Source organism: Equus przewalskii, chromosome 8 (genome assembly GCF_037783145.1).
Source record: "Equus przewalskii isolate Varuska chromosome 8, EquPr2, whole genome shotgun sequence".
NCBI classification, from domain to species: domain Eukaryota; kingdom Metazoa; phylum Chordata; class Mammalia; order Perissodactyla; family Equidae; genus Equus; species Equus przewalskii.
The window spans coordinates 6,042,479-6,172,666 of NC_091838.1; the positions used below are offsets into that span (position 1 = coordinate 6,042,479).

The 130,188-nt window shown below is 39.1% G+C and overlaps 1 protein-coding gene across 6 annotated transcripts; it reads left to right on the plus strand.

The window, feature by feature from the left end:
• The first annotated feature begins 79,613 nt into the window (after window positions 1-79,613).
• SNX16 (sorting nexin 16) lies at window positions 79,614-120,834 on the plus strand. Of its 6 annotated transcripts, none has more exons than XM_070630357.1 (11): window positions 79,690-79,830; window positions 81,285-81,528; window positions 81,616-81,755; window positions 87,208-87,294; window positions 94,133-94,281; window positions 103,196-103,265; window positions 113,692-113,828; window positions 114,358-114,477; window positions 115,415-115,443; window positions 117,961-118,001; window positions 119,165-120,834. In XM_070630357.1, exons 2-11 carry the CDS (start codon window positions 81,381-81,383, stop codon window positions 119,219-119,221), a joined length of 978 nt encoding a protein of 325 aa, XP_070486458.1. In that variant the 5' UTR covers window positions 79,690-79,830; window positions 81,285-81,380; the 3' UTR covers window positions 119,222-120,834. The 6 variants fall into 6 exon arrangements, with proteins under 6 accessions (XP_070486461.1, XP_070486458.1, XP_070486460.1 ...); XM_070630358.1 differs by lacking the exon at window positions 79,690-79,830 and adding an exon at window positions 80,144-80,376; XM_070630359.1 differs by having other exon boundaries at window positions 81,285-81,755.
• The last annotated feature ends 9,354 nt before the right edge of the window (window positions 120,835-130,188 follow it).

Sequence of the window (130,188 nt, forward strand, 5' to 3'; positions counted from 1 at the left end):
ATATAAAGCAAATAGTAACAAAACTGAAGGGAGAATATACAGCAATCCAATAATAGTAAGGGACTTTAACACCCAACTTTCATCGGAAAATCAATAAGCAAACAACAGATTTGAATAACACTATAGACCAAATAGACCTAACAGACAAATACAGAACATTCCTTCCAATAACACCAGAATACGCATTCTTCTCAAGCACACATGGAATATTCTCCAGGAGAGATCATATGTTCGGTCACAAAAAAAGTCTCAATGAATTTAAGAAGATTGATATCATATGAGGTATCTTTTCGGACCACAATAGTATGAAACTAGAAATCAATAATAGGGGCAAATTGAAAACTCACAATATGAGGAAATTAAACAACACATTTTGGAACAACCAATGAGTCAAAGAAGAAACCAAAAGGGAAATAAAAAACATACCTTGAAACAAATGAAAATGGGAACACAACATACCAAAATTTATGTGATGCAGCAAAAGCAGTTCTAAGAGGGACGGTTTATGGCAACAAACACCTACATTAAGATAAAAGGTCTCAAATAAACAACCTCACTTTATACGTCAGAGAACCAGAAAAATAACTAAGCCCAAAGTTAGCAGAAGGAAGGAAATAATAAAGATTAAAGCATATATAAATGAAATAGAGACCAGAAAAACAACATAGGTGCAAAAGTGCTCAACAAAATACTAGGAAATTGAATTCAACAGCATATTACAAGGATCATACACCATGACCAATTGGGATTTATACCTGGGATACAAGGATGGTTAGAAATATGCAAATCAGTAAATAAAATACACCACATTAACAAAATGAAGAAGAAAAATCATATCATCTCAATAGATACAGACAAAGCATTTGACAAAAATTAGCATTAAGATAAAAACTCTCAAAAAACTGGATATAGAAGGAATGTACCTCAACACAATAAAGGCTATATATGAAAGCCCACAGGTAAGATCATACACAGTGGTAAAGGCTGAAAAGTTTGCCTCTAAGATCAGGAACAATACAAGAATGCCCACTCTCATCACTCCTAGTTAACATAGTACTGGGATTGTATTTGGGTCTTCTATCTTTGTTTCTTAGGAATCAGCTAAGGTTTGTCAATTTCGTTTGTCTTTTTAAAAACTAACTCAGTTTTACTGATCATTTCAACCCAAGGGGTGAAAGATCTATACCCTGAAAACCATAAGACAACCTATGGAATGGTAGAAAATATTTGTAAACCATACATCTGATGTGGAGTTAATAAGCAAAATATATAAGGAACTTAAACAACTCAATAGCAAAAAAAACCCAAATAACCCATTTAAAAAATGGGCAAAGGACCTGAAAAGACATCAAAAGAAGATATAAAATTTCCAACAGGTATATGAAAAGTGCTCAACATCACTAACCATCAGAGAAATACAAATCAAAACCACAATGAGATATTCCCTCACACCTGCTGGGATGGCTTTTATCAAAAAGACAAGAGATAACAAGTGTTGGTGAGGATGTGGAGAAAAGGTAACCCCTGTGTAATGTCAGTGGGAATGTAAATTGGTACAGCCATTATGGAAAACAGTATGGAGGTTCCTCAAAAAATTAAACATAGAACTACTGTATCATCCAGCAATTCCACTTCTGGGTGTACATCCAAAAGAAATGTAATCAGTATCTTGAAGAGCTATCTATACTCTCGTGATCATTGCAACATGATTCACAATAGACAACGTCTGTGAACAACGTTTGTCCATCAACAAATGAATGGATTTAAAAAAACGATATATATATAAATTGTCAGGCTTGAAGATATCAAGCGTGCACCAAATGAAGGCATGCCAATTTATCACAGACCATAGGAAAAGGGTTGCCTAATCATCGAATTCAAGGTAAACTTTCCTGAGAATGGCTTTCTCTTTCCTGATAAACTCTCTTTGCTGGAAAAACTCCTACCTGAGAGGAAGGAAGTAGAAGAGACTGATGAAATGGACCAGGTAGAACTGCTGGCCTTTGATCCAAATCAGGAAAGATGGCACCGTTATAACGGAGAGCCATATGAGGATGATGAACATCCTCCTAAGGGTGCTGTTCAGTGTCAGACCTCTTAATGGGACCAGTGACCAACACTCACTGCTGGCATTTCATATGCAGTAGTGAATGAGTGAAGGACTATAATCACAATATGCTCACTATTTGCTGTTGTTTTTGCTTTAACATTCAACTACAGAAGTGTTTTAAAAGTTAAATGAAGAATAAACTCAAATATAAAACTCAAAAAATGTAATATATATACATAATGAAATATTATTCAGCTTTAAAAAAGAAGGAAATCCTGTCATTAGCAATAACACAGATGAACCTGGAGGACACTATGCTAAGTGAAATATACCAGACAACAGAAAGAAAAATTGTATGATCTCACTTATATGTGGAATCTAAAAATGTTAAATTCATAAAAACAATCAGCAGAATGGTGGTTGTCAGGGACCAGACGCTGGAGGAAACGGGAAGACATTGGTCAAAGAGTACAAAGTTTCAGTTATGCAGGATGAATAAATTCTGGAAATCTAATGTGCAGAATAGTGACTATAGTTAATAATATTGTATTATATACTTGACATTTGCTAAAAAAGCAGATCTTAAGTGTTCTCACCACACACACGAAATAGTGGTAACTATGTGAGGTGATAGCTATGTTAATTAGCTTAATTGTGGTAATCATTTCACAATGTATATACATATTAAAACATCACATTCTACATCTTAAATATATACAATTTTTATTTATCGATTATATCTCAATAAGCTTGGGGGAAAAGAATATATAAATAACTCTTTCAAACAATAAAAAGGCTGAAATAATAAGAGGAAAAAGGCAAAAGATCCTTCTAGGCACTTCTAAAATAAGAGTATATTCAAATGGCCAATTAAAAACAGACTTTAGTAGGATGCAGTAGATGCATATTCTTATAGAAATAAATATGATGAAGCACACCCCTCTTAAAAATATTTAGAGAGTATATAGCCAAACATTTTATTTTCCTACATCACTAAAGAAAAAATAAATAAAAAGGAGGTTAATTCACACACTTTATGAAGGATTCTAAATGTTCAATTACTCTACCAGGCAAAGGCAAATATGGGTAGGAAATGGAGATTTAGTGAGCTGATTTTCCACACATAGGTGAAGCTAATTTGCTCATTTATTTCTCATGTTACATAGGAACTTAAGTACTCAAAGTTGCAATATTTAGATAAATAATATTTAAAATATTAAAACGTGCAATATTTAGATAAATAATATTTACCCATAAAGTTTTATTATTTCTACAACACTGAGTTAAGTCTCATACACGGCAACTTAAGATGAGACTCTGCCATGTAGAAATCTATAATTACAAAGCAAGACGGGGGTCCGGCCCCGTGGCTGAGTGGTCAAGTCCATGCACTCTGCTTTGGCAGCCCAGAGTTTCACCAGTTCAGATCCTGGGCATGGACATGGTATGGCTCATCAAGCCATGCTGAGGCAGCATCCCACATAGCACAACCAGAAGGACCTACAACTAGAAAACTAGAATATACAACTATGCACTGGAGGGCTTTGGGGAGAAAAAGAAGAAAAAAAGAAAGAACATTGGCAACAGATGTTAGCTCAGGTTCCAGTCTTTAAAAAAAAGCAAGATAGACTACCATATAAAACAACAAACAAGCACATGAGCTGTTCAGTGTGCATAAATGTCTTATGAATACTAGTATCAATGATTAGAAGAAATAAAAAATGATAGTTTAGGAGCCAGCCTGGTGGCATAGTGGTTAAATTTGCACACTCCACTTTGGCACCCGGGGTTCGTGGGTTCAGATCCCAGGCACAGACCTACACACTGCTCATCAAGCCATGCTGTGGTGGTTCCCACATACAAAACAGAGAAAGATTGTCACAGATGTTAGCTCAGCGACTATCTTCCTCAAGAAAAAAGAGGAAGATCGGCAACAGATGTTAGCTCAGGTCCAGTCTTCCTCATCAAAGGAAAATAAATAAATAAATAGAAAATTTTAAAAAAATAATAGTTTAGTGTTTTATAGTTTATAAATCATTTTTCTAATATATCTGTTCTTGTATTTCTCAGAATCACACTCTGAAATAGAGTTTCATTTTCTTACTAATGGCAGAGACTGAGCATTCTCAATTGTTCCTTCATTCTCCTCAGCTTTAATAAAACCTCTCAAGGTTTACCATGACACATGGCACCCAGGCTAGAGACTGCATTTCCATTTCAATAAGTTCTGGCCACCAGGTCGTGAGCAGAATTAACTGTACGACTTCCTGTTACATCATTAAATGCCATTTCCTTCCACTTACTCCCTCTCTTTCTGCAGGCTGCAAGACAGATGTTATGGTGCCAGATTCAACCTTTGGAGGAGGACAGCACCCTGGGGGATGATGGAGCAGTGAGACAGAAGGAGTTGGCCCTGGAAGGCCTCCTGAAGCAGAGCTTCTTCCCTACCTAGACTACACACTTATGTGTCTGGACTGTCACATGAGAGAAACAGGTATGCCTATCTTATGTTATCTGAGCTCTGTACTTTGGGTCTCTCCCTCTCATCTCTATCTCTATCTCCATCTCTCTCTCTTTGCATTCTCTTAGGCTTCACCCTTACCAATCCACTACTGAATGAATTAGAGATCACATGGCTAGAGATGGAGCAAGGACTTGATCCTTAACCCTGACTCCAGAGCTAATACCCTTCCCACTTACATTAGGTAAATAAACTCTTGGTGTAATGGCAAGCACTGCTTCAAAGAAACGTGTTATAGTGATTTTCTAGGTCTCGTTGACCTTCTCATATCCTACGGAACACAGCGCATTGAAAGTAATAACATGTGAAAGTTATTTTCCATCCATTTTACCAGATTTAATAAAAATATGTATAGATAGGGTAGGCAGAATGGTAAATCTCTCCCACTTCCCACAGTAATATACTTCCCACAGCCATATGGGCACTGCCAATTCTGCTTAACAGAGGCAGCTTGGCCATCTCACAGCAGACCTGGCTACATTCCGAACTAGGAGTTGAGCTGCACTGTGGCCCTGGAAGACTCTCGCTGTGGGATATCCTCCTGATAAAACTCACTCGTGGCCATGTCCCTTTCTTCACTGCTCCACTGCTGCATCTATCCTTGCACAAATCTTAACTGAGCCACAACAAGCTCACCATGCATTTTTATGCCTCTATTCTCTTCCCTCATTCTTTCTCCACCCATAGAGTTTTTACAATAGTGTTATGTTGCTTTTTGCTGATTTATTTGTTGCCCTCTAGTAAAAGAAACACAATTTACTTTAAAAAACGCATACATGGGGGATGGCCCTGTGGCCGAGTGATTAAGTTCGCGTGCTCCTCTTTGGCAGCCCAGGATTTCGCCAGTTCGGATCCTGGGCGCGGACATGGCACCGCCCATCAAGCCATTCTGAGGTGGTGACCCACATGCCACAACTAGAAGGACCCACAACTAAAAATGTACAACTATGTACTGGGGGGCTTTAAGGAGAAGGAAAAATAAAATCTTTAAAAAAAATGCATACATGGACACACACACAAAGAACAATTCACCAAAAAGAAAAAAAAAACATACCCAACTATGTGATAAAGTGAAAGTATAACAAAGTTAACATCTAATATAATTGTCTTAATATTTAAATACAACACAGGAAATAATTTCCAATATAAACAGAAATTTGAAGTGATTTTACTGAATATCAAGGATATGCTTTCGTTTAGTAGTTCAATGCAAGATGGAACACACGTAGGTAGACAGGAAAGGCTGATCTGATTCACTATTGAGCCGATATCTTTTGTTTCCAATGAAGTCCTGGTTGAAAAGTTACACAAAGAGGTCACTGTGAATAGTAATAACCAATACATTCCACAGAACAAGAAAATTCTTCAAAGTTAATGTAAATTCCTGGTAAAATTAAAGTCCTGTGACCATTCTTCAGTGTGAATGAAGAACTATGCTGTAATGCTTCAATTATATTTCCCAAACTTCCAAACCAAGTTTAACTCAATTATTTGTTCAGGACCTTGAAAATTAAGTGTATCTTTTAGCTAAATGTTTCTCTTAATCTTTCAAATATCTCTTTTGGAAGTAACAATTAAAAGTTTGAGATAGAGAAATGAAATGTAATAATAGCTCTACTTTGACTTTCAAATTATCAATAAAAGTTAAAGAATGCCAAGAACAAAGCAGCTCTGGTGATTACGTGTGAATCTCACTCACTGAACAATGATTTCTCTTGTTATCTCAGATATTCTGTTGAAATACATCAGTTTCAAATTTTGTTTACTAAAAGTGCCAAAAATGTTATTTAAATATGCCAACTCTCTTACCTACATATCATCTTTAGCCTCTTGATATGACAAACAACACTGACACTGGTAGCGTCTGATATTTTTAAATAACTCCACTATATTTTCCAGTTATATGTGCTGCTCCACCAACTTCTAATTCCTTTACAGTTTTTCCAGCTTATTTTACACTAATCAAGAGTGCATATTCCTAATGGTGTAGATATGTCTCATCCAGTTCTGAGTGGACTAAATTTAAACAACACAACAAACCTTCATAAAATCATCCTGTCATTTGTCTCTGGCCTAAAATTTTGCAACTTGCAAAACTGGTGTTCTCATCAACTTGGAGCATGAAATCTGTATCAGCTGGTATTCGTATACTAAGTACTGCTTTTAAATATTCTGCAAATGGTCATATTTGAGAGGATAGTGGGTTATTAATACACAATGGAGTTGTAATCTGTAAGTTGTTTAATCACCAAAACTCCCAAGTACTTCACACGTAACCTCTCAAAGAGAATTTTTTTAGCATCTTGATGAGACATTTCTTTTCTTTCTTTTTTTTTAATAAATTGTTTTTTGGTTTTGGTTTGGTGAGGAAGATTGGCCCAGAGCTAACATCTATTGCCAATCTTCCTCTTTTTGCCTGAAGAAGATTGTCACTGAGCTAAGATCCGTGTCCATCTGCCTCTATTTTCTACCACCATGTACTACCTATTTTGTACCATGTGTACCACCACAGCATGGCTTGATGAGCGGTGTATAGGTTTGCATCCAGGATCCGAACCTGCAAACCCTCGGCCGCAAAGTAGAGTGTGTGAACTTAATGTGCCACCAGGCTGGCCCCGAGACATTTCTCTTATGACACATAATATACAACTAAATTTGTCTTTACTAAGAATTTCTCATTAACAATATTTTTTAAATATCTAGGAAAATTGTGCTATTTTTTCTTTCCTTGAAATAATTTGCAAGTTTAACAGGCTGTGTTTCTAAATGTCTTTTAAATTTTAAAAGTTTTAAGCTTTTATGGGCAAGACTATAACGATCTATAACACACAGGTTTGTCATTTTCATTGGGTTTTATACTTTGATAAAATAAATACCTGAAATAACATTCATTTTAAAGTCTTGCATTTAATTTTGTCTCTTAGAGATGCAGCTTCAAAGAAATCAAAGTTTACCAATTAGAATCGTGGTGGCTTTGTAGTGTATCAATTTAGTTAAGCTGGAACTACATTTTCTAGAGTTCCCTTCTTGTATGGTTCCAGCTGGGGTTGGCCACAATAGAAATACGTACGATATTTGGAAAACCAAAGTGAGAAGCAACCCTTTCCTGCTCTTCTCCCCACTTTCCTCCCTTCCTTCCTGTTTTCTTTTTTCCATTCTGAAGGTTGGGGTAAGGATGCCAGGCAAGACAGCAGCCCATGCCCCTTACTGCTGATCTGCTGCAAGCTCCCCTTACTTCAGGAGATAGCAGCCCACAGCATCTCCAGTTCCCACTGGAATTTCTCCTTCTGCTTCTCTATTAGCTGGGCCAGGCATGTGGGTAGCTCTATGGCAAAAGGCACCAGCTTCTCCTACAAGTCATACATATCATCTCATTGGGGTTGGAGAGAAAGACTAGGTTTGAGTATGTCCTTGCTCTTACCCACGTCATATCTTACTTTGCCTCACAACAGCCAGCCCGCTGACCTATAGCAACATCAGGACCAACACCAGACTCCAGAATTCTTGCACAGACATTTCCATTAGGTCCCCTAATTATATATGGTCTAATCCCTATAATGAATCCTTTATTCATATCACTCATACTGATTCTGCTTTTCTGGCCAAACTTTGACAATAGTCAACATTTTTGTTGACTATTTTTATTTCCATATCCAACAGCTGAACATGAACATGCCTCTAAATTTTTCACCTCATCCTTCTCCTTCTTCTAATAAAAACCAATCATTTAAAGGCAATCATGTTACATCAATTAAAACGCTACATTTGTCCCAAACTCTAAAAAAAGTCTTGGTCTTTTAAAAAAACACATGTACACATTGAAACTCAGTTGAAAATCTCAACACTTTGCCAACCATGAGTCAATTTCTCTTGCACTTTTTTTCACAATTAAATGTAAATTGTGTTAAAATAAAATTAATTCATACAGTATTGATGCCCCAATTGTGTGATGGTCAGGACAGCATCATGATCACGAGCACAGACTGTAGAGCCAAGCAGCCTGACACTGAACCCAGTTCCTCCTCATCCTTGCTGTGGATCTCGGACACGTTACTTAACTCTCCACCTCTCATCTCTTCAGTAAAATGCGACTAAGAAGAGTCCTTAAATCATAGATTTGCTATGATGGTTAAAAAATTAATGCATGCAAATTCTTAGGACAGTCCCTGGCATAGACTAAGGACCTGATAGGCATTAATTAGCTGTTATTATTATTATTAAATGCCACAAATTCAGATGAGACACCAATGAGCACAAGAGCAAAGCTCTTTCTAGCCAATGTATTGCATTTATAACACCCTTTCCACTAGTTTTCTGTCTCAAACACAAATGACAAGTGGCTACAACATTGGTTCCAATGTGCCCTGTTCATGCTAAGAATCCCTGTGATGCACTCCAAAATTTTGTACTCTTTTCTATTCAATTTTATTAACATGCTGGCAACATAACTCTTCCTCTGGGGAATCTTATGGGCTGCTTGTCATAGGCCTGGAAGCCTGAAACAATTATGATGGGAAAGCTGCGGAGAGCTACAATGAGTTGTTCAAGTTAATCGGTTTCTGACCCTGGGACTCTGATAAATTCCCCAAAAGGCATGCTGCTACATCATGGGGGGAAGGGAGATGGATGTTGAGGAGACTTCCCCAATATCTACCATCATATGTATATTATCACATTCCTATGAGTAAACACTGTGGGAAATTCTCCTTTTCTAAGCCTTGGACCTTAACATTGTTTAACTCCCATACTATGAGTTATGACATATTTTAATAAAACCTCCTAAGACTGTGCCAGTCCCCCACAAAATGCTGCTCATAATCCACTAAACTGACTTCATGACCCACTATTGAGTTATAATTTCTGTTTAAAAAACTCTGTACTACCTATAACACCTGAGGCATCATTTTATGCCTGCTCCTGGTTCAGCCTTACCAAAAACAAGGAAAAACAGAAACAAAAACCAATGAAGAAGACAGGATCACCTTCCAGCGTCCTCATCTGTCCCTTCCTGACCTTCACCCACTGTGATGCCTCCATTGGAGCCTAGTGATTTTATCTTTCCTTCCCCTCTTTCTCTAACATCATAGTGCAGCATTTAAGAGCACAGGCACAGGAGTCAAAGACCTGAACTGGAGCCTTAGCTTTGCTTCTTACTAGCTCTCTGACTTTGAACAACTACTTACCGATGTGAGCCTCAGTTTCCCCATCTGCAAAAATAGGAATAATATAACTAACACATTCATAACATTAAAGTGAGATGAAATGAGACAAGACTTGAAGTACCTGGAACATGGCAAAGTACTCAACACATCTTTGCCATGATTGTTCCTATGAAAACTGACTCTCAGAACAAGATAAATGAATTGTTCATTGTTATGAATGGTTAATGTTTTCCCTCCCAGGGCACTAGATCTCTCAAATTAAAGAAAAGAATTTCTGATTATAGAATGCTAAAGATTAGTCAATGGATAAAGAAGGAATTTTATGCTTTAGTGTCCTAAAGTCACATTACTGTTAGCTATATATTTGACTCTGTTCTTGCAGAGAAGAAAGAAGAAAACAGAAAGAAAAAAGCAGATTTTTCCTAAAGAGAATTAGCAAAATCTCTCTTTGTCTCTGCATTAGCCTGAAAATATTTCAGAGTTATACCGAAGGAGGTAAATTATCTATCCTTCTTCTTTTAAGACTAATATTTTAGAAAAACAAATCTTGAGAAACAATTACACATTGAGCTCCTTGAAAAACAAGTAAGTTAAGGAGTGAATTAGCTGAATGGAAACTGTTTTTAGAATCATTAACAATCTGCATGACACCCCAACTCTTCCCCAATGAATCTTTCAATTTGCCACATGCTATTTTATATTTTTGTTAAAATCTATTTATGCATTCACATTACTTATTCACAGCCAGAAGATCAGAGCCCTAAAACAGAAATCACATTAAATGCTGGAGACAGAATGTGGAAAGGCTGTAAAATTACCCATCCATAGTTATGGAGCTGTTATTAACCCTGTGGCAACAGGCCAATTTAGAGAAGTTATTTAAAGTTGTCATTCAGAGTGTGTGAGCACTCCACTGTGGTCCCGTGTTTTCCACAGCAATTACATTTGATTTATAAGTTTTCACTTTTGTAATGCCTAACATTTAGCCATTGGTAGTATGGCCCTTTGCAGTTAGTTATAACCAATTAGAAATTACACTTCATATTTTGACAATAAATGCATTGGGTAGATTTATATTTTTGTGCTCAATTTTACATTGTTCCTGAATATTCAGTTTCCAAAAATTCAACTTCAGTGGGCACAGTTGCTACCCATGAGCTTGATTTGGTGCTAAACTGAGGCACTTTGTGCTTGGGGACAAGGGAGGAGGGGTGAAGGAGGAAAAGCTGAACAACTTCTAGAGATAAAAGAAAAAAAGAGTCAGGATTTGGTCCTTCAAGTTTTTCCTTTCTTTTACTGCTTTGATAGAAGAGTATCCTATGAGTGACTTGAATTTCAGTAAGCTAATCAGCTATGGATTCACTCTTAATTCTCTTCAGTTACTGTAGGAATATATCACTCTTTAAATTGATGCTTCAGAACACTAATCATTACACTGAATTGAAATGGGTAAAGAAGACCTAACATGACTGGGATAAAATGGAAACATGAAAAGAACTGAAATATAACTTAACATTTCTAGGTAATTATAGATGAACATTTTTGTATAATTGATTCTGTTTTGAGATGAGCTTAGTTTGTGCTAGAAAATTCACCCCATTATATTCTGATTATTGTTCATTCCAATATATTTATTGAGAAATTATTCAATCTTAATGAATTAAAACTGAGCAACTGAAGTGAACAGCAAAAGGAAACCAAATGCAAAGATATAGGGAGGCAATTACTACTAAATAATTTGTATCATTAACACAACTTTAAAAATTATGCTTTCATAATTTACCATGTTTTCACAGTAACCCTTATAAGACTACAATTTTATAAAGCTCAAAACCAATGAAAATTAAGTAACATGTTATTTATCATATATACATTGGCCATAAAACTTTATTTTTAAAAGCAAATGAATGATACACATTTATTTATAACTAAATAGAAATTAGATATAGAAATCTGAAGAGTGAAAACCATTAGGAGAGAGGCAGGGATATGGGACAAAGGAAGAACACAAAGAAAGATGAAAATTATTGCGGGAGTTCTGGGCCAGAGGTTGGCAAACTATAACGCACAGGTCAAATCCCATCGCAACATGTTGGGTCAATAAAATTCATCGGTACACAGCCCTGTCCATTTGCTTATGTATTGACAGTGGATGCTTTTCTGCTACAACAGCAGAGTTGAGAAGTTGTGAAAGAGACCACATGGCCTGCAAATCTTAAAATATTTACTATCTGGGTCTTCGCAAAAAAATTTTGCTGACTTCTGATCTAGCCTATAAAAATAAAGAAGTCCTCTATCAATCGTCATTTGTATACGGAGTGATAGCATCTACCAACCCTTTCATTCTTTTCAGCTTTACCTATCCTCATCTCTGAGAAACTGTTCATTCAGCACAAAATTACATATAAGCAGTGGAAGGAAGGACAATGGATATTAAAAAGATCAACTTGTGTTTATTTATAGGTTCTCCAATCTGAAGAAAGAAGAACCCAATCTATTCCTTTTAACATGGAACCAGGAAAATGTTCTCAGCACTGACTACAATAGAATGACAGAATAACTTTGCAGCCACCCATTGAGGCTGACTGTATAAACTGAAAGAGAACTTGACGGACATAGAAAGGAATGATTTTACATCATCCTTTAGATTCTAATTAACTTCTTGCTTAGATACCCATGAAAGTACAGTGTTTCTTTTTGGTGCTTAACTGCCCTTATACATCCTTTCAGAAAGTCAGATCACAACAGCAAAGTTATATAGAGACCACTGGTTCTCAACCAAGTGCGATTTTGACACCCTGCCACACCTTGCATGGGACATTTGGCAATATCTAGGGACATTTTTGGTTGTCACTACAAAGGCATCTAGTGAGTAGAGATCAAGGATGCTGCGAAACAGCCTATAATGCAAGGGACGGGCCAGCACAACAAAGCCAAATGTCAAGAGTGCCAAGGTTGAAAGACCTTGATGCAGACTCTTGGATTGGATGTGTTGACAATTAGAGTCAAGATTTTGACGGTGAGGCCAAATTTCAGGTCAGTAACACCCCTTACAAAATTCCTACTGGATCTGGTACACATGATGAATACACAGACACATATTCAAGCACATCTTACACTCAAATACACACATTCCACATAACAAGAAAACTTGAATCAACTCTCCATAATTCAAATATCTTGGTTATATATTTTTCAGGTCAGAAAATATTGTTTAGTCTCAACTATCCATACAGTTTGCGTCAGTTCTTTCCTTTATTCCACATGCAAGGCGACCGCACCCAGATACAGTTTTTACAAATTATACTATTGTTTTCCTTTTATTTCACATAGGTAATTGACCATCTTTCAACAACGTGAATTGCAAAAAGACACTTTTGTGAGGTTTCTTATTTGTTATGCAACTTTAAGTAGGGCTTCACCATCTGCACATGCCTTAATCCATGTCCAAATGATACTATTGAGCACTCTAAAAGAGTGTCTGGAAAATTACATATCATGAGCTTAAACAGTCTGGCTGTCACCACCAGGAGAAAAAAAAATTGTTTTAGCAAATGTTTCCGATGTATCCCAAAGACGCTGTGAACGTTTTCATTGAAATAATCTGTTTTACGATTAGTATTCCATACGTAACTATTCCCTTTTTAATTTTAGCGAATTAATGGGTATTTCTAATCTCCACAAGAAGATATATGACAGCCCTGTTGTTCATTAAGTGTCTCATTAGTGGGCTCTGGAAAAGTAGGATTCTAAATAACCAAAATTAGTAAATGTTAATAGACAATTCTGAAACTTTTAAAATGCATGCTCTGATATTCATAATCACAGCTAGCATGTCCGTCATTATTTATTTAGAGATGTTGTTAGCAAAGATCTAGTAGAAACATTTATTAAGGAAATTGAAATAATGTCTCCACAAATTAATTAATCACTGTCTTATTCTGTGTGGTCTACTTTAAATTGTAAAATTATTAGGATTTACAATGTGCCTTAATATTGTAAAGTTCATCATGTGAAATGCGAGGCATTCTCAGAATTAATCTTACTCGTACCTACCATTTCTCTATCCAGGATTAACTTAGACAAAATTATGAAGTGGATCGTATGTATCTCAGCCTGCTTCCTATCCAATATATTTAGAGGTTCAAAGGCCTCTTTTCATTTCATTTTTAACTAACTCCATCCCTTTTAGTCCAAGTTGTTCATGTTTCCAACACTGCAATTATCTTAAAAACACTGTGTGGTTCACTCTAGACAAAAATCATAGCCACAAGTTTAGCCAGGATAATCCCTTCTCTACCTTGAGCTGCCAGTGAGGCTGTTGTAGGACCATGTCCTTAAAAGTCCCATTGTTTAAAGGCAATGATTTCCATGGCATGCTCTTGAGATTCCTAAAGGTGTGTTTTTCTGTTTGAGTCTCCACCTTAATCCTACATTCTATGTAAAGTAGTAAAATATTAATTTTATGTACAGTGTGAAAAACTAAGAGTGTAATTCCTAGAGCAAGTACTAAAAAGTCATGCAAAAAGGTATGGTATGGTTAATATACCAATAACTAAAGTAAAAATGGAATGATAGGGGCAAGCCCCATTCAGCATGCTCCACTTAAGCAGCCCAGGTTCACAGGCTCAGATCCCAGGTGTGGACCTACACCACTCACCAGCCATGCTGTGGTGGTGTCCCACATATAAAATAGAGGAAGACTGGCACAGGTGTTTGCTCAGGACTAATCTTCCTCAAGCAAAAAAAAAAACAGAAGAAGATTGGTGATGGACGTTTGCTCAGAGTGAATCTTTCTCAGCAAAAAAAAAACAAAAAAGGAATTTTAAAAAATATTTGATTAATCAAAAGATGGCAATAAAAGAGGAACAGAGGAACCAAAAGCAGAGGTGGCAAAGAGAAAACAAATAAATTGACAGAGTAAATCCAACAACATCAATAATTACCTTAAATGCTAATTGACTGCACAAGCCAATTAACAGAATTAAATTGTCAAATTGGATTGGGGGAGAAAAGCAAATCTCAACTATACGCCAGCTCTTGCAGAGATGCACTTTAAAACTAAAGGACAGATGTGTTGAAAGTAAATAGACAGGAAAACAATGCCATGCTAACGGTGAGCCTAAAAAGACTGGAGTAATGTTATATTAATATCAGATAAAACAGACTTCAAGACAAAGTGTAACCTATGACCTGAGTGATAAAGAAAATACAATATATAAAATACGTGGGCTACAAAGGAAACCATGCACATAGGGAAATGTACAGCTTTAAATGCTTATATTAGAAAATAAGAAAGTTTGAATCCAATGTCGTAAACTTGCACCTGAAGAAACTAGAAAAAGATAAGTAAACCAAGAGTAAACAGAAGGAAGGAAATAAGAGCAGAAATCAAAAAGTCAGAAAACTGACAGCTGAGAAAATTTAAAAAGCCATAAGTTGTTTCTTTGATAAGCTCAACGAAATTGATAAATCCCTGGCTACAGAGATCCAGTAAAAAAAGAGAGAAAGCAAATTACCAATATCAGCATTGAAAGAAGTGTCGTTGTCACCATAGATCTTACAGTTGCTAGAAGAAAGTATTTTGAATAGATATATGTCAACAATTTTAACTACTTGATAATAGTATCTACTGTGAAGAGCTGTTGAAAAAGAACAATGTATATAAAGAGAATGTACATAAAATGCTTACATTACACTGGTGCCAACAGTAGGAAGGGTCTTATATATATTTATCTCACAAAGCCTTATAACTTCTGAGTAGAAATACTCTCCTTCATAGCAGAAGAAACTGGAGCTTAGAAACAGTGAATTTTTCAAGGTTTGCACAGACAAGAAAGAAAAGAGCTATTATTTGAACATAGAGAATGTGCCCTTTAAATGATGTAACGTTGCTCTAGTCGTACAGATGTATTTTACCTTAGTTAGTGCTTGTAAAAGACTATATCTAAGTGTCTACTATCCTCAGTTTTATTATCCTCCCTCCCATTCTAAACGTCAAAATTGTACATTTTGAAAAAACTCGTTGAAGTTTTTTCTGTAAATTTAAAAGATATGCTATAACGTAGTGGGATAATTTGAACTCTAAAAGTTCTGAAAGAAATTACAAACAAATTTTAAGTAGTATGAATATAATATAAAATAACCATATCACATTACTTTCTAAGTTCTCTGGGTCAGGAAGCAGGTTTTACACAACTTAATATTTTCCACAGGAATTAATTCAGTGCCTTCTAAATTATTTTTAGCCAAATAATTTTTCGATTTTTGTTAAATGCTCTATCTATACTCAAAAGTACTATATAATTAAATGGACTTAACAAAATAACTATGAAATAAAATTATTACCACACAAATCATACTGAAAATGTAATCAGTTAGCTAAATTAATTAAAATTTCCAAAGCATCAGACCACAAATCATCTGACCTCAAGTTTCTTCTCAACAAGATGCTAAGTGACAATGGAGCAACGTTTCAAATTTCTATAGGAAATTATAAGATTCTCTCACTTCTATACCATGACAAATTATAAATCAAATGTGAGTCCAAATCAAAGATACTCCCAGATATGCAAAGACTCAAAACATCAATTCAGTATTGTTTCTAGGAAATCCTTTGAATACGTACATCCAAACAAGAGTGAAAAACAAGAAAGAAGACCTGGGATATAAAAGCAGTAAACTCTCCCAGGATTCCAATAGTATGAATTGCCAAGATGACAGCTATGCAGCAAGTCTAGAAAATAACGAGTCCAAATTAGAAGAGGAAGTCAGTGGGCTCCAAAAAGAAATTCCTCATAACGAATGCCTCAAGAAACAACACAAAAATACATTTTATGAAAAACTCATGGTTCAAATATGAAGCAAATTATAATGTGGCATGATTTTCAGCAGTTAATGAGAGTTAGAAAAGATAATCCATTTGACCTTAATTCTGGTGATATTCTCCTAACAGTGAACTCTTAACAGTGGACCTTTAGGGAGGGCATTCCAGCACACCACTTGGTTCTGAAAATAAAAATACTAAAATAAGATAGTTTAATTAGAATCAACCTATAAAAAACCCTGATATTTATTTAAATACAGATAATGCAAGGAATATTTATGTAGATATGGATATAGAATAAAACAACGGATAGTTACCTCAAGTCAACCTATTGATTAACAATGGCAGACTCAATTGTGCTTGCAGAACCAAATGTAAATATTATCAATATTAGTAATGTGAAAGTAAAATTATAGATGGCAAAATCTGAAAAGGAATGGTAGGAATGCTAATAATAATTCTTACATTAGTGCAAAATCAAGAGTCACTATCTAAATTTGACGGAATAATGAATAAGTTTATATATAATTCTTAAAATTACAAAAGGAACTAGTGAGAGAATAATTAATACCGATATCAATAATTGAGAAGGCAGGAAGGGACTGAATAATACGAATTAAATACTTATTTTTCATAATATAGGCAATAGGCAAATTTCACAATATAGGCAATATCAATAGAGTTGATACTTCCAAAGTTGGCATTTCAAGAAACAGCTTATTATTTAGATGTATAGGATTAGCCAAGAAAAGATCTAATAATAGCAGCTGAAAATGATTGCTTCTGACAAGTGAGTGTGAAGGATGGAGCTTTTCATTATAAGCCTTCCTGTACTCTCTGAATTTTTAGCATGCCCATTCTGTTTTGACAAAAACCAAACGATTTTAAATAAAATATAAAACAGAGAGAAAGAATATTTCATAGATAATAGCATACAGCCTGCACTAACAAATGAATACACTGAATATATTGCCACTGACATGAACAAAAAAGCAAACAAAGCCAAGAATAGAGCAAATTTCTTAAAGAGGGAGACCGTGGCTATAATTCATGTAAAATTATTCCATATGCAATTTCATTAGCAATAAAAATTGATACAATAAGAATAATTTCGTTTCTAAAAATTCTGCAGGCAGCGCTCTTGCATAAGCTAAAAGAAATGGAAAAATCCAGATACTGCTGAGCAGCTGTGATGTTACGTCACTGCCGGAAAGATCCAAGCCATCAATAAATCAAGCACTTCAAGACAATTCTTAAAAGCATAAGAAGGTTTAACTATCTTCCAAAAATGAGAAATATAAATGAATAATGAAAAATGTTGGCCAGAATTGTCTCCAACAGAATTTCTGAGTCACTCGCAATGCTTCCGCTAAAGTTTAACGCTCACCGATTAAGATAATAGGGAATATTTCTCCTTCAAAGATAAAATCTTAAGATTCATAAATATTTCTCCTTCAAAGATAAAATCTTAGGATTCATAGGCCTTCTTCTCTGCTTGCAGTCTCTTTTACTGTACACCATCCAAAAGCCCAGACTATTTTAACGCAGTTTTAGAAATTTCAGATCTCAAACTATGTAAGGAAGATGTAATTTAAAAGTTCACAATTTTATATTGCTCAATGAGCTTAAATTCTGAAGACACCAACTGTCTTGTAGTCTTCTCAAGCTTCGATCCTCCTCCAGGTAGACTGGATTCACCTGTGAACAAGGGCCTCGAATCACCAAGTGCTCACCAGTATGTGGACACTTACTTCTACCTGCATCCTAAGAGTACTCTATTTCTGACCACAGACTTGAAAAGTAAGTGCAATTTCTGTCTGTACTCCATATCTACAAGTTGATTTCAGGATCCACCTCTCCCACACAGCCACCTAGGGGCTACTCAAGATCTTACAATAGTGTGGCCCAAAGAATCTTTTTTGCTCTAAAATGCATTTATTGACAATTATTATGTATTCAAGTAGATTCTATTATGTTAGTGACTGCAGGACATAGGACCAAGTAGTTTACACTGCTAACGCTATAACTTCGAAATGGAAGAGGCAACCTCTATGGGCACGTGTTTTCATAGTCTTAGGGAGCCAAGCATTCTTAAAATTACTAGAAGAAGGCAGTGGGGGAGATCATTATAGTCAGTCAAAGTGTTACACTAAAGGAGAAGAGGGGTAGTGTACGGTGATCCAAACAGATAGTTTTGTGACATCTCCTAAACCACCTTTACCATAGCACAACTGCAGAGCTCCAAGAAACAGAATGCAGAAACCCCAGAAAACCTGAAAAGCACAGGCAATAATCGTAATAATATCAACACTGAATGACATGTATTGGGTACTTACTATGTGTCCACACTTTACCTATATCATCTCATTTGAACCTCGAAGAATCCTACACACAATGCGCTATTACAATCCTCATTTTGTATATGAGGAAACTGAGACTTAGAGCGAGTACCATACTTGCCCTTATCTGCAAGTGATAGGATAGGGTTTAAACCCAGACAGTGTAATTCCCAAGCTGGCAGGCTTAAGCAGTCAGTGCAACACAAATATTCGCACATAAAAAGTAAGAGTGGCAGACAGATTTTACTAGAGCTGAGCTAAAAGATATGTGCTGAGTATCAATAAAAAAAGGATAATTGCGGGCCAGCCCAGTGGCACAGCAGTTAAGTGCGCACGTTACACTTTTCAGTGGCCTGGGGTTCACCGGTTCGGATCCCGGGTGTGGACATGGTACTGCTTGGCACGCCATGCTGTGGTAGGCGTCCCACATACAAAGTAGAGGAAGATGGGCATGGATGTTAGCTCAGGGCCAGTCTTCCTCAGCAAAAAGAGGAGGACTGGCAATAGTTAGCTCAGGGCTAATCTTCCTCAAAAAAACAAAACAAAACAAAACAAAACAGGACAATTGCTGGTCCTACAAAGGAAAATAAGGAAAAGGGGGACTAACAATCTGTTGAAGATTAACAGTTTATTGTTAAAGGTGCCTTAATCACCCCTGAAAATATCCCCTAAAACTCAAGACTGATACAAGAAGTAATTACACATGACTCACAATTAACAAAACATGGGAAATGCAAAGCTAAGGGTGAACATATTTCAAGGGTTTATTTACAAGTGATTTAAATTTAATGGGTATATTTTAAAAAAATGATTTAAATCTATTTTTATACATGAATAAAGTACTACAGAAGGAAAAGAAAATGAATATCCAAAAACCCAATGGATCTAATATTATAAAAAAGACTGATATCGAGATTTACATGGAAAATGGAGGTGATGGTGTCAGTACCATGTCGGTTTTAATGGGTCATTAATATTCATTTCTGTGTGCAACCTGACATCTGTTTTTCTCTTTTATATAAGTATTACGGTTGAAGTTACATTTTCCCTATTTGCTAACCTTTGAACGAGATATCCAATGAGACAGCTAGTAATCTGATTCAGAAGAAGGAATTATCTGGTCTTTTCGGGAATAGCGAGTAAAAGCAACCTGACTGAAAAGGACTCAAGATTCTACAACCCCTGGTCTTCACTGGGATAGAAGATTTCAGGATGACTTGGAACTGAATAACATCTTCATGGAGAATTTTGTTTTCTAGTGTTGTGAATACATTTAAATGCAAGGTTAATAAATGGGTGGGTGGAAAGGTAGGTAGGTAAGTAGATGATAGATCAATAGATAGAGGGATGGATGGATGGATAGATAGATAGATAGACAGATTTCTAGGGGAACTTGTTGTGAATATCCAATGTAAAGTACGGTGTAAAAAGTGTAGTCAAAAAGAATGAATTAAATTCAAAATTCCATCCAAAACAATTCACTTTTGAGATTTTATCAATAAAATCTTTGCCCAAGTTACATAGGCCAAATGTAATATTCTATGTCTGCAGGACATTTCATGGCTTGTGACCTTCATTTGTAAAAAGAACCCTTTAACTCTCTTATTCTCTGAGTTGGCTCAGCTTTTCAAAAGTTTCTCTCTGATACAGCCATTCAACACAGCATGATTACTACCTGTAATGTAATATGACAAGATTGCCCATTAACTTGTTCTCTAAAATACTCTTAAGTAACTGACTTAATACAATATTTAGAATGGAGCAATCAGGTGGGAAATCTTGCTCTTAACTCCAGTGACTGCTGAGCACAGATTATGGCAGTTTCCGCGCAGCCTTTTATCCATGAGCTTTCAGCGGCAATTTGTTCCTTTTGGAACCAAGTGCTCCAAATCAAATCAAAGTTGTTAAAACAATGTTTTCTTCTGTAGAGAACAAATTTTAAAATATAATAAAGATTCTTCTGCTTTACTGTTTTCTTCCTGTCTCTATGTTCATCACCCTCAGTTCCCATTAACTTCTCAATTATAAAGTTTACTCAGAACTTTAAAATTAACGTAGTTAATGCGGGTTCTTTATTCAGAAGAGGTTTTTCTAATTACTGCTCTTCCAAGCCTCACTTTTTCAAAGTGCAACTATAGGATCCACTGTTAAACTACATTTCTCTAGCCACAACCTAAAAAGTCAAAATGTCTTCTAGCAATGGAACAGAAATGCTTGTTTCTCTCCAGAAATTATCTATCATTTACAAAATAATCTTCTAGGGAGTTTTTTTCTTAATGCAGATTTTTTTCTGAGCTGTTATCCAGATTTAATGAATCAGAATCTCTGGAAGTGAGGCAAGATAAAGTGCATTTTAATAAGCCTCACAAAAACTCTTTGGAATATTAAAATTTGAAGGTATTTGAATTATAAAGTCCATAATTCCTCGTCTGGAATCCTAGACTTACAAAGCTTTATGTTGAAGTGCAGAATAAATATATTATATATATATTATGTGTACGTATATTTGTATATATGTGTGTATATATATATGTATCATATAAGTTACCAAAATATTATATTCAGACTTTAAACTTAGACTCATTGTCTATAAGATAATATATTTTGACTTTCAAAGAAAGAAGTAAGCCATGCTAATGAGATTTAAGGGAAATTAGATTCTTATTATTGTTAATGATATGTGTATGAAAATATCAAATTCAGACCTATCTTGTTCCACTCCTTCTACTAAGTGCCAGAGAGAGAAATATGAATCAGACATACTCCTCCTAGTAGAATAAACAGACTTAAAAACAGATCTCTGTAATACAATGATTTAATGCAAGAGTAGAGATATGCAAAGGTATTTGGGGAGCCTGACGATTACAACCATCCCTAGCTAGGTGGAAAATGAAGGGAGGGCGTCAAGAAAGACTTCTTGGAGATGACTCATGGGTTGAGACTTTCAATAGAAGTATGCATTAGGTTGCTCAAGGGTTGGAGTTAAGAGCATCTAGGCAGATATCAGAATGAACAAAGATATAGAGGTAAGAAACAGCATGGTCTGTGTCATATACTACGAGTTACTCAGTTAACTGAAAAGAAAACCAAACATCAGGAATCGGTTTATATTTGAAACTTGAAAGACAGGCAAAAGATAGATCATTAAATGCATAGTGAAACGTGAATTGCCTTAGACTTTAAATTATTTTTATTCTGCTCTTCCCTCTCCTGGGACTCCAAGATACATCTGATAGAGTGCTTCATATTACTCCAAAGGTCACTGAGATGCTACATACTTTTAGTCTTTTTTCTATCTGGGCTTTATTTTTCTATACTTTCTAAAGCTATGTATTCAAGTTCATTGATCTTCTCTTCTGCAGTGTCTCATCTGCTGTTAAGCCCATCTAGTGAATTTTTTTTTTTTTAGATATAGTATTTTTCACCTCTAAAAGTTCCATTTACTTCATTTTATTTATTGATTGATTGATTTTGGTGAGGAAGATTGGCCCTGAGCTAACATCTGTTGCCAATCTTCTTCTTTTTGCTTGAGGAAGATTATCACTGAGCCAACATCTGTACTAATCTTCCTCTATTTTGACAAGCAGTGCCAGGTCCACCCCCAGGATCCAAACCTGCAAACACCAGGCCAATAAAGCAGAATGAGCAAACTTAACCACTATGCCACCGGGCTGGTCCCTCCATTTACTTCATTTTATATCTTCCATTTCCCTTATTATATTCATGTTTTCTTTTAAATTCTTGAGTATATTTATAATATCCATAAGAAATGTTTCTTGTCATTTGCTAATTTCATCATTTCCCTCATTTTTGTGCCTGTTTTTATTGACTGATTTTTCTCCTAGCTATGGTCATGATTTCCTTCTTCAGGTGTCTAGCAATTCTTGACTGGGTGATTTTTATATTGCGTGTGTGTTTTACATTGTTAGAGACTAGATTTGGGTCCGGCAGGCAATTAACTTACTTGATCCTTTTGAAGTTTGCTTTTAAGCTTTGAAGAGTGGGTATAAAATATTCTTTCCCAATGGGGGGTTCCACAAGAGACTTAAACCCTAGTGTCTAAGGCAACATTGTACAAAATGAATTAACGTATCTCTAATGCATGTAGAATGATATTATTCCAACCTCTAAAAAACAAGAAAACAGTTATTCAAATTATTTTCCATATAATCCCAGTTGAGGAAGACTGAGGATTTAGCTGCACTGCTAGGGCATGACCCCTTTGAAGTCTCCCGGAAGGCCCAGGTGTCAAGGACTTGTCGTTCTAGCTGATCAAAACTCAAAGCTCTTCCAGCCCTGTGTGAATTCTGGAAACTTTTCAACTTACAGTTTCTTAGACATTCTTTCCTGGCCTCAGGAAGTCTCTTCATACATATGTACAGCTTAGTATTTGGCAACAAACTCAAGAGGATTCCTACATAGATTTCTGACATTCTTTCTCCATGCAGCTTCCACCTCTTTGTTATTCTGATCCACAATTTCCAGATGCCTCGAGCTTCCTGGACACCAAACTCTGACTGCTCAACTTAATGAGACCACTGTGTTTCATTCAAGACACCCCTCTCTACACTGTCCAGAAAGCACCTGAAGGCAAAAAGCTGGGATGATTGTAGGCTCATCTTAATTTTTGTTTCCCTTCCTTTAGTATTCTGCCAACTGTTTGACCAATGTCTAAAAAGTGTTTCAGCATATATATCATCCAGGTTTCTAACTGTTTATGGAAAAAAGGCAAGTCTAGTCCCAGAGTAAAAGTTTTATCTTAGACTGTAAATTACAGTGGATGTACAGCCAATAAAAGACTTTACTCAGAAGACTGACACGGTTAGATTTGTATCTCAGATCGCTCTAGCAGTTCCGTGGAGGACAAATGTGAGAAAGCTTAGACTGACAAAAGGAAGCAGCTCCAGAAACATTTAGGAGTTAAAACAATCAGGGTGATATGGTTTTTTGAACATAGGAAGTGAGAAGAAGCAGTCAGAGATAGCTCTAAAACTTCAAGCTTGGGTGTCTGAGTACCACCAGCTTACCTGGAGAAGGGGACCAAGTTTATGGTGATTTTAGTTTTGTTCATATTACCTTTGAGGCATCTTTGGAATATCCAAATAGAGAGTAACCTTTGAAGAGGCGAATATACAAACTCGAAACTCAGCAGAAAGATCTTGGCTGAAAGAGATGATATCAAGGGTAACAAGCATACATATATTATTTGAAACTATAAACAAAATAATATTGTTCAGGGAGAACGTATCATAAGACAACTGTGATCAAATAAAAGAACACTAACATTTAAGGAACAAAGGGATAAAGTGGAGACATTGAAGTGCTGAGAAATGAAGAGAACTAGCAGACTGAAGAGTTATAAAGTCAAGGTAGTAAAGACTTTCAGAAAGAGGGATTGAACTATGTATAAAGGCTAAAGGAAGAGCCACTGGTGGGGCCAACCCCATGGCTGGGTGGTTGAGTTCACGCACTCTGCTTGAGTAGCCCAGGAGGTTGCCAGTTTGGATTCTGGGTGAGGACATGGCACCACACATCGGGGCATGCTGGGGCAGCATCCCACATAGCAGAACCAGAAGGGCCTACGACTAGGATATACAACTATGTACTGGGGGGGCTTTGGGAAGAAGAAGGAAGAAAAAAAAAGATTGGCAACAGATGTTAGCTCAGGAGCCGATCTCTTAAAAAAAAAAAAAAAAAAGGAATAGCCATTGGCTTAGGCAATTAAGGAGAAACTAGTAGCCTCACACTCACTCAGTAGGTGAGTATAGTTGAAAGCCAAATACTACTAGCACATAGAGGAAGTTAGGGAGAATAGATAGCAAGTATAGATTACTCTTTTAAAGGATGAAAGAAGGAAGAGGATTGACTAAATTGAAGCTAAAGAAAGATATAGGTCAAGATGTTCCACCTTTAGTATATGAGAGCTGAACTCTTGAAAGCTGAAGAACGTAAAAACACAGGATAGAGGGAAAAACAAATGGATTGAGTCTTGACCTCCACTGGTATCACAGGAAACAACATAGGAACCAGCATGTAAGCCTACAAAGAAGATTTGTTCTGAGCAAGGGTTCCTAGCAGGTTTCCAGAGCAGTGGCAGGACCTTGATCTGAGGATGGACTGCCACAGAGTTTGGGAAGGGAGAGCAAGGTTGTTAAGAGACTAAAAGCAAGGGCCTTATTCTGAGAGATGGCCTTCATCCAGAGCCTTTAGCAGTGAAAAAGACCCGGTTAGGGAACCGTCACTGAAGGCCTTGTTCTCAATGTAAGCTGTCACATAACATTCAAAGCACTTACATTAGAGAAGATAAAAATGTGGATGCTGATTATAATGATGATGATCAAAACAGATGCTCTTATATACCCCCCAGCTACTCCCTTCAGAAGTGTACTCCCCTGGCTGCTGGGAGAACTGCTGGCTGACAGCCCTCGCAGCAAGTTAACCTCAATTGAAGAGAGTTGCCTTCCCCAAGGTCATGATTCTTTCCCAGCTACAAGCTGCACCCCGTGACTGGTCAATGCAAGGATAAAGAAATCCAGTTCCTCACCCCAACTCAGGACAAGGCTGATGAGCCATCTTAGTTTTCAGTTCCCTAAAGGGTCAGCGGAGGGCCTTGTTGTTACTGAATAGCAGTCCAACTTCTTTCCTTGTCCACTCCCACTTCCTTCCCTTCCTCCACAGACAGAGTTGTCACATAACATTCAGGACACCTAGTTACATTCGAATTTCAGATAATTATGTCCCAAATAGTGCATTTTATATTAAAAATTATTCAGAAATTTAAAGCTAACCAGGCATTCTGCATTTTTACTTGCTAAATCTGGCAAGCCTATCCACAGGTATTAATTCTGAGAGCATCCCCTAATAAATTTCATTCTAATTCCGTCTGAGTCGGCCTCCCAGGGAATCTGACCTGCAACAGCTAGTAAATTCTGGAACATAATCACCTGCTGGATGGCTGGCAACAAGGAACCCATGTCTGGGTGGAATATAAACAGTTCCCAGCACTACAGCAGTGTGAATATTAAAACTTTGTAGGTGAACCGGGATGGCCTATGGTAGAAGGAAATGCACTACCTAGTACATGGAATTCATCAGTAATCTGAGAAATATTGGGGAAATAGTACAATTATAATGATGATGGAATCTGGTGGCTGTTGCTGAAGACAACTGATGCTTTAGAAGAAAAGATAATAGATAGCCGAGAGAGATTAAATAGCACTTAAAGGCTAAGCATGAAGGACAGAGGATTTCAAGGAGGTCAGGGAAATATCTGGGGGCAAGTTGACCCCTCCCACCCTGGAAAGGCAATGATTTATTTGGCCTGCTATAGGCATATATTCAGATATAGATTTCCCTTTCCTTCCCACAGGGTCTTAGCCTGTACCCAAAACCTTAAAGAGTGTTTGATCCATCAATATGAATCTCAAAAGCTCACATCAGGCCAATGGAGGTGAAGTAGTAGGCACTGAACTTGGAATTCAATGGTCCTCTCACATACTGCACCACCCAGCACCTGCCAGCCTGACAGAGCAAAGAAAATCCTGCTGAAGGCACCAGCTCAGAGAAAATATCCTGCAAGAACTGGGCACCATTCTCCAGAAGGCAAGATGTGCATACACATACACATCTATATACATATAATGGTACTGTGTCCCCAAGAGGTAATTCGTGGATCTGAGGACCAAGGGGTGAAAGAAGAGTCTCACTTGTATCACTCCCAGGGAACCACTCGGAGCATTTTTGCTTCCTGCCTCACAATTCTGAGCTCTGTGGATTAAGAAGTCCTGACTCTCAAAGGAGGAATACTTCTACGAGGGGAAACAGCACAAATCCCACCAAACTTTAAGCTATGGCCATCAGCCTGGCACTCTGGGCTTCACATGACAAAGGACCAGCCGGCAAGAAGAGGAGTCACCGGGCTGGAGAGAGGTAACTGAGCCTGATGATTAGGAAGAGGTAAAGCCTCTATTACACAATGGAGGCAGGGAGAAACGTGTTTGGCTGGCACACAGGTGAGCCACTCAGACACTGCTTGTTACTCCCTTGCCCAATTTTGATGGTAAACGGCCTGAGAATGGCATAGTGACAGGGGACTTTAGCACCCTCCCTAAGAAGTACTATGGCAGCACAAGGAAAAAAATAAAAAGACAAAAGAATAGTAGAGGAGAGGTATACATACAGAGGTCAGGACAAACTAATTCTAAGTTCAGAGTATATATATATTTCTCCTGATTTTCAAGAATTATTATTTATTTTCATTGAAAAAAATGATTATATTATAGAGAATGCAAATTACTGTTTATGGAGAACCTACTATGTGTCAGACAATTGTCTTATATTATTTCACATTAATTCTTACAAAAACTATATAAGTTCAGTCTTACTCTCCACAGATTAGAAAACTGAGTCTTAAGGAGTGAACAGTGAGAGACAATTCCACTACAACATGTCCACGTAGAACTAACAGGACCTATGGGCTGCAGATAGATTGACTAGGACCATGGAGACTGAAGGCAGCACTGAACGGCCAAACATAGATATTCAAAACCAGTGTTCTGCAAGAGAACTTTCTGGGATGATGGAGATGCTCAATATCTTCATCTGTTCTGTCCAACATGGTAGCCACTAGCCACAAGTGGCTATTGAACAATTAAAATGTGGCTAATGCAACTGAGGAATTCTCTAATTTTACTTAATTTTAATTAACTTAAATTTGAATTTAAATAACTACTTGTATTGGATCATATGGCACTAAAAGATCCCTAGAATGTCCCCTGTGCTTCTAATAAAATATACCCAGGGGTTAAGATGACTGTTACAAGAAAAGCAACGCAACTCTGAATTTCCAGAACAAGATTTCTAGCTCACTATCCACACTTTTCTTCCCCCTCAAGTTCTGAATAACTGGACTCACGGCATGCCAAGTGCTAATTCTTAAATAGAGTAAGTGTGTTGCAGACATTGATAAAGCCTTTTAGCAGCCACTGCTAACACAGAGAGACCTTATTAGCAAGAAGCACTCAGAGCTACTTTTCATTTTGCACAACTTCTTGGCTGGATAAAGTCTAACTTTCTCAAAAACAAGGTATTAATATATTAAGTTAAACAGCTGTTTTCTATTTCTCGTTGTTTTTATGCCTGATTTTGTTGGGAGGAGCGGGTTTTGTTTTGTTTTTAACTGTCAGACTCATTTTTAAATGTCTCCCATTTACTGTTTTCTGTCTGTTCAACCTCCTTCTCCAGAGATTTAGACCAAATAGATTTTTCCTGATTAGGCTGCTCATCATTATTTTCTGAGCTTCCAATTAAGTATCATCTGGCAATTTTATGAAACATTAAGGCAGGCTGTATTTCAATTTTGCCTTTTAACTTTTAAGTTTCATTAAAGATAATCTATTCTGAGGCCACTGATGAATTGAAACCGCCAAATATTTCATAACTTTTGACACCTTGCCAAACCTACAAAAACCTACACTCTGCTTAAAACGATTTTTTAAATTGAATGCTACGACAGATCATTTACCAAATTGAGTATATTTAACTAATTTTCTGGCTTCTCTCATTCAATCTAATGAGTCACATTGAACTCCTTAAATTCTGGCCATTTCACAATTTCCCACAAATATTTCAGCATTAACACTATTTTTCTTCAGGGACAGTATGAGGTGAGAGAAATACCTCATAGAGAGTGTTAACAAGGTAGCTATTCCTATCTTCACACAAATACTCACTTTTCTCACCTTCTTCTTGGCTGAGATGAAAAAGGAGATGCAGATTTTTAAAGCCTGGACTGCACTAGGCATAAAAAAAACTGTCATATAGAGGGGCGAAACTTTACCCTGAAGGTATGATGGTTTTCAAACCACTGGCTAGGCATTGGAGGCCACAGAAAGAGAATCTAAGCAAATACTAAACTCAAAGCAAAAGAACCCGAGTGTGAAACCTGATTCCATTGTTCACCTTTAGACAATTATTTAGTATACACATACCCCTGCTTTTTCGTATATAAAGTGAGTATAATAAAATAATACCTACCTCACAGTGTTCTGATAATTACGTTAATACTTGTAAAGCACTTAGAATGGTGCCTGGCATACAGCTTGCTAGTATAAGTTAACCTGAGAATCACAGAATCACAGTATACAAATGCTGAATAGAACTTCAGATGTTATTCATTTTATGTATATATTTAACACTTGCAGGGTCTTAGAGACACTTTTTACATATACCTTTGGGACTTTAGTATTTAGATTCTAGCAACAGCAACAAAATTTTAAATATTCATTTACAACTTGATATCAGCAAAGTTTACAGAAAAGAGGGTTTCACTCAATTTGCAAATTGGTATTGTGATAGTTCTGTCACTGCTATAGATATGAACTTTATACTCCTAATGGAAATTATGCCCACAATTCTCATAGTGATAACAGTTACAGGCAGTGATGTACCTGTGGATACCATATTATTGATTTTGAACAGTAGATTTCCTTATTCAACTAACTGGTGTTATTTTATCATCTCTATTTCCCCTTTTTGTTATTTTATTCACCATTATTGCTAAGTATGGGCAATAAAATTATCAACAAAATAGCTTTCATGACATTTACTCTAGTAAAGGATAGAGATATTAATTAAAAGAAATCACACAAATGTGAAACTTCACTGATATATATGAATTCATTTGAGCATATGAATTGAAGAATTTGACCTAGTCAAAGAGATCAAAGACTTTTCCCGAAAAAAGAGAGAACTGGACTGATGTCTAAAAAGTAAGAGGAAGTTAAGTGAATAAATGAAAGAAGATCATTCCTAGAAAGCACATGAGCAAAGTCTTGTGAGATGAAGTGAAGAGACTAAGGTGAATGAGATCCTCAACAAAGCTGGAATGGTAGGTAGGGAACAGACCACACAGGGACTCCAAGGCCATGTTAAAAAGTTTTTCCCACATCATACAGTCAATGGAAATCCACTGAAGGATTCTAACCAGGGGGGAAGAGGGGACAAACATGACCAGGTGTGCTTTTGCACAAGATTAACAGCGCTACGATGAGAAGACAGATTGGGAGAGAATGAGGCAAGAGTTCAGTAAATCAGTTGGGAGGCTATTTAAACATGATGGCTTGGTCTACCAGGTGAGTCGTGGAGATGGAGACAAGTATAAAGTCAAAAGATATTTAGGGATCATGATGATTCACTGGATATAGGAGATGAGGAAGAAGGAAATGTCAAAGATGAATTGTAAGTTTCTGACTTGTATAACCGGACCAGATTTAAGAAGGGAAGATCCTGAATTTTTTTTGGATATGTTGCATTTGAAATGCTTTTGAAATATTCAAGTGAAGATACCAAGTTGGGAGCGGGAGAATTTCTGATTTCAAATATAATAAGGTAACTGGTAGCAGACTACTCTTTCCATGATAAATATGACTGTAAAACTAGACAAAATATGTACAACAATATTTTCAGACCTTGGGCAAACTCTAATCCCTGAGAAAGGGAAAACACACAAGGTAAGTCCCATAAGTGCTCTGAATTTCTGCCAGGGAAAATTTTCCAGTCAGTAAGGCAGAGAGATGGAGCCAAGCAGAGCACAGCAGTACCAGTGAGATGCAGTGGGAGAGATCAAAGTTTGAAGCTGCAAAAGAGGCTAAAGTTGGTGGAAGGGGACACTGTAGACAAGGAAACTGTACAGGAAAAGATCTCATACATCTATATAGGGATCATCTTAATACTTTGGCTAAATCTTAAAGTTGTGCATGTACATAGTGAGACTCAAGAAGGTCTAGGAGAGAACGACCAGTTTTGTGAACTGGATATTCTTGTAGTTGCAAACTTCTGGAAGGAATAGAAATTCTGACCAGTCAGAGTGGAGAGACCCCACTAATCAACCCAGGCACTCGGATGATACCTCATGGAAAGGCCATATCCTAGGAGTAGGGCTCCTCTAGCTAAAGAATAAGGTCTACCCAGGCCCTTAATAAAGTTGATACAGCTTAAAAATAGGCTCCAAAGAATACAGATTATCCACCAGTAAATTATCTGCATGCCACCTCAAAATCAAATATCTTAATTGTTCTAAAGGAAGAACAAAAAAGTCAGACTTTCAAAAACATATCTTAGAATGTCTAGCACAAAACAAAAATGAGTAGATGTGAAGAAACAAGACCACAGCAGCAGAGACTACTTCCCACTCTACTGATAGAGTTTGCCCTCTCTAAAATACCCCAGCAGCTTAATCTAAGCCCCAATGGGAAATAAAAATAATAATAAAAAAATACACATAAGGGAAGGCAAAAATAAATAAATAACAAATATAAAAAGAAGAAGAGTGGAATTGGCCCAGTGGTGTAGTGGTTAAGTTCACATGCTCTGCTTCGGTGGCCCAGGACTCACAGGTTCAGAGCCCAGGCGCAGACCTACACTCTACTCATCAAGCCATGCTATAACAGCATCCCACAAACAAAATATGGGAAGATTGGCACAGAAGTTAGCTCAAGGACAATCTCCCTCCCCAATAAAATAAAATAGAGAAAGAACAAGTAGAACATTAAAAGTACTGGATCAGACAGATAGCATCTAAAAATAGTCATTAAAGCACCTATGGTTCAACCACATTAAGAAAAATATTCCTGGACGTTAATTAGATATTTGTACTGAAAATTTAAAAGTTTAAAGTAAATAATGGTTACTACTGAGAACGAAATTAGTGTTGTCAAAGATCCAGAGGAAGAAATATTTCAAAAGAGAAATAAAATATGAAGAGAAGGTAAATATGAGAGACAAGAAAATAAAAAAGGATAATAATCTAGGTTATCTAATACATAAATCATGAAATTTCAGAAGAAAAAAAGTAAAGAAAGGAAAAATGACACAAATTATAAAGGAAAATTTCTCTGGTTTTAAGAAAGATTTGAATCTACCAATTTAAGGTCTTTACTGAGATTCAGGGAAACTTAAAAAGACACACCCTAGGGCCTACCTGGCAATACTATTGGAATTCCAAGGTGTAGAAGGCTGAACCACGCTCCCACAAAGACGTCAGGTACTAAACTTTGGAAGCTGTGAATGTCACTTTATATGGTAAAGCACGAAGACGCGATTAAGTTAAGGATCTGGAGATGGTGAGATTGTCCTGGATTATCTGAGTAGGCCACAAATGCCATCATAAGTGTCCTTATAAGAAAGAGGCAAAGACAAATGAAAATGAAAACACGACATGCCAAAATCTGTGAGATACAGCAAAAGCGGTTCTAAGAGGGAAGTTTATAACACTTCAGGCCTACTGCAACAAAGGAGAAAAATCCCACATAGACAATCTAAAAGTGCATCTAAAGGTACTGGAAAAAGAACAACAAACAAAGCCCAAAATCAGCAGAAGGAAGGAAATAATAAAAATCAGAGAAGAAATAAATGACATAGAGACTAAAAAAAAATAGAAAAAATTAATGAAACCAAGAGCTGATTCTTTGAAAAGATAAAGAAAATTGACAAACCCTTAGCTAGACTCACCAAGAAAAAAGGAGAGAAGGCTCAAATAAATAAAATCAGAAATGAAAGAGGAGAGATTACAAGGGACACTTCAGAAATACAAAGATAATGAGAATACTATGAAAAGCTATATGCCAACAAATTGGATAATCTAGAAGAAATGGATAAATTCTTAGAAACATACAACCTTCCAAAACCGGACCAAGAAGACGTAGAAAATTTGAATAGACCGATCATCAGTAAGGAGATTGAAACAGCAATTAAAAATCTCCCAAAAAATACAAGTCCAGGACCAGATGGCTTCCCTGGTGAATTCTACCAAACATTCAAAGAAGACGTAATCCCTATCCTTCTCAAACTCTTCCAAAAAACTGAAGAGGAGGGGAGGCTTCCTAACTCATTCTACAAAGCCAACATTCTCCTGATACCAAGACCAGACAAGGACAACACAAAAATTACAGGCCAGTATCACTGATGAATATCGATGCAAAAATCCGGCCTCCATTTTATTATTTCTTTATGGCAACTATTGGATTGGAAATGCGACTTACAGACCTTTACCGGCAGGTGTGAGTAAAAGGTGTGAGTAAAAGTTGGAGCTCATCTCTGCCTTAGGAAGTGGTTAACAGAACATATTGCGTCCCTCTTTGTTATGGTCCACGAGGCCCCAGTGTACTTTCCTGGACTCTGGAATGGCATTTTCTTGGTATCTCAATACTTATTTAAAAACCTTATTTCCTAATACTTTTGAGTTAGTTTAATTTGTTTCTTATAAAAACACATTACTGACTGTGTTGTTTATAATAGGAGAATTCCCCGGCTCGGATCCTGGGTGTGGACATGGCACCACTAGGCAAGCCATACTGAGGCAGGTGTCCCACATGTAAAGCAGAGGAAGATGGGCACGTATGTTAGCTCAGGGCCAGTCTTCCTCAGCAAAAAGAGGAGGTTTGCGGTGGATGTTAGCTCAGGGCTAATCTTCCTAAAAAAGAAATAACAAAATGGGAATTCCACTTTAACATGATTTTGTATCCACTCCCAAGCCCCTCAAAACTGATAGTAAAGAATGTAAAGATATAATTCCACAAGAACAAAGAGAACAGGAGAGTAGAGACAGCAAATGAGAGATGTCAACAAATTATGGCAAAAGATATGAAACACAATCATGGTACAATGCATACATAGTTGAGCAGTCAAAATATTGTAAACATTGCTAGTGAAAACCAAAGATAGTGATAAAACTACACGGAGAGGCAGTGGGAAGGAGAAGTCTTATGTAAGCAAAGCAAATCCTTAACTACAGTAGCAGAAGCCAACAGGTACCTAAAATCAATAAATTAAAAGCCAGCAGAAGCAGCTTCTTTAGATACATGAAGAAAATTACGAAAGAAGATAAAAAGCGGGACACGCAGTTCCCCTGTAAGAGGCAGGATCTGGGGTAGAGCTGGGTGGGGTGGAAAACTGCTCTATTTTATCATAAACATTAAACTGCTTGATTTTTAACTTAGTACACATATTGATTAAAATTCAAATTATTTTTCTAAAGCTCAATGAGGCACAAAATAAATTCACTAAGTTTATAAAATGTAAGTCTTTTTTTAAATGTCAGTCTTTATTAAAAGGCGCTCCAGTTTTCTCAAAAGATCAATACTGTGATTTTCATGACCTTCAGTCTCCTCTGTGTACTGCCGTTAAAGGTTGATGTATACTAATGACTGTCATGTGGCACTAGAAAGAAGATTTCCCTGGGGATAGAGAGAACTGTAGGTTACCACTGTACATCCATGTTTCCCCCTATCTTACAACTCTCTAAAAGTTCTCCCCACTCCAAACCTCTACTTGACCACACTTTGACATGAATATTTGAGGAAATGTGATAAACTAGGAAGAGTGTCAAATTTGAAGACAGACAGACCTATTTGAATTCTAACTTTCTAGCTTAAGCATATTTATTAATTTCTCTAACCTACGTTTTCTCATCTATAAAATGGAGGGAGTAATTCCTTTATTCCATGAAATAACGCATGTAAAACATCTGGTAGTGTGCATGGCATAGAGGAGGTATTCAATAAATGATGAATATTTTATTACATGGATTTCCATGGTGTTTTATCAGAATTTTGTAACCCGAGTGACATAAATTCACAGGCTTACAAAACAGGGTTGGTCGCCTTACCTTTTAAAGTTCAAATCATCAGAGCACACCTCTCCACAAGGTTCATTACCAAAAAATGGCACCTCCCAAAAAGTCCCACTTATTTTGGGGCATTCCAAAGGCCCTTGCAATTGCCCGGAAACCTGTTACCGCCCACATCTGCTCCTCAGTTTCCTGTTCCAGCTCTCATGCATCCAGCTTCCTGTCTGTGAGGTGCCTGGAGCCTCCCAGACCAGCCCTCCACCACCTTGAGGTCCACTGGGGCCTGAGCAAAGGCTGCTGCCTGAAGATGCTTTGCAGAAAAAAGGGAAAAGCCTCTTTCCTAATTCTGTGTCAGACAATAGACAACATTTATTAAAGTTCTGGGGGGGGATAATTTCAGTTCAGTAATTTAATTTTTCTTTAAATGAGGCAGGCTTCAGTCTGTGTGTGGGAATTTCTGCAGACAGTTTTTCTGCCCTTGGTAAAAATAGGAGCCAAAGCCATTTGAATGCTGTAGATTCAGGTAGCAGGCATGATTTGAATCAACAAGTTTCATGAACCAAAACTATCTTTGTACAGGTCAGTATGACCCAGTCTGGAGTATAAATTGATCGTGAAAACTTTGTCACCAGTGGAGGTTTCCAGCTGAAGTCAAACCAGGCAACACTCTGCCTCCTTGTTTTAGTTTTCATGGTGTAAACAAATGTCCCTTTAAACAAGTGTCCGTTTCAAGTACATTTAGTGCGGTTTTTTCCACATTTGTTAGCTTTCTCTCAGTGATTTTGCTGTTTAAGTTGGCCCCGAGCATAGTGCTGAAGTGCCGTCTAGTGTTCCTAGGCACAGGAAGGCTGTGCTGTGTCACAAGCAGAAAATACGTGTTACACAAGCTTCCTTCTGGCAGGAGTGATAGTGCTGTTGGCTGTGAGTTCAATGTTAATAAACCAACAAGATATGTTAAATAAGGCTTCCTTAAACAGAAACGCACACAAACAAGGTTATGCACTGACTGGCTGATGAAAATGTTGTGACCAGAGGCCCACAGGCACCTAACCCTGGAGCAATGACTCAGTATCCAATAATTCGGTATTCCTGAGAGTACCTAGACAATTGCCGTGAATAATGAGAATCTACCATATTCTGATTTGTTCAAGTACTTCAGGCCCCTCTTATCTGCCTGGGAACTGGGGAAAATAAGCCAATGAGACATAAGCTCATCGTGGCAGGCTTGGAAAGCAGGAACCAGTGAGATCTTGACTCTGCTCTGACACAAGTTCTTGGGAAGGGAGTAGGGGGAAAAGCTCTCAAAGGTCTGAGCTCCACTCACCAGCTAGGTTGCTACAGTTGGTCCTGCCCATCCCTCACAGTGGACACTTGCCAACTCTCCCAGGACTGGGAAGATGGGGATCCAGGCCACTCATCCATGGTCCAGGGGGAGCCATCCACACTGGAGCTATCCCAGCTAGTCGATGCCCAGGGATAGATCTCTATTACTGAGGATGAGCTCTGGAGCCAGCAGTGAAAGAATGGGGCCTGGAAAACTACTTAATCCTAGATTTTCCTATTTGAGGCATGCATCCACTAAAAGGGTTTCTTTTTTTTTTTCCAGTTAATTTATTGAGGTCATAATGGTTTATATCATTGTGTAATTTCAGGTGCACATTATTATTTATCAGTTTCTGTATAGACTGCTTCATGCTTACCACCAATAGTCTAGTTTTTATCTGTCACCATACATATGTGCCCCTTCACTCCTTTCGCCCACCGCTAAACCCCCTTCCTCTCTGGTAACCACTAATCTGTTCTCTTTATCCATATATTTGTTTATCTTCCACATATGGGTGAAATCATGCAATGTTTGTCTTTGTCTGGCTTATTCAGCTTAATATCATACCCTCAAGTTCCATCCACGTTGTTGTAAACGGGACAATTTTGTCTTTTTATGGCTGAGTAATATTCCACTGTGTATATACCACATCTTCTATATCCATTCATCCCTTGATGGGCACTTGGGTTGCTTCCACATCTTGGCTATTGTAAATAATGCTGCAGTGAACATAGGGGTGCATAAGTCTCTGTGAATTGTTGATTTCAAGTTCTTTGGATAAATACCCAGCAGTAGCATAGCTGAAACATATGGTATTTCTATTCTTAATTTTTTGAGAAATCCCCATACTGTTTTCCATAGTGGCTGCAGTAGTTTGCATTCTCATCAGCAGTGAATGCGGGTTCCCTTTTCTTCACAACCTCTCCAACATTTGCTATTTTTTGTCTTGGAAGTTACAGCCATTCTGACAGGTATAAGGTGATATCTCTTTGCAGTTTTGATTTGCATTTCCCTAACAATTACTGATCTTGAACACGTTTTCATGTGCCTGTTGGCCATCTGTATATCTTCTTTGGAAAAATGTCTGCTCATATCCTCAGCCTGTTTTATGATCAGGTTGTTTGCTTTTCTGTTGTTGAGTTGTATGAGCTCTTTACATACATTGGAGATTAACCCCTTGTCACATATATGATTTTCAAATATTTTCTCCCAATTGGGGGGTTGTCTTTTCATTTTGTTCCTGGTTTCCTTTGGCTTGCGGAAGTTTTTTAGCCTGATGTAATCCCATTTGTTAATTTTTTATCTCGTTTCCCTTGCCTGAGTAGACATGGTATTCAAAAAGATGCTGCTAAGACTGATGTCAAAGAGTGTACTGCCTATATTTTCTTCTAGGAGTTTCATGGTTTCTGGTCTTGTATCGAAGTCTGTAATCCATTTGAGTTAACTTTTGTATATGGTGTAAGATAATGGTCTAGTTTCATTCTTTTGCATAAGGCAGTCCAGTTTTCCCAACAACATTTATTGAAGAGACTTTCCTTTCTCCACTGTATGTTTTTGGCTCCTTTGTCAAAGATTAACTGTCCATAAATGTGTGGTTTTATTTCCAGGCTTTCAGTTCTGTTCTGTTAATCTGTGTGTCTGTTTTTGTGCCAGTACCTTGCTGTTTTGATCACTATGGCTTTGCAGTATGTTTTTAAGTCAGGGATTGTGATGCCTCCAGCTTTGTTCTTTTTTCTCAGGATTGCTTTGGCTATTTAGGGCCTTTTGTTGTTCACAAATTTTAGGATTCTTTGTTCTATTTCCATGAAGAATGCCATTGGGATTCTGATTGGGGTTGCACTGAATCTGTAGATTTCTTTAGATAATATGGACATTTTAACTATGTTTATTCTTCCAATTCATGAGCATGGAATATCTTTCCATTTCTTTATGTCTTCTTCAGTTTCTTTCCATAATATCATAGTTTTCAGCATAGAGGTCTTTCACCCCTTTGGTTAAATTTCTTCCTAGATATTTTATTCTTTTTGTTGTGATTGTAAATGGGATTGAATTCTTAATTTCTCTTTCTGCTAGTTTGTTATTAGCGTATAGAAATGCAACTGATTTTTGTAAGTTGATTTTGTACCTTGCAACTTTGCTATAGTTGTTGATTATTTCTAATAGTTTTCTGGTGGATTCTTTAGAGTTTTCTATACATAAAATCATACCATCTGCAAATAGCGACAATTTTACTTCTTCCTTTCCAATTTGGATCCCTTTTATGTCTTTTTCATGCCTGTTGGCTCTGGCTAAGACTTCCAATACTACATTAAATAAGAGTGGTGAAAGTGGGCATCCTTATCTGGTTCCTGTTCTTAAAGGGACAGCTTTCAGTTTTTCACATTTGAGTATGATATTAGCTGTGGGTTTGTCATATATGGCCTTTATTATGTTGAGCACTTTCTTTCTATACCTATTTTATTCAGATGTTTTATCATAAATGGATGCTGTATCTTGTCAAATGCTTTCTCTGAATCTATTGAGATGATCTTATGATTTTTATTCTTCATCTTGTTAATGTGGTGTATATGTTGATTGATTTGTGGATGTCACTATTTGCAGACATAGATCAATGGAACAGAATCGAGAGCCCAAAAATAAAATGACACATCTATGAATAGCTAATTTTTGACACAGGAGCCAAGAACATACAATAGAGAAAGGAAATCTCTTCAATAAATGTTGGGAAAACTGGACAGCCACATGCAAAAGACATAAGTAGACCATTATCTTACACCATAGACAATAATTAACTCAAAATAGATTAAAGACTTGAATGTAAGATCTGAAACCATAAAACTTCTAGAAGAAAACATAAGCAATACACTCTTCAACATCAGTCTTAGCAGCATCTTTTTGAATACCATGTCTACTCAGGCAAGGGAAACAAGAGAAAAAATAAACAAGTGGGACTACATCAAACTAAAAAGTTTCTGCACAGCAAAGGAAACCATCAGCAAAATGAAAAGACAATCTAACAATTGGGAGAAGATATCTGCAAATGATATATCTGATAAGGGATTAATATTCAAAATATAATAAAGAACTCATCCATCTCAACAACAAAGAAACAACCCAATTTAAAAATGGGCAAAAAATCTGAATAGACATTTTTCCAAAGAAGATATACAGATGGCCAACACTTGACAAGATGTTCATATCACTGATTACTAGGGAAATGCAAGTCAAAACTACCATGATGTTTCACCTCATGCCCATCAGAATGGCTTTAATTAACAAGAAAAGAAATAACAAGTGTTACAGAGGATGTGGAGAAAAGAGAACTCTCATACACTGCTGGTGGGAATGTAACTGATGCAGCCACTATGGAAAACAGTATGAAGAGTCCTCAAAAAATTAAGAATAAAACTACCATATGATCCAGCTATTCCACTGCTGGATTTATCCAAAGAACATGAAAACATGAATTCATAAAGATATATGCACCCCTATGTTCATTATTCACAATAGCCAAGACTTGTAAACAACCAAAGTACCCATCAAGGGATGAGTGGATAAAAAAGATATGGTATTTATATACAAAGGAATACTACTCAGCTATAAAAAAAAAAAAGATGAAATCTCGCCATTTGCAACAACATGGATGGACCATGAGGGTATTATGCTAAGTGAAAAGAGTCAGACAGAGAAAGTCAAGTACCGTATGATCTCACTCATAAGTAGAAGATAACAACAACAACAACAACAAACACATAGAGACAGAGATTAGATTGGTGGTTACCAGAGAGGATGGGGGAGGGGGGAGGACGAACGGGGTGACAGGGCATGTGTGTATGGTGATGGATGGTAATTAGTCTTTGGGTGGTGAACATGATGTAGTCTACACAGAAACTGAAATATAATGATGTACACCTGGAATTTATATAATGTTATAAACCAATGTTACATCAATAAAAAATTAATTAACTAATTAATGAGATAAAAATTTTAAAAGCATATTAACTAATGCAAATAAATCCTGGGAGAGGCATTGTTAGCACATAGCAAGGAGAAAAGAGAAATGAAGAGACAGAGAAGCGTCCTGCCAACTAAAGACAATAGCAAACACACATAGTGTTTACCACGTGTTAGTGTCTTACCTATATTAACTCATTTAATTCCCACAGCTCCACAAGTGATTTCGTAGTGATTTTCGTAGTCCTCATTTAAGACACATGGAAATTGAGGGCTAGATAAGTTAAGGAACTTGCCCAAAGTTGCACATCTAGTAAGTGTCGGAAGAGAGATTTGAACTCAGGTAGTCCAGCTCCAGAGTCTGTGTTCTTAACCTCAATACAATACTGCCTCTCAGCCTATAAGGTCCTTTAAGTGCTCTCACTCAAAGCAGACCACATTTGGTTTCTCTCTAGCAGTTCCTAGCACAATATGATTACACCACTGGCCCACAAATAGAGGTGTCTAATTGAGACCTCAGGGGCTTGGATAATTTTTATAACATCAAACTACCCTGAAAGTTTTCAAGGATAAGTGATGTCCAGTGTGATGTCATTACCAAGGCAAGACTATTGTTACAGTTGGCTGGTGATGCTGCTTCTCCCCTTCTAGAAGAATAAAAGCTAACCTGAGGACCAACAGGCCTTTGTCCAGTTTCCTACATGGATAATCCAGTTCTGACTCAAGGGAATGGAGGTTTTGGTTTAAAAATATGGTATGGTTTCATGGGGTTAGGAAAATGATAACTTGTCTTGATTTGCTGACTAGTGGAATAGGAGATGGGAAAAAGGGAAGGTGAATCTGAGATGACGTGCTCACAGGAGATGATGGAGTGTTTATGACTAAGGTGACAGAAAATCAAGGAAGACAGGAAAGCATGTGAACAAGGAGAAGTAAGTCTGCTTTTGCTATATTGAGATTGCCAACAAAGACATCTGTTAGCCTAGTAGCTCTGTATCCTGTCAGTCAAGTATTTATCGACTGCTTCTCAGGAAGATGCTCAGTGGCAAACCTTCTACAAAGACAAACACGATGTAAATGCCATAAAACACACTGGAGAGACTTCCAGCCACTACTCACCTCATCTGAGTAAATCTGAGTAACGCATTAACATCCAGGAAACACTCAGATCTGACACTCCAGTCATTTTAAATCTTTCAAGTGAGGAGATTCAATAAAAATAAAGTATGTTTCCTACTATTTTGATAAATCAATAGTGCTGTTTTTTTCACAAACATCTGATTCTAGCCAGGATTTTAATGAAGAAATTTGAACAAACTTGGAGCCATACTTTGTTTCATTTGCTTGAGGACAGCCAGTGATGTCTTACATATAAGCTGCCTAGTCCATGTAGGCATTTCCAGGTGATCTGAAACATCATTTTAAACTAGATTACCTTTCTTTCATATGCCCCTCTCTGTGAGACATAAGGATTTAGTATCTATTAGTAAGGAAACAATCATTTGGATTTTTTTTGTACTTTTAAAGCTCCTTTATTTATTTTATTGAGGTAACACTGGTTTATAACATTACATAAATTTCGGGTCTACATCATCAGATTTCAATTTCTGTGTAGACTACATCATATTCACCACCCAAAGTCTAATTATCATCCATCACCCTACACATGTGCCCCGTCACCCCTTTCGCCCTCCTCTCCCCACGTCCCCTCTGGCAACCACCAATCTAACATCTCTATCCCTGTGTTTATTTGTCGTTGCTGTTGTTTCTGTTGTTGTTTTTATCTTCTACTTGTGAGTGAAATCATATGGTACTCAGCTTTCTCTGAAAAAATTTCAGCAAATAATGTCTATCTTTCTCAAATATTGGTCATGTAATAAATTAAAGTTGCCATTTATATACCAATATAGAATTACTTTATACAATAAGGTATTGATTTTAAAACTGCTCTTCTGATGTCCAGGGTTCTGGGGTATAGAAGGAGCCTTGCTGGGTGAGAAAAGGAAGAGAACTGAATGGCCAAGGGAACTGGGCTCAGGGTCACCAGCACCATTCGAATCAATTTTTAAATCTATCATAAATGGCAATTTCACATACAACGTTGGTGGGGAAAAAAAAATTCTGGCTAAAAAGTATATAAACTACCTCTAATGGAACTCCATTCTGCAAAAGAAAAATATTGCAAATCCATTTCTATTCTTCACCCAGTAAAAATGATTATGTTTTAGTGGTTTCCAAAATAATGTGCTTCATCTATGCTTAGGTAATCGTTTCTGTAATTTAATACTAAGTAAAATCTCAAATGTAACCAGATATCGAAAATATTTAGGGGCCAGCCCCGTGCCCAAGTGGTTAAGTGCACCCGCTCCACTTTGGTGGCCCAGGGTTTCGCGGGTTCAGATCCTGGGTGCAGACATGGCACCGCTCGTCAGGCCATGCTGAGGCGGCGTCCCACAGAGCACAACCAGAGGCACTCACAACTAGAACATACAACTATGTACTGGAGGGCTTTGGGGAGAAGAAGAAGAGGAAAAACAAAGAAGATTGGCAACAGATATTAGCTCAACTGCCAATCTTTAAAAACATATATATATAAGTCACAATTTAAGATAATACACTCTCAATCTAAAAAAAGTTTAAATATTTAGACGCCTTTTTCTAAAACAAGTATATTATCTTTCACAATAATTTTCAAAATGAGGTAAGTTTTTTCTTTTCTTTTTCACACCTATCAGTAATCTTTCTTAGTTATTTGCACTTAAATTGACTGTTTTCTCACCCAAGTATTCTACTATCTCCACTAGTTTATTTTTCTATTATTCCACATGATCAGAAATGAAGCATTTGTATCATACAACAAAATTAAATTTAGTTCATATGCCCAAAGTTCAAGGATAATTTAATTTCACATTTATTAATTTGTGGTATTTCTAAATTTATTTAAAGTGCTGTGCTAATGTCCAGAAAATTTTTTCCACCTTCATAATAAAGAATACTTCAGTTATTTCATCAGGATTCTTCAAAATCTATGTAAAGTTATATAGACAAGAAAATAGTCAAAACCACCTCATACATTTTCTTCATAAATGTCAGTGTGTAACTAAGTAGATATACATGACAACCATTTTGTGCACAAACTACAGATTCTTTATTATTATTCATCATCTCCTTAAAATAAAAGAAACTAACAGACTCATAATGCTGGGTGGAAACTTTCAAATTATTTTATCTAAAACATCTTTTTCCTTTTTTTTTTTTAAAGATTGGCACCTGAGCTAACAACCATTGACATCTTATTTTTTTTTCCTGCTTTTTCTCCCCAAATCCCCCCAGTACAGAGGTGTATATTTTAGTAGTGGGCCCTTCTAGTTGTGGCAGGTGGGATCCCACTTCAGTGTGGCCTAATGAATGGTGCCATGCCCGCGCACAGGATCTGAACCTGCGAAACCCTGGGCCACTGAAGCAGAGCACGCGAATTTAACCACTCGGCCACGGGGCCGGCCCCTACAACATCTTTTTATTATTTAACATAAGGAAACTAAAGGCCCAGAAAAGAGAAATAATTTCTTATTTAATAGCAAAATTGTGACCAAAATACAGTCTTGAGTCTAAAACCTTTTCAACTACATCATCATGAAACAGAATATTACATATGATAGCATACAAATACTAGATATAACAAGGAACTGTAGCTGTGTGTCAAGCCGGCCTTCTATGAATTCCTGTCTTCCCCTAGAAAGTGTAAAAATAGCTAAAACACACAGGACACACTCTATTTAAATGTATTTACTACAAGATTATAGGAATACACATTCTTTAACACTAAAATTAAAAATAGCACAACCAGAAGGACCTACAACTAGAATATACAACTATGTACTGGGTGGGGGGGCTTTGGGGAGAAGAAGCAGGGGAAAAAAGAAAAGCAAGCATTAAGTCAGTAAATGACAGATACTAAGGTTGCTTACGCCATCTAAAATTCCCCATCTTTGGAATGCCTGTCAGCTCACGCAAAATGACCAGGAGGGCAGACAGCTTCTTGGCTTCCTTTGCACACTGGCCTGAGGCGGCACGAGCTCTTCCTGGGGCACTCCTGGCTCCCTCACCTTTCCTGGGGTTCAGTTGCAGGAATCATCTCTAACTTGCAGGGAATTTCATCTCTCTGCAGCATGGGTGCATTCCCATTTGAGTACTCAATTCCCCACTCCATCCCAAAACCTTACAAGGGAAAATTTCTCTGCTTTATGCCCCATTTTGGTCACGGTGTAATAGCCATAATTTCCCAATCTTAATAAATATGTTGATGTTTCTGTGTGTTTCCGATGAGACTAGAGAGATTTTTTTCAACTAATTGGGGGATAATTAGAAATTTCAATTTAGTAAATAGACTACATGGCATATACAAAATTCACCTGGGACTGGCGGCAAGGGGACACGAGGGATAATCACTTGAGGACTAATAAAGAAAGATATCATTTTAAAAGGCAATTTTAGAACTGCTGTTCAATCTGAAGAATTTGTTAACAACTGGAAGACACAGGTATTCTCAAAGACATCAGAGACTGGTATTTAAGGTGAAGAACTTTTGAGCACCCCAAGAAATAGGCAATCATCATCTGGAGGTATTCAAAAGACTGTTTGACTACAGAGCAAGGGAGAAATGTTTGTTCCTGGACAGTTGAACCTTAGATTAGGCACTGGAGATACAGGCTAGCTATTAAAACGTCACTGACTGAGAATATAGTGGTTTCAAAATTAAACCCAAATCAATTAGGATAACAGAATGAGATTACAAAATAACTGTCTACTACTACAATATGTGAAAAAGAAAACAATTCTAATCTTTTCCATGAACCACACTCCACTGACTAACAGGGAAATTGAAACTCTCCAATTAATACTGTCTCAGTCACTTAGGGTTTAACTCATCTTCTTTTAGTGTGCAACACTCCCTTTCAAATAAATGTGTCCCATGGATTTTCCCTGTACTTTCCAAAGATTGCCAGAATAATGTCTCCCGTCCCACTTGCTCTTCTACAATATGCTCTTTCACCCCTCATCAAGAAATGGGGTCTAAAGTTCTAGTCAAGATGGAGACATAAGGGGATCCTGAATTTACCACTTCCCACGAACATGCGAAATCTACAGGTACTTACGGAAGAACTTCCCTGGAAAAAAACTAAAAACTGGCTGAGCAACTCCAACACTTTGAGTGAAGGAGAGAAGGCACACACCAAAGGAGGTAGAAGAGGCTGGGACACATGGGGCCACAAACCCCACGCCCAGTGCAGCAGCTGGCTCACAGTCCCACAGTCGGGAGGGAACTCAAAACGTGGAGTTTCTCCCTGAGGAGCAAAGGGTTTGAACCCCATATGGGACAATCCCAACTTTCAAGATCTGCACCTGAGAAACAAGCCTCCAAAACATCTAGCTTTGAAAACCACCGGGGCTCCTATCCAGAAGACCCACAAGACTATAGTGATCTGAGAAACAGCTCTTTTAGGGCTGGGCACTTGGATTCACCGGGCGCAGGGCCCAGCAAGGAAGCACTGATCAAGGTGTGCCATCCAAGACTTAGTCTAGGAGAGGCTCATTTACTTGTCTTGGAGCGTGGCCTGAGGGGCAGGCATCTGATCTGACACACACTGAGGGGCTCTCCAGGGATGGAGACTGGTAGGTGGCATCTTTGCACTCTCTCTCCGTCTGCTGTGGTCCAGGGTATCAGTATCTCCCCCAGGGGAGCTTTCACACGTGTCTAGTGCCCAGGTCTTTGCAGCTGGCACCAGGGGACACCTCTATATTGCCTGGCACTGGTGGCCAGCGGGACTTACGCTTGTGGTCCCTAGGACTGCATATATTTACATACTGTAAAAGCTGCTGCCTGAGGATCTGGCTTCCAACCAGCCTGAACCTAGGTGCTGACTGAGATCCTCCCCTTTGGGACACTGACAGGTCTTCGCGCACCCTCAACTACTGGGAGCTGTTAAAAATAAATAGGCCGTTTGGACAATCACAAAGATGTAAGAGACAACCAAGAGCAAGGGCACAGTTGAAAGATGAGGCTCATCTCCTACACAAGGTCACTCCTTCAAGACTGCGAGAGATGGCTGTTTTGTGTGATGCATAGAAAGCAACACAGAGAGTCAGGCAAAATGAAGAAACAAAGGAGTATGTCCTAAATGACAAAACAAGGTAAACCTCATAAAAAACCTTCAAGTTAGTGCACTCACAAGTGTTTATGTTATTACTACACATACCAATTATGTGTAACTTATATCTATATATTTAAGTTCCTTTACATATCTAAGTGACATATATGTAATTTGCATTATATATAATATAGTATTTTCTATAATTCAAATATTTCATAATTATTATGTAATTAATATATAACTATTAAATAATTATTTCATAATTGGATTGCTCCAAACAATAGAGTACGACAAAAGTGATGCTTATGTGACTTCCAAAGCTGGGTGATAAAAAGTGATGTAATATCCATCCTGTCCACTGGGACACTTCCTTTCAGAACCCTGAGCCACCATATAAGGAGTCCAGCTCCTCTGAGGCTTCTACGTTTTGAAAACCGGGCCAAATGGAGAGCTTTAGAGGAGCTCTGGTTGGCAGCCCCAGCTGAGGTCTTAACCAACAGCCAACGTCAGCCACTAGGCATGTGGGTGAAGACACCTCTCAATGATTCCAGCTCCAGTAATCAAGTCATTCTCGGCCAGTGAGTGTTCCTAGATAAGGCTTCACAACCATGTGGTAAAGAAAAATCATTCTCACTATGCCTTGTCCAAATTTCTGATTACAAAATCCAAGAGCATAATAAAACGGTTGTTTTACACCAGTGAGTGAGTGGTTTATCGCATAGTAGTAGTAACTGGAATATTCCCTCTCTCCTGGATCCACCCCTATACGGTGTCTGGGAAGATGAGGGCCTCATGGTGTTACAGCAGAGGTGATCCTGCATCTCTGCAGCGTCCTTTAGATCCTCTCTAGTTTCCGTTGTGATGTGACTGGTCTGATCTAATTCCTGAACTGGGGCCTGCCACTGTGTGATGAGTCTACTGAAGCATCACGATTACATCTACCATGAGAGTTTGTGGTCTTAGATCTGTGACTCTGGTCATGAGGTCCCGCACAAAGAGATCTCTTTGTCTCACTTTTGGGCCTCTGATAGTCCACCGACACTATCATCCCCTCCACATCCTCTCACCAGAGGATAAGGAAATTTCTTAATCCCTTCATACTCTGTGCACACCTGTGGAGCCATGAATGCTGCCTCACGTCATCTACTAGCCAACTCCCTTCACCATACTTGTGTTTTCACTCTTATCATATTGCATAGGGCCAAATATGAGATTCTCTGTGAGTTCTGCAGTCTCCCCTCAGCTTGCTTCCACTGGACCCCACGATGTGGTCAGATTCTTCCACACATGTGTGAATGCTTCCACTATATATACTGGGTTCTATTCCCAAGAAAGGAAAATGAGGGCATGGAAATCTGACCTCTTTGCCACATCTCTTCATCTCTCCTCCCTTCCCAAACTCACACGTTCAGAAAAGGAGGTTATCCTACTTCTGCATTCTCTTTAGCAAAGACTTCTCCTCCATTATATCTTCCTCCTCCCCAGGACACATTAACCCTCAGTTCCCAGCCTCGATAATAGAAGAGGTATCTTCTATACATTAAAGAATAAATAGTATAATCTGAGTTACAAGGCGTGGCTCTTCATATGAAAGACATAAAATTACTGGGGAAAAAAGTCCACATTGGTTTAATACCATGAAAATATTCTTGTTACACTAAGGAATATTACAGTTTTCCAATCTGTAAGTGGAAAAGTGAGCTGAAATGTACCTGCTTTACCACTGACTTGTTTATCACACATTCCTTCACTTAGTAGTAATATAATATAGCTGCAGTGTATTGGGATCATATTTTTAAAAGTACAGTGGCAGGTTTTCTGATTCTAAAGAGGTTCTTTCTAAAGACTACTTCTTAGCATTTGATCAGATTTTGATAGTGAACATATCTCACATGGTATTAACAAATACATACTTAGCAATTGAAAATGAAAATCATTTATAATATGGATTTGAAGTCATTATCTTCCTCTGAGTGTCTTTATATCATTCTGGGATTGATCTCCAAAACCTCCATGGGGCAGAATTTACTAAGACAGTGAATGTTTTCTTACTTGTTTGTCCTCCTTATTTATCATCCATTATCCATTTTAAAAGTGGGCTAAATAATTTATATTTTTGAATCCATCTCCCCTCTGCACAACATTTAAAGCAATAGAAAAATTCCCTATTCCCATTACCAAGTCATATACAAGACCACTGACAATAATGCCAATCTAGAATTGAGTAAGAGTAGGTGTGCAGTGAAATCTCTATAAAAAGACTCTGTTTGGTAATTAAAGTGCATGTGTCTGACTAAACCCTAGTCTACGTGTGGTCACTACACTGACCAATTTTCTGTTGTTTAAAGTTAAGAGCCAGATACTACACAAAAGAGTGACAAAATGTTTATCCCAATTCAACCATTAAAACTTGTCTTCCAACAAGAAATTTTAGTCATATAAACGTAAGTAAAATATGCTTCTGAATAAAAAAGCAAATATGGAATAACATTTCATTACCCATCTCATTTAATTTATACCATGTTATGTTGATGAGACCCTAGAGGGAAAGAATTTTAAATTCACCTACATCCTTTAAGTCGCTAGAAGACAGAGGTTCTGTCTATCTTGCTCATCTTTGTATTTCCAGCACTAGCAGCTGGCACACCAGCATTCTGAATAAACGAATGAGCCTAGTCCAACCTTTTTATTTTACAACTGAGGAAACTGAGACCCAGAGAGGTTATACATCTTCTCCTCTCTTTCAGAAAGAATAACTAAGAGTTTGCCAAAATGAATCTGTACTCAGTATGAATGTTTCATTAATGTTGCTTATATATGTGTATAGTTTATCAGCTACATAGACATTTTTTAGTATTTGTTTTACTAATTTAGTTCAAAACCGACAAGTACACACAACTACATTTAGCTTCTTTTTGCTTGTATTGGTTATTTTTGCTTCTGATTAAAAGAATTGACAATAAAACAAAAAAGAGAGAACAGGAAGAAATAATGCATATAAAATATTCAATCAGTTTTGGACTTATGATTTCACTATACCCTAAGCTAAAACTTTTCTTTGGAGCTAATGATATGAGACCTCTGGGTGCAATAAAACAATTTAAGTAATTCCACATATTACAGTCCTTTTGATGAAGACCAAAATCTTAAAAAATTCATGATATTGAAAATTAGGCTGTAGCAAGGCTCTCTTGCTTTAATTTGTATAATTTGTTATATATTATTTAGAATTTGTTTACTACTTATTAAAAAGAATTATGTATGTTAAGGGAGAAATACATTTTAATGTTGACGATTCCTAGACCCCTTTTCTATATTTTGAAATTTTCACTTAAATTCAATAATATTCATTATGTGCCAACCAGAACTGCCTACCCTCATTGGAGTTTACAATCAAAAGGAACAAAGACACATGAGGAAAAAATTAAATTATAACCGAAAAGTGCCATGGTAGATCTACATATATATACATAATGTTTTAAGAGCAAAGATTAGATACGATTCGTGCTGCCTGGGAAACCTTGGAAGCCCTTTTAGAGGATATGATTATGAGCCAGGCTTTAAAGAATATGGAGGAAGCTATTAGATGAAGGAAAGTGGAAAGATAAAATAAAACACAAAGCCTAAAGAAAAAGATTCACGATTACACGGAGCAGTGAAACAACCAGCAGGCATAAGGGACAGCCAATGATTGAGAGTGACTAGAACGGGGCAGGCAAAGAAGGGGAGTCTTACTGGCGTGATTCTCTAAAGAGAGGTTGAGGTCAGAACGTTCAGGACTTTTTGCATCGGGATAAGGAGTCTTAACTTCATCTTACAGGTAATGGAAAGTAATTTCTAAGCAAGAGAGTAATATAATTTGGCTTATAGATTAGAAAAAGAATCAATTGGAATAATGAAGAGGCTAAAGACAGAAGACTGTAACAAGGCTATTTAAAAGGCCAAGTTTAATGACAAGAAGAGTATCAGAAAGAATGGAAAGGAGGGTATAGATTCTGGATATCTTTGAATGGTACATTCTAAAGCACCTGATGATTGATTAACTACGGACCATAAAGGAAAGAGATGAATCAAAATTTCTAGGCTGGGCAACTGAATGGATGCTGACAATTTTAGCCAAATAGATAGGAATACACTAAAAAAAAAGAATCAGGAGGTCATAGCATTTGTAAGATGCAATAGCAATTACTTGGAATTTGAAATTAAAAAGTCAACGACTGACACTTTTATTCAACTGGTTAATCAATCAGCTATATTTTCTCATCACAAGGAAAAGCTATATGAGGCCATATCAAGGGTCTGTTCAAAATTCTGCTCCTGGTAACTCCATGAAGACATATTTTGATGTAGACATATTTGAAGCAGGCGAAAGACTGGATATACTCTAACTTCCCTAACTTCTCATAATGAAACCACAGGGATTGCAGCTTATTTCCCAATCCTGATGTCATATTCCACATGGAGGGATATTTATTAGCTCCACACTCTTGTCTCTCTCCTTCCCCTCACTCAGTCCTAGAGGAGATGGGCAGAATCACCTAACAGTTGAATGAATCTGGAATGTCTGTTAGTTCAAGTCCTCTGAGAAGCAGATGCAAGATGGGATCACACACGCAGTTTACTGGGAGAAATGCGGGTGATGGAGGAGAAGGGGGCCAGGGAACAAGGAAGAGAGTCTTCATAATGTGATGCAGGCCTGACACCTGCTAAGGAGAACTGCTAAGAGTATCAGAGCGCAGTGCCATTTGAAGAGAGGTTTGGCAAGGACCTCAAGCTAAGGCTGCCCATTAGAGGAGTCTTCAGGAATGGGCTGGCACCAGTCCCCAAACCGTGTTCAGTCACTAACTGAGAGCAGCAGGTGGCCTCAAAGCAATTGCAGAGTTGGCTCCAGAGGGGGAGAAATTGGGGCAGTAAGGCAATTATGTTCCCCGCTGCATAAGATGTAAGCAGTGCACCTTCATGGTCGCCCCAGAAAGATAAACTGAGCACGCGGTACCTGGCTCCTTCCTCTCTCCTTTCTCTTAGGAGCCAAATTCCCCTCAAAAGATGATATTCTTTACTGCTCCAGGTCAGCACATAAGATTTACCCTATGGTGGGTAAGGAGGGCTGCACTTACTTTTGAGGGAGGAAATATCTGGTATATCGGGCCAGGGTCTTTGTAAGAGAAAGGAGAACTAAAATTTGAGGACTGACATACACTGGGAGTAACTGAGGCTTCTGGGGTAGCTGTGATACTCAGCTTCAGTTTTTTTTACTTTGACCATGTGTAGAAAGTCATATCAGGCTATCTTGAAGTTTACAATTATACAATTGGGTTTTTTTCTGCCCTGGCTTGAAAGACTTTAAGCCTTAAACCCCATGGTATTTTCCACTTGGTGGTGACCACAGCTTACGGAGGCTCTTTCTTTGGGGCAGTGCATGCAGCGGCCTAGGCAGATGACAGCTGTAAGGGAGGTGGGGCTGCAGACTTCATCAAAGGACTGAACTAGAGCTGACTCGGGCAGGCTCAGGATGTGGGATACTGCTGCTTGACCTTGAACCACACAGGTGCAACTTCCTAAGCAGGTGTGGCTGAGGCAAAATTCAACTACAGGAAGCAGTCTTTTTATGCATAGGCCTACAGACAGGAGACAGAACAACATGTGCTTCAATTATGCTGAAAGGACTTTAGCACACACTACACCCGAGTTCCACCTGTGCTCCACAGGTAGAGGTTCGAGGTTTAGACTATCAATGTCGGGCACAGATAAACAGTACCAGGAAGAAATGCACAAATAAGAGACTTTGAATACAGGATGAGAAAGAAGGTCTCCTCGAACAAGATTTCTGTCTGGAGTCTCCACATTAGAAATGTACACACTTTGAAAAACAGCAGTGGTGTCTCAAATGGCACTACCTGGAGGAGGAGATGGCACACAGAGGTGGATTTTCCCCCATATGTGCATAACGGAAAAACTAACCTCTTGCTGACTTCTCCCATTTGAATTTATGACTTCTGAACCAACTGGCATGGACAGACTAGAATGACAGCAAAGTCAATCGAGAATATTTTCTCTGTCTGTGCTCCTTCACTCCAATACCATTGAGTCTATACTGTGGTCTTTGACAAACAATATTTGGTTAGACTAGATCCCGGGCTCTGGATTCTGGGAACATTATTTTGCCTTGTATAACTGTTCTAGAAACTGGGGATTGGCTCATTTCAAAATTTGCTGCGTGTGCACACAGAGCTGTGATAGTCTAATGTGGCCTGTTTATCATTTGGTCTCTTTAAAAGTGTAGCTCACAAAACATTTGGCATTAAGCTAGAACAACTTCTGAGGCCCTGAAGGATCTACACCCTTTCCAGGAGGAGAGAGCCCAGCCTACAGCTTTTAAAAGAAACCCACCTCTACCAAGCACTGACAAATTGCTCTAGCTGAGACTAAGTAGAACATTAAGTTAAAAAGAACAAATTTTGGACTTAAATTTCTTTGGCATTTTACAACATGAAGGTAACAGAATTTTATTTTGGACTTTATCTCCTTCACTTTATTTCCTTCAAGTTTTCTTAAGTTCTAATTTAGGAGCTGGTTATTTTCTTCTGACTCCCCCAGATCACTCTCTGAGCCTTGTGCCCCAGAAGCCACACAGGCTTGTCACGCGCTCACTCCCCACTGGATTCAACCACTGGAAAGCACCAATAGGAGAGGAGGAAAATTAGGTCAGGGTGTTTATTCCTTTGGTTCCTTCCCTCCCTGGTCACCACGAGTTAGCTGAGTCCCTCTGTTTAAGGTAGCCCTCTCCATACAGCTCTTTCTCCAGATTCTGCGGATCTGTCCCTCCTTGTGCCTCTTCAGGCCTAGAGTGGTGACAAGTATTCCCTCTTGATAACCCCAGAATACTGTCCATCTTTGTTGGTTTCCCTATGCCCTATCTGCGCTGGTATAAGCTGTCCCTTCATTAAATGCTTCTTTGTGCTAGTTTGAGTGTGCCATCTGTTTCCTGCTAGACCCTGATGGATACAACTTGAAAGGGGAATTAAGTTAACAACTTTAATTTCTCCCTGGGGATTTGGTAATAAGAAGGGGATTGTATTTTATGACTTGTCACCTGCTCTCTTTGAAGAACCTGGGACAGGCCCTTTTGGATATGCAGTTGGATACATTTGATGTGAAGTAACACACAAGTGAACTTCAGCCTTGAGTACAGAGTGGCCTCGGAGGAGTTAATTTGACTGGTTATTGTTATGATCTATTGTAGAGCCTTTTGGGTAGAATCTACACTGCCTGCCAGAGGTCACAGGAGGTACTCAGTGGAGCAGTGACTAGTACTTGCAGAGAAGCCTCAAAGAAGTGGGTGGTCATCCTGAGATGCTGCTCCCCTTTGTCGGTGGCACAGCTGTAACTTTACATTTACAGTTTATGGGTTAAACTTCAGAGTTAAACCCAACAGATTGAGAGTGCAAAAACCTAGGAAATTTTAGTGCTAACAGAAGCTTGTTCCCCACTCCTGATGTTTCCTTTGATGCAGAGGGAACCTCATTAGTAAAACACTCCTGGCCTCTCTCCACTCCCTCATTCATGATCCCCTAAATGGCTCAGGCGACTGGTGAGTCTGGAAGGAGAAACTGGGTATGAAAGCCCTTTCCCACACTTCCCAGTGTCCTAGGAAAGCCCTGCCTGCAGTGAGAGGGCAGTCGGCTCAGCTCCAGCCATGGATTCCTGCCCTTTGGTTGGTGGTGTGTGTTTGGGGGGCCATCTTAATCCAGACAGTTACAACTTGGTGAGAAAATTGGCCTAACTCCAGAATTTGCAATATGCGTATGTAAATACAGGCCACATTCTGAAATATTAGCTTTATGTGGAAAAAAGATAATGTTGGGACTTTCATCTGCCTTGCTCCTTGGGGAAGAAAGGTAGTATTTATTTGCCCCTCAATGATCCCCAACAAATAGTAACTTAAAAGTTCCTCAGGGGGCCAGCGCCACGGCCGAGTGGTTAAAGTTCTGTGTGCTCCACTTCAGCAGCCTGGGTTTGCAGGTTTGGATCCTGGGCACAGACCTACTCCACTCATCAGCCATGCTGTGGAGGCATCCTGCATACAAAGTGAAGGAAGACTGGCACAGATGTTAGCTCAGGGCTAATCCTCCTCAGAAAATAAAAAAAAAGAAGAAGATTGGTAATGGATGTTAGCTCGGGGCAAATCTTCTTCACCAAAAAGAAAAGTTTCTCAGACCAAATTCCATATTTTGCCAGTATAATTTCCTTGAGTTTACTGCACACTGCATAAAGTACAAGATAATTGATATCATTAACTTACTACCAAACACTAGGTTGAGATTTCATTACTCATTTCACAAACCAGGTAGAAACTATAATGCCCAGCAAAAATGCAAAGCATTAAAACTATTCATAGCAGTAAATGAAATAATAAAAATAACAGACCTGCCATTGTTTGGAAGATTTCAATATATTTAGCTAAAATGAATATGTCATTTCTTAAAACTAAACTAGAATTTTTCATTTAGCGTTACTTTTCCTGACTCTTCCGTCATTTTCCGTTCAGATAAAGTATCAGGGTTTTTTCCTTCTTCTTCGTCCTCAGTGTGTAGAACAAAGGTCAAAATCTGAGCATCCGTCTCTGTGGTTAACTGTAAGTACTGATGACGGTGTCTGGTGAAATAGCTGCTGACACCAGGTCAGCGTGAATGATAGAAGGAAACATCGCACTGATAAAAGAGTGAGACCTTCCTTGTTTTGTGTCATGTTTGACATCCAACGGAGCAAGCACAGAAAGTGTTGGTTGACAAAGATATATTATTACGTGAAAACTATCAGAGTTGAAAAGAGGAGAATTTATACTTGAGAGAAATATTTCTGTATTAAACAATTGAGCAGTTGGCAGAGCGGGCCACTGAGGTTCTACCGACTGATCTGTTCAGAAAAAAATCATGCTGGAGGGGAAACCTCCTAACACAAATCACCATGAGCCAGCATCTGTATCAGTGATACGGTGACATGTCACATACCTTATGGACTTCGCTTCCCAGACAAACCCTCCTTTCACCAAGCTTTGAGCTGGCCCGTGCTTGACGCCAAGAACAGAAGACTATCTTGTCCCAGGAGGGAAGCCGCATTACAGTGCTCGCAGCACGGGCCGGAAGGAGAACGTGTTCAGTCGACCAGTAGCCAACAGGGCTCTGCTGAGAGAACCCAGAGACTCAGGAAAGTTGCTCTACACATGAACTGCTGTCCAAAAGGAGGGAATAATACTTGAGGAAGGAATGCGTATTTCACAAATTTGGAGTGTTTTCAATCACCTTATCACCTCCCACTCATCAACTACAGACTTTCATTGAGCACCACCTCTGTGTCAGGAACTTCGCTGGCAAAGGAAATACCTGCTCCCAAGGAACACAGGATTTAAAGATATAGAACATATTTATGAAAACACAAATGACAAAGTAGCAGATACTATGTAACAGGTGATGAATAAAGCTAAATATCCCAATTTTAGGGAAATATACCAACGTCAGGCTTTTCTGATTACCTTAACAAGAGCACAGAACCAGACCACATCCTTGAGGACTGGGGTGTATTTTCCCCCAGTCAGGAGGAGTTTTCCTACCATCAATCATCCTAAAAGAGGTTAAAGCAGAGAGACGGTGTGAGGAGGGTGGCTGGTGTGAAAGTTGGGTAGAGGGGAAACGTCTCCTTCTGGGAAGAGGCATTTGCTGCGTGAAGAGGACTGAGAATCCTAGAGTGGTTCAAATGGTGGGGTGTGAGCTGCTCCTGGCCAGAGGAGACCAGCTGAAAGTAAGGCAAAGAATGCGCCTTTAAGTGCACAGGTGTGAGCATAAGTCGGACAGTGGGTGTTAGGAATTCTCCGACTGAAAGCCCTCTTCTTTTATCCATGATGCATCCGTAAAGCCTAAGCAAGAATTATTATGGGCTCAGGGGTGTTGTGGATCACTAAGGAAGGCCTGGTGCATGCATTTTAGGAAGGAATGATACAAGTGAGAGGAGTTCCTCCTCCCCGGAGCCTGGAGAAGAGAGTGAGCGTGCGGTAAGGAGGGGGCAGGTGGGGAGCCACAGAGGTGGGCAATGCAGGAGCACCAGGCGGAGAAGCTGTCTTGTCAGGAAGGCAGAAGCAGCCTGAGGATCAAACGAAGATGACTGAGCAGAAGAAACTGAGGAGTCTGTGCCTGAACAGGTGAGAAGCAGGACTACGGAGACAGCTAGAAACAGCTGAGGTTCATTTTGATGAACCTCATTTCCTGACAATTAAGTTGATGGGAGATTTGCCATAACAATTTGCATATAAAGTTTGCTTTGATTTGATAATAACAGATTTGATAATTTAAGGCTCAACTATTCATAGGGTAACCATCTGTCCCTTTGCCCAGGTCAATCCCAATTTATGCCAGTTGTCCCAGTGCAATTATCGATAATACTCACGGTAGCTTGAATAATAAATAATGTGGTCAACCTAACTAAGCACTGCATCGATGACACAGAAAACACACAACTTCAGAGAGGGAGACTGAAGGATGAAGGATATTAGGTCTGAAATGCGTCTCGAAGGAGGGGAGAGCTTAAAGAGAAAGAAAACAAATGACCTTATAGGACGAAAGGATGCTATGTGAAAACTCACTCAACAAAGCATTTCATTTTGTGCTGATATATATTTAATCCTTTCCATGTGTCACGCACAATTTTCTGTGATTTTATAAACATGAACACTTTTACTCCTTATATAACCCTATGACGTAGACACTATTACTAATTCTTTTTTAGTGAGGCACAGAGCGCTTAACTAATTTACCCGAGTTACACAGTGAGGAGGCCGCAGAGCAAGAACTGCACACAGACAGCCCGGCCTCTCTACAATACACTGCCTATCAGAGAATCATGAGCAGATGTATTTGCTCAAGTTTTTGATGAGAGAATAGTTGTAGATAAAGTTGGCAAGATGGATTAAGCAGTCTGCAGAGCCTCGAGAGCACTTTTGTACTTTATTCTTTAAGCAGTACAGAGTTAGGGAAGGGTTTCAAGATATTGATTTGAGCAAGGCTTATTTTCAGAAGATTTATCTTCGAGAATAGCATATGGAAGGAATCAGAATTAGACTTATGGCGTTGTTTTAATCACACTGGTTTGTAATCTCAAGTTTATTTTATTTGTTACCCTACTCTGCACATAGGTATGAACATCGCTGACACATTTAAGAATTGTTTGCAACCAAGATTTGTGGAGAATAAGATTAACAATCAGAATACAGAAAAAGAAAGTAGGAACAATGTTATACAAAAAAGGGAAAGAAAGGAGTGGAAGTGACACAGTATATATACAGAAGAAGACAGTTACAAATTTAGAAGGAGGAGTGATGCACACAGCATATATGCTGTAAATAAGCTGGTGAGAGATGGATACATGGGTAAAATGCATAAGTAGATATCAACTAAATAAATGGATAGATATGCAGACAGACAGATAAGTATTATGACAGTGTTTTACCACATTTCCCAGTTTTCAAAATGTGGAAATGCAATCAAGACCAGACTCCAAGAGTCTAAGGGCTCTGCCTGAATAACAATTCGCATGGTCCAGGTACCGGTAAATGGGAAAGGGAAAATGACTGCAGGCTGTAGTAATTATTTCTAACACCTGGATTTGGACGATTAGTATTTGTTCTTGAGGCTAAATTGGGTAGTATTTCACATTATTAAAAATCTAGTGAGTACTGGAGTTTGGGGAGATCATTTTCCCTAAAGGTGAAAAATAAATACTTGAAAGTATTCCTTCTCTCAGCATGTGAGGAAGATGAATTCATTGTCCTTCCTTTAGAAGTGTCAACATTTGGGGCATCCTATGTCCAATGCAGAGTCTTTTCACGTACTGTGATTGTGCATGTGTTTGTGTGTATAATGAAAAATGCAAATCATATTCCTGAAAATTTAAATTATATTCACCTCAAATAGTAACTTTAAAAAGTAATTTCTTGAAACGTCTATGAAAATCAAAACCATAAACATTTTATGTACCCTAAAAATATATATATATAGCATATGTATAGTTTCACTTCCTTTGCCTAGTTTATGTCTCATGGTAGCCCAAATGAAAATTCCAGTAAAGAACCAGACACTTGTCTTCTAATGCTTATATATTATTGTGAGAAAAAATTAATTCTGCAGATGAACAATAAAAACATTTTCACTTTTAAATCATTTATTCCAGCAGAAAGACAACCAAAGGAGCTTTTTTACTTATATTTTTTAGATTATATAATGAAGTCATTATTTCCAGAGAATAATTCCACTTTTAAATTGCTTGAAACCACTGTCACAATAATTTGATTTAAATTGGAAAGAAACAATCATAGTCTCTTTTCAATTGAGACATACTTCATTTTCCAATACCTCCATTCTCTTCATTTCTCTAAAACTCATTAGAAACCAAATAATTTGATTCAGCCCAAGCAACTTCTGGAAACACAATCAAGGGTTACAGTATAATCGTGAAGTTTTAATGCTGTCCTTCATCTTTTTCTCAGGAACATTTTGCATTAACAGGTAGAAACTCCAGCTTTTAAAAAATATTTCCTTAAGGTAGTACATCTGTTATGAAAATAAAGTAGAGGAAAACTATAGCTTTTCTCCAGGATTTGTATGATACACTGTTAACATACATTTTGTAAGACATAAATGTATCAAGAAACAATGATTGTTATTATATGATCAAAGAGAGCAATTAAAAGGAAGTTTTTAAAAACTACAATGCCAGGTGTGTGGATTTTTAAAGTCAGCAAAATCAAAATGCATTCTTCCAAATAGATATATGTTCAAATTTAAGCTATAATTTCAGAAGAAATGCTATTCTGAAAAGTTAGTCATCAAGCTGGACCTTGTAATAAGATGTGTAAAAGCCAAAATAGGGCTTATATTTTGAGCCAACATATTTAAATAAAAATTTGATGAAAGAAAGGAAAAATAATTTAACTATAATTCTTAGCTCTAAGAATTTCACAAAGCACTTTACATATGTAGTTGTCTCATTTACTCTTTTCAACAATCCAGGAAGGTTGCTATCCTTGCCTATATTTTATGGATGAAGAAACTGAGGCTGAAAAAGAACAAGTAATTTACCCAAGATCACACAAATAGTTAGTGGCAGAGTAAGAATTTCAAACCAGATGTCCACTCAAAATCTTTCCTTTATTGACACAAGGATCCTTTAAGCTACTATGCTACAAATTCTCTGGATCAACCACTAGCACTGAAGTCAGCACTGAAAAGATGTGGGGAAACATTGGTAGGAGCATATCCACACAGCCATTCTAGAAATTAACTTGCCAGTATCTATCAAAATTTTAAACACAAAAAAGCATATCCTTTTACCCAGTAATTCACTTTCAAGAATCCATTCTATAGAAATTCTTACTATGCACAAGTATGTCATTGCAACATTATCTATAATTTCAACAACAAAAAAGAAAAAATAGGATCAAGGGGCTGGCCTGGTAGCACAGAGATTAAGTTCGCACATTCCGCTTTGGCGACCCGGGATTCGACAGTTCAGATCCCAGGTGGGACCTACACAGCCATGCTGTGACAGGCGTCCCACACATAAAGTAGAGGAAGATGGGCATGGATGTTAGCTCAGGGCCAGTCTTCCTCAGCAAAAAGAGGAGGATTGGTGGCTGATGTTAGCTCAGGACTAATCTTCCTCAAAAAACAAAAAAAAGGATCAACCAATGTCTATGAATAGGGAATTATTTCAATGTAATACAGTGTGCCCACACTACATGACTGTATATAGAAATATTTAAGACTGTGGTAAATCTATATGTACTTACATGGAAAGACCTCTAAGATATATTTTTAAGAGCAAAAGAAAAATAGAACATTACAAATAATATGACCTCATTCATGAGTTGTGTTAAAATTACAAACAGATAGTAGATAGAGAGAGAAAGAGAGAGAGATGATAGATAGAAACAGACCGACTGATTGAGAAGGAGACCTGCCTACCATCCAGTGCTGTATTTATTTTGATCTTGTGCCCAGGAGTTATCTTCATTCCTCAAAAAGCAGCCGCTGCCACTGGTCAAAGACCAAGAATGAAACGTCTCCATGTCTTGCCTGCAGGTCTATCAGAGCTCCAGGATTGATCCCCAGCTATCATATTAATCACAAAGCACATCTGACATTTACCATTTTAAAGCACTTTCACTCAAATTACCTAATCTGGTCCTCACAATACCCACAATTGGAGTTACCCAGAGCAGCTCAACAACAGCAAAGTGATACCAGTCTGCTATTTTCTGCTAGTGTGAACTCCCATTTATTCATTTGACAAGCATTTATTGAGGATCTACTACGAGCCAGCTTCTCATAAAGGGTGTTGTCAGGGTAGAGAGATGAACCAAATTAGACAAAGATCCCACACTGCATAAAATAAGCCACTGGAGTATATGTGTTGGGAGAGGTGGTCAGTTATCAGACATGTGCACAAATAACATAATTTAAGGCAAAAAGTGAATAGGTGACATTAGAAAGGTACAGAAAAAGGTACAAACTATTGTCTCAGTGACTTGCAAATCTTGAAGCCTGGGCGTCTTAAGATTCTAAACTCTGAATTTAAGTTGTTCGTGTAACTTTCTTTGCTTATTTATTCACAACAGTTCTTTTAAGATCTTATTGATCCCACACACTCTACTGCGCAATGTGAACAAGTGGCAAGCACACAAAATTAGAGACAAGTAACTGTGATCTCCTGTTGGGGCTGCTCCACTTACGGGCCGTTTGGCTGGGAGAGTTATCTAAACTCTGTGAGCCTCAGGTGGTAAAGTGTATTTTCTAGAAGTGGCCACGTCAACATTTCTCTTCAGAACCTTGCCACTCCCCCATCAAGAGGAGAAGTCAGTTCTCCTCCTCTTAAAACTGGGCATTCCTCAGTCACATCGTCACTCAGTGACTAGAATGTGGCATAAGTTAATGCTGCCATGACTTCCAACGCTAGTCATAACAGTGATTTCTCTCTCTTTCTCCCCCGACTCTCAACAGTCACCTCTGAAATCTATCCACCATTCTCTTAGGAAGTGCAAACCAGCCATGCGAAAATATCACATAGAGGTCCTGAGCATCCATCAGCAGCAACCACTAGACTTGTGAGTGGATGAGCCTTCAGATGAGCACAGACCCAGCCTTCAAGTCTTCCAGCTGAGGCCTCAGACATCATGGAGGAGAGACAAGCCATCCACATCTGAATGCCTGACCCACAAATCCATGAGCAGAATAAATGGTTGTTTTGATATAATTTGTAACAAAGATATAGTAACTGGAACACTCAATTTCCTCATCTGGAAAAATAGAATAAGAACAGTATTTGGAGGGTTGTTTTGAGGATTAAATGAGGCATGTAAAGCATTTGGTATAGTGGCAGGCACACTGCAGATAACAAATAAATGGAAATTACTACGACCATGTTAACAGACTGTCGTCTCTGCTACAGCCCAACATCAGTTTGCCTCCTCTTTCCAACTCCCTGGTAGAAAAGTCAAGCCCCATTCTGAAGCTGCACCCCTAGAAATATTCCAGAACTAAAGCAGCCTCTCATTTATGTGGAGCTAGACTAGCTAGCAGTCTATATCCCTAATCCCTTCCAGTAAACTTGAACTCTGAAGGTAGGAATTAACAGAGATGAAGGGAGTGGAGGGAACAGTCAAGAGTGGACAAAGTAGACAAAAACTCCTTTGCGATGAACCTCTCTAAGTTTCTTCTGTTGCCACTTAGGGAAGTGAGTACTTATGGAATATCACACACACACACAAATTCACCATTTGAAATCAGCACTTCTGTGATCAGAATTCATCCTGGTTGGCATGTGGAGCATCAGCTTAAACGTTTCACTTTTCTGTCCATCATCTATTCATTCACTCATTCATTCACTGGACAGACCTTTATTTGGATGTGCCACGTCCTGCGCAGGCACTAGTCGTTCAAGAATACATTCTGCCTGGTCTCTACCCTTGCACATCTGCAGTCTAAAGGCAGAGGAACACATGACAGTCTTTTTTCTTTTCTGAGTAGTTCATTCTTCTTCCAAAAGATCCTTTGTATTTTGGTTACATAAAAATGCGTTTTAAAGTAGTTAAAATTGAAAACAAATACGCTGCATATTAATGCATCTTCAATTCATCTCGGCATTCTTCTCTGGTTATTTACATTCTCTTGTCCCACCATCATCTTCATCACTGGCACACACAGCAACCAACACCATATTTCAAGTATGTCTGTTTTGCCTTATCCTAAGTCAATGAACAAAGTGAAATAATCATGGTATTGCCACATGGGCATGGATATTACAGTGCACAGACTGCTCTGCACACAAACTTAATAAACATTTGCTAAACAAGGCAATTAAAGTGTGATTCGGTTAAAAATATATTTAGTGGAAATAAAAGGAATCAGGAATGCTTTTCATAAGTTTCACCACCACTGCCTGAGGGAGCTGTGTTGCTCTTCAGGACCAAATCCCCCTGAGTGGCCTTCAATGAGCAGCACCCCATCACCGACCACAGTCCATGCTGCTGAGAAAGCAGCTGCACTGAAAAGCCCATACTGCCTGGTAAAGTATTCAGCATCCACAGCCCAAGAGCTAAGCGCACATCCTTAACTAGGGCCTGTCAGGACTAACCCATTTCGTCATGTATTCCTACTTAGGTCTTCACCAAAAGCCCAAGCCTCATCCTTTATCTCATAACCCAAGTGCTTTGTACATCCTCTAATCTGATCCAGTTCCTCTCCCTTCTCCTTCCACCTAAACCCAGATTTTCACATGGCTGCTTCCCTCTCATTGTTCAGGTCTCACATCAAATAGCATCTTCTCAAAGGCCTGTGCTCACTCTGCCATCTAAGTAGGTTTTATGTTACGCTCTAGTATAGCACTAGTTACTTCATTCACACCACTGTCACAAGTTGTAACTATAATTCAGTTTTTGGTTTACTTGTGTAGTACTCTTTGTTTACTTGTTTATTATCTATCTTTCCAAATTAGACAATAAGGTCCATAAAGTCAGCCATAATATTCACGTTGCTTACCACTCTTACCCAATGCCCAAGTCAGGCTCTAGCATGGGCATGTGCTCAGTTAATCTATGTTAGATGAAGAAAACCTACTAAAGAAATAAATAGCTAACCAAGAATTTATGTAAGCAGAAACATGGACTTTGTTCCATTTCCATGCTGCCACCTTCAAGCAGGTGAACACCATCTCTTAATTGATTGGTTGAAACAACTTTTAACGGTTGCCCAGCTTCTCCTGCTTCACCACTTCCTTCCCCTCTGAATCTGCTCTCCACGTAGTAACAAAACTGATTTATAAAAAGTAAATTTGAAAAAAAATACGTAATTTGAGACGTCTGCTTCCAAGAAAGAAAAAGTAGATCTGCTTTAAGTACAACCAAAAACCCTGGACACTATGCATAAACAAACATAGGAAGACTGAAAAGTGGAGAGAAGGCAAAACAAGCCAGGGACGTGGAGACCCAAGGAATGACAGGGTGGTAAGGTTCCTGGGTTTCTTTTTGCCTCATATATCCCAGATTTGGAGTTGAAGAAGCTGGCAACCCAGAAACGCCAACTGACAGAAGCAAAAAGAGCCCAAACTAAACCCATATAGCCTTGGGGGTTTGAGAGGGAGAAGTACAGTTGGAAATCAGAAAGGAAGGAGGAGCCAGAGAGGGAGAGTTTGTTAGTGAGGAGGAACAGCATGCCCTGCATTTTCCCTTTCTCTCCTTTACAGTCCAACTCACCTGCTCCTCTTCCTCCGGACTACGAGCTTTAGTAGTCTACACTCCATGCCAATTCTGACAGCATCACCACCTGTCCCAACTCCACCACCATCAGACAGGCACTGACGTCAGAAGAAATCTGGAGGTAAGGAATGAAGTGAGAACTGGCAGGAGAATGGAAGGGAGTAAGATGCCGAATTAACCTCTTTGCTTCCAGAAAGTTTTCAAAGTGCCAGTGGAGAAAGGAAGAGAGGGAGCTCTACAATGGTGTGGCCACCCATACCTGAGCACACACTATGAGTACTCATTAAGAGGTGGAAATTTACTGCCATATTCAATTAAATGGGGAAGGTTCTGTGAAAGACATGAAAATGTGGGAATTAATTGAAAGATGGAGAATTCAGAGAATTGCCGAAGTATAAGAAAGAAATTTAGGAAAAATTACAAAGAAGTCAATGTAACAATTTAACCAAAAAGGCAATTTAGTATTCTTGATTGTTGATAAATCATTGCAACGAATGTTATGTAAATATGTAGAAATATATAATAAAATTCAAGTTGTATTATAATTAAATATCAAGAAAAAAATCTAATTGAATATACTTTTGTTGTTGTTGAGAAAGATTGGCCCTGAGCTAACATCTATTGCCAATCTTCCTCTTTTTGCTTGAGGAAGATTCCCCCTGAGCTAACATCTGTGCCAATCTTCCTCTATGTTGTATGTGGGTCACCTCCACAGCATGGCTGACAAGTGGTGTAGGTCTATGCCTGGGATCCAAACCTGAGAACCTGAGATGCCGAAGCGGAGTGCGCCAAACTTAACCACTACACCACAGGGCTGGCCCATTGAATATACTTTTTAAGATTTCATTTTTAAGGTCCAAATTAATACTGAAACTGAGTGTACCAGGAGATGACCAGAACCTTGAAATGAGCACTTTAAATATAAATTCATTAGTGCATGTAATATCATTTGCATGCTTTACTCTAGGCTTTTTGAATTCTCAATAAATACCTTTGGATAATATTTGCTAATATTAAAATCAAACTATATATCTCAGAAGCCATATTATGTGACTTGTATATAATATCAATTTATTTTGCTACACAACGGATTTCTTTTAGAGCTGCTTATAATTTTTTCTTAAAATATATAACTGTGAAATGCTAAATTTTGCCACAAGGTGGCTCCTCCTAGATTTTAAATTAACTGTATTATGTAAGCAGCACTGAAAACACAATTTCCATAGAGAATATACTATCTCTTACACGTTCTTTTAAAGTGAATACTATTAAGATAAAGCCAGTTTGAGAAAAGGAGAAAAAAATCTAAGCAAAATGTAATATATACAACTGACTGCTCTTTCAAAGATATGTATGAGTGAGAGAGTGTGTGTGTGTGTGTGTGTGTGTGTGTGTGTGTGTGTGTCTGAGAGAGAGAGAGAGAGACTGTTACCATAACATATCTATTTAGAAGATACTCAGGCTCCTGAGTAACTAGTAGAATGTGGTATCTATGGCACCTCCTAAAAGGAAGGCATCCTGAATAGGGGCTTTCATCACTCACTTGGAAATTCATGAACTGCTCCTTTTTCACTTGCACAGGAGAGGATATTTTCCACTCAATGTCCAATGCAGGGTGGCATATGAAACCATTAACTTAAGGAATGTCTTTACTAGCATTTGAGGGAAGACCAAGACACAAAATATTCATTCATTCAACAAATGTATATTGGTCCAGACTATATTCCAGACACTGCAATGGACAACATAGCACAGTGGTTAAGCACATAGACCTTGGAGACAGACTGTCTAGGTCCCAATGGTGGTTCCACTTCCCTTACTGTCTGTGTCATTTGGGTAAAATATTCATTGTGCCTAGATTTCCTCATTCATGAAATGGTATAATAATACAAGGTTGTCATGAGGATCAAATAACTAAATATAAGTAAAAGTTATAGAAGAGTTCTCACCATATTTGAGTGCTTGACCTGTGTTAACTATTAATATTAGGCACTGTAGTAGAGTTAGATCATATCAGCAAATTCCTTGACACTCTTCAAATTCCATCAAAAGGTGGAGTCTAACTCTCTTCAAGTATGAGCTGGCCTTAGTGAGGCATTCCTAACGAATAGAAGGCAACGACTTCCAAGGCTAGTTAGAAAAAGCGATACAATTTCATCATGATCCTCTCGTAGGATGCTCACCTTTGGAACCCAATTAGCATGTTGTGAGGAAACAAGGAACAGGACACAAGGAAAGGCCATGTGGATGTGTTCTGGCCAATGGCCCCAGCTAAGGTTCCAGGCAACAGTGAGCATCAAGTGGCAGACAAGTGTGTGAATGATTCCAAGTGATGCCAGTCCCTAGGCGTCAAACCGCCCCAGGTGTCACTGTGTAGAGCAGAGCTGAGTGATCTCTCCTAAGCCCTGTTCACACAGCAAATACATGAGCAAAATAAATCTTATTGTTCAAGCCACTAAGTTTCATCATGGTCATTCAGTCACCAACAGATAACCAGAACAGGCACTGTAACCATAAATAAGACCCAGTTTCTTCCTTCCACTTCATTAGACAGAGACAGTATGGTCAACTAGGAAAAATCATGGAGTTTAGAGCCCAACAGTCCAGAGTCCTAATTCTCTCTGTTTACCGCCAGAGACCTCTCTGAGCTCTTCTTCTGCATCTGGAAAATCAAGGTAATACTACTCTCCCTCCAAGGATCGCTACATAGCCTAGAAATCATCTCCCTGCCTTGAGTCTTGCCTCCCTCCTGTTTATTCTGGACACCAGAGACAGAGTAATCTGCCTGAAATGCAAATCTGGTCCCGGGTTCCTTTCTCTGTCTTCCCACTGTCCATTGCCAAGAGTTCATTTTTAAGCACCTCAACCTTGCTTTCAAAGCCCTCAGTGAGCTGGTCTTCCTTCACCTCCCCTGCTCCTGAGCCTGCCCCACTCTACACTTGGTGGTATGGGTTCTGTGAACAACTTCTTTTTCTCTTCTTACATTTCCTTCTGATATCCAGAGAAGCCATAGAGTCCAGTCTCCACGTGGTATACCAGCCACAGAAACATGAGCCTGTGTCTGAAAGCTTGAAGGATAGGGTCATCTTAGCTATGAGGTGCTCAAAGGAGTTTTATACATAATTTGGCATAGGAGTTTTATATAGAATTTCACAGAAAGCTACTAAGCACTCCCTTAATGCTGCTCTCCTTCCTCTGAAGGTTTTTCATTCTGGGAAGCTAGCAAAACTCTTTTTCTCTCTCTCAATAAGGTTCTCTTACAGTCAGGAGCTCCTCCCTTCACTCTGCCCCATTCCCATCATGGACTACCTCTGGTCCCCAGTCTTCCACTCAAGCCCAATAGCAAAAGTAATCCATTCTAGAATGGTCTGGGACAGCCAGAGAACCCAGCAGGTTCAGGCTCCTAGACTTCCTTCATTTCCTCAGAAGGGAAACATACATGGAACTTCCTGGGAAAGGTCATCTCAACACCCTCTCCATTGCTTTCCCTCTTTCAAAAAAAAAAAAAAAAAAAACACCCATTACTAGATTTGCAAAAAAACCTAATAAGCAAGATTGACCCCTCCACCTTAAGTCAAGGACGTATGAAAAACTGTACATATTCACACATTCATAATGTTTTACCCCTAATGCACTTGACTCTGCCATGCTGTTTTTCACCTCCAGACCTTGGGAAATATTGTCCTGCCTGGGACACCCTTCCCATTTCCAATCCCCATTCCCTTCCCCTGCCTGACTTTTAACCATCCTTCAGGTCTGAACTTAGATGTTATTTCCTCCAGGAAGTCATCACTGACTACCCACCCCGTATCTTGGGTTGGCACACCTCCTTTGTGTGAACACTCTCTACCCAATTATGGTGCTTACTGCACCATATTGTAATTGCTTATTTGGTCTGTACCCATCCAACTATACTGTAAACGCCACAAGGGGAATAATTAATTCTGCTTTGATTACCACTGTATCTCTTGGTTCAAAGTGCAGCAATCATAAATGCTCAATAAATATCTGTTGTTGGTGAAAAGAATAAAAGAGATAACATATGTAAAGTGACTAGCAAAAAACCTGACACTTAATCCCCAACTCCAAGTAAAATTGCCTCTCTCTTCTTTATACTGACCAGATTCCCTGCTGGGAGAACCATCAGAGAAACTGGAACACTTTTGCATTATTGATTTAAATGCCTATCTCTACTTAACCGTAGACTGAAGTCAGTAAGTATAAAGTATTTATTTTTAAGTGCCCCAGCACTTAGATTATGCTTTACATATATAAGGTAATCAAGAAATGTGGACTCACTGAATGAGTGGGGAGACAAATATAGAAACAATTTCAATGCAGTGTGGTAAAGGCCAAAATCTACACAAAGAACAAACAGGCGCATAGAGGAAGAAATGCCAACTAAGCTTGGGAAAGTTTTGAAAAACCATATGAAGGACTTCAAATGTGAGCTTTATGAATGGAATCTTTCACAGAAGAGAGAGGAAACACCATGGACAAAGGAAAGGAGGCATTTCACATTTATGACAAGTGATTCATCTGATATATGGACTAAAGAGAGAGAAAAAAGGAACTTAGGAACGATGAGGCTACATTAGTAGGCAGGAGCTAGATCATAATAGTCCTTGGGTGCAGGCTGCCAGGCTAGACTTTTGCATTTTATCTCATAAGTGACTGAGCAATAATAAAGGACATTGAGCAGGTGAGTTATAATGCATGGAGATTTGTGTTCCAGAATGTTCTCTCCAGTAGCAAAAGTGGAGAATAAACGTCCAGTGTCAAGGACACTGATCTGGGGCTAACTGTATTGATCCAAGGCAATATATGTGGATGCCTGCAGGAAGGTATTTGTAGTGATGACAGTTTTGAAAGATATTTAGAAAACAATTGACAGAGATTGCTTCTGACAGGGTGAAAGGAATAAAGAAGTGGAAATCTGGGACAATTCTCAAGTTTTCTGCTCTAGGGGATCTGGTAGGTAGGAATATCATCACCAAGCAAAGTAGAGAGGGGAAGGAACGTGAAGGTGGAGAGGACAGAGACACTGAAGAAATGGCGACTTTAAAGTGCTGAGGGGACATGTGAGTAGAAATATTCACCAGCTTTTGGAAATAAGCCCAAGTGGTGCGCTCCTTTCTTTCTGTCCTACAGTGTATCTTCACCTCCAGGGAAGGGAAAACTGGCAGTGGGGGTCAACTTCACCACCTCTCCAGCTGCACTGCTGTCAACAGGCAGACACTACTCACCACTCAAAAGCCCTCGCGAAGCCGGTGTTTCTCCCTGTGGATCGCCAGAGGAGGAGATGCATTTCCTCAGTCTGTACGAGACACCACCAAACCTGACTTCCCGCAAATGAATACAGATCCCGGTGGAAGCATACACAGATCTTCACTGAGAAAGAATTCTTCAAAACCACCCCAGCCTTTCTCTAAAAGCTGCACATCTTTGCCCATAATTAGGACAACATCCAAGTTCTTCTGCCCCTTGTCTAGGATTTGCATATATTCCCTGTCATTGATCACCTGTCATTATGTCACTAACTCCTTGTACAGAACATTATCCATTGTTTTTCAGCATCCATGTTCCATTCTTCCTAAGAGCCTCTAGATTTTTATTCAGATATAAACCCCTTCCCCCATGTAACCCATGTATTTTGGGTAAAACTGATTCAGTCTCCTACCTCTGGGGTGGACTTTGGTTGACTTAAGTCAGAAAACATGTTCTGTTCCCCTGGACACAGTCACTGGCGTCTTGTTGGGCATGTGACTTAAACGGCCCAGTCAGGATGAATCTCAGGACTCTCGCTTGGATATTCAGATGGAAGTTCTTTTTCCCATAAAAATAAACAAGGAAATATGTATACTTGATTACTACTGGCAGCCTTCCTACATCATGGAGCTAATTAGCCTGTCACCACAGAAAACAGAACAGAACCATTAAGTCATCAGCTCACCCAAACCTAAAATCCATCCTACTTCTAGATTTTAAGGCAATTGCGCCAAAATATTTTCTTATTAACGTTTCAGCAAGTGTGAGCCATATTTTCTATTACTTCTACCCCCAAGTCATACTAACTAATTCAGAACCTGGTATTAAAATGTGAAATGAGTTGAACAAGAGAAGCATGGTGCAGGGCATATCCCAGGCTGAGCAGCTGGTCATCCTGAAATAAGGCTGAAATTGTTGGTTAAACTGTTAGCTGTTGTGATGGAAAAGAAACAGCCTGTCTTCACAAACACTTCCTTCCCCAAAAGGGCACACCGCCCTCTCTCTTCAAGCCTCCTCAAGATCACCAGGCTGACGTTGGTGATCGGGCCAGGTCTCTGAGCTTGCACCCCAAAGAAGAATTTTGGAGAAGATTGCTGGCTCCAACTACTTGTGCACTGTACTCTTAGAACACAGAACTTGGAACTTGTACCTTCAGCTTTGGGACTTAGCTGCCATAGATGATAAATCTCATTTATCATCTAGTTGTATATCTTTATCTCTATGTATATCTATATCTATACCCATGGGCATAACCATAGCTATACCTGTATCTGTATCCATATACATGCTTACACCTATATCTATATACATATATACACGTATCTATATCTATGCATATGTCTTTTCTATGTATAAGTCTCTACCTCCAGGTGCATACATAACACTATGTTGTAACATTAGGGTTGTCATAGCATTTAAATGAGTTAATATATAGACATGCTCAATCAATATTTGTTGAATGCATGAAAAGTGACTGTAACATTTTAAGTTCTCAATAACGGCTAGGCATTATTGTTCGTATTTATTACAGTAAAAGTAGTGACAACAGAAAATCCCAACTTAAGCTTGCTTATCAATAAGGAAATTTATTATCTCAGATAATTTCAAATCCAGAAGCAGAGCAGACTCTGTGCACAGTAAAATCAAAGGCTCAATGATATCATCAAGATGCTTTACCCTCTTCACTCTGCCATCCTCACACTGGCTTCATCCAAAGTGATTCCCTTGCAGCTGCAAGGTGAATGCCAATGGCAACCAGGACTCTGTGCTTCCTTTGTCATATCCAATTGAAGAGAAGAGAATATTTCCCCCCAAGCACAGGAGTTAAGTCCTTCCCTTTTCTTGGCCTTTCTCTTGGCCCTTCTCTTCTCTTGCCAATATGGCATGCAGCCAAAAGTGGCCTCTCCAATTTAAGAATAAAGATTTTTTTTTTCCCTCCCCAAAGCCCAGGGCATGCTTGCATATCCTAATTGTAAGTGCTTCTAGGTCTTCTGTGTGAGCCACCACCACAGCATGGCTACTGACAGACAAGTAGTGTGATTCTGCAAGCAGGAAACAAACCCGGGCCGCCAAAGTGGTGAGAGCACCAAACTTTAACCATTAGGCCATCAGGGCTGGCTCAAGAATAAAGAAATCTTAAAAAGATATTGACTAGCTCACAGAACCTCTGGGAAGCTTGAGGACAATGCTCCCAGGACAAAGCCTAAAATCAAACCATAAAACCAGTCTTGTGAGGGTGCTGCCACCACTGAGCCTTAGACCTCGTACCTCGGCCCACCAACACGGCAGGCATGGGAAAGGGCTCATATGATTAGCAATGCCCAGAGCATGTATCTATACCCTAGCTCTAAGAGAGGCTGAGAAAGCAAATATATGGCAATTTAGAATTTTATAGTAGAAAGTGGGCTCTGACCTCTCACCAAGATGCATAGGGCAGGAATTCCCTATGATTCGGATAGTTGGCAACCAATAAGGTCCACTGTGGAACTGTCACAGGAGCTTCTGCCAACTCACCTACCCACATGGTATGGTGCTCCCTGGGGAAAAGACGACTGGGTGACCAAAGCTGAAAGGGCTTGCTCACCAAACTCTGTGACACTTCAGCATACAAGCAAAAGCGAAAGAAAATTCCCCATTCAATTGGCAGCAGACTGCTACACTGTGGGTCTCCAGTTCAGCAGAGGCAGGGAGCATTACTGGAAGATCTCCAGCTTACATCCCTGGTGTGGGAGTTTGACTCAAGAGACACTGAACGTCTAAATCTCTGTTAGTGGAAAGGGTGGTGTGGAGCTGTCAAGGCAAGTGTGACTCAGCCCGCAGCAAAGCAGTGACGGGAGCAATAACCAAAATAGATTCCCTGGAGCATAGGAGATAGCCCTGGAGGACTGTAGAAATACGTAGGAAAGGGAAAATTTACAAGAGCCAAGAATTCCTTAAAATGAAGTAGGGGCTTGAAACTAGCAAGATTTGGGTATTAACGTTAAAATCCAACGTCTCAGAGACATATGGACCACACATTTGATTGGAGAAACATCTGGCATCTTTTTTCCTAGAAGTGGAGCTCTCAGGAGAAGGAAAAGGGAGCACTTGTGCCAACTAGCTTCCTTCTTCCTCCTACAGCACACGGGAGGCAGCTTTCCTGGAATACTCTGCCACCAGATTTTTGCAAAGTAGTTTTCTTCTAGACATTCAAATCTCAGCAATCAACATATATTCTCAGAGAGGTCTGATTTGATGCCCCAAGGTATAAATGCTGCCCCAGCCACTCTGATCATATTACTCCACTTTATTGTCTTCAAAGAAGATAAATCTAGATAAATCCTTAAAACTTTCTTGTTATGCTTATTGCCTGTCTCTGCATAAACATTCCCCAGAATGTGAACTCCATGAGAGGAGAGCCTTTGCATATGCTGTTGCTGATAAATTCCTGTAGGCTTAGGATAACAACTGACACATATGGTAGGCACTCAACAAATATTTGTTGAATGAGTCTGAAGATCTGGCTCCTCACAGAGTTGAGGCTATTTGATACCACATAAAAATGAAAACTTCATGTCTGTTATTCTTTAATTCAGACAACTCTGTCTCTCATTATGAAGCAGTCTCTAAAAAAAATCCTCCACACCTTTTCTGCCTCAGATACTGCTCTTCTCCTCGCTTCCCCTCCAGACACATACGTCACCTGGCTAACTCCTTCCCAATCTTTCCGGTTAATCCAGTCTTTCAACAAGAAAGATGAAAGAAGTGAAGACATCAGAGGCAATACCAGAGAGCAAACCAGAATAACAATAAAGCAGTTGAGGACAGAAAAGGCACAGGATAACCCCATTTTATCAAGACAAATTATTTTAGGAGCCAAACCTAGGATGTGTAAATTATACTGGAGCTAGGTAATGGTCAAAGAGAAAGAAAAAAGAAATGAAATCATTTGGGCTAGCTACCATGGTGTCAAGTTGGGCGAGGAAGGCAGGAGTTCCTGGAACTAAGTCCAAAGACTTTGATTTCAACCCAAGTCCTGCCAAATATGGCTCTTTGAGGGCCTAAGCTCTACCCCCTGTAATGACGGAGAATTTACAGCGGAGTAGAAGTCTGAGCATGAGCTTCAGAGACAGACAGAACAGGGCTTGGGCCCCAATCTTGCTGACCAAGATAACCTCTCAGAGAATAACTTTCCATATAAAAAGGACAAGCTAACCAGCCTCTCAGAGACTTAATCTGTAAAGTATCAATAATAATAATAGTACCTGTCTCATGGGATTATCATGAGGATTAAATAAATTAATGCACATAAAATCAATAGCACAGTTCTCTGCTCACAGTTAACTACTATTTATTCATCCAACAAATATCTGTCTACATTATTATTAACACCGCCTATCTTTTTAAAGTAGTTGAGCTACCTTGTTGACTCAAGATAATAATAATAGCTATTGTTCATTTTCGGAGGCACTGTCCCAAGTACTTAACAAGCATGATCATTTCCTATGAGGAAAGACTGTTATTGTCACATATTACAGATGAAGAAAAGTGGGGAATAATCCAAACAGAAGACCAGAGGTAACCAGGTGATGTAAGCCCTCCCTGAAGAGGTATCAAGCTCACCTAGCAGATGAGCAGGAATCCTGGGCTTGATGGAATGGACACTAGCCTCCTCTTCCAAGGCTATAGTTTTCCCCTGAAAACGTTTTTTTTTCTTTTTTGGAAGGCTCTCATATACACTGAGATGTTGAAACCTGGCACTGAGACCTCAGAAAACAGAATTCCTTCTTCATGTTTATACCAGGAGTTGGAGCATATCTCAAACTTAATTAATACAAAGACTTAAATGTACAACAATACCTGATTCGTTGGTCTGTTTAATTTCAGGACTTTAGCTTTTTTTTGTTTTCATTTTATTTTTGCTCTACCTAATGTCCTTTACAGATCTTAGCATTGCCCTGTTATCTACTGCAGGTTTCAAATTATACACACACACTCATAAAACTTTAGATCTGAAGGGGCCTTAGAACTCATCTATCTAGTTCAGGGGTTTACAAATTATTCTGAGCAGATGAAGGAATCTTTTCTCTTTAACCAGAGCTGCTTCACTTTGTTTCATAAAGTGAGCTCCCATTTAATCTTCCTTCAGTGGAAGGAAGTGGAAACCAAATTCCACTGAGAATGTGTGTGTGTTTATATTAAACCACCAAGCTAATCCAATAAGAAAACTTTAATCACTCATTTTCATCCTTTTATTCATTCAGTTTAACCCCAGCATCTGCCAGAGGCTGTGCCAGTCAGTGGAGAGGAAGAAAAGACGTCGTCTCTGCCTTACAGCAGACGTACAGGAATAACCACATCCAGTGGGAGCAAGGCCAAAGCAGAAGCCTGCAGAGCGGACTGTGAGGACGAGCTGGAGGGGGATGCAGACAAGCTTTTGGAGAGGCAGTCACCTAGAGCTGAGCCTTGGAAGGGGGATGAGAGAAGCAGCAGATTCCAGGCAAAAGCAACAACCAATACTAGCAACAGGAAAAAACAGCTCAGTATGGAAAATAATTGACATGGCTAGACTTTGCGATTCATTCCATGTGATGGCTACTCAATAAACTGCTGGTTAATTGATTACCTAGCTAATCAATCTGGAGGAAACAGGCTATAAAAACAGACAAAAGTCAGTTCACGAAGGGGTTCATAGGCCTACTCAAAGAATTTAGATTTTATTCTCTAAACTAGGAGTTGAAAATGCAAATATCTATAGGGATCTTATAAGAAATGTGAATAAGTAAGGTGGGCCAGGTGTAAAAGAAATAGTAATTATGAGGGTTATACACGAAGTACCTCCTCCAGGTACCATGTATGGTACTGTCAACACATAGATGTCTAATATATGATCCTGGCCCTTAGACTGCACACATAAGTAAGTACTCACAATATAACGTGATGATTGCCCCCATTCATGTACCAAATACAGTGGGACCATAGAGGAGGGCCTTACTTAATTCAATCTCAGGAAATCAGGAAGGTGTTACTGATGAAATTATATTTGAGATGGACTTGAGGGATGAGAAGGAGCTCATCTCTCTTTTCCAGCTACCCCTGAACTTCCTTCAATCCAATCAGGTTGGTTTCCCCACTGTCCCACAACACCCCACTCTCGGCTATGTCCTCTCAAGTCTTTGACTTTGCCTAGTGTGCCCTGCCGCTCTCCCTTAATTATGCAATTCCTACTAACTCTTAAAGGCACAATGCAGGCCTTCCTCATGCACAAAATCCATGAAGACTTCCCAGGTATCAAATCTTCATTGGTCTAAGAGGCAAGACGCTATTGGGAGGCTGGAAGACCTTTAGGACACAACAGAGTGCAGAGGCGCTCAGAGAAGGGTGTCTCATTGTGTGTGGTGAGAAGCTTACTAGTTTGGGAGTCAAGGACTCACTGGCTCTCTGATTACAGGCAGATGTTTTAGCCTCTGTTTTCCTCAGTGTCTTAACTCTAAAGTGGAGGCTGATCCTCATGATCATTTTGGTCCCCTTCAGTTCTAAGATTATAACTGTGATTTTGTGAAGGAATTTGTTCTCATTGTTATACTTCCAGTAGGATTTCCACACACACTTTCAAAATTGTCCTTATGTAACATGACGAGTGGAAAACCACTAATCAGTGGCAGCAGTATTGAAGAGAGTCTTCTCTGTGCCGTTCCAAATGCCATCTACTTCCTCCCTGGATTTAGGAATTGCATAGTCACACGTTCACTGAAATAAAGTTGGCTGTCCTGTTGCCCTGTTACTACTTTGGTCACCTCCTGTTATCCTAAGAATAGATCACTTATGGTTCTTTCTTTGGACTCTTACAATTTCACGGCGGTGAGAAAATAGAGCACAGGTGGAATACAAATCCTGGAATATCAAGATTACAGAAAAACTACCTATGGAAAACAAGATACATGAGTTAAGGAATCTATGAAACTATACCAAAATAATAATTAGAATGAGTTGTTTTTTATTTTATCTTAGTTATTATAAATTATTGAGAAAAATCATTTGCATTTTATCAGCTTTTATTATACAAATTCAGTCTGCCTCATGCCAACTCGCTGTATTAGTTGTACTTTTGGTTATAAGCAAAAGAACCAACTCTGGCCAGATTTAAGAAAACGGCAAGTCTATTGAAAGAACACTAGGGTATCGCATGAACCACAAGGAAAAGTAGAGAACTAGGAAGGACCAGATCAACTCCAGGGACCTCAGCAGTGGGACTTCATGGATCTTCTCACCACAGAATTTCCTTCAGTCTGACTTTAGGGCCTGTAACTTCCAGCCATATCGCCCCCAGCCCATTTTAATTCCTCAGAGAAGGCATCCTTTGGACATAACTTGGGTCAAATGTCCTCCTCAGGCACAATCAACTATGACAAAAAACATTTGTTTTTGTTACAAGAGTAACACATTACAAACACGCCACCAGGTGCCCAGCCTCGTAGAAGAGGGACGAGCTCCAGGGAAGGGAAAATGCTGGGATTGAGGAAGCAACCTTAAGAGACGTCTGCCAGTTGCACATACTTTTTTCCTGCTGGATTTATTTACTCTTCCTCTCTCTTCCCCTAAAGCCCTCTCCTCAAGTTACCAACACCCATGTATCATTGCATAAAATCGTACTTTGAGTGGGCTCAAAATGTCCTCCTAGGTGTATATATTTTATACAAAATTAAAAGAATGAAAGGGCATAAAAATGGTCTTCTGTTACTCTACAAATTAAAATGTAGACAATTCAGTTTGATTGTGTACACTGTGCAGAGGCATCCAAGCTTACCTAAAATACTCCATACATAGAGACTAGCCATCAGATATGGTCTGTGATAATACAACTTTTACTCTGACAACCATAGGACGTTCTTTCTTGATTATTAAAGACGCTCAGGAGCCCAGAAATAAACACACACATATACAGTCAATTAATTTTCAACAAATGGGCCAGAATATACAATGAGGAAAGGACAGTCTCTTCAATAAATGGTGTTGGGAAAACTGGACAGCCACAGGCAAAAGAATGAAGCTAGAATACTATCTTACACCATACACAAAAATTAACTCAAAATGGATTAAAGACTTGAACATAAGACCTGAAACCATAAAACTCCTAGAAGAAAACACAGGTGGTAAGCTCCCTGTCATCAGTGTTGACAATGATTTTTTGGATCTGACACCAAAAGCAAAGGCAACAAATGCAAAAATAACCAAATGGAACTATATCAAGCTAAAAAGCTTCTGCACAGCAAAAGAAATCATCAACAAAATGAAAAGACAACCTACTGAATGAGAGAAAATATTTGCAAATCATATAGCTGATAAAGGGTTAATATCCAAAATATATTAAAAACTCATACAACTCAATAGCAAAGAAGCCAAACCATCCAATTAAGAAATGGGAAGATGATATGAACAGACATTTTTCCAAAGAAGATATATACAGATGGCCAACAGGTACATGAAAAGATGCTCAACATCACTAATCATCAAGGAAATGCAAATCAAAACCACAATGAGATATCACCTCACACCTGTTAAAATGGTTACTATTAAAAAGATAAGAAATAAGTGTTGACAAGCATGTGGAAAAGAGCAAACCCTTCTACACTGTTGGTTGGAATGTAAACTGGTGGAGCCATTATTGAAAACAATATGGAGCTTCCTCAAAAAATTAAAAATAGAACTACCACACAACCCAGCTATTCCACTTCTGCATATTTATTCAAAGAAAACAAAAACACTAATTAAAAAAACATATGTACCCCCATCTTCATCGCTCCATTATTTACAATAACCAAGTTATGGAAACTACCTAAGTGTCCATTGTTGGATGAATGGACAAAGAAGGTGTGGTGTAGACACACAGAGAAAGAGAGAGAGACGGGGAGGGAGGGTGGGAGAGAAATACTATGCAGATATAAAATAATGAAATTTTGCCATTTGCAACAATATGGATGGACCTTGAGAGCGTTATGCTAAGTGAAAGAAGTCAGCCAGAGAAAGACAAATACTGTATGATTTCACTTGTATGTTGAATTTAAAAAACAGAACATAGCAACAAGCTCACAGATTCAGAGAACAGATTGGTGGTTGCCAGAGACAGGGCTAGGGGGTGGGCGAAATGAGTAAAGGGGTCAAAAGGTACAAACTTCCAGCCACGAAATAAGTCACGGGGACGTAACGTACAGCATGGTGACTATAGTTAATAATACTGTATTGCATATTCGAAAGTTGCTGAGTAAAACGTAAAAGTCGTCAGCATATGAAGAGTATTTTTTTTGTTACTATGTACGGTGATGGATGTTAACTCGACTTACTGTGGTGATCATTTCATGATATGCACAAACAGTGAATCATTATGTTGTACATCTGAAACTAATATATAGACGTTAATCAACACCAGATGGTCTGCAAGATAAAGGGCCGCTGGAGTATAGATATCCTATATGCTCCTTTCAATAATCTTTGAAGGAATCCTCCTTGGACAATTGAAATGACCTCTTTTAGATCTTTATACTCCTTCCTACTGTGGCATCTGTACACCCTAACTTCCTGAAAGCTGAATTTTCCTTGGCTTCCTTGATATCGGGCTATCAGGCTTTCCCCATCACAGGCATATGTCGCTACCACCAGCAACACTGTCCACAAGCGAGGGAAAGATTCCAAGGCTCATTTTTTTCTTTTCTTTTCTCTCTGTGCCCGGATTCTCTCACAGAACTCATGGATATAACGCCACCTCAGGGCCAAGACTGCCAAGTGTATCCTGAAAACTACGGCATGTTTTAGTCCACTATTTCTTTTTGCTTTTTATGTCTCATCCACAGTGGAAGGGCAATATTATCAACCCCAGACCATTATTATGCTATAAGCCAGATTCTCTTTCTATGTTCATTTTGAAATTACAACTGTCAGTTTTCCCAGTCTTGGGAACATTCCAAAGCCTTAAAATCATGGAACGATCCTTAAACCAAATTGCACAATTCTAATGATAAACAGGCCTGCAGATTGGTCTGAATTTTGGTATTTGACTATCAAAGAACGACTTTCCAGAAAACCTCATAGGTCTTCAGATGCGCAAGTCTAACAAGCCTAATACTGTATTATTTAGGATAAAATTTCTCCCTAGATCATAAAAAAAAAAAGAGGAAAAAAACACTAAAGAATTTCAGGAGTTCTCTGCCAATAAGGACTTCTGAATTATGTAGGACGAAAAGGCTTTAGCGCAGTGTTCTATCTTCCCACTGTTAAAATCGATTGTCATCCATTAAAGTGCTGCTAATTATGGAAAACAATCTACAACCTATTAGAACCGGCCCAAGCCGATAATAACTACAAGTCCCATGATGCAAAGCAGGAGCCCGGACTAATATGGGCCGCAGTTCCTCCTGGGAATTGTAGTCTTCTGATTACCTGTCTGGGATACTAGGTATTTTAGCCTCCATTTCTCAAAAGTTAACGTATAAAAATAATGCTATGGCACAGAAGGTAGAATTCTTACCACAAAACTGGATTCAACCCACCTGCCAAAGAGCCCAGGCCCTGCTAGTCCAGTCTGCGCCTGCGGGGGCGGGCGCCCTCGGCGTGACGTCGCTTCCGGGCGAGGCGGTCGGCCGCCCCGCCCTCCGCCTCGCGGGACGCTGGGCCCGGCTGCCCGGGCAGAGCCGGGCTGAGCCGGAGCGCGGCTGCTTGCGGGCGGCGGGTCACGGGAGGCCTGTCGGGGCCGCGGGGGCATGAAGTGCTGTGGCTCTGGAGGTCGGAGTTAGCGTCACGGGGACGCGCCCTGTGCCGGCCGCGGAGCGGGCTGAGGTAGGGACGGGGCGGCGGGCGCGGTCCCGGGCGCTCGTGCGGTGACACCTGCCCCGGGCCGGCAGTGGCGGCGGGCTCCACGGGCGGGGAGGGCGGGGGCGCCAGGCGCTCCTCCAAAGCCGAGCCGCCGCGCGTCCGGGGCGCCGGAGCCCGCGTGCTCGGACTCGGGCCGGGTCCTCCGGCCGCCGCCGCCGCACCTGCACGCACTGCCCCGGAGCGGGACCGACGTGCGTCCCCCGAGCCCGCGCGTCCCCGACGTCGGCGCGGCGCTGTGCGCGCGGGGCCCGTGCGTGCCGACCTCCCCGCCGGGCCCGCGGGACGAGGGCGGCCGGGCGCTCGCGCGGGCCCGGGAAGGTCGAGGTGGCGGGCTTCTCCTTACCCCTCTGCGGGGGGCCATCGGGCGGGCCGGGGGAGCGGCGAGTCAGCAGCCCGAGGTGCCCGAATCCTTGGTGATGGGGAAAGGTACCCAGGGCCACGTGCTGGGTTAAAAGTCTTGGTTCAGCATCTTTGCAAGTCCGAGCGCTTCGTTTCCTCCCTTCCCCGTCAGTGAGTAGCGACGTGTAGATGTGGTTGGCTAGGCAGAGCCGTTGTGTGTCCTGTCACTGGACTGTGGTTATTACAGTTTCTTAGTTTATTATTTAGCAACTTAGGTCCTTTTCTTCTTTATTATGAAATTATTCTGAGGCTGGGTGAACTTGTCCTGTAGACAACAGAGATTAAGAGTTACGAAGGTTTGTTACGTGCCCCCACTTTGTGGCAGAGCAGAATAAGTGATGATCTGGAAAACTAGAAGAACGTTCAAACTTCGAGTCATTTAATCTTGTTGGGTGTAAGTTTATTGTTCATTGGGTTTTTGTTTGATTAATTTGATCGTTTTTTTCCAAATACGTGTCATCCCGGGTTTAATAAACTGTTACTTTAAGAACAGTTGGTATTTACCTTGTAGTTTCTAAGCTGCTGGTTCACTGTTATTACTCTGAGTAATTGTTTAGCATTTCAGTAATCAAATCAAGTGGTGTGTGAATAATTTTCCTCCCGTTCTTCCCTTACTTTCTGCCCTTCCCTCCCCATACTCTGTGTAGTACTGTCAGGACCATAAGCAGAGGAACGTCTTGACCACTCTTCTCTTTCCACCTCTTATATAGATGAGATCAGGTTAAAATGAACGTTGCAGAAATCTATCACAAGAAAATAAAGGGGGAAAAAAGGGATAACATGTAATATGAGGGTCAAGAAAAAGGGTGTGGGATAGTTCTGTTCTCTATACCTTGCAAATAGGAGTCCTTAGCAATGATATTTTGGGATTAAAGGACGAACTTTGGGGTGTGTTTTCTTTCCAAATGAAATAATAGCGTGTTATAAAATTAAAAGAAACGGATATGAACGTTTTGCTTTCTTTTGGATAATGCTCCAGATTACAGACTAATCTTTCCATATGTTCTTCTCATTTTTAGTGAATTCCTAAGAAGAAAATAATGGATTGCATATTCATTATTCTCTAAGGGTTTGGACTCAGCAGTGCACAGGTGTGTTGCAAAGGCCGAAAGAAGATGGCAACTCCTTATGTCCCAGTTCCTATGCCCATAGGGAACTCTGCTTCCAGTTTTACAACCAACAGAAACCAAAGAACTTCTTCTTTTGGGAGTATCTCAACAAGCTCAAACTCTTCCAAAGGCCATTTAGAAGACTCAAACATGGGTAATTGTAAACAGACAAGTGTACCTGATCAAACGGATAGTACTTCATCTGTGTGTAGCAGTCCCCTCATTAGGACTAAATTTACAGGTGCAGATTCTTCCATTGAGTATACTACCAGACCAAGAGAAAGTGAAGAACAGAATCCTGAGACAGTGAGTTTGGAAGATAGACCTTCTACGCCTACCATACTGGGTTATGAAGTGATGGAAGAAAGAGCTAAATTTACGGTGAGTGTTGACTTCTGGATACCAGTGGAACGTGAAAGAATGACTAACCTGTGTTCTAAACCTGTGTTCAATTGATTAATGTTAGCCACTACATGTAATTTCTTGAACATAAAACTCAAATGGTTTTTACCTCTAAATTTTGTCATGCTTTGTTTTACTTGAATGAATTTTCACAAAGCAGACACACCTCTGAAAGTAGCACACAGATTATTTAAGTAACAGAGCATTACTAGCGTGCTAAAAGCCAGCCCCCCCCCCCCGTGCCCTCTGTCAGTCACTTCCCACTCTCCTGATAGTTTAGATTAATTTTGCCCATTTCTGTACTTTCCATAAATGGCATTATGGAGTAGGTACTCTTTGGGGCGTGATCTCTTTTCTTTAGCATTGTTTGTAAGATTCATCCTTGGTCTTGTGTGTAATTGTAGGCAGCTCGTTATTACTGATAGGATTCCTTTATGTGAATATACTACAATTTATTCTGTTGAGGAGCATTTGGGTAATTTCCAGTTTGGGGCTCTTAGAAATGCTACTGCTAAGAAGCTTTTTGTACTTGTCACTCAGTAAACAAAAGTATGCATTTCTGTTTGAGTTCTGCCTAGGAGTAAAGTTGCCGCATCAGGGGGCTGGCCCTGTGGCCCAGTGGTTAAGTTCTCGCGCTTCGCTTTGTCAGCCCAGGGTTTCACTGGTTCACATCCTGGACACTGACATGACACGGCTCATCAGGCCACGCTGAGGCAGCATCCCACATGCCACAACTAGAAGGACCCATAACTAGAATATACAACTTTGTACTGGGGGGATTTGGGGGGAAAAAGCAGGAAAAAAAAATTGCCGCATCGTGTGCCCAGCTTTAGAGGACACCGATCAACAGCATACCAGAGTGGTTGTTCTAATTCATACTCCTCTAAGCAGCATATGAGAGTTACTGTTACTCCACACCTTCCTCACGTGGTATTTTTCCATTTCTCAATTTAGCTATTCTGGTTGGTAGAGTGATATCACTCTTTTGTGGTTTTAATTTGCATTTTCTTAGTGACTAATTAGATTGAAGACTCTTTTTGGCCATTTGGATAATCTCTTTTGTGAAGTGTCTGTTCAAGACCTTTGTTCATTTTCCTTTGGAGAAGTCTTTTCCACTTTGGTTTATAGTTTTCTATGCATTCTGGACATAAGTCCTTTTTTCAGAGTGTGTACTGTGACTATCATCTCTCTGTGGTTTGCCTTTTCACTACCCTTAATGATGCATTTGATAAACAAGTTCTTAATATAGTCCAATTTACTAATTTTTTTATGTTTAGCAGTTTTTAAAATCTACCTACTCTCTGTTTACAAAGATGTTGTCCTATCTTTTCTTCTAAAAACTTTATTGTTGAACATTTCGCATTTAAATCTGTAAATCATCTGGAATTGATTTTTGTCCATGGCGTGAGGTAAAGGTCAAGACATTTTTTTTTCCCTCCATATGGGATCAAGTAATCAGGTTTTTATTGAAAAGACCACTTATTTTCTGCATTTGCACTATTGCCTATGTCATAAGTCAGGCGAACATAAATGTCTGGATCTGTTTCTGTGTTCCTTTTTCCCTGCTTTATCAATTCCACACTGTCTTAATGAATGAAGCTTTGTGATAGGTCTTGGCGTCTGGTAGCTTGAGTACTCTACCTTTGTTCTTTTTCAGGATCATCCGGCTGTTCTTGGCCCTTTGTATCAGGAACGTATTGAATCTATAGACTAATCGAAGGCAAACTGACATCTTTACAATGTTCAATCTTTGAATCTATGAACCTAATCCATTTACTTAAGTCCTTAACTTCTTTTAATCATATTTTGTGGTTTTCAGGGCAGAGGTCGTACATCTTTTGGTTAGATCTATTTCTAGGTGTGGATCTTGTTTGATGTTCTCTATCTCTTTTTCTGTCTTTTATTTGTTCATTGTTAGTTTATTTATTTTGGTCTTGTATGTGAATGTATGTTTATATATCCAGCAGCCTTACTAAATTCACTTATAAGTTGAAATAGTTTGTTCTTTCTCTTGGATTTTCTTGAAGTAAAGTTTTTATTTTACTTCAGCATTTCATGTTGTAAATTTGCTACAGTACGGAAGGCCCTCCAAGAAAAAATTGTTGAGGTAATTTATGAAGAAACAGTCCTTAGAGTTAAATTGTCGTAAGACTGATGATGTGATGGGAGATCTGCACGGACCTGACTTTGTTGAGAGTGATTTCGGAAATTATAATAAACTGCTGGTTCATTTCCTTACGGTGACCTACCTTCATTAGGAAGGAATGAGCGTTCATTGAGGTGATGTGTGTGAAAATGCAAGTTCGTAGGGAAATGTAAGGCAGTGGGTTATACATGTAAAGTCTTTCAAGAGGAAAGAAGCAAATGACAGATATGAAGTTAGTCATACTCATTTATTCATTAACTTAATATTTTTGAGTGCTTGTTATGTACCAGGCACTCTTCCAGGTAATAATGGTACAGCAACTTGAATGAATGATTCATGAGTAAATTTTTTAAAGTGCTGATATGTCACATGGTGATAAGTGCTATAGAGAGAAATGCGAGAGAGAAGAGAGAGAGTTTCCCTGAAACTGGAATTGCAATTAAAATAGCATTGTCAGTCATGGCCCCACAGAAAAGATGTTAACGCTGAGAGGGAGAGAGCTGTGACAATATCTGGGGACAGAGCTTTCCAGACAGGTGGGACAACTGCAAAAACCCGTGTGGCTGACAGCAGGAGAAGCAGTGGGAAGAGATGTCGGAACTGAGATGACAGGTAAAGGCGAGGGATGTGACCCCAGATCAAGTAGAGCATGTAGACCAGTGTAAGGCCTTTAGGGTTCACTCTGCACGAGGTGGGAATCTTTGAAAATGTTTTAAAAGGGAGAGTCCCATAATCTGACTTAATTTTCTTAAACGCTCTTTCTGGCTACTGCATTGAGACTTGGTTTTGTGGGGAAGAACAGAAGCAGGAGGCAGTTACGTTCCTGCAGTAATCCATGGGGGACGGGATGGTGGCATGGGCTAGGGTGGTTGGAAAGAGCCTAAAAAGTGATCAGATTCTGGATATATTTTAAAGGTAGAGCCTTGGATGTTGGAGAAAAAGAAATCAAAGATGATCCCAAAGTTTTTGGCCTAAACAATGAGAAGAATAGGGTTGCCATTTAATTAGATGACAGATTTTGAGGGGAAGATCAGGATGTGTTTTTGGACGTGCCATGTTTGAGATGTCCATTAGACATCAGACTGGAGATGTCAGGTGTGTTTGTGTGTATGTGCATGTGAGTGTGTACACATGTATTATGTGTGTACATATATAAGTTTAGCAGAGGTCTGAGCTGGAGATATAAGCTTGGGAGTCTTAGGTTTATAAAATAGCTTATTCCTTTGAATTGCTCTCTTAACTGAAGAAAGTGTTAGTACTGACTGGCGAGATCTTATAATATAGAGAATGGCAAGTCTTTGAAAAGTGTGTAAAAATGGAAACTGACTAGAGGGGTGGTGAGCAGAATTGAGAAGGAGGCGTGAGGTGGGCATCTTCAATTGGTGACGTTTTGTTTCTTGGTCTCGGGACTAGTTACTAGATGTGTCTCTGTTGTGAAAATTCATTAAGCTGTATACTTACGATTTTTGCACTTTTCTATATGTATTTTATAATTCAGTGTATGCTTCTGTGTATATTATAGTCTACTTAAAAATCCTAAAACAAGAACTACATAGAAAGATAGACAGTCCACTGTAGTGTATACTGATTTTCCAATGAAGAGTAGAAACAGTAACTGCTGTTAGAGAGGAGGAAGTAATTAGCACTAAGTTCTTGTTGAAAGCACTAGGTAAACGTGGTAGGTAGAGCCTTCTAGAAGAGAGAAAACGCAAAAGTCCCTACTGTCTGCCCTAGAGAAACAGGAGTGTTCAGAGGCCACTGTGGAGAGTAGCTCAGTGAGAAGGGAGGGCTCATTTTTTAAAATAGGAAAATAAAGTCAATATGGATTATGTGAAGATAACCTAATTATCATGTGAAGTTGACTTTTATCATGCATCATTCATTCATACTCAAGAGTTCTGAGGCCCATTTATCCCTTCAGGTGGAATTAGTAACTCCTACAAAGAATGTTTCCTTTGTATCCTCTTTGCTATCAGGACTTTGTGGAGACTTGAAAGGGTGTCCAAGTAATCTTCCTCACCTTTATATGCTGCAAAGATAAATTACTTCTATCTTACTTCAAAGCTAAGGGATGCATCCTTGACCCTTCTGATTCTTCCCCTTAAAAGCTGAAAGAGAAGTTTGTAAGGGAGAAAAGTCGAATGGTGGGATGATCTACAGCCCCTAAATAATGAGTTGTCTCTGGAGCATCCAGTAGGACCATAATGTGAGTCATATTTGTAATTTAAAGTTGTCTAGTAGTCATGTTAAAGTAAAAAGAAACAGATGAAATTGTATTTAATAATATATTTAACCTAGTATACCCAAAATATGATCATTTTAACATGTAATCACTATAAAACCATTTTAATGAAGTATTTTTACCTCATTTTCTTTCTAAGTCTTTGAAACCTCGTGTGTTTTTCACACTCACATCTCGTCAGTTTGGACTAGTCACGTTTCAAGTGTTCAGCAGCCGCCTGTGGCCCAGGTGCAGCTCCAGAGCTACAGATGAAAATTACAGCTCAGCAGACTTCAAGGAAAAAGTCGCTCTTTTTAAGAAAGCTTCAGGCATTGCACGGTTACTGAGTACTTCATATGTGCCGTGTATTTAGCTTAGCCCAAAACTGCACCAAGAGCTACCAGGAGGCGTTTAACAGAGTTTCTGAGATTCTCTTATAAGTAGTACTTCCTCATAGTAAATTCTAATATTATACTTACGAAAAATAGAATCTAGTTTTTTCTTATGTGCTTTTTGAAATATTGACTGGCTTCAACCAAGTTTTTCTATTCAATAGCCTAGATAATTGTGCATAACTATAGAAATGTAAACTTTTATCTAATATGGCTGTTTTTTAGCTTGTATTTCAGCCTTGAAGATTAAAATAACATCAAATTTATTTGAAAACTTTGCTTCAGAGTTGTTGAGTTTGGAAGTTAAATTGATAGTATGGGACAAGAGTGGCTGTTTTTCCTAGCTTTTTCAATCATGATTGATTATTTTATCAATTTTGTAATCTGTTGGCATAAAATATATCTTGGAAGCTGATGAGTTTATTTGTTATTAGTGTTCAACAGAAAAATGTTTTGTCTTACATTTGTCATAGTCATCTTTCTTAAGAAAAAATCTTGCCTTTGGAGCCTACATTGATTATTTTGTACATTTGATGGTCTAGATAATTTCTGATTCTTTTTACCTAATCATTATGATCTGGGTTGTCAAGTAAAAGGTTTAAAAATATTTGGTTTGAATTTTTAAATATCTTCACACATATACCTATTGATTCTTTCTTCCTCTCTGCATAGGTCTATAAAATACTAGTAAAGAAAGCCCCGGAGGAGAGCTGGGTCGTTTTCAGGAGATACACTGACTTCTCCAGGCTTAATGATAAAGTAAGTGCTCTAATAGATCTCAAACTGACTTTCCAAATTTGAATTATTTTTTGTTCCTGATGCTTCTGTTCTATTTGTGTTGTTTCTTCCTTGTTAATTGAGTGAAGTTAAATCTTTGCTAGTTCCTAAGAAAATTAACCATTTCATCTCACTTTAATAGCCTAAAGTCCCATCTCTACAAATAAATTTCTTTTTTGGAAATAAAAAATTATTTTTACTGTCAAAATGAGAAAACCTTAAAATCCCTAACAGAAATCTAAGTAATTATTAATATAACCTTGTGAGTTTGACAAAGATGTATGACTATAAAATAATGAACAAAAAAAGGTTTTTTAACATATTGTATTAGTTTTCTGTTGCTGTATAACAAATTACCACAAACTTTGCGGCTTAAAACGCACCTGTTCATTACCTAGTGGTTTGGGTGAGCTCGGCTGGGTTTGCTGCTTAGCACCAAACGAAGTCAAAATCAAGCTGTTAGCTGACTGGGCTGTTAACTGCAGGCTCATTCAGGTGGTTGGCAGAGCTCCGGTTCTTGTGGTTGTGAGATGAAGGCCCCTGTCTCCTTGCTGGTTGTCAGCCAGAGGTTGTTCTTAGCTCGTAGAGGCTGCTCCCCAGTCCTTGCACGTGGCCCCTCCATCTTCAGATCCAGCAACAGTGGGTCAGACCCTTCTATGCTTTGAATTTCTCTGACTTTCTCTTCTGCCACCAGCCAGGAAGAAACCTCTACTTTTAAAGGGCTCATGTGATAAGATTAGGCTCACCCAGAAAATCTCCCCATCTTAAGGTCAATTGAATAGTCACCCTAATTATACCTGCAAGATTCCTTTTCTGTGTAACGTAAAATGATAGCAGCAACCCCAGGGGCAAAGATCATGGGCACATCTAGAATTCTGCATACTGCACATGTGAAACAGAAGATGATAATAAATGCCAGTATATTAAGAACCCTTAAAAATAAATAGCAAAAAAGGTAAACCCAAAAGTATAAAATGCAGCAAATGATATGAACAAGGAAATCCACAGAAGAAATATAAATGACCAGTAAATTTGGAAAACATTTACTATCACAGGAACTCCAAGAAAAGAAAATTAAGAAACTATTTTTCACCTGTCAAGTTGACAGACATTTAAATGGCGTTATTCATTGTTGGAAATAGGAATCTTCCTAGAGGACACCCTACGGTTGTGCGTAATTTTGAGACAGTAATCACATTTCTGGGATTTATCCTATATAAGAAATCAGGGATATGGTCAAGATTCAGCTCTAAGGATGTTTATCAGAGTGTTTTATTTATTGTTGTTTTCTTTGTGTTTTAATTTGTTTTTCATAGTTAAAAGTTAGAATCAACCTACATTTCCAACAATAAGGAAATTGAGTAAATTGCAGTGAGAATGTAATAGAGAAAGGAGCTGAGCTGCCCAGAGCTAGAGGGAAATCAGATGAGGCAGGTCGGGGGAGTTGGTATTTTAGACCCCAAGGGAAAGAGCATTTTTCCAGAAGCAGCAAGTGGTTTATGTGCTTCTGAGACGCCAAGTAAGATGACCTTGGACCGGAAATTACTCCCTCATTTTGACGGGTGTTCAGTAGAGGAAACTTCACTGGTCCTGTCCTCTCCCGCCTGCCACCCTCCCCCCTGCTTCCTGGACTCCTCAGAACTTCTAAAGTCAGGATGTTCTTAACAATGTTCGCTGGTGGGAAACCCCGTTTATGTGGCTTTGCAGCTGCCTGGCTGCCAAAAAGTTTCTGGCATTCTGAAAACCTCAGTTTGAATGAAAAGGTAAAATATAGAATGGCAAACTATTTTATCCTTTATTAAGGTGATATTAAGATGCCTTTTTGTAGTATGCCAGAATACTTAAAGTATTATTTCTAGTGTGTTTCTGCCGTTATATATGAACTTCATTTACTGTTCCTGAGTTTTTATGTTACACTGATGAATTAAAAACCTATAATTCTGTACTTCTGTTGAGTTTTTTTAATGATTAAACAAACAAGAAGAATCAAAGTAATTCATGAAGTTACTAGATACTTAAGTGGATTTCTTAGCTTTCTTATGAAATTATTATAATCTTTGTTCCTGCAGACTAATTTCTAGGTTTCAATTTAGTGCTGTTTAATCTGTTATTTATTATTTTTCTTTTCAGGGCTCAACTGTTTTTAGTGTTTACTTTCCTTTATCTCTCTAGATTTATCTTTATTGCTAAAATATTTCTTGTCTTAGGCAAGTTGAGATTTAGAGAACGCTGAAGCTTTTGAAGAAAAATGATAGTAGGAGTTAAATTTAAATCTAGTAACTATCTCCATGGTACTCCAAGTTGGGCACTTAAAATTATTAAGTGTCTATATCAGTTTTCTAGGTACCAGAAGGCGCTCCACCCATTACCTGCTTTTACTGGCAAGAATCAAAATGTGTGAAACACCAGCGGGCACACAGGTTAAATTGCAGTTATTTTTATAATTGTTAAAAATGAAGTTAAAATCTTAGAATCTTTAATTTTATAAAACCAATAATGAAGAGTTTATGAAGTGAGTAGTTTGAGTTCAGCATTGTTCTAGGAATTTGGGATTACATAGAAACTACATGGATGGGTCCTAAATTTAAGGAATTTATATTCCCCACTTATCTATAGTAGTGGGGAAAAAAATAGTCAAGTGACAACATGAGAATTATTGAACATAATTGAAATAAACTGGCTATAAAGAGAAAATTTTCTATAGAACACTGATTTTTTTTTCTTCCTCTTTTTTTTTTAGTCTCCTGGGTTATAATCTGGCTTCAGCTTATAAGAGCCTCTTCTGAGGAAGTCAGAGCGCAAAGTCATGAGCAAGTTCTGGAACACATGGGGCTGATCAGAGTTGAGGTGTCTGGCAGGGTTATAGAGCAGGCTGAGTGATGAATAGTTTGCAGAAATATGGCCACAAGAAGTGGATTTTTCTCTGTGTTCTACTTAAAAGCTCACTATTTTCTACTTCCAGGTTGCAGAAGTAGGTTAAAACTGAACATTTCTGTGAGGTGGAGCAATTGTTCTCAGTTCCAGGCAGCAGGGCATAGGGCTCAGCCCCTCCGTTAAAGAGAAATTCATGGCCGTCCTCAGCCTGCCTGTCTCTTGGGCCACAGTGTCCCGAGCTGTCCTACACTGATTGATCTCATCATGTAGTTCCAAAGTATCGTCCTAAGATTGTCTTTCAGGAGATTTTGTCTATTTTCTCCTTTGTTGGGTCATGTTTCCTCTATCCCATATCTTCCTCTTTCTTGAATTACTCTTTGCTTTTAGAGGAACTAATTCCCCAGTAGCTTCTTAAGGAAAGTCACATAGGTGATATTTTTTAGATCCATGCGTGTCTAAAAATACTCTTTTTCTGTCCTCATACTTGATTCAAATTTGGGCTAGGTATAGAATTCTAGGTTGGAGTCTTTGGGATTTTTTTCAGAATTTTGAAGACATTAAGCTATTGTCATCTTGCTTTTAGTGTTGAGTGTTGCTGTTGAGAAGCCCAAAGCCATTCTTCCTCCTGATCATTTGTAGGACACCTGTTTTTTTCTTCTTTAGAAGTCTGTTGAACCTTTTCTGTGTAATTAATCGAAATTTCACAGTGTTTTTTGTAGATTTTGTTTCTTCTCTTGGACACTCAGTGGTCTTGTTTAATATGGTAACTCATGTCCTTCAGACAAATGTTTCTGAATTGCTTTATTAATGAATTCCTCCCTTCTGTGTTCTCAGTTCTCTGTTTCTGTAACTGCTTTTGTAAAATACACCTTTCGAGCTGGTTCCTTATCTTTGCCTCCCCTTTTTAATTCTCTTTTTCTTTTTTGCTATTTTGGAGGAGATTTCCTTATTTCTTTCTTTCTAAAAGCATGTTTTTATTCTGTAAGTGTGTCCCTTTTTTGTCGTCTTAGTATTTCCTGGATGTGATATCTGCTCTTAATCCATTGAGTGTATTAGTGATAAGTTTTCATCTGTATATTTATTCTTTCATGTGTTCTTCTTGTGTTATCTTTTTCTCTGAGTTGCTTTTTCTGTTTGTCTTCCATGTTAAAGAGTAACTAAGTAGTTCTTGGTTGTCTGGTCATAGTTGGAAGGTGGGTGCTAAAAGCTCATTGGAGTCTCTTACTCCGTGGATGAGGTCTCCGTTGACTTTAAGCTTTGCTGTAGGGTGATGAAGGTGGACCACTCTTGGAGAACTTCTGACGTCAGGATCTTAGGTCCTTCTTCTTGGCTTGATCAAACTGTCCAGAGAAGTGTTTTCCAATCTCCTGCCTTTCGCTGCCAGTTCCTGAGCAAAAGTTTGAAATGGTTTCTGTAGTGTCCGTTTGGTGGAGATTTTCCTACACCTAGGGTTTTCTTGCCTCTACTGAGTCAATTACCACTCTTCTCTCTGCATTTTAGCTTCTCATGTATTGTTTTATGTATTTTTCTCTTCATTATAGTTTTTGTGGGGCTGCAGAAAGACGGAATTAGATGAGTGTGCTCAATTCTCCATCTTAATCCGAAAAACATGTGCATTCCTTTTTGAAAGCTTATTTATAGAAACATCAAATGCCTATTATGAGATCATTTTTCCAAGAAATGTATTAATGTTTTAATTTAATGAAATATGAACATTAGCATTTACAAAAGTTATTGCAAGCTAATGGATAGTCCCCAAATTGTACTTTGTTCAAAATAAAGTTATTGACTAAGTACCCATAAAATGAAGACTTTGTGAGGACTCATTTGTGGGACACTCCCCTCTTCTGAGGATAATTTTTTAAAGGAAAAAAATAACCATGTATCTGGACATATGTTTTATTTAAATTTAAAGCTTAAAATTAATAAAAGACTATTTTTTCCTCCTCATGGCTTTTATTATTTTCATTGCAAACACATTAAATAACAAAACTCCAAGGCCAAAAGTATCTAGTTACATCTTGAAATCAAATCAGTGTTTTCAGTGGTCCAAGTTACTCTCTAGTTTTTGTCTATTTTATCTTTACATATTTATAGAAATACAGACAGAATGTTATATTTTATATTTTTACTTAGCATTTTACCCTGTGAACTTTTCCCTTTTGCTAGCCTTTTTTTTACCTTGTGATATTTAGTTTTGTATTTAAGTGTAGAAATGTGAGTGTACATGATTTCGTTTCGCTCATCCATTTATTGAACAGAGATTGTTGACTGCTTGTGATGGAGCAGACACTGTGCTGGACATTGAGGATGCTCCTATGAATAAGGCATGATCGTTGCAGTGCGCTAAAATAGTTCTCAATCTTAGCTGTACTTTGGACTTGCCTGGAAACCTTTTTTAAACTACAATGCCCAGGCCATATCCCAACTAATTAAACCCAGATCTGTCAGAGGCAGAACACAGTAATTAATATCTTTTCAAGTTCCTAGGTGATTCCAGTGTGCAGCCAAGGTTTAGAATCGCAGGTCTAGTAGGAAAGTCCAAAATTAAATAAATGTTATGTACATTGTGATAAATGACATTTGAAAAGTAAATTGATTTGAGACTCTGTGGCAGGCTGTCTTTTCTAAAAGTGTGCACAGCAATTTTTCCAATCCCCTCTGCTCTTCCAGAATCTTGCCACTGACCGTCAAGAGGTAGAGTCTGTTTCCCTTCCCCCTTGAACCTGGGTGGGCTTGTGACTTCTCCACCCAATAGAGGACAATGGAAATGAAGCTGTGTGACCAGGCTGGATCATAAGAAGTAGACAGCTTCATCCTCGCTTTCTTGGGATGCTCTCCTTTGAAATCCACCCTGTTTACTGAGAGAAAGTCCAAGACACGTGAAGAGGCCATGTTAGGCTTGTGGCTGACATCCCCAGCTAAAGTCTCAGCTAGCAGCCAGCATCATCTACTATACATATGCAGGACTGACCTTCAGATGATTCCGGCTCCCACCTTCAGGTCTTCCAGCTGAGGTCCCAGTCCAGTGTGGAACAGAGATAAGCCATTCTCACTGTGCCCTGTGTGAGTTGATAGCCCACAGTCCATGACCTAATAAATGGTCGTTTTTATACCACTAGGTTTTGAGGTAACGTGTTACACCGGTATAGTCACTTGAACACAGTATATAAAGGGAAATCTAATATAGCTTAGAAGATTGGAAAAGTCTTGCCCAAGAAAGCAGAATTTAAGCCAGATATGCCAAATGGATCATAAACTAAAATGTATAAGCTAAAGCTATAAATGTCCAGGAAAAAACGTGGAAGAATATCTTTGTAACCTTGGAGTGAGCACAGATTTCTTAGGATCTAAAAAAAAGGGTAAACCATAAAAGATAAAAATGGATGAACTAGATAACATTATAATTAAAAACTTATGCTCTATTAAGACTTAAAATGAAGTCAGGTGACAGCCTAGGAGAAAATATTTGTCATACATATACCTGACAAAGGACTTGTGTCTGGAATATGTAAAGAATTCTTGCAAAATAATAATAAAAAGACAACCCAGTTTTTTCCTTAAAAAGTGGAGAGGTCAGAAGATTTGAATAGATAATTCACCAAAGAAGGTATGCAGATTCAAATAAGCATATAAGATATTTAACATCATTTGTCAACAGAGAAATGCAAATTAAAGCCACGATGAAATATACCATGCATCTACTGGAATGGCTAAGGTTAAACAGACAGACAATGCTGAGTGTTGGCAAAGATGTGGAGCAACTGTGACTTCTATGTATATACAACTGCTAGAAATCAAGAATCAAGGCATAAAAAGCTTAGCTAAATTTAATTCTTTTATTTTAACATATTTCATGAATAGTTTTACCTAGTCAACAGGATAGATTTTGTAGAGGTGATATAATTAAGTTGAACACTGTGTTTTCTTTTTTCTTCTTTTTCAGTTAAAAGAGATGTTTCCAGGCTTTCGACTAGCACTTCCACCAAAACGCTGGTTCAAAGATAATTACAATGCCGACTTTTTAGAAGATAGACAATTAGGATTACAAGCATTTCTTCAAAATTTAGTAGCTCACAAGGACATTGCCAACTGGTATGTAACAAATTGAAGTAAGAGGTTATCAGTGCATTCTAACAACTAGTTTAAACTGAAGAATAAATCTAATGACACAACTAGTAGGACCTGCAACTAAGATATACAACTATGTACCATGGGGACTTGGGGACATAAAGTAGGGGGGAGAAAAAATAAATAAATCTAGGACCCTAGTTATTCAAGCACAGAAATATAGGGTAGGATTATAATTACTTGTCCTCTCTAATAAAGCACTCCATGGAATTTTCTTGCTTTTTTCCAGTCAGGAATTTATTTGGTGTTTGATTTGTATTAACAATTTTGAAAAGTTAGCAAAGGTAAAAATTCAGTGTACCATATACTAAACCACCCAAGTGTGAAGTTGATTTTAATATTTAGTGTTTTAGCAGTCATTTAAACAAAGCGGCCCACATCAATACGGTCAATATGACACTATGTGATTTTAAGGGTAGTATTCTTTATATTTCTCCAAAGTAATGCAAAAATAAGAAAACTGTAAAGTTGAGTTAATTTACTTAGATGATAAAGTGAAAAGTACCAAAACCACTGAACAGGGAGAGAAGGGATCTGTAAGGGTTTTTTGGCTTCTGAATATATTTACAGAAAATTGCTTTATGATTTGATGTCAGCTGGGTATCTAATTTTGGAACTTACATTATCAAGTAAATTGGAAGTATTTTGAGAAAAGAGAGCATTTACAAGGCAGCAATAGTGTATTGTAGAGATACCTATGTCTGTAACTATCTTTAGTAGTTTTTCACATAAGGATGGAAAGCAATTAAGAAAACCATCCGATCTCACTTCTTCAGCCTCTTCTCTCAGCCTTTTTTAGTGTATATCACCTTAGGTTATACATAACACACGCACGCTGTGCATAGACGTCTTGCTTCTGACCGTGTGCTGCCTAAGCCTGACGGCTGCTCCAGGTCTCCGCCCATCCCCACTCATTGTCCGCTACGAAAGGAGCTGCAGGCCAGACCCTTCTCTCGACTCTACATTCACGTATGCACTTGCGTCCTTGACAGCTCCTTCGGGTATCTCAAAGTGACCTCAAACCTAAAACAGACTGGAAAGCTTGCTTTCTACACCTTTTCCACAGTATTCAGCAGTATCATCTCCCCAAACCTGGGAGTCGTCCTTGACACCTCCTTCACTACCCTTATCCCTCCTGTATGTTTCAAATTCCACTCAACTCTGCTTTTTTCCGTTCCTGCCATCACCCCTCTAGTCTAAGCAATTTTCTTGCCTTAATTACCTCAAAAGCTTTCCCACCGACCTTTCTCGTCTGCTCTTGTTTCTGTAGCCTGTGGAGCCATAGTCACCTTTTGTAACAGTTTGTTGTTCCTCCTGGTCTCTGCCTACCTGCCTGTCTTTCCAGCTTCGTGTTTCATTATTCCTCCCCACCCCCATTCTCAGTATGTCAGCTGTTTTGGTCTTTTAGTTTTCCCAAATCACCTCACTCCTTTGTCCCTTCGTGCCTTCAGATATGCTGTTCCCTGGAAAAGCAGTGTTTCATGCTACCTCACTCAGCCCTGGCCTAGATAATGCCTGTGTATCCTTCAGATTGCAATAAAAACTTCACTTCCTTAGGTGACTGGCTTTCCTGACCACCCCCTCACCCACCACTACCATCGCCAAAAAGTAGTTCAGCTCTTTCTCACAGTAGCAGTACCAGCCCTTCTCAGCTGGTCCTGAGAGTCAACTCCTAAGGCCTATGACACCCATTCTATGTGTGAATTAATTTCTGTTCTTCTAGGGTGATACTAGCTACAGACCAATCTTAAGAGAACTGAGAAAATGGTCACTGAAATCCTCATCACTAGGGTCTGATTCTCTCAGAATCCCAGCTAAGAATGGCTAGTTGGTACTTTAATTTCTAGCATTTCAGTTTGTAACTATTTCTGTGATGATTTGGTTGCGTTTCTCCCACTAGGTTGTAAGGTGCATACATAGTAGTAGGTCCTGTAGCTGTCTGACTCCCCAGTCAGCGTGCAGCGCTTAGCACAGTGCCAACACAGAGGCCGTGCTCAGTAAGTGCTTGTTGAGTGAATGGCAGAGCTGTTGGTGTTTCCTGTTGTACTAGTGATAAGAAAAAGTGATTGAAGCAAACATGACAAAACTTAGCAGCTGTTTTCTAGGTGGAAATGTGGGGGCTCCCTACTTTTTTATGTGTTTTTTACATCCCCCCCCAAAAAAAGGTCAGTGTTAATTCAGATACAGCAAGCAGGAATAAAAACCAACAAATCCTAAAATCATAGGGAAAGCCTTTGAAGAAAATATATTGTATACCATACCATAAAAGAGGACTTTTACATCCTGTCCCCTTTCTCTTGTCCCTTATTCAAAAACCTTTATGTCTCTGTATTGAAAATATTCTAGTGACTTACAATCACATTTATTCTATAAATGACTATACTCTGTTTTTACCAAATGAAATATTAATGTGAACCATATTAATAAACTCTATGATTTCTTGATTTTTTTAAATAGTGAAAGTTTATCTTAGTTGAGATGCATCTTTCTTTTTTTTTTTAAACTCCTGATAATAGATCTCCATCTCTAAGGTGGGCATTACTGGGGACATTCAAGATCTTGTTATGTCTAAAACTGCATACTTAGGGACAGAGGCAGTCGTCTTGCTCAGTTCATAAATAGATGTTTCAGGGAGAGAGAGATTTCTTGGCCGGAGAGGGCGGGGAAGGGTTCCTTTGGCATTGCTGCAGCATTCATGGTTCTCAGAAGTCAGGCATGAAAGCATCTAGTGTGCCTCACGGTGTTCACCTACGTACTTTTCTCCTGTCACGTCATCAGGCATTTAGGGAATGCTGTAAGATAACTTGAAGCCGAAATAAGGTATTTATGCCTTGTTTATTGTAGGGCACCCACTGTCTTTTTTGTGGGTGATGCATAGCATTTTTTATTTCACAATTTAAGAAGTTTCTTAATTATTATTTAAAGCACGGTATAGGGGCGGTGGGGAGAAGAGTTATTAGTCTTTACCTTAAGTGTTTGCCCTGTGTCATGCTCAGAACGGTATGAAAGAAGAAGATGTACTCATTGGTCTTAAAATTCATTTGAAGAAAATTAGTATTCTATCAGTATTCTGTTTAAACCAAGTAAGAGTTTATGAAATGCTTCTTGGTATGATTCTGATTATAAAAGTAGCAGGAACACAGAAAAGGAACCGTCAGTCCTTTTTGCAGTGATCGAGCAATTCTGGAAGCAGGAACTAGGATTTGAGAGCCTTGAAGGCCAGATTAAGATTATGGGGAGGAAGATGAATATGAGTCAGAAACAAATAATTAGGAGATATCTAGGAAGTCTGAGGTTGCCAAACAGCTGTTTATGAATTTCTCCTAAGAGAGAAAAGGAGAAAAAACAGAATCCCAATACTTCTTTATAAAACATAAAGCTACATTGAAGAACCACTACTTAAAACATCAGTTAGTTGTACAGTACCTGTTGGTACACCTCTTAGCATCCTCTTACAGTTGGAATGGCAGCATAGAAAAATTACTATCTTTGTACAGCCAAATAAGAATTTGCTATTAGTTCTTCATACAGTTCTTTCATTTTCCTTTTCAATATCGTCTTTCATTTCCTTTTTGATATTCTTAGTATCTCACAGCACAGTTATTTCTTACCCCTCATGTTGTCTAGGAGCTTGCCGTTGTACAACTGGCAGCTCTTAATATTGTAACTGCTCTAACTCTCACAAAGCACGAGTGGAAGAGGACAACTGAAAGGGTATTAGGATTGTTGGTTTGAATGTTTTAACACAATATTATTTTCAGGTGCATTTAGAAAATACAAAGTAAGAAAACATAAAAACATTAATATTTTCATGATAAAAGGAGTTATTGATTTTTGTTCCATAAGTATTTATTTAGGTCTTACTATACATAAGGTATTGCAGCCACACAAGGGTGTGGTAGATGCTAATGTTTTATTCAAGACAACTGAATAGGAGAAAGAAGCACCCGAGAAAACTGCAATGGGTAGAGTTAGACCTCTTTCAGAGGAGGAAGGGAGAGTTAGATGGGGCCTCCTACAGGGTGACATTGGAGCTGGATTTTAAAGAATCAATGATATTTAGACTGATAAAGAGAAGGTGAAGAGGAGCTTTCCAGATGAGAGGGAATATTTTATCAAAATGCAGAAGCAGGAAGGCCCGGCTCTCAGACCAGGCACAGTGTGTAACTCAGTTTGTCAAGGTGAAGGATGTGTGAAGATGGATGAAGGGGGAGAGTCTCAGGTTGCACAATCTGTTATAGGTAAAACAAGGCTGTTTATTGTTTTATGCTGTCTTGAGCCACTTGGAAATTGTTACATCATTTGATCAGCACAGCAGATATTTTCCTATTCTCTATTTTCAGAAGTACTGGTCTTCTGTCCTGATTTACCAAATTTTTCCTCCGTTTTAATTCTCGTAAGACACACGGGTTAAAATTATATATTTTTTCATCATAGTGCCGTTCATCTATAAGGGCTTCAGTGCCAGAATTCAGTGTTTGAAATTCTACATCTGTGGGAAAAAAAAGTTTAGAATGGATCTAGATTAGCAGCAGTTCATAGTTAAAAAAAAAAAAAATAGTATCCAAGCATTTACACGAGGGAACAACTGAAAGAAATCAGAATATTTACCCTTTAAAAGGAAAAAGTCCTTGGGGAATATGATAGACATCTTCACATACTTTAAAGATTGTGATGGGGAGAAGGATTAATCAAACGAGATGTAGCATGAAAGTGTTCTGCCTTTTGAGAAAGGGAGTTCCTCTTTACCTTCAGTGTTTGAAAAGGCTGGATGACTCTCAGTGGCATCAAAGAGGGAGTTACTAAATGGGCTGTGGTGGGGTAGGTGACTTCTTGGGTCTCTCTTAGTTGTAAAGTTCAGTAATTCTATAATTCTTGAACAGAATACTTAAACTATTTTTTAGACATTTGCAACCTGAACTGTCTTCTCACAGGAAATTTTGTTGTTAATATAGTTAAGTTGTTTTTCTGTGTAAAGATACTATCAAGAGAAGTTGGGTTAGTCTTAGTATTTTTATAAAATGAGACAAGAATTCAGTTATACTTGCACTAGTGTAATAGTACCTCATGAGAATCAACACGTTATTGCTAAGGTTGGTTGGATGATTTTTACCACAAAATGTTAGTTTGGTAGAAATTCAGTTATGGACAGTTTTTAAAAAGGCAATAAAGCCAAACATTTTGTATTCAGATACATGTAAACCCTTACTTAATTAAATTGGGTTTTGGAGACCTTTTACAAAATTCAGTTTTCTGGGCTTCGTAGTGAAATAAGCTTAACTGAGTTTGACCAGTCTTCGATTGGAAAATTAGGTAATGGGGTAAATGTTCTCTGAAAATTCCCTTTCAGCTCTGAATTTTTCATATCTTATTGTTTTTGTTGTGCTTCTTTATGAATCTTGAAGTTGTACCATCAGAAAGAGCCAGGTTCTAACTTTCTTTTAACTCTTCAGACTTTTGGTCTTAGTTCTTGCTGTCCTAGGCTTACTTTCTTTTGAAAGCTGGAGTATCTATTAAAAACTAAAATCCACCTCAAATTTGAGAATTGTACTGTAGTATTTATCTACAACAGTGGAGAGAAGTTTGTTCTGATGGCCTTAATAGTTTTATTAATTTTTTCTAATTGCTTCGCTCTTACAAGTAAATTCATTATTTGTTGAATGCTTATTCTCTGCTGTGCTAATTGCTTCCGACACAGTCTGCACAGTCCCGGAACCTGTCCTCTACTGCCGGTGAAGCAGACTGCTTCATAAACAGACAGTACTAATAATACAGGCTAATAAACCCTGTGAGAGGGATCTTTTCCAGGTGCTGTGGTGACACACTGAGAATACTGAACTAGGAGAGGATGGGGACGGGATCTAGTCAGAGAAGACTCCCTGAGGAGGTAATGGATGAGCTGAGTCGTGAGGACTAAGGTTGAGAATGCCAGGTAAAGGTGGCAGGGATGGGCCAGGATAACAGCAGCCAGTGTGAGGAGAGGCCTGGAAGCCTGGAGCAGCAGGAGAGAAATGAGGATGACCGTTTCTGAATTTCGGATAAGAGAGGCAGTTAAAACTTGATGTGGGCAGGTGCTTTATGCCAACACCAAGATCTGGGCTTTGTTCCCCCTTGCGAGAGGAGGCATAGATGAGTTTTAAACTGGATTTGACATAAAACATGTTTTTTGAAGTGTTCTGGATTAGAAGGAATCAGACTGAAGGTGGAGACACAGTGTGCTAAGAGTAACGGGGGAGAGGTGCCGACGGTCTAACCCGGGCCCCACGGCCGGGCCTCGCCGCCTGCTGCCCCACCCGTCCCTCCTGCCCGTGGCCTCAGCTGTCATGCCTGCCTCTGCCCTTCTCCCCAGGCTTGTATTCACTGTTAATCTTTGTTGTTTTAACTGGGGAGAATTCTGAAGAGAAATATTAACTGATGTAACATTTCTATCTAAATCCCTCGGTAATAGTTTCATGCAGTGACTTTTTGTGCGTAATTTCATTTTGACAGAAGTGATATCTAGGATTTTTAGTACATTTTTTACTTAGTTTTAGGAGTTTTTTTCCCATTTAAAATATAAGTTTTGAGATAAAGTATACACTTACCTATTTAATTCCTGGTCTTTTAAAAAATTATGAAATGTAAACAGATACATACCTGTGAAAGAAAGAAAGGAGCAAAATAGTAAATAGATGGTGAAAGTTCACTGGATGAAATCTTTTAAGAAGTTTGAAATACAGTAAGACCTTTTTAAAGAAAACTTTGAAGAGAATCAAAGGAAGAGTTTAAGTTATAGGGCACACTTGCTTTGATAATAAAAACGATGCTGAAGGATACCATCTGTGGTCTGCTCGTCTTCAGGCAAGTTAAGTCAGCAACTGATTCCAATTTTAAAACGGAGTTTCCCCAAACACACTGACAAGGTACTCTAGTTAATGAAAGGAATAGAAAGATACAGTCTTCCTGACCTTTTTACTCTAAACTGTTGGATCTTCTCTTAGTCAGAGAGGTTTCTCTCCTATCCTGATGTTTTTCTTGCCTAGTCATTATCGTGATGAAATGGAAGCAAAGGTATTAAAGATTGACTACAGAAGACAGTTAAGGGGACTGTGTTAAACCTATCAGTAAACAAGTAAGGAAGAAAAAAAGTAACACTTTATTTTAAAAATGGACTCGGGGCCAGCCCCGAGGCCAAGTAGTTAAGTTCTCTTGCTCTGCTTCGGCAGCCCAGGGTTTTGCCCAGGGTTTCACCCGTTTGGATCCTGGGCACAGACATGGCACTGCTCATCAAGCCAGGCTGAGGCGGCACATGCCACAACTAGGAGGGCCCACAGCTAGAATGTACAACTATGTACTGGAGAGGTTTGGGGAGAAAAAGCAAAAAAAAGAAAAAGATTTGGCAACAGTTGTTGGCTCCGGTGCCAATCTTAAAGAAAAAAAATTTGACTTAAATTTATTCCATAAACCATTCAATAATACAGACTGGTATTTGTGTTTTATTTGAATTCACTTGATTCATTTATGAATCATACATGGATAATATATATAGAACATCACTGAGCAGAACTGTGGCACAGATAGGCAGTCAAATATTTATCAAATCTAAGTAAAGTTCTCTAGTCAGTGATTCTAAGCAGGGGTGAGGGCTTCCTTTTCTAGGAAAATGAAAAGAGATCAGAATTTCTGAGAAAGAAATTGTCTTCTCAAACACCGCTGTCTACTGGAGACTTTTATGTGTCCCTCTCCTGGAGTGGGAATAAAGCATGAGTGTTGAGCGTCTTCCTCAACTGACTGAGTCCTGTCAAAACAGAAGAAACATAGTGAACCACAGAAAAGGTGTTTTGTAAATCAGCATTGTAAAGCCAATTTTAAATTAAATTTCATTCTTATACTGCAGAGTAAAGAGAGTAGGGCATGGAGTATAACCTTGGAACCGTATTGAAAAAAACTTAGGAAATCCATTGAATTTCATTTGAGTAGAATTCTAGTGAGCCATAGATCATAAAGATTTTCAGGGAAGGAGAATGAATCAGAATAGCCGCTCCAAAAAAAGGTGCCTGCAGCTGGGTACATTTTCAACATCACTGTTGATCTTGGGCTGCATTTATACTATAAACCAGAGGTATAAAAAGAAATTGCTGTCCCACTTTTTCTTTCCTAGCAGCAGCATTCCTATAATTAGGGTAATTTGTGAATGTAAAAATGTTACTAAAGTTGCTTTTTAGAAAAGGGAGTATTTTTCTAATAAGGAAGTTTGGTTTTCTACCCACTTAGCCTGTTTCTGATAATTGGAAAGTATAAATATAACAATACCATATTATTTAATTATTTTGAAATTTATGGCAGTTCAGAAACGGGATGGTCAGAATTTTTTCTCTTGAACTCTCTAGGGAAAATATCTAAGTAAACTAATATAATAAACATGATTGCAAGGAAAAGCTTTAACTTGTTTCAACCTAAGTACTTTTCAATTACTTTAGAAGCATCTTCTGAGGAAGAAACGAAGTATAAGTTAAAATTGTATTTCTTCATAAGATAGTCACTTTTTTAGACTTGTTCAAACTAATATCTCATTGAAAGTGATAAAGTGTTCACCAATTATTTGGGTCTCCTGTACCATTATTCTGAATTATGTTTTATGTCCTGTATTTGCATGTAACATGAGTTCACAATCTCCATGTTCGCAAGATCTTAGAAAATAACTTAAAAATCTTTGTGTCTTCTGTAGATTTTATGTTTGTATTTGGTTACTTGTATGAAAACACATAAACCAGCTTACTTATTTTGGTTTATCAGCAGAAACAACTTGCTTAAAATGCTGTATAGCTTCAAAATAACTTGCTTTTTGCTATCTTATGTAAACTTATTTGCACCCCAATTTTTTTTTTTCTTTGAAAAGCCTTGCAGTAAGAGAATTTCTTTGTCTGGATGATCCACCAGGTCCATTTGATAGCCTAGAAGAAAGCAGGGTAAGTGCTGTATCATATATCACAAGAAAAGAGGAACAAATAATAGAGTACAATAACTACATTGTTTCTTGAATAGAACAGAAAACAGCAAAATATTATCATTTTAGACCATGGTAGTTTTGCACAGAAAGCTTTTAATGTTTGAGTCAAAGGTTTCTTTCATTGAGATACATGAACCTGGTTCAGTAAAACAAAAAAAAAATCCTTAATGTCATAGGGTCAGTAAAGATCTAAAATTAAATCCTATATTTTGTTCTCTTTATTTTTACTGTTAAAAAAATTACTAGATTTAAAAGTACTATTTGTACACTGAGTTTTCTTCCATCTGAGTATCAAAGTAAAGAACCTAGAGTTAAGATCAAATTTAAAACTTGTCTTCAGAGGTAGAAGTCATTGTCTTGTTAGCAATTCAGCACAAGTGTGATGGTCCTCAGATTGCGCTAATTGACATGTTAAAGTGGCCTATTTCTTGAAGCAATTGACTAGATTCACGAAACATTTGGTGAGAATAGATTAGCTAGGATACTATGCAAGTTTTTTTCCCAAATGTTTGATGGTGTTTAAATGGAACAGATTTAATTGGTAGGTTTGTAATGTTTTCAGTTACACTGAGTCAGTTCTTTGTATTAGAGTGAATACCATAGCTTTTTAAAAACAGCTTTACTGAGGTAAAATTTTCATCCATAAAATTTGCTATTTGCTATTCCATTGTAAATGTACAATTTAATAATTTTTAGTAAATTTGTAGGGCTGTGCCACCATGACCATAATCCAGTTTTAGAAATTCTATCACCTCAAATATTTCTACAAGCCATTTTGCAGTCAGTCCACACTCCCAGCCCCAGACAGCTGCTGATCTGCTTTCAATCTCGACAAATTTGTCTTTTCTGATATTTCATATGGATAGAATCATATAGTATATATATGTGTGTGTGTATAGATAGATAAAAGTCAGTATTCAATGTACGTAATCTTTTATATATACAATATGCCTAACATATAGTATACAGTGTTTGTGTGTGTATATATATATATAAAATGTATAAGTTTTGCATCTCATTCCTTTCACTTAGCATAATGTTTGGAGGGTCCTCTCTCAGTGTTTCATTCCTTTTTATTGTGGAGTGGCTTTTCGTTGTATCCGTGTCCCACCCTTTGTTTATCCAGTCACCAGTGCAGGGGCATTTGGATTGTTCCCATTTTGTGCTGCTATGAATAATGTTGCTATGAACAATCTCAAAGAAGGCTTCGTGTGAAAATATGTTTTCATTTCTCTTGGGTTGATCCCTCAGAGTGGAATGTTCGGTTATATGGCAAATTATGTTTAACTTTTTTAAGGAACTTAGTGTTTTCTAAAGTGGCTATACCATTTCACATTCCTGCCAGTAGTGTATGAGTATTCCAGTTCCTCTGTGCTCACAAACATTTGATATTATCTGTTGTGGATTATAGCCACTCTTGTGGGTGTGTGGTAGTATTTCATTACAGTTTTAATTTGCATTTTCTCATGATTTTTTATTTTGATCACTTTTTCTCATGTGCTTTTTAGTCATTCATATATTTTCTTTGATGAATTGTCTATTTAAGTCTTGTTCATTTTTTTACTTGGGCTGTTTGTCTTATTGAGTTGTAAGAGTTCTTTGTTTGGGATGCAAGTCCTTTTTCAGATACATGATTTGCAAATAATTTCTCCTATTTGCATGCGTCTTTTCATCTTCTTAATGGTGTCATTTGAAGTACTAACGTTTTTAATTTTGATGAAGTTCATTTTGTGACTTTTTTATGGCTTATGTTTTTGGTTATATTGCAAGAACTCTGATTACACAGGGTCACAAAGATTTTCTCCTACATTATTTTCTAGAAGTTTCATAGTTTTAGCTCTTACATTTAGGTCTGAAATCTACCCTGACCTAATTTTTTTCATAAGATGTGAGTTAAGTGTCTTAAATTTCTATAGGTATCTAATTGTCTCTCTACCTTTTATGGAATTGTGTCGTCACCTTTATCAAAAGTCAGATGAACATGAGAGGAAGGGTTTGTTTCTGGACTCTTAATTCTCTTCCCTTGATCTGGTTACCTACCCTTCTGCCAGTACCACAGTCTCGTTTCCTACAGGTTTGCATGATGCATCTTTTTCCATCCTTTTGCTTTCAGTCTGTTTGTGTCTGTCAATCTAAGGTCTGTCTCTTGTACAGAGCATGTAGTTGGGTCTTGCTCTTTTATTCGGTCTGACATCTCTCCTTTTACGTCTGCCATTTTGCAGTTTGTTTTCTATCTGTCTCATCTGTTTTGGTCCTCTTCCTCTTTACTGCCTATTATTGTGTGAAATAAATATTTTTACTGTGCTATCTTGTTTCCTCTGTAGAAATGTTCATTTTTCTTAGTTATTTTTTAGTGGTTGCTCTAGGTATGACTGTATGCATCTTAACTCAGTCTACTTCAGAATAATACTATAATTCAATGCAGTGAATTATAAACTTGGCTCCAGTGTGTTTCCTTTTTCTTCCTCCTCTTTTGTGTTGCTGTTGTTACATGTTTACATGTATATGTATTATAAACCCAACAATATAGCGTAATAATTATTTTTTATACACTCTTTTATCTTTTAAAGAACTTAAGAGAAGTGAGAAAGCATTTTGTAGACTCTTCTATTTCTCCATATATTCACTATTTCCAGGCCTCTGTTTCTTCCTGAGGATGGTGTTATCGTCTGGTATCACATCCCTCCAGCTCTAAGGCCGTCCTTTAGTAGTCCTTGTAAGGCAGGACTGCTGGCAGCAAATTCTCACTGTCTGTTTATCTGGGAGTGTCCATTTTTGAAGGATAGTGTCTTGGACAGGTTTTTTCTTTCAGCACTTTGTGTCATTCTGCTGTCTTCCAGCCTCCGTTGTTTCTGATTAAAGTTGCCTTTCACTATATTGTTCCCACATACATGATGAGTCATCTCGCCCTTGCTGCTTTCAAGATTGTTTTCTTTGACTTCTGACAGTTTGATTATGATGTATTGAGGTGTGGATCTCTTTGTGTTTATCGTTATTTGATCACTGAGCTGCTTGGATTTGGCAAATTAATGTTCTGTCTCAGACTTGTGATTTGTTGGCCATTGTTTCTTCAAAGACTTTTCCCATTCTTTTCCCTTGCCCTTCTCCTGGGACTCCCATGCCCTGTACGTTTGTGCACTTCATATTGCACTTCATGTCTCTAAAGTGCTGTTTATTTTTCTTCGGTCACTTTTTCCTGTTTTTCAGATTGGATAATTTCTATTGATTTATCTTCAAGCTCACTGATTCATTTTTCTGTCATCTCACATCAGCTGTTGAGCTCCTTGTTAATTTTTCGTTTCAGTTATTGTGTTTTTCAACTCCAGAATTTCTATTTGCTTTTTCTTTAATCATTCTGTTTCTTACTAAGTTTCTATATTTGTTGAGTTTGTACTGTGTTACTATGGCTTTATAATCTTTGTATCTAGTAGGGCAGGAGTTGCCTTCCTTGTTCTTCTTGAAAAGTGGCTGTTTGCTCTTCCATGTGTATTTTAGGATCAGCATGTGAGTTTCATGAAAAATCCTGTTGGCATTTTGTCTGGAATTATAGTACATTTATTGATTGATTTTGAAGAGCCTTGTCTTTATAGTATTGAGTCTTATCCATAGATCTTTGCTTACTTAGGTCTTTTTTATTTATTTAATTTTTTTTGGTGAGGAAGATTGTCCCTGAGCTAACATCTGTGCCAATCTTCCTCTATTTCCTATATGGGACACCACCACAGCATGGCTTGATGAGTGGTGTGTAGGTCTGAGCCCAGGATCCAAACCCACAAACCCCGGGCAGCTGAAGCAGAGCACGTGAACTTAACCACTAGGCCACTGGGCTGGCCCTTAGGTCTTTTTTAAAAGTCCTTCAGTAAAGGTTTACGTTTTTTTCCTTAAATTTCTAAGGAAAACTGTAGGGTTCATGCGTATGTTTTTTGTCTGCTTGGTTAGTTGGATTTTTTTGCTGAGGAAGATTCACCCTGAGCTAACATTTGTGCCAGTCTTCCCCTCTTATTTAGTATGTGGGCCACCAGCATATCATGGCTGCTAGCAGAGCAGTGTAGGACCACGCCCGGGAACCGAGCCCGGGCCACCAAAGCAGAACGCACCAAACTTAACCACTAGGCACCAGAGCTGGCCCTATTCTTCTGGTTTTCTTACATCATAATTGGTATTTATCTTATATTCTAATTTTTTACTGTTGTAGTATTGATTTTTTGTGTATTTATTTTATGTGTCACATCCTTGGTGAAATCTCTCATTCATGTGTAGGTCCTTTTGGATTTTCTGTGTAGGTAGTCATAACCTCTGCAATATAGACAGTTAGGTCTTTTTCTTTTTAATCCGTAGTTCCTTTCATTTTATTTTCCTATATGATTGTGCCAGCTAGGATCTTTGGAATGAAACAGAAGCAGTTATGGTGAGCGCGCTTTTCCTCTTCCTGACTTTAAAGGAAATGATTCTGTATTTCCCATTGGGTATGGTGTTTTCTATAGGCTTTTGGTAGTTGTGCATTGCTTCTGCTGTTTTTATTTTTGGTTAGTGAAGTTCTCTTCTCTTCCTGGTTCACTGAGAGGTGGTGTGTGTGTTATTAGTGCTTTTGCTTGCTTCTATAAGGATGATCATATGGGGTTTTTCCTTTGATCTGTTGGTCTGGTAAATTACATTCATAAATTCTCAGATGAAAGAACATTATTTGTGGGATTAACTCATAAATTCACCATTTTATTAATTGCTGGATTTGGATTGTAATGATTTTATTTAGAATTTTTGCATCTGTAATTCTCCTCTCTGTTACTGTCATTGGATCTGGTGTCAGGATTATAACCAGTCTTGTAAGTTGAGGAACAATCCCTCTTTTTCTGTTCTCCAGAACCTTTTGAATGAGATGAGTATGTTTGTTCCTTAAGTGGTCATCAGAACTCGACTGTAAAACCATTTTATATAGGTTTTAAAATACATTGATGTAAGGCTGTTTTGTCATGATTTTCAAAATCTGTTAAACATATCTTTAATTATAGATCCACTTTCAATCTCACTGTTGTTTCTACCAGCCTTTTATCCTTGGATTTGGTGTACTTTATGTCTTTTCAAAGAACCATCTCTTGATTTCTTGATTTTGTTGACTGACTAAATTCTTTTCGAATCTCCGTGAATTTCTTCCTTCTGCTTAGGTTTAGTCTATTCTTTTTTTGACTTCTTGAGTTGGATACTTTTTCAGTTGTTTCTGATGCATTCATTTAAACTATAAATTTCTTTTTGAATTACATGCTAACCGTATATCACAAGTCTTAAGTAGTATTTTCATTATCATTCATGTTTTGTAATGTTCTTTTTAATACTTCTTTGCTCCATAAATTTTTGAATTCTCTTAAATTTTTTACACTTCTGTAAATTTTTCCTTCCATTATTGACTTTTTTCATCTGTCTGCATTTTCGTCACTGTGCTCTCTGTGACACTGTTATTGTTGAGACAGTGCTGTGTAATCTTTGCAGTCCGCAGGTATGTGATAGATGTTCTAAACTTTCCATGTGTATTTGAAAAGAATATATTTCCTGATTGTTATGCTCAGGGTTAAATATATACCTGTCAGATCAAGCTTATTAATTGTATTATTTAAATTTTTTAAATATTTACTGTTTTCTTTCCCTGTTTAATCTGTTAATTACCGAAAGTAGTATATTGAATGTACTCATTATAGTTGTGGATTTATTAAATTTCTCCTTGCAATTATGTAATTGAAATATTCCTAGTGAATTGTTACTTTTATTATTAGATAGTGGCTCTTTTTGTGCCTAATAGTGTTTTTCACTTTGAAGTGCATTCAGTCTGATTTTAATAAAACTACACCTTTTGTGTGGGAGAAGGAGCAGATTTGCCTGCTGCCTGATAGGTCTTTTTCTACCTTTATGTTTTAAGTGTGTTTCTTGTAAGCATCATAGAGGTAGATTTTCATTTTTTGATACAATTGGAAAAATGTTTTTGAACTGGTGAGTTTATTCTGGTGCGTATAGTAATTGCCAGTATATTGGTATTTATTTCTGCCATTTTATTTTGTCCTTTTTATTTACCCTGCTGTTTTTCCCTTTCCTCCTTTTTACGTATTTGCAGTTTTCTTTCTTCTCTTTTTTCCTCCACTCTTGGTTTGTAAGTTCTGTGTTCACTGTCTTTTGGTCGTCGTATCTTATTGTCCTCACGTGTTTTAGCACCAAGTCGTCCAGCCCTCCTCAAAGTTAGCCGTTATCACGCTTTACAGAGTCAGTGCTTCTGACTTAGGTGCGTGTTCGCCGCTTCCTTTCCTCACTGTGCCGAATTCATCTCACTCTCTCCACGGGGTTCCAGTTCACTTCCTGGAGTGCCTCATTTAATGGATCTTTTAGTGAATGTGTGTTGATGATGTTGGGTCTTTGATGTCTGAAATTTTTTTAATCTTGCTCTCATTCTGGAAGTGTGATTTGACTGGGTCTGGAATTCCACCTCGGGAGTCGTTTTTCTCGCTGCCTTGGGCGTGGACTGCTGCTGGGAGCTGTTGGCCATTGTCCCTGTAGAGTAAGCTGCTTTTTCTCCCTGGTGGTTTAGAGAGCGTCTCTTTGGTTTTGACATTTGCAGTTTCACTCTCTTATATCTGGGTGGTATTTATTTTTTTCTCCCTTGGGATGCATTATTCTTCCCAAATCTGAAAACGCTAGTATTTAATCAGTTCTGAAAATTCTGTGCTGTTTTCTCACTGAGTATTGCTTCTCCTCCTTGTCTCTGTTCTCTCCTTTTAGAATTCTGTTTATAAATATGCATGTTATTTTCCTTTTCCATCTATCTTAACCTTTCCTTCATGATATCCATCTCCGTCTCTTTGTGCTTCATTCTGGGTAATTTTCTTAGTTCTGGCTCCCAATTTACCATATTGTCTTCAGTCAGACTTATTCTATGTGATCCTTCCTTTAAGGTTTTAATGTTATTGACTATTTTTCATGTGTTGACATTCTGTTTGGTTTGTCTCAGTATACCCAATGTTTCTTAATAGTTGCTTTTAAAGAAATAGTTTTTTTAAAAAAGTTGCATTTTAAAAATGACTATTTTTGCAAGTCTTTATACATGTTCATATTTTACAGTCTCTGGCTAGTAATGTTATCTGAAGTTGATGGGATTCTGATCCTTCTGTGTATTGGTTCCATTCACTCTCTGAGTGTTGGATAATTTCCTAGTAATAAATTCCTTGTCATTTTGAATTGTAAATTCACTTTGATTAGAACTTGGTCTGCAGGAACTCTATACAGCTGAGGCAAGGGTACGTCCTTCCGTAGAAGTTTGTGTTTGCTTCTGCAGATATACCTCAAGCATTTTTTATGCTAGTTTCTCAGCTGGGTGTTTCTGGCTAATTGTGATAGTATCAATTCAAAGCCTAAATCCACCTGAGGTGTTGGCCAGGGGTGTAGGCTCTTCAGGGAAGACTCCACCTCTCCCACCTCAAGGCCAGAGTGAGACAGACTGTCTTTCGTGCTGTATCCCTGTGTTGATAAGTGACTTTATTAACGGTTTAGCTCTTTAGGACCCTTGCTTCATTCCTGAGTGTCTCATTTCTTGTCACTGGCTCCCAAAATATGCCTGACTCCTCGTCTCTTGTCCCATCCTGGTGCTCAGCGTTACCAAACGGCAGCCTCTCCTCTCGTCGTCCTCTCCAGCTCCCCAATGCTGCCGAGTCCGTGCAGGCTGACGGCACCTGTTTTGATTTCCATTCATTTTGCCCCCTGAGATTTGCCTTTGTTTCTTCCCCTCACAGCTATTCAAAAGTTTCGTTTTTAGCTAGATATTTTGTAGCTGGAGGCTTTAGTTTATCTAGTCAACCATATTGTTATCAATGAAAGTGATCTGTGGTTTATTTACTTTGTTTTTCTCTATGGTCTTAGCTTCTATTTGTGTGATAGTTAAAAACTCTTCATTTTTTCGTAATATTGTGAATATACCCAAATTTTTTAATTTGGGAATGTTTATAATGTTTGTCTTATGTGGTTAGGTGAAAAACCAAGCCACAGAATGATAGGTGTTATATACTCCCATCTATATAAAAATAAATATTTGAGAAACTGAAAAATAGTTCAGTTTGGTTGGAACATGGGTGTGTGGAGGCTCAGAGGAGGGGAAGGGTAAATAGAGCAAGCTGTGAGTTTAGGGTGAAAGGCATATGTCACATGATAAGATCCCTCATTTGCCAAGTAAGATCTTCGGCCTTATCCTTTAGGCGGTATTGAATCATAGGTAACATGATCAGATCTATTTTTAAGAAAACCGGCTTGGATTGGAAGAGTGCCAAAGTAAACATAGGTAAGCCAGTTAAGTTTCCTGGTGTTGTAGTTTGTTAAGAACCAAAAACAGGAGAAATGAGTATAGAGAATAAAGTGAGAAAACACAAGAGATGTTGATGAGGCAGTGGGGGAGGAGGGCAATGGAAGAGTGGGAAGACTGGGTTACCCTTGGGCGGTAGAAATCAGGGAGAGGAAGGACGTGAGATGCCTGCCTGGTGGCGTGGATGAGTAGGCAGTAGAGCAGGTTTTCTTTTGCGAATGCGCTTTGACTTGCCGTTGGTACATCCAGTTGAAGAGGACCAGTGGGCATGAGAATGATGTCTGTTCTCAGGAAAGGTCTGGTCTGGAGATCAACAACAACAGCAACAGAACAACAGGAGTCGATAGCATATAGTATACATAATAGCTGAAGCGACAGCAGTAAGTGTGATTGCCCAGGGGTGGCGTATGGAGCAAGAGAGTATATAACCGAGGACAAAACTCTGATGAATGCCCATGTGCAAAGAACAAGTAAAGACTCAGAAGCAACTGTCAAAGTTAGGAGGGGAACCAGGAAGTTTTACAGAGGCCAATGAAAGAGGATTCCATTAAAATTTTTTTTTAAAATTTTAAGTCAATTGTGACATACTGTGAAGTGGTGAAAAACAATACTCTGGATTTGACAATTAGAAGGTCATTGTTAGCCTTTGCTTGAGCCTAATTAGAGAAAAAAAGAGTAGAACTCTGAAGATTTTAGAAGTGAATGGGAAGCTAAATTTGGCTTAAAAAAAGACCTTTTTTCGTGGAAAACTTTTCCATTTTGAAAGGAAGGAGATGAGTTAGTAGCTAGAGAGACTCATGATCAGGAGAGTGATAGAGATGATTTTGGTTTTGTATGGAGACACTGTCGAGGTTTAAGGGCCAAAAGAGGAGAGAAGGTTGAAAATTGGAGCGAGCGTGTAAGTGATGAATCAAGCGTCCACAGGAGACGGGGCTTACTTGAAGAGTCACGTGTCCTTGAGGGCAAGAACAGGCTGCAAGTGTAGTTAGGATTCTGGGGATCAGCGATTTTTTTCTGGTGTAAGAATCAGGATCATCTTCCAGGCTTGGGCTCAGCAGTGGTAACATACTGTAGGGGATCAGCAGTGGTAACGTACTGTAGGGGATCAGCAGTGGTGACGTACTGTAGGGGCTCAGCAGTGGTGACGTACTGTAGGGGCTCAGCAGTGGTGACGTACTGTAGGGGCTCAGCAGTGGTGACGTACTGTAGGGGCTCAGCAGTGGTGACGTACTGTAGGGGCTCAGCAGTGGTGACGTACTGTAGGGGCTCAGCAGTGGTGACGTACTGTAGGGGCTCAGCAGTGGTGACGTACTGTAGGGGCTCAGCAGTGGTGACGTACTGTAGGGGATTTGCTCGGGGCAAAGGCTTAAAACAGTCACAGAGGAGACAGTGCTAACTAGGAACAGGGAGAAGAAGCCATCAGTAACCTGGAAAGCCTCGTCACGGGAGGCGACCCAGAGTTTCTCATGGCATCGTTCTTCATGGTAGTATGATTTTGTCTGTGTCTCTGTTTTAATCTTTATAACCAGGATGCCAAACACTGCTGAAATAAAGGATAGAATGTCGGTTTTGAGTAATTACAGTGAAAGGAGAAGCACAGAGAAAGCGATGCCGAGGTGCTGTCGAGGAAGTAGTTGCTACAGCCGTGTCTCTGCTGGACTGATACACGGAATCAGGAGCCACAGTTCTTTTTAAATGTAATTACCTAGGACTGGGTAAAAATAAACTAAGGAGAATAGAAACTGAAACAGTGGCTATTCGTCATTTTTTCCCACACTGGAGAGATATCACATATTTGCTTCAGGCCCCCTGACTTTCTACATAATAATTCTCTAGAAAAGGGATTTGCAGTTCCAAGTCCCCCTGGTAGATGGGGCACAGAGAGCTGAGACAGCGGAGAGCTAAGAAGACTCAGGGGAGGGCAGCAGGTGCGGGCTGCGAACAAAGGATTTGATTATCCGTGTTCTTTCACTCCCAGTAATGCTCTTGAGAGACATGCTGCATAAGGAAGTAATTAGAGTCTGTTTCCATGTGTGTTTGTGTATTTGTTTTTAAGGCTTTCTGTGAAACTTTAGAAGAGACCAACTACCGTTTTCAGAAGGAACTGCTTGAAAAGCAGAAGGAGGTGGAGTCCCTGAAGACACTGCTCAGTGAGCAGCAGCTTCGCATAGACGCTCTGGAGAGCAGAATCCGGTGAGTTGGGACGCCTGCGTTTTCAGCTCCCAATAGGCTGGGCTGGATGCCCTTTGTATTTTCATATGACTTAGGATATTTCTGATTCCGAAAGTCGTAGACTCTCGGAGGGCTTCCTCGTAGATTGGGGAAGTTGTCTTTTGATAATTTGTTTAGGAGGCTGAGCATTTGAAGGAGGGGAAACATCAGGAAAATAAGCTTCTGGCTGTTCAACAAACTAAGCAATATTCGCTTTAACCTACGTAAATGATATCTTTGTTTCTAGGCCTTCATGCCAGCTTTTCACATAGGAAAGTTCTACTTTGCCTTCTCATCAGCATTTTTGAATTGATGCTAAAATCATTTTAAATTAATTATAACTAGTTTTTTTGTTGACTCAGAGTCAGCAGTGCCTTAGTCATATGACTAATTAAGCCTTACCAGCGGAAGATTACTAAGGCTGCGTGCCTTCTCAACAATGAACGTACGCCTATTTTATTCAAGAAGATACTGAACAAGAAAATAACTTGTCGCTGTGATTTCCTTTTAGAACACTGTCTTTAGAACCTGAAGGATCACTGCATGGGGCAGGACTGGAAGGTGGACCTAGCCTGACGGCGGAGTCACCTGCACTCACGGCTGATGGAGACGTCTTGGATGAAGAATCTGGGTACACAGTGTTCAGTTCATTAGCCTCATCGTCTGAATAATCGTCGGGAGATTGCCGTAATGCTACTCTGTGGAGTATTTTTTATGAACTCAGTGTTATTGTGTCATGAATCTGCTGAGCAGAGAAAGACTAGATCTTCTAGGCTGTGCCTAAAAACAAGCGTTTGGCATCCAGGCTCTAAGTTTTCTTAGAACTTGCTTTGAAGCTGTGTCTGAAGTAACTGGGCTGTGAGTTCATTAGTTTTGTAAATCTTGACAAATTACTTTAACCTCCCTCCATGTCTCTCTTTTTCCATTTAGAAGGTAGGACATTGTAATAGCAACCACCTTGCCTACCTAATAGGAATGATTAAAAAATAGTATATTTGAAAGCACATAGGATTTTTATTACATATAAATCCAAGGTAATTGCTAATACTTCAGTGATACTAGTTAAGCTAGAATCATGAGAACAAATTTTATGTTGGTAAAGGTGATTACAGCCTAGATTTTCATTGATGCCTGCTAATTGAGAGAGCTGAATTAAAAATATATCTCCAGGGATCAGCCCCGAGGGCGAGTGGTTAAGTTCGAGCACTCACCTTCAGCGCCCCGGGGTTTTGCTGGTTCAGATCCTGGGCACTGACATGCCACCATTCAGTGGGCCACGCTGAGGTGGCGTCCCACGTGCCACAACTAAAAGGACCCACAACTAGAATGTACAACTATGTATTGGAGAGAAAAAGCAAAAAAAAAAAAGATTGACAACAGCTGTAACTCAGGTGCCGATCTTTAAAACATAATCTCCCAAGGGGTTATCTGACAAAAGCAACTGAAAAGTACTCAACTTCTAATTGAATATGCGAACCTTTTTTACATAAGGTCAAAGAGTTTTAAAGGTGTAGTGAAGTGAAGTAGCAGGCATCCAGTCTCCTCACTGAGTGTTTCTTCTTTTGCAGAGCTGATGATAAGCCACGCTTAAATTGCGGTGAGCCTGAGAATTGCGTATCTGAGATAGAAGTAGCAGAAGTGGCGTGTGATGCTGAAGACGGCTAGCACCACAAGCAATTCTTCATTCTTACGTTTCAGCAGGTTTAGAACAGAGTGGCACGTATTTAAGAAGGAAAAAGACTGAGGCCTTTACAGAAAACAGCAAGAATGCACATGTGTAAAGTTTACAGAAAGAAAAGTTTTGTTTTTAAGTTATTGGGATAGGAAATCAATTCACTGCTGCTTTAAATTGTCTTTTATCCAACCTTTGTGTTCAATACACTAAACAAGAAGCCTAGGTAGAGTGCTGTTATCAAGGCCACATTCTTAAATACTGTGCGGAAATTATTCTGGTGTTCTGCCCATGTATTGCTCCAAACTAACGTGTGCGTGCATGCGTCTGTGTGTGTGTGTATTTTTAAATCACCAGGTATGTTAGTCAAATGAAAATTAATTGCATGTTGCTACCTGATCGATGTGTACTTCTTTGTGTCTCTGACAGGATATATTTTCATTCATGGTTTAAATCAGTGGTAAAGATGAATTGAGTTTTAAATATTGATGTATTTACCAACTCTAAATAAAAATTGCTTTTTTTGGAATGTTACTGCTATTTAAAAGAAGATAACTTTCTAGTACCAAAGGAAGACTATTTGAAAGAGCTGTAATAACATAGCTAAAGTGATAAAATAGCCTTGATTTTGAAAGATAAGTCATTAATATCAAAATATGATGTGTCCCAGTTTATTATAATATGTTATACTTATTTTCCACACAGCCTTTATCTGAAATCTCTACCTGTAGAATTAGTGAGTTTGCCTCTTTCAGAACACTACCTCTTTTTGCTAATCAAAGCATACTGTTTCGAAAGTATATTATAGATTCTAAGCAAATAGGGAGTTATGCAAAAAATATATAAAATATAAAAATAAATAAAAAGCCATATATACTACAAAGTTCCTAACTATATTGACTCCTGGCATTGCATTTTTATTTCTGAATATGTTGCTATAATGTATTATGGCTGATTTTCTTTTAAATATATATTTAGCCAAGTGATGCACTTTATGATAATTAAACTATTGTGCCAAGTTTAATTGGTGAATTTCTTTAGCACGTGGAGTTAGGGTAAAGAATTACGTAGTGCCTTTACTATTTCACTTTTTACAAAAGTCTCCTAGGGTCTGTAAGTCAGCTTTATAAAAAAAATGTTTATTGTTTATTTCGTTGCATTTAGTTGTTGAAAGTGCCTTGTTTCATTTTTATGGTGTGAAGTTACTCGTTAATTTTGTTGCTGCTGTTTTGCATATTGTCGTTAATAAGCATTGTAATCTTGCTGGCATTTTGAACTGCGTATGCTTTCTAAAAACTGAGGGAAACTTACTGGGGAAATAGAATAACAGCCTCCAGTTCTTTTTTTCTCCCCTATCTCAGAGTTCATTGTTCTCATGATGTACATATTAATATGTGGTTGTATAAAATTCTACTGACGTAGATTAACAGATCCGATAGTTGTTGTTAACCTTTCATCTAAAAAGGAGACTGCTTTTTACCAAAGTACCAAAAATGTTAGTCTTCATCAGAATGCACAAGTCTGCTCTGTCTCAGAACCTTTTCCCCAAAGTGTATTAGAAATGTGTTTATCCTGGGAGACAGAAAGAATATAATAAATTCGCGTACTTGTTCATTTCGGAATATTATCCTAGGCTTAAAAAAGGTTCAAAAGGAACAATCATTTAAATTAATCAGTACCATTTTTAGTCTAATTAAACAAGATGATCTTTCCTAACCTCCAGATATTCTGTGTGCTACATGTGCGTTTTAAAGTGAACCATACACTTGCAAAACCTGGCCTTTCAGAAGACTATATTAAAAGCTTTGGATGGTGAAGAAAAACTCTTGTTAATTAGATAAACCACTATTATTTATATTTAGAATTTACTTTTTTATTTTTATAATGCATTTTATTCCCAGTATTATATTCATTTAATAAATTATTTTTTCAGTACAGTAGTAGCTGTGTTGTTCAGATGTTGAATACCATTTTTCCCCCTCCAGTTTCTGTTTCCCTATCCCTTACGATTGTTGTAATTTAATTATAGTTAATTATAGTTAACTGCTGCATTTCACAGATGTGGAATGAGTCTGTGACTTTCTCTTTAAGGTTACACTTCGTGTTACTGATTATAAGTCTTTGTGAATAGGTGCAATGCACTTCAAATGTAATCAATAAAAAAATAGAACATAACTGAAACAGAAAACACTTTGTGGATAATCTTTTAAAACTTAAGTTCACGTGTAGCTAATACAACCATAAAACATTATTTAAAATGTGTTGTGTCTGGCTGCTGTACTGAGGTCGGCATTTGAGGCACGTTGCTTCAGAAGACCGCGTTCCTCTGGTAAGTCATCTGCGTAGGCTCCAGCTGTTGGTGATGTTAGAAGGGAGCAGTGGCCTTGGGTCTAAGAATAATTTGTCTGGTTTTGAAGTGGATTTTGTTTGCTTGTGTTTCAGTACACGTGTCCTGCAGGCGGACGACTGCTCTATCTCATGAGGTGGGTGCCCTTCGTGAGGACTCACGGGAGAAAATTCTCTTAGGCCTTGGTTCCATGAGCCTGTGTGTCTCCTAAACAATTGCTTTGTTGTTTTCTTAAGGACTCTATTACTGTCTCTCTTGCTTTGTTTTTTGGGCAGCTCTAAGCCAAACTGTAGTTCACCTGTAGCTACTATATAGAACTTCATGAATTAGGTTTTTGTGTAGTAAACAGGACTTTATTTTTCTATCTTATTTTCTCAACACCAATTTTCTTCCCTATTTAACTTCTTCTATGAGAACATATGTATTTTTTTCTGATAAAGTCTCAGATTTGAGTGATATCTTAGACTACATTAGGTAAGAACTTTTCATAGCCTGTACTAACAATTTCTGCACCATTAAATGATGCCAATAATCACACAATTAAATCATCCTTCCCTTTAAAAGATGCCTTTAAGTAAGATCAGTGAATGTGGAAGGCAAACTTAGAAGTGCTAGCTAGTGCCAAGCTGTGGGTAGGTTCTCGGCCAGAGCACAGTATTGATAAACTCAGATTATGTTTTAACCATGGCCTCTGGTTAGAGCAGACACCACTTGTCGTTTCATGTTCATCATTGGCAGCAAAGTAGAGCAGCGTCACTGTCTCCACATAAAGCAAACATCGATATAAAACAGTACAGCTGTGTACTCAGACGGTGAAAGGTAGTGTTTTATTGTAATAGACAGATGAGAATAGGTATAGGCTTTAAATAGCCTACTGGACTGTTCGCACCTGGCTAATTGTAATCACAGAGGTGTCAGTGTCGGTCAGATGGCGGCTGAAGCCCTTGGCTGAAGCGTGAGATGTCAAGCCCGCCCTGGGGGCATTAGGCCCGGAACTGGAGGACTCTCTCTAGAGTTAGTTCACCTGCCCGTCCAGTCTTCGCCTCCCTGGATAGCAAACGCCAGTCACTGACTGACCCAGCAGATATTTGCATTCCTCCTCTGCCACCCCAAAATAGGAATTGGAGAAACAGAATACTTTTCTCAGCTCCCTTTGCAGCTGGGTCTGAGCCTGTGACACAGTTGTGGCCGGTGAGACAAATGGAATTCTGCTGGTAGCTTCCGGGAAACCTTGTTTTCCAGTAAGAAGGAAAGTATGCTGCTGATACAGTGTCTCCCCTCCCCTTGTTCTGATCTCAGGAGATGTCCAGAGGTGCTGGGGGAGCCATGCTGCAAACAGGAGGCGTGACAAGATGAGGGAAGAGGACGAGAACCACAGAGACGCTACCCTCTTGTTGAACCACTATAAATTGTAGGTTTCCGTTAGTTGTACCAAGATAAAAGCTATCTTAAATTTGGATTATAGATTATAAGCTTAAGTGTAGGGGGGAGGCTTTTCTTCCTGTGATGATATTGTGTATTTTGTTAGCAAAGAAAAAATTAAAGGAAAAAAAATTTTTTCTTGAAAGCTAAAGGGGAGAGAAGCATCTATTAGACATATCAAAGGTCACTTACTTTCCAGGATCCTTTGGGCAAACCAAAGATGAAAGAGAAAACAATCTTATTGTACATTCGCGTCAGCTCGGGCTGCTGTGACAAAGTACTACAGACTGGGTGGCTTAACCAGCAGAAGTTTATTTTCTCTCAGTTCTGGAGGCTGGGAAGTCCCAGATCAGGGTACCAGCAGAGTTGGTGTCTGGTGGGCCGTCTGGGTTGCAGACGGCTGCTTTCTTGCAGTGCGCTCACATGGCCTTTCCTCAGTGCATGTGTGCGCAAGCAAGCGCTCTGGTGTCTCATAGGAGCGTTAGTTCCCTACTGGACCAGAGCCCCATCCTTCATGACCTCATTTTACCTTAATGATTTCCTTAGAGGCCCCATTTCTAAATACAGCCACACTGGGAGTTAAGGCTTCAAAATATGAATTTTGGGGGGACACACACATTCAGTCCATAACAGCATAGGATGGATGTAAGTAACATTAAATGTTTACAAAGATATTTCTCAGTTTAAAAGATTAAAGTAGATAGCCTGTTCTTTCATTTGGTCATTCAACAAACATTGAGCATCTACTGTGTTGGCTCCGGGTTATAAAAATTACTGAGAAGCACATGGTCCCTTTAAGGAGTTCAGAGTGATACGCCTTCCAAGTAGGCTGATGTGTACTTTGTGCGGCATTGTGGTAAATGGGGTAATAGTGGTATTCACTGTCAATTATGGGGACGAGAGGAGCAGAAAGGAGGGCAAAGATTAGCAAGAAGTAGAAGTCTAGTGCTTTAGCTGCTTCTTAAAAGTGGAATAGAGGGGCACAGCTAGCAGAAGAGTCAGCTCCAGCCCATGCAAGTGACAAGTACCATGATTGTCCCTACTGCTCATTCCTTCATCTCACGTCAGTTCAAGCTCCACGATGCAGCAGAAGCCCACTGACCTCATGTGATAGGTCAAAAAGGGACACACAAACCACGATAGACACCTTAAACGTTGCATGTTAACTCAATGCACATAAGAGTATATTCATTCGCCAGTGTCCTAACAGAGGTTCAGGCCCCTCTTTGGTCTGGTTTCACAAATGAGAGTTCCTGGTTCTCTCTTGCTAAGCTGTACCCCTAATGCATTTCTGATTCCTAGTTTTCGTTTCTGTAAAGAGAAGATATGAGACACGTATGAAGGAATCTGTGACAGTTTTTACTATTTTTTTTAATGCTGTACTGCTATCTTGCCTATACTTTTACCATGTCTTTCTTTCCAAATCATCTGACCTAGTTTTCCCTAGAAATGATCATTTGTTCTCATGTTTCACTGTTTCATCTATTACTAATAAACTTGAGGTTTAATTTTGTGTACAGCTGGTGTACACAAATTTGGAAATAAAATTGATGCCTGGTAGTCACACAGCTCTCCTGGGAGGGAACAGGCGTGTGCAGGTGTCTTAAGAAGGAGCCAGCTCGCCATGAGCATCCAGGGTGTCAGCACATCTTACGGAGAAGATGGAGAACCTCGGCCAGTCAGTCAAGTGTGTATTCTGAGGTTGGGGAGCGAGGGGCTGGCTTACCTTATACCTTCAATCTATCCTTTCTCTTTGCCGACTGCTCTCCCAAGCACCAACCCACATGGCCACCTTTCTGTTCCTGGAGTCTGTTAAGGTCTTCTGCCTCCTAACCTTGTCATACCCCGTGTCCAGAAAGCTATTTCCAGAATCCTAACAGGCTGGCTCTTCTCCTCAAGTCTTAGGTTAAATGTTACCTCTTCAAGCAGCCTAAAAATAGTCTTCAAAACAGTCACCTTCGGGGCTGGCCCCGTGGCCGAGTGGTTAAGTTCGCGCGCTCCGCTGCAGGCGGCCCAGTGTTTCGTCGGTTCGAATCCTGGGCGCGGACATGGCACTGCTTGTCAGACCACGCTGAGGCAGCGTCCCACATGCCACAACTAGAGGAACCCACAACGAAGAATACACAACTATGTACCGGGGGGCTTTGGGGAGAAAAAGGAAAAAAAAAAAACAAAAGAAAACAGTCACCTTCATCTCAAATTTCTTATTTACTTTCTTACTGTCTGTTTCACCTGCCCAGCTCCCCACTGCTTCCCCCAAAGGGCAGGGCTTTCTCTCTTTTCCTCTTGTCCCTGCCCCCCTCCCAGCTGGGAGCACATAGTAAGTCCTCAAAAATATGTATTGAATGATTAAGATTAAAAAGGACTGAATTAGGAAAATATTAGAGAAAATAGAGGTGTTTAGAAAGAAAATGTAAGTCTTGGTGATTGACACACTCTGGGTAGATTGTTGCCCTGCTAAGGAAGAGACTGACAGAGGAGGATCTAGGGAGTCTGAGGGTAGACTGAGTTTGGGATATGCTGGATGTGAAATACTGTAGGCAATCCAAGTGGAGCTCCCCAGCAGGCAATTGGATATGATCATCCAGAATTCCGGGGAGAGGCCTGCCTTACAGAACTCAGATTAATTAGGAGGCATTACCCTTCCTGTTCTTCCTGCCCCCGCCCATAGTACCATGGTCTATAGCGTATTGGGGACTATGTTAGTAGTACTAAAATGAAGAAGACCAGAAATGTGTGACTCCACGTGTACCATGGTGACAAGTGTCATGGAAGTACTCCTGCTGGGCCCAGGTGTCTCATTGAGTTAATTTGTTTTTCATTCTATAAGTAATTTGTTATCATAGAAGATCATGTTTTCCTTCCTTCACAGGAGATACGATAATAGCGCAATATCATGAAGTTTTGTTTTGCTTATCCTAATAATATTTAGTATTTAAAGCAAAGTTAAAGAAAAAGAAGAAATTCAAGCAGACAATGAAATGAAAATGTTTGATCTCACTAATAAAGTAATACAATTGCAGCTATAAGAAGACGATGAAGAAATGAAGTCTGCGTTGCTGGTAGGAGCATGAATTGCTTTAAGAATAGTATTTCTAGACCTGTTTTGGCAACGTAGAGCAAAACCGTTAAAAATGTTCATGGTCTTCAACTCAGCAACTGCACTTCTAGGAGCTTAAACGAAGGAAATGGATGTAGTGTGTAAAGATTTAGGTCAAAGGATATGCATGACATTTGTCACAAATACTTCAGTTTTCAGTATTAAGGGGATTTGTTAAATATTTTGTACCCAGTGACGTTGCAGAAGAATATTTAAAGATATTCATGACATATTGCTAGTTGAAAGAAGCAGATTACAAAACAGTATGATCTCACTTTTATAAGAAAAAAGGTATACATGTGTGCATTTGTATACAGAAAGAATAAATATAGTAAAATAATAGCCGTGGTTATCTGCTTGATGGAATTATGAAGGGATTTTATTTTCTTTTTTTCATGAATCTGTATTCTCTCAGTTTTTCGATAATAAGCATTTATTACTTTGTAATTTTTTTAAATTATTTTTAAACTAATAATAAGATGCATATTGCCCCACCATCTGCTATCTGTTTACTCAGGGCAAGTTCCTCAACCTGTCTGTCTCCTGTAAAAGGAAAGTAATGCCACCCAAACTACAGCACTGTTGTGGCCTAATGGAGTGTGACAACGCTCAGCCCAGTCTATCACACAGTAGGCACTCGTAAATGATGGAATCTGACGTCCAACCTCTTGCATGGAACCATCATCATTGGCTGTTCAGGAGTCCATCTGTAAACCTAAAATACGGTGGAAATCCCTTATTGAACTTACATTGATGGATGTACTCATGTTCATTTTCTAACCATGTTATTCCATCATTTACCCCATATTTTAAATTGTGAAGGCTTGCATCAGCTCTGCCTGGCTTACAAATGGTTTTTTCCCAAGCACATTTCCAAGTGATGCATTCGATAAATGGTGGTTTATCAAACTACACTTAAAATGCCTTTTTAATCTATAAGATAATGGAAATTTGTATATTGTTTGCAGTGGGACAAAATGGTTTTGAACTGGTAATTAAACAAGAATAAAATAGCAACAGGTATTTATCTGGACACACGGGGCTTGAGAGAAGCAGTTTAACTAGAGCCGAAGGGGAAGGGAGACTTTTTGTAAAGAATCTAACGGGAGATTGCAAAACGAGCCAGGCCAAGCACGAAGAGATGGTACAGGTTATGTCTGCTAAAAAGTGACGCCTCTGACTCTCACTAAATTGGCCAAGAAACAGTGCAAAAGATTTATGCCACAAGGACACAAGTGAGCGAGGAGATGCTCCCCGAGTCCCGGTCCCTCTGGCCTTCTGTGCCTCCATTAGGCTGGAGCAGGGCTGTATCAGCCCTGAGGGCCTCCCTACTGCCATACAAAGGAATTCCTTGCCAGGCCACAATTACCTGACAGTTCCATTTTAAGCGTCTTCTTGCCCGCAGTGGGGCAAGTCAGGGCGTGCTGCTCAAGGGCTGATGAGAACATGGCTAGCACTGGATTTCTTTCTGTTTGGCATTAGTCTATCCATCACTAGTCTAACTTCACCCTTATTAATCAAAATAAGGGCTGTATTTTTGCTTAAATGGAATAAAGATTTTCCTGTGGTGACTGGGCACGAATTAGAAGGCAGGGGAAGAAGTGAGAGTTTGCGTACAGTTGAATTAATTAAAGAATGCATGGTGAAAGAAGAGAAAGTTACCACAGCATGTGGGCTCAGGTGCCCGAAAGGACAGAAAGACGACCAGAGGAATATGGTGGACAAAGCTGGGCCAGACAGAGGCAGGCGGGCTCTCAGTCTGGGAGGCTGATCCTTTGGTACGTGGCAGACCTCTGTTCTCCACATGCTTGGTCAATGGCTTATTCAGCGGGTCTCGGAGAAATTGGTTTTATAATATGGGAGCAACTTGATGTTCAAAATAAGGCCTTTACTGTATGTGCTGGGGACATAGATACATTTAGAAATACCTTTCATTTTTTTAGCTAAACGATATATCGGTTACTCGCTAAGTGTTGATGTATATGTATATATGAAATATATATGGATATATATTTACAACACCTTGCTCAAAGTATTTTTTAAAAGCTGTTGGGTTTACTTTTCTGAGCATTTCAGATCTACAAAATGTTTCCTAACTTTCTCCAGTTTTTGGAGCTCCAGAACCTTCCAAGCCCACTCTGCTTGCATCTCAATCCAATTCTAGTTAAGGATATACTTTAAAATTGAACAGACCTAAGTCTGGGTTTTGGCTCTGTTTCTTACCAAGTGGGGCAAATCACTTTGCATCTCTGAGCCTCAGTGCTCACTTAACGTGGAGATAATAATAGTGTTCACCAGTTCGGTTTGCTGAAGGGCATCCCTGTGAAAGGATGTGGAAAGCGCTCCGCAGCAGGCCTGGCATCTCCCGCAGTCTGGAAATAGCACCGTAGCCCCAGGAAGGCAGGGGTGTTGTGCAGGTGCTGAGTGAGGCAGCATGCAGTTTTCTGTGCACACACACAGATGTGTGCTGCTCAGGCCTTCCGCCTCACCCAGTGCCTTCCAAGCTGTGTTATAAGAGAGAACAATTCAGCCACAGTGTGCAGACTTGAGAAGAGAGCTACCTGCAATACTGAACTATCCGTACTCTGACCGTCTGTAGTCTTACTCCGTCACAGTGGAATCTCTGAATAGATATTTTCGTGGAAATGTATTGTTAATGACCCAAGTTGACAATAAATTGGCCTCACCTTTTCACCCGCATCTATCACGCTTCTCATGCACTCGCCATGCCCTTGTCAGTTCACTGAATGTTCTAAATGCTTCCCCACCTCAAAACACCCAAACATAACATTTTCTCTCCATTTTCTTTCAGTAGAAGAATAAAGCCAAAACTTAGGGAAATCTCAACTTCCTGCTTCTGCAGTCTTTCCGCTAAGTCTTATTTCATGAGTGATGCTTACAAATTTTATAAACACCAAAAGTTAAAATGAAACTTCCAGTGTAAATACTTGAAACAAATAGGCATATTATGTAAGGACACCAAGCAATAGATAAATTAAGGAAGTTGATCTATCCGTGGTCAGATATCAGATTCCCTTAAAGTTATTCTTGAAAGGTTTTTTCTTTTATCTCAGCCTCACCTTTCAAATATGTTGGAGGAATAATATTTATTTAGTGTGCTGTCAAGGCAGAAAAAGCTGATATGGAAGTCACTTCCCAAATTTATTTTCAAGGTACAAAATGGTCACCATGACTAAGCATACAATGTGCCTTGTGCCTTGGTTGGTTCTTCCCTCAATTACACAGGGAGTTTTAAACTTAAAAATGTTTGAAAATAAACAGTATTTGAGTAACTTTATTCCTCTCCTTTTTCTCAAGCTTTTGCTGAAGTGGAAGGGGACACACTTTAAGAAAATTGCATTTTGAGTTAGGGAAATAAGAATTTCCTTTCACCGGCATACCTGTGCATGCTGGGATTCCTGTCCATGTCCATGGAGGGTCTGCGAAGATGACAACAAAAAACAGGCTATGCTGGCCTTGGATTCTGTCTCCAGAAAGGTCTCAGAAACATTTTAGGTATTGCTCTCAGTTACCCAACACTTTGTAATCTGTGTACGTTCAGGCATTTTATCAGCAAGCATTGGCCGCTGCGCGGTGGGCTGTGTGCTTGACGTGCTGCCGCGAACGAGACCCTTTGTGACCCTGCTGCTTCTCCCACCCCCACCGTGAACCCCAACTCCAGACACGCGATTTCCCAGCTCTACCTGTGATACTCCCACTGGGGAGCCTGGGCCGTTAGCCCCATAGCCCCTGGTCCATTCCCCCGGTAGAACAATGACCTCTGTGGGTCGGAATGTTTGAGTCCATGCACCACATTAGACTCTGAACAGCCTTGAGTGCTCATCACAGCACAGCACCGGCACCTACACGGCAGGAGCGCCAGAGATCCTTGGTGCATGTGAACAGACTGTGGCCAATCTTGGAATGAACATCTAAAAATAGGATATTTGGAAGTCTTAACGCCCAGACAATACTTTTTAAACTCATCGCTAATAATGTGGACCTAGGGGCTCAATTATAACTAGCAGTTCTTTAGAAAGTAGCACATCCAAACTGACCCTCGGGCACAAAGCCCCTTCAGAACAAACCTGCCGCCCACAGAAGCAGCTGCGATCTGGAGAGCTCTCCTGCAGGGCTTGTAGGGCGGCAGTTTGCAGACAGACTCTACCTTACTACATCTGAATCCAAGAACGTTTATGCTTGAAGGAGCCTGTCGAGTCTTCCGCTCCAAACCCGCTTCTGACAGACAGAAGATGACATGAACGCAGTGATAGAGCATCATGGGAAACAAGGCTCTTTGGCTCCGAGTCTGGTGCTTCTTTATTTCATACAATCTCTCCTGTGTCTAGTCATATCCAGAAAGACTTCACGGAAGGTGGGTCTTAGCCATCATCTGTGAATTAGACCCTTCCACAGCCAGTGGAGGGAGAGTTCTCCATTTTGTCCCTGATTCCAGGGTCCAGTTCTGTCTCTTGGGCTTAGGTTGACAAAGAGATTGATGAAGAAGGGTCATGAGTCACATTTTGACACCAGCAGCCAAGGGTCCACAACGTCCAGCCTAAGCCTGGCTGCAGGTATCGCATCCGCCTCCCTGAAGTTTCGGGAATCGCTGCCTGCTCCAACGCCTCGAACCTCCTAGGTCAGGGGAGCTGTTTCTCTGCATTACCTGCAATGTGAGCCCCGTGGTCGCTGCTGCAGTCGTGCGGTCCTGCTTCCTCTCTGCCAGTGTGTGTGAAAACCCTTCCCCTCTGAGGCTGCTCCTTAGAGAAGCTGCCTCTGTAGCGTGCATGGCTGAGAAAGATTGTTGGGTCCTTAAATTCCTTGAGAAGTAGTAGTAGGCTTCCCGGTAAACCAAGGCATCTCCCAGTTTTCGCAGTCGCAGGCCACCTGTACTCGGGGAAGAGAGGACCACCCCAGGTGTCACTGCAACCCTGGCATCCTCACTGGCAGCAGCGCCTTACTCGTCTGCAAGATGCACCACAGTGTGAGATGAAGCAGAAGCAAGGGTTCCAAAGACTGTTTGCTTTCAGGCTTGGTTAAACCCTCTGGCCTGCCTTGTCGCCTAGTTTATAATAAAGACCCACTTTTGATTCTAAAGTTCCAATTAATAAAATCCAAACTGCTGTCGGTGGGAACACAAACGAAGCTGCCTCGGGCTGATTTCAGCAGGTGCTTCGTCTTCACCTTTACGACGAGCTGAGCGCGCCTCCTGGTGGGAAGGATGAGTGGCAGCACTCGATGACATCTGTAGAGAACAGCCACGGGGCGGGACGTCAGGACGCTACAAAGCGGAAATCCCAAGACAATCCCAAACTGACTTATGAGTTTGTCAGACCTGAAGGAGATCTATCCCAAGGAGATTTGTCTCGACTGACACTCTCATCTAACAAAGTGTACGGGCTGAATCCAGTATTCGCCCTACCTCGATCCCAAATAGGGCTGTATTTCATGCGCCGTAGAATATTTTGTGAATTTTTCCCTTTACCTTCATAAGACAGGAACATGAAATTGACCCTTGCCTTACCCATTTTTATGTCTAAACTGCAAATAGCCATGATCGACTATTTTTGAATTTTAGTAAACTTTTCACTTTCTTTATTTCTATTATTTTTGCCTACTTTTCACTAGGATGCCAGCTACACAACGTTGAAAGGTGCCTGTTTCTAAAAGGTATTTGATAATTCTGTCCCAGAACTACTTCCTATATTCCCCTTTCCATTTTCCCACATTCTCTTTATTCCTTTACAAAAACTTTCTTACTCTTTACTCCGTTTTTTTTTCACTTCAGCTAGTTTTCTAAGAGTAGTATGTTTGATAACTTTTTGTCACCTTATTTTGAAAAAATAAAACTCTTCCTCTTTACTCCACATCTTCCTTTTGTGGGGGAGTTGATATTCTGAGAGAAGTGACTTTGTTCAAACAATTTAGAAGACGGAAAGCTGCTGCTTGACTGGATGGGAATGGGGCATTTTTCCATAGTGTCAAAACATATCACAGAAGCTAGAAAACCTCCTGGACTTTCTACTATTTAGCCAACTCTGTCTTCAGATGCAATTTCCCTTAACTAGCCCGTCCTCCACCCCACCCTCTTCTCTCCACAGTCACAACTCTGTCTCTTCCACAGATTATCCTCCACACTCCAGCCCTGGAATAATCAACTGGCACTAAAAATGTCAACTTTGATGTCCCAAACCAAACTTATCCCCTCCCCTCACCTAGGTCTGCCCCTCCCCCTAATATCTCTCATCTCAGAGAAAATGGTACCACCATCTGCTGAGCCACTGAAACCAGAAATTGGGGGCATCTGTGACTGTGACCCCTTTGGCCTCTCTCCACCGCCGCCAAACCCCATCGCCGCCTCTCAGTGGGTTCCCTGTATTCACCTTGCCCCTCTCCAATCTATTCTCTATTTTTGTGATAGATTGAACTTTGTAAAATGCAAATTGATCACCACTTAAAAATCCTCCATTGACTCCCCAACACCTTCAATAAATCCAAACTCCTACACCAGGATGTCCGAGACTTCATCGTCCGGCTGTCTTACGCCCACCGTTCCAGCCATCCTAGACCCCAGCGTACCCTTTCACGCCTCTCTGCCTTAGCTACTGCCCCCTGCTTCCTCAGGCTGGTTTCTCCAGTGCTGGACTCGGGCAGCAGGTTGTCCAGGAGGCCAGCCCCAGGCATCCGCGCAACACGGAAACACTTCTCACATCGCCTCACACATCTCTTTATGTGTCTGCCTCCCCCAGCGAGACTTCCTGAGTGCAGGAACTGTTGTTATGCGGTTTCGAAAACCTCATGCCTTAGGCAGTGGTTGTTATATTTATTGGAGAAGTTGTGAACAAGAAGATGATGACAGAGAACTTTTGTGACTTCTCACCATGAGCCAGGCACTCCAAGGATGTTACGTGTATTGTTATATTTAATCCTCATATTGATCCTAAAAAGATATTTGTAAAATACTCATTTTACAAATGAAGAAAATGAGGGTCTACAAAGTCGAATTATCTAAAGCCACTGTGATGAAAGCTGTAATGTACCTTCCAAATCTCCCTTCAAGAAAGGACTGACTCCCTCATCTGCCTGAAGTGTCGTGGCACCCCTCACCCAAGACTATGCCCTCTTTTCAGGGCAGTCACATTCAATGACGGAGCCCCATGGGGGACTGCCTCCATGCAGACCTCACTTCAGAGCATCCCCCAGGGTTAGCTAAGGCCTCCTTTGAGACTGCATTGCAGCTCCACTCCTTCTATCCAACCTTTCTTCCTTCCCTTTCTCTTCTTGGATGCTGATGCCCACAGCACTTCTTAATAAACCTCCTGCGCCCTCCTCTCCATCTCAGAATTGGCTTCCCAAGGAACCCGACCTGTAACAGTCACACGGCTAATAGATGATGGAGCCACCCCTTGAACCAGACAGTCTGAATCAGCAGCTGTGCTCTTGGCCCACCGGACTATGCCACCTCCTGCGATAAACAAGCCTCACTTACCTTTGCATCCCTGGTCCTAAGCATAGGTACTCAATAAATATTTGTGCATTCACCTTTTTATCTGTTTTTTGCTTTCGTTGGTTAGGGTCATTGTTTCCAGTTCTTGCCCCCAAGAACCTCACAATCTGGTCTATTGCCTTGAAGGGCAGGCAAATTGTATTCTAAAGTTCATGATTTTAGGATCAAGTCAATAAACGTTAAATTTAATTACTTCAAACAGTGGACAAACATTCCCTAATTTTAGACTTTGTTTTATTTATCAATACTTTTAGAAACTCAAAATTTTAGCAATTACATTTCTACTCCTTAAAC

What these genes read in the sequence shown, in the direction of transcription:
- SNX16 (XM_070630359.1), top strand. Translation starts at nt 81,381, where the DNA reads ATGGCAACTCCTTATGTCCCAGTTCCTATGCCCATAGGGAACTCTGCT. An exon ending in GCTCTGGAGAGCAGAATCCG is followed by an intron (nt 113,829 to 114,357) that starts GTGAGTTGGGAC and finishes ATTTCCTTTTAG; the next exon opens with AACACTGTCTTTAGAACCTG. An exon ending in GTCTTGGATGAAGAATCTGG is followed by an intron (nt 114,478 to 115,414) that starts GTACACAGTGTT and finishes CTTCTTTTGCAG; the next exon opens with AGCTGATGATAAGCCACGCT.